Source organism: Melozone crissalis, unplaced genomic scaffold (assembly GCF_028551555.1).
Source record: "Melozone crissalis strain CALT ecotype California unplaced genomic scaffold, PUWL_Pcris_2 ptg000062l_1, whole genome shotgun sequence".
NCBI classification, from domain to species: Eukaryota; Metazoa; Chordata; class Aves; order Passeriformes; family Passerellidae; genus Melozone; species Melozone crissalis.
The window spans coordinates 6,681,530-6,824,941 of NW_026535840.1; the positions used below are offsets into that span (position 1 = coordinate 6,681,530).

At 43.5% G+C, this 143,412-nt stretch overlaps 4 protein-coding genes across 8 annotated transcripts; 2 read left to right on the plus strand and 2 right to left on the minus strand.

Moving 5' to 3' along the window:
• Positions 1-16,283: 16,283 nt before the first annotated feature.
• IPMK (inositol polyphosphate multikinase) lies at positions 16,284-47,506 on the minus strand. Its single transcript, XM_054288405.1, has 6 exons — positions 47,281-47,506; positions 43,101-43,186; positions 30,081-30,177; positions 27,249-27,421; positions 20,226-20,307; positions 16,284-19,268 (listed from the first exon to the last, which is right to left on the minus strand). Exons 1-6 carry the CDS (start codon positions 47,504-47,506, stop codon positions 18,634-18,636), a joined length of 1,299 nt encoding a protein of 432 aa, XP_054144380.1. The 3' UTR covers positions 16,284-18,633.
• Positions 47,507-56,277: 8,771 nt separating this feature from the next.
• CISD1 (CDGSH iron sulfur domain 1) lies at positions 56,278-69,279 on the minus strand. 5 transcript variants are annotated; one of them, XR_008483838.1, is made up of 4 exons: positions 69,201-69,279; positions 63,376-63,581; positions 58,877-59,114; positions 56,278-57,118 (listed from the first exon to the last, which is right to left on the minus strand). XR_008483838.1 is itself a non-coding variant. In XM_054288380.1 (4 exons), the coding sequence occupies exons 1-3, from the start codon at positions 69,229-69,231 to the stop codon at positions 59,025-59,027; spliced, it is 327 nt and encodes a 108-aa protein (XP_054144355.1). In that variant the 5' UTR covers positions 69,232-69,279; the 3' UTR covers positions 56,278-57,118; positions 58,997-59,024. The 5 variants fall into 5 exon arrangements, 3 of the variants coding, with proteins under 3 accessions (XP_054144355.1, XP_054144356.1, XP_054144354.1); XR_008483839.1 differs by having other exon boundaries at positions 56,278-57,121; XM_054288380.1 differs by having other exon boundaries at positions 58,997-59,114.
• Positions 69,280-70,513: 1,234 nt separating this feature from the next.
• Positions 70,514-85,038, plus strand: UBE2D1 (ubiquitin conjugating enzyme E2 D1). Its single transcript, XM_054288427.1, has 7 exons — positions 70,514-70,596; positions 79,028-79,091; positions 79,179-79,210; positions 80,138-80,215; positions 80,460-80,565; positions 82,751-82,844; positions 84,476-85,038. The coding sequence occupies exons 1-7, from the start codon at positions 70,573-70,575 to the stop codon at positions 84,519-84,521; spliced, it is 444 nt and encodes a 147-aa protein (XP_054144402.1). The 5' UTR covers positions 70,514-70,572; the 3' UTR covers positions 84,522-85,038.
• A 2,249-nt stretch (positions 85,039-87,287) lies between these two features.
• Positions 87,288-94,007, plus strand: TFAM (transcription factor A, mitochondrial). Its single transcript, XM_054288411.1, has 6 exons — positions 87,288-87,570; positions 88,672-88,742; positions 89,682-89,831; positions 91,187-91,282; positions 92,107-92,163; positions 93,077-94,007. Exons 1-6 carry the CDS (start codon positions 87,288-87,290, stop codon positions 93,293-93,295), a joined length of 876 nt encoding a protein of 291 aa, XP_054144386.1. The 3' UTR covers positions 93,296-94,007.
• Positions 94,008-143,412: the final 49,405 nt, after the last annotated feature.

Consider the following 143,412-nt stretch of genomic DNA (forward strand, 5'->3'; position numbering starts at 1 on the left):
TCTGATTCAACAGCACACATTTCAAGGCACAAAATCTGCCTAACAAACATGAGCAGAGTCAAGAGCCAAAAATCAGTAGCTTTATTCTGGAAAGAACATTGATATGAGAAACTCCCAGAGTACTGAGACCCTCAGGCTGCATCTCCTAGTGATATTTCCTGCAGTGGCTGTCAGAAAACCTCCTGTACAACAGCTTTAAAATCTCAGGCTCCCACAGTGGGTCTGGGCTGGTCACACATGACCACAAGCTGCTGGGTGAGCATCCTTAGCCTTAGTACGAGAACCTGTGTTGTTTTTTCTGGGCCCATTTCCTCCAAGCTGAAGGTAAATACATGTCTTGGTACAACATGAACTTCACAGGGGCTGGGGGATCACTCATGTGCCCTTTGGGGCACATCACACAGTCCTTACTAAAGCAACACCCTCCACAAGTCTTTGTTCCAGGTAAGGAAACCCCACCTGGCTCACATCACCACCAGGACATGTCTCACTGCAGGAGATGCCCACACCACGCTGGTTCTGTCCCCTTTGTTCTGTTCCAAGTAAAACATTCTTTTCAAGTTAAAAATCTCTGCTTCAAGGAACTCAGATTTCATTTTTCTTTTCCTAGCAGCTCACACACTTGCTTCATTCCTTATCCTCAGGTATTTTCTGCTTTTTAAGTTACAACAAACCAGCCCTTAAAACTTTTCAAAAGCCACTTTTGATGGAGTAGGTAGTTTTCTTTTGTCTATAACACAAAGTCTTCAAATTTACTTATGTCAGTGTATCACTACAGAGAGGAAGGCTTGAATGTAACAAAGACTCCAACCTTCTTCATTCATATCCAGCAATTAGATGATGTTAAAAACAGCATCATTTCTGAGTGAGCCTTTCCACACTTACATTCACATGCAAGAATTAATTTGGAAACCTAAACTTAGTACAGCCTCATAGTTCTCCTGGCTGCAGGAACTCTTAGGTTGTTTCACCATCCTTTCCTGTTAAATACCACAGCAGCAAGACTCTTCCAAATATCGACTGCTGCCCTGAATTTCCTCTCTGGTACAGCAGAATGCTTTTCAAAAAAGGAATTCTTTTTATCCAGAGCACTGCTGCCAGCTTAACATAAATGTCACCAAAGAGTGCCAGCTCCATCACATCATCTACAGCTTCCCTCTGTCTCTTAAAGATTATTTCTGTCATAGAAGTGTTTTTCCCAACAGAAATCTCTTCCCAGGTGCTTATTCTCACAAATCCTTGATTGTTTCTTTACATAAAGATGAAAAGCAAGACTGGTGGTAGGGACAGAGGGACCTACTGCCTGATGTCCCAGACAAGCATCATCTTCTCCCCATGTGCAGTCTCTGCTGAGGCTTTTGCACACCATCTCCTGCTCCATGGATCAGCAATACCTGCAGTTCTTATCCCTAATCTATCTTTATCTAACATCAATTTTTATTCCCTTTTCCAACACATAAATTTTTACAGCCCCCAACAGGAACAAACTCTCCAGTTTCACTGAATTTGGTCTAAAAGACATTCCTTCCCCCAAACCTGCCAGCTACTTCATGCTACATTCCCAGCTTTTGTATTAGGAGAAATTAGGAATGCCTTTCCATCTCATTAAATCAAATGCATACACATATTGTAAAGATTAGTGCCCTTGGTATATAGCAAAAAATAGAAATTTTCAAAATATCAGTGTGTGGCTGAGATTCCTGTGTGTATTTGATGAGCTTAAGCTAACTCCCTCTGTACAACTTTCTTTTTGTTCCCTAGGTTTACATCTCTCCTCCCCACACTGTCCCAGTGCTGCATCTCAGAGGGGCAGCTGGGATCAGAACCCACCCAGCACCCAAACACAACTGCCCAGAGAGGATACAGTGACTTTGAGGGAAGAAAACAAGACTAAACATTAAAAGACTTACATTTCAAACTCCATTCTTAAGTCAAACTATTTGATACATGCTTAATTTTTACAACAGCATATCCCTGAGAAATAACCACATCTCCACAAGCTCTTCCAATAAGAGACATTTGAGCTCAGAATTTTTATGTTAACCTATTCAGTATTTCTTAGGAAAAAGAAGCATGAATCACAGAATCCCAGAATGGTTTTGGGTTGGAAGGGACCTTGAATATCATCCCATTCGAACTCCCCTGCCATGGGCAGAGACACCTTTAGACCAGGTTGCTCCAAACCCCAACCAGTCTGGCCTTGAACACTTGCAGGGATTGGGAAGTGACTGCATTATCCAGCTCCTGTCACAACATCAGCCACAGTATTTTTTTTACTAAGAATTATGAACCAGGAAACAGTCTGGGATCACCATGAAAATGTACTTTCTGCTTTAGAGAATCTTTAGCAGAAAAATCTTTGTCTTCCAAGCAATTATGCCATCACCTTTTCATGTTAGCTTTCCTGAAGTGTGATAAAAAGCTCTTCATTAAAGCACCTTGCTGGCAGTGGTCCAGTGTTAAGTTTAATAAAGGCAAGCAGCTGAACCAGAGTTTTTAGACCTAGATGTGAGAAATAGATTTGTAAAGAATTTTTTTTAATTTGACAGAAAGTTCATATAGTCTTGAACATTTGTACGTAAACATTGAGATAAAGTGTGTTGACTTAAGAAGGTTACGGAATAGAGATGATGTTGAGGGAGAGATTGAATTAGAAATAAGTTTAAATATGTTTTAAAATATGGCTTTGTTAGAAGATATTTTAGAGCATTAGAACTGTGAAAGATGTATTGTAGTAGGACTATGAGGGGAAAAATATAGGTGATTTTTGTTAATAATAATAATATTGTGTGGTAGAAGTTAATAGGTTGAAAACATTTATTAAGGGATCATAACTAGGAAATAGGTTCATTTCTGATGGAATAACATTGAGTTTTATATTTCTTGTGTCTCACTATTGAGACTAAGAATAAAATCTTTTTAAATGCTTCTCAGTTACCCTGCTTTTGTAAAAGTTGAAATAATTAACAAAATTATGTTTCTGTTGTGAGGAAGCAATAACTTGACTATGTGTAGGAGCAGTTGGAAGGTCTCAAAGTCCTTTTTGCTCAGTGCTACTGAGAGGAAGCAGGACCCTGAGGAACTAATTCTGCTACAAGGGAGAAGCAGAGAGACTCCTGCCTGCATCACTGGCTCAGCTCAGAGAGAGACACCAATATTATCTTATGGCACAGCACCAGGTGGGCTCTGGGGACATCACCAGGCACAAAATACCCAAACAACCCAGAGACCTTTGTAAAAGCCTTGAAGCTCTGATCACCCTAATTCTTATAATGATTCAAAACCAGAAGTAAAGAATTTATCTTTGAGTTCAACAGCAGTTTCCAACTATAGATAATACTTCTGTGTTCACCTTCTAAGATTGAGTTAAACTCAAACCATGCAATGCTTTTACCATAAACAGAAATAATACCAGCACCAGGCCACTCCCTGCATACCAGACTTGGATTAACATATTTAAACAATTCCCAAAACTGTATTCCCAAAATTTCCCTCCCCTTCAGTCCTAACCAGAAACCTTAAAATCTCAAACAGAACCATGGTACCCTCACTGCTCCCCCCATTTTCTCAATCTACAAACACCACTATCATCCCCACCTCACCCATGGATCTGCCATCCCCACCTTAAAAAGAAAAAAGAGAGAACTCTTAACAAAAAAGAGAAACATTATTAACATTTCAAAAAGCCATTATCTACCAAAAAAGAAAAAAAACATAATTTACAAGCTTATTGGTATAGAAATTGAACAAACTCTAGTTCAAAAGAAGGGTCTGACCCATCACATCCTGGCCCCATAAATACAAAAGAACCAAATTCAATTCCTCCTACTACTATCTCAGAAAATAATTCAAAAAGACTAATTAAACTAAGATTACATCTAATCTCATGCAAGATAAAGATTTTAATTCACCATACAGAGAACTCCTTACTATACCAGTTAAATATAAGAATACTATTCCTCAGTAAAAACCTACATCATATTATAATATTAAAGAGTTAACAAAACTATTAAAAACAACTTCAACTCCCCATATTTTAATAATGTAATAAGAAATACATATGATTCTTATTAACCTAACACCTTCAAACTACCATAATATTTCATCCATAATTTTAACAAACTCAAGATATTCTGTAATGTTTAGAATAACAAAAACACCTTAACAAATTAATAGAAAACTGTACTGAAAATCCTAATACCCAACTAACAATCAGTTAATTAACTAGAGATCCTCCAAATGATAAAGCTAAAAACCAAACTAAATCCCTTTCTAAAACCATAATAAGAGATGTTAAAAATACAACACAAAACTCTTAACTGTACAACATACAAAAGCCCATAAAAACACCTATTCTCTAAAACTAAACCTTACAGTACCTTTTAAAATCACTTCACACAAACAGTTCCAAAACAATATCCTAATAAAAAAACACATCCTCATTTAATTAAAATCCTTACCTTTTCAAACACAAACAATATAAAAAAGTGATTTTAACTACACCAAACCAACTACCAACAATACCACAAACACTCTCAACTTAAAATAAACACTCCACAACATATTACAACCATACAAACTAATATACTAAAAAACACCTTAAAAATTCCCAAGATTCATTAAAAAATAAAATAAAAAAAACTATTAAAACTCAAACCAAAAATATTTTTTAAATGTTCAGTACTTTATGAGTAAAGCCCATTAAAAACCTATTTTAACTATAAAAAACTTAGCCATTAAAAAAATTATGAAGCAAAAAACCAAAATTACCTAATGTTTACCCTCAATACAAAAAGAGACATCACACTAATCACTATCACTCCAAACATAAATGAGAAATCTCTATCAAGAAACTTCAAAAAATCCCACACACCACCACATAAAACAAAAACAACTCAATCACAAAAAAACCCAAACAACCCAAACCAAATACAATTTATAAAATCACCAATCCCTCAAACAACCCCAAATTTTTACCCCCAAAACCACAATATAAACTAACAACTTCTAAATTAACATATCCTTTTAAAAAAATATTTATCATTAACTCGTACCCACAAGAGTAACTAATACTACACAACAAAACCAAAACTTTTTTCTTAAATTTTCAGTTCTTCCAACTATTTTTTCAATCAATTATAACAAAAAACTAATAGTTTCAGCTCTTGCTTACTATACTCCAACAACAATTCAACCAAAACCAGTAATAACTATTACATTACCAATCAGTAGGGTACCTTTTTATAAATAAAAAGTTCTTTGGTAGTGTTTGAATCACTTTGGAAACTTTCACACCTGCATTTTAATGAGCAATTCTGACAAATTTGCCAATTTACAAGCCCAGTTGCAACTTTTATACAGTAAGAACTAAACAGCCGTGGTCTAGGGAATTGTCAGAGCACAGGTGATGTTTGAAAGATGGTGACCTAAGATAGTTATTCACCAAGGACAGCAAAGTAAGAGAAAATACAGTTTTGAAGGACAGTGCATTTGTATGTATTTATTCCTGAAAATATGGAACAAGGAAAGGGCATCACGTGCCAAAAGCCAGCAGCAAATAAAACCTGCAAGGGCTGACACAGACACTGGCAAAGCATTGCTGACATCTAGTGCCACACCACAGCTTGTCAGCATTGAACACGCACCACAGAAGCACATATTTCCTTCTAATCCAGAAAGAAAACTCACAGCTATACTTGAGGCAACACTAAAATAAAATGTTACTAGTCAGGACTCTTCCCATTTTGGCAAAGATCAGAAGCATCATTTCACAGTCACTACAAAGGAGCTGCAGTACCACCAGTATGTGGAAATCTTGGCTTCTCCATGTTGTCTCACCTGACATTGTTGCAGCATAAAAGCAGGCAGCAGCTTGCTCAGAGTGCTGAACCCTAATTTAGCCTCTGCTTGACCTTCCTCTACAGGTCCCTACAGGAACACAACAGGCAGGAAGGAGGTGACAAAGTGCAGGCAAACCCTGTCAGATCAAAGCCAGGCTTTTATCACAGCATAAGCCACATATCACCTCAGAAGGCTTCAAGTGTCTCTTCTTGTTCTTTAGCCCAGCCTTTTATACCCCTCAATGTTCCTGCATTGCACCTGTGTGCCCTCTCTACCTTTTCATGATTGATCAGTGCACCTCAGCACTCCATGGCTCATTGCTTTTGTTATAGATTTTGTAATATTGGCTTTTCACCAATATTAGAATGGATATAGTGGTAAAGCAACTTTGTTATGAAGATATAGTTTTTACTTCTGTTGTTAATTAAGCTTAGACATAGCAGTGAAATAGCTGATATAAGTATGCTTGTGTTAAAATGCCTGGATGGGATAACATTCAATGAACATATGAAAAGGACACCTGCTACAGATGTGCCAACTCTCAGCACTCACCATCTGGAGACAGTGTGGACTCAGGCCCAAAAACTGGAGCTGATAGGAATGGACTAAAATCACAACCAAGGATTACACGTGCTTGGAAAAGGCAGGTCCAAGGAGGAGATATGCTAAACAATTCTTGGAACATGTAAACTAGTTTGGGGAAAAGTTTACTATGCATAAGGGTCTATGAATATGCAACAGGCATCAGGGGAAAGGTATTTAAGGGGCTGAGTGCCAAGACACACCCGGCCTTTTTTAACCCTTTGCTTTATTTCTGTCTCCTACTGTCTTTTTATTAAACTTTTTTAATTTTACCAGCAAAGTGAACATTGTTTTTCACACTTTCAATACTGTTCGCCTGCTTCCCACAGCTGTAGCCCATTGGGGATGAGGCTCGACCGCAGCCCCAGTCCCAATTCCCACAAACTGTGTGCCTACCCACAAGAGTTTAAACACTAAAAACATACACCTATATGCCCACCATATCCCTTAAATATGATTCTTCCCTTAATGATGAACTAATTAAGACAGTCCTCAATTACCACAAACTCTGTGCCTACAGGATTTGCGCCCTCAACTTACCCGACCGAACCGCATCGCTCCCGCTGGCAGCGCTGGGACAGGATTTACCTCCAGGACTTCAAAGCAGATCCCAGATTTGATGAAAGCCGTGTCCAGCAGCACACTGATGGAATAAGCTTCAGGCTCTGCCTTTTTTGCACTTTCAAAATAGTAAAACAAGCAACACAAGGGAGTTTTGCCCCGCAAAATCCCATGAGAGCCCCTCCTGTCATTGCACAGCCCAGCCTGCAGCTCCCCTCAGCCGGGGGAAAAACGCCCCACGAGCCGGGCTCCAAGGGCTAAAACAAACTCTGTGAGCCAGGCTCCAAGAACTCAAATAAACTCTCTCTTGGAGCCAGGCTCCAAGGCTGTGGTGCAGGCAGACACCTGAACATCGGCAAATTTGAAATTCACTTCGCGATCCGCAGCTATGTGCCCGCGGAACGGAGCGGCTGCGGGCGGCTGGGCCAGCCCGGCTGAGCGCTGAGGGCAGCCCCAGCCGCTCCCCACAGGGCCCAAAGCGCGGCCTGGCCCGCCCGGGAGCACAGATGTGTGCTAATTAATGTGCGCTAATGGCTTTGCTAACAATTCCGGGGCTGAGGGCAGGCGTGTCAGCGTCTTGGAAAGGCATCTTCATGTCTCTAGCAACTTCACACCACGGGTTTGTCACACAACGCAGTGTGACCGTGAAACTGACCAACGGCAGGGTACAAGCCTGAGTTTGTGAGCTCTGAGGGAAGCGGCAGACACCGAGAGAGAGAAAACTCTGCGGCGGTGCACTCTCTCCTTTTATTCGAATAAAATTGCAGGTATATGGAAAATCACACTTCAAAAAGCCAGTGTCCTTAAAGGAGACAGAGAAGTCCTCAAGGTTTGGGAGGACACGGCCCCTTTTACCCCGAACTCCCAGCTGCACTTTGCCCTCATCCTTTCCCCATGGGCTGAGGTACTAGGAAGGTACAGCCTTTCCAAATCGCCTAGCACATATTCCGCCTTAAATGTATCATTTTCTCCCACGAAGTGCAGAAACTCAGGCTTGTGTGGGCCCATTTGTCTGTTCTGGAGTGCCCGGGTTCTGTAATAAACCTGTGCCTTGAGGTTAGTAGAGATATTGACATTAAGAATGTCAATTTCAAAGCCGTTGACACCCATCCCCTCACCCATGGAATTGTTTGTAAAGACATAAGCACACTCCTTTCCTGTCATCAGCACAGAGCCAGCGGCCCCAGGGCGGGGAGCAGCCCTCGTGCGAAAGGAGAGCTCTGCAACCTCCAGGTCAGCCTCTGACAGGACTTTTTTCAGTGTTTTTTAGACACACACACACAAAAAAAAGTGCCTCCCAATACATAGTTAATAAGCATTGCAAAGCTTTGCACAGGCAGCTAAGTGCTAACTTTGGTCAGTTTTGGTTTTTAACATCTCAGGTTTTAAATTTAACCATCCCCTCCCCTAATCACCATCTCTGAAACAGCAGTAGCACACAAAAGCCATGACAATCCATTAATAAAAATCCACATTCACTGTCTATATTTTCTAAGTTTCATCAATCTCCTTTTTACTCTGTTCCAGAGGAAATTGATACCCAGTACAGAAAACGGAGGTGGTCTCATACACTGATGAAAACCACTCAAGCTTGACCAGCAAAGGCACAGGTGAATACTGCATTCAGAGACCTCAGTAATACATTTGAAGCTTATAGGTGCAGGACTAAGTAAAACTAGTTCATCTTTAATCACTCAAAAATATAACTACCTTCAAATGGCCAACATGCCACCTCTTGAAAATTTCATTTTGGCTGAGAGAAAAAAATAACAATAAAAAGAAGCAGCTGTGCTGAAACACTTGAGCTTACAGCTCCCTCCAGCGTTTCTGCTGCTGGAGTCAACTTGGAAACGCTGCTATATTTTCACCAGGAAGAAGAAATTTTCCCAGCCCTTCCCAGCCACTGTGACAATAAAATTCCCACTGCCCCAGATTTCACTGCTGGGATCAAAGCTCCTACTAATACATGTCAGTCACACATTGCACTAAACATGCACCTCTGGGAAAGTCCTCCTGCTTATTAGTCCAAAGAGTATTTACCACAAATCCACTGATAGAAGAGCTCTATTACTTTGCCACATCTGGTGAGATAATCCCATTATGTATAGATTGGTTTCTCTCTAATAGACATTTATAAAGCCAGCAGATAAGCAGCAGCAAACCTGTCTTGGTCAGGTTTAATGCACTGTCTCCAGTATTTATTGAGGCAGAGCACCTCTCCTTATTGTTGGCAGTATCTCAGCTGCTGCCTCCAAAGAAAATAGTTGTAGATCTCCCATCAGGGGAGGGAAATTCAGGGAGGTTTCCAGCAGTTGTTATCTATAATATTGTTGTCCATTCAGGGAGGTTCTCAGCAGCCCACTCAGGAAACCCCCTTTGTCCTCACCTGTTTGTACACAACACACAGAGCATGTCCAGCACAGTGGGAGCTCCACCAAATACTCTTAGTAATGACAAGCCAAAATTTTAGCCTTATCTAACCAAATCTCCACTTGAACCTGAATGCTGTACAAAGGACTGACAAGTGTTGTAATTTCCTCCCCAGGTAATTGGAATGCTGATTTTAAGGTGTCTCACCTGAAGACATCCCATAGCTGAAACACAAATACCCAGCATTTTTGAAAGGCTCCTGAAGGATGCAGAGCCCAGCTCATGCATCTGAGTGAGGGGAGAAAAAATTTAAAAAAGGAAAAAAAGAAAAAAGATAAATCATCATTAGCAGCACTGCCAGAAAGTGCAAGAGAACCTGGGAGGCTCCAACGCCTCCTCACTGTCCTGGCAGGCAGGAAAAATGCAGAAGATACTGTCTGCCCAAGCCCCCAATTATTCTCTGTGTGTAAGAAAGCTGCATGATATATTTCCCATGTTTGGGGTTGCACAAGCCTGAATAGCTGTTAACATGTTTGGAAAGAATGTGCCAGTGGTAGAATTCAAAAGTGTCTGTTGGTGGTGAATTTAGCTCCTGCTGAAAGAAAGACAGGGAAGAAGAAAAAAAAAATCTGAAGCAAGAGAAGAATCTCAAGAGGGTCACTGGAAATGCTGGAACCAGGCAAGTTGAGAGGCATTGAGCCACAACAGGACCAGGATTTCTGTTACTACAGTGTTATGCTGGTGTGCTATATTGCTATGTAAAACTCTTTTTTTTGTTAAACTTCTTTTATTTCAATGCACTTTTCTTTAAGGAGGAATGCCCAGTTTCCTGTAAATTAATTCCTCTTCTTCAGCCTGGTTCTCTCTCCCTGCCCTTTAATTGATTGTCCATTCTGCCTTGGGAACTACGTAGATCTTTTCACTTAATCAAAGCTAATATAATTGAGGACTAAAAGCTGAACCTTCCTTTCCTGGTGGCAATAAAATGTTCATTATAAATACCTCCTGGTTCACTTCTCAGGCTTCCCTGGCTGTCCTGCTGACTGCTCCAACACATAGCACAGCTGCTTTTGCACAGCTACCAGGTGAGGTGGAAGCCTTTAAAGCAAAAAAAGACTCAATAAAAAAGTGCAAATCATGGGCGTACTCCGGACTTCTGTGTCTTTGCTATTTTCCTAGAGGCACATCAGCCTTTGAAAATCAAACAATTCATCATTTTACCTCTCCAGGCAGAGGTTTAATAGTGTTAATACACTGGTGCTTCTGGTCATGCCCCAAGCAAGTGGATGTGGAAGCTGAGCTATGACAAAGCCTGGCTGGTTCAGCCTCCAGCAAGACATCACCATTCTGGGGAGAGACTTGTACCCTCCTTGCTCCAAATGTTGGGCTACCAGCGTTTGAAATAGACCCAAAAATCTTCCAGGCAGGGTAAGAAGCAGCTGTGACTTCCAGCTGATTAAATACCAATATATGGTTCCAGTCAGTGGGCTGAATTCTGCAGGAGTCCTGACTGAGGGGAGGTGCAGGGGAAGAGCTGCATTGGACCATTTTCTTTGCAGCCATTCCTGGTTTCTTTCTTTTTTTGAGAAGTAATTTTGCCCAATTAGTACTTGGGCATTTTACCTGTTTGACAGCTTCCCATCTGCTGGCCCAATTTATATCCACTGAAACTGCTAAAAAATCAAGTTTTTTTATTGCCAGCCACATTGCAGTTTATATAGCTGTGGAAAAATGGGCTGAACTCAGTTTCTTCATATGCTTTATCAGCCAAAAAGTATGCACTGACACCAATCCTTTACTGCCATCCAGGGCACCAGGCAATTGGCTGCCCTTCAGATACACTGCACAACACACAGGTGGACTTATCTGCTCTGTTCAAAGTCAAAGAAAGCATAGAGATGGCCAGAGAAAAATGTGTATATGGCAGGTATTTTACAGTCGTTATTCTAGATTCTGTTTACCCTCAGATCTTGTGCTAGTCTAAACCACAAACTACAGCTACATTTAGAGGAATGTACAGTTACATTTGGGGATGGCAGGAAGGCTGAAAAGTAAAAGCAAAAACAGCAGAGCAGCAACAAAAGATAAGGGAAATATCTGATATTAAAGGTGAGACTTTTAAACAGCTCTCTAGACCCTCCATTGTTAAGGAAACTTCCCTGTCTGCATATCCAGGACCACTCTGACACTCACTCTTGCACCACATGAGCTGGACCAAAGCCCCTTCACAGCTGCACCCACACTCCCACTGGGTTCCCTTATGGACTCAGACCCAGGTTTTCCATGGTAGAGACTCAGACATTCACATTCTTAAAATAATTTAATCTTGGTGCAATTACTAAATAACAACTCCAGCTAGTTCCTTTGAGGAGAGACCCCAAAAAAGGAACCCTTGGCTTTTATCCCCTCACAGTCAAGGGCAAAACTCTGGGGTCCTCTGCTCCTGCTGTGTCTCCAAGTGTCCCCTGGCAGGGCCACAGGTCCCTGGGTCCCTCATTACACAGAGGGGCAGCAGGGCACAGCCCTTGGCCCTGGGCTCCCCCAGAGCTCAGCCTGCAGCTCCCCTCAACCTACCTGCACTGAAAGGATTCTGTAACACTCATTCCCCTCCCACAGCCCAGCCTTTCCTCCAAACAGAAGAGGAAAAAAACCAAGCCAAACCGAGGAAGGCAGGAGAGCAGAAAATTACTCTTTTATGTGTCACATAGGTAGGACTGTAACATTTGGCACCTGCCAGGCATCAGTCCCGCTGTGCACAGAGGCAGTGAACACAAACCCAAGAGCTGTGCCAGCAGAGACTCACAGCAGGTCTCTGCACTGAGGGAGTAGGGGGCTTGCTTGTCACACAGGGCCATATCCCAACAGCCTCAACTCCCTGCCCACCCTTGTCACAGATAAGACAGCCATAATACAGACTGTCACCACACAATTTCAGAAGGCTTTAAGCATTCCCCTATACACAGTAACCCCTTACCTGATCAGAAGGCTTCAGGTATCTGTCCATACAAAGCAACATCATCCCACTTCAGAAGGCTGCAAGCAACTGCCCTTCTTGCTCTTCAGCCCAACCTTTTATCCCCTCTGGTTAATGCACTGCACCTGTGTGCCCTCTGCTCCCTGGGTGACTGGTCAGTGCCCCTGGGCTCATTAGTGGCTCATTATCTTTAATATCCTTCACCTGTCCTGCACAGCTGCAGCCCATTGGGGATGAGGCTCAGCCCCAGCCCCACTCCCAATCACCACAAACTGTGCCCACACATCCTGGATGGGCTGTCCCTGTGTGGGAGTTCTGTGCAGTTCCCCAGCTCCTCCCCACATCTCCCCACATGGCATTTTCTCAGTCTGAGGCAGTTCTCAGCTGCATCAGCTCCCTGAGATATTTCACTGTGCACTGTTCAAACACACGTGTGTGTGTGAGAGAACACAGACATTAACCCCAGCCAGGCAACACCCCTGACAAGTGATGTGAGCAGGCAACCAAGGAGTGTGATTCCTTCTTCACTTTAAACCAACAAGAAAATGGGGATTTCTTTACAAGATTCTTCAGTGCATCACCACTATTCATTTTTCAAATCCACAAAAACCCCAGATCCTCACAATACTGTGGATTTTGAGTTACAGCCTTACCCCATCATTTCTTCCAATTCTGGAGCATGGGAAGGAAGGCTGCACAGAGTCACGGGACAGCACTTAAGACTACTGAACACATTTAGAAAGCTTTTTGTAGACAGGCAAGACAACACATTAAAAAAAAAAAAAAAGAAAAAAAGAAAAAAAATTCCCAACATAATCCCCCCTCCAAACCAAACCAACTTAAAAGTGAAGCACTAAGGCTGTTCCTGCATGCTTTTGAATTTGGGACCAGATGTTGGATGCAAAAGGACTTGTAATCAACAACATACACAGCCTCTTGTGGTGCTGTTAAGGGTTTTCCAGGATGAGTTTAAAGGATTGTGGAATTTCTTATTTTATTTTATAGAGATGATTCTTGTATACTCAGCAGGTATTTCCAACAAACAATGGCTGTGACAAAAACATGGTGGTAAAGCAAACCTGGTAAATACAAAGGAAACCCATTACAGAGTGCACAGAAAAAAGGAGAAATAAAGATGGAAAGAAAGATGGATTCATCATCAGTGCAGGTAACAGTCAAGTAAATTTTTTCTCAACAATCTTCTTATATTTAAAAGAAACCAATTATACTTGCAAGTCACTTGCAGAAAATTTTAATAATTTGCCAAATATACAGCTATTAGAATGACCCTAAATATCACTAATAATTAAGTTACAAAAGTTGGTAGATAGCACAGTACAATGTTCTATAAAATAAACATGGGTAATATTAACAATACTCCCTGTGGTCCAGGAATGTCAGAAAATAGCAAAAAGAAATTAGAAACACATACAGATCAGAGGAGATTGAGGGGCAGCTTTAGACACTTGGATCAAAGAAACTGAGACTAGACTAGACACATTCATTCATCAACATCATGAATGTAGAACTTTAAATCTCAAAAACAATTAACAACACAGCATCAGGTGCAATTTCACATGGTTTCAGCTATGTTCCAGTACAGTTCCCAGAGGATTAAAGTGCCTTTGTGCACTGTAGTTTCATTTAGTCAGGGGCAACACACATTGTGTTTGGAAGTTACTTTCTTTTTTAAAAAGTGACCTCTGAAATAAAACAACTACTTGAACCAATGTCCATCATTCAAACTAAGGTATTTTGAAGTACCTTTGTCCTGACACTGCTACTAAATGTCCTGTAACAAATTAAACCCCAAATCCACAAGGCCTATCTCCACTAAACAAGACCAGAGTAAAAGATATTTATTGAAACATGTTTCCTGTGGTACAACCCTTAGTTTGCTTATTTTCCCCATTCAAACATATTTACCCTTTGGATGACAATTTTCCACTGCAGTTTCCATTTCCAGGTTGCTGTGAACATGAAAACCAGCCAGATTTGGCCCGTGGCTATGGTGATGAATGCACTTCTCAGGTAAGATCCTGCTTTAACTCAAATAATAAGCACAGCACATTCTCTCTGTGGGACACCTGGGGATCTGCAGTCTTTGGATCCTCCCTGCAGCCATTCCCTGTGCTACTGCAGGGACTCAGTGTCCTGCTCAGGGCTCCTTAGGAACTCTCACTGCTCTGCTGTACCACCTCCTCCTTAAACCCAAACCTCACTGAACTGCAGTGAGGGAAGGCAAACTCCACACAGCTCAGCTGTCACTCACTTTGCCCCCAGAACATCCTCTGCAAGTCATGAGTACAGAACTCACTCAAAGCCTAAAGGGAAACTCCACACAGCTCAGCTGTCACTCACTTGCCCCCAGAACACCCTCTGCAAGTCCTGAGTACAGAACTCACTCAAAGCCTCCAATCCAGTCTCCATCAGATCGTGCTGCCCACCAGCTCCACTCCTGCTCTCCCAGGGGACAGTGTATTCCCACAGCATCTGAGGCAGCTCATGATGGTTTGCAGTAGTGGCACTTCAACAGGAGTTATGGGCATGAGCTTTTTAGGAAATACAAATTTCCATTGTGATACCATCTGTGCCAAGGGCACTCCGGAGAGGAAAGTGCCTGTAGGGAAAAGAAACTCAAAAGAAATTGGGAGGATGAACAACTAACCCTAACTTGAAACAGCAAGTGTGGATGTGAGTCTGCACTCTTCCAGCATCTTCCTACATTTGATTGTGCTCCACATCATGAAGGAGCAAGTCACTCCAATGATTTCAGGCTCACAGTGTGAACACTCCTTCACACCTGACATGGCCAGCACAGGTGATGCTGTTCCTGCAGCACTGCTGCTCTCACACCTGAGGCCATTTTAAACTCTGCACAATCCAGATCACATCAAGAGCTCTCTGCAGGTGAGGAAGTTTTACTGGGGGTCTAGATTCGTAGCATGTTAACATTACTCACAGTATTACATGCACTGAAATATTTTAAGAACATATGCACTCTGTTAATCAAATTAATGGAAAACAGTGGTTACCTAATCTACTCAGTACTTTTAAAAGTCCTCCATGAAACTGCGAGGTTATGGAAAAGAACACCCTGGTTATACATTACAGTAGAAAAAAACAAAACAGTGCAAGTTTCATCTGAATCACAACTACCAGTAAAGTCTCCAGTTCATAAAACAAATTGATTAAATTATGTGAAGTATTTCATAGTGGTATAGTAACTTCCAATGCAATTTATGCAACAAATTTCACTCATATTCAAAAATACATTTGTAAATGCTTTTCATAAAACTTTATACAACTCAAGTTCCCCTTAGGTAATCCCAAGCACAATCCTCACTCCACCTAGGCAGAAGCCTGTATTCATTCTCAGAGTCCATGAGTGACAATGCTGTGTGAGTTCTTTCTCTTTGAGAGACAGCTCTGCTAAACCCAACTCTTATTGCTTAAAACCATCAGTTTCCTCAGCAGGCCTAGCACCCAGCTACACCTCACCAGGCTGGGGCAGCAACCCACTGTTTTATGGACATAAACACCTACAGGAATGGCTACAAGGCTTGTAAAGATTTCCATGGGATGCTTGCCTGTCCAGAGAGCAAAAGGGGCGTTGCTGAGAGGGAGGGAGATCAGTCATTGAGAGTGCATCAGTTCAGTGACCCATTGTCTCCCTCTTCATCTTCTGATTAATTATATATTCTGTTTAATGATTTCTGTGAGTACATTTCCAACTGTAACTGAAAACAATTGGCTCAGACACGAGACACACCAAGCCTAAAATCTGCAAGAACAGAAGTGTGAATATAAGGCCTCTGCAGGATCAGACTCACAGCTGGTACTAGGCCCAAACATCTCCACAGCAAGCTTTAGTCACACAATTTCCAATAAAAAATACTGTTACTTCTCAAGCTACATTTTAAATGATCAGAAATACATTCATAATAACTACTGGTACAAAAACCATGATAAAATTTTTTTATTCAAAATATTCTGACAGGTTGACAATATTCCAGGCATGTTACAAACACTGCCATAGCCAACAAAACAATCAATACTTAGAGAGCATTCAAACACTGAGGACATGTATCTTAAAGCAGAGACAGGAGAGTGCATGGTACTAAGTGCATACTAATCATTTTCCAATAACTGACTTGAGGAAAATACCTCATTTCTCTGGTACGAAATGGATTAAAACCCATAAGAGATGAATTAGAGAGGACAAAAATGATGATGTTAAAATGTTTGTGCCCATACTTTCCTATAAAACCTTGTACCTTTATCATACAAGGCCACTACCAGTCTGGACTACTCTAGTGTTGACTATTTAAGGGATAGAACAACAAAATCATAACAGAGAAACCAGTGACAAAGCAAACAAAACCACAAACTCTTTCTAGAATATGGCTTAAATTAATTCACAGAGAGTTGGGAATATATTAACTATAAGGTGCAAGAGAAATACCAGGTAGGAAAAAAGCTCCTTTTTTCCTGGTACTTTCCCCCTCAGACTTCACTGTATTTCACATAAAAATTTTAACACACTGGTCTCACCCTTCCTGCAAGCGCCTTTTTCCATGCTTCTAAAACATCATGTTACTGAAAGGTTGGTTTCATTCTTGAATGCATTGGCCAAACATGAGTTCTGAAGTTTAAACCATGTAATTCTACACATAGTAATACCCTGTTTCTCCCAATTAACCCAAGTTCTCAAATAGAGCTAAAAATTCAGCTTTATTTAAAACAGCAAAATTGCTTGAAAAAAGTATGAATCTCTTTGTCATGTAGAAAACAGATGTCCAATGAAGAACTTGTCAAGATGTGAACACAGCTGAGTGCATAGTGCAGAACATCATACAGAGAGAGCAGCAAGGCCACAGGGTCACAAAGTCCACATGAAAAAGATGTATGTTTCCAATGACCAAATCCATTCTAAAACACTTTTGTCCTGGAAATGCTTTAAGCATTAAAATCTTGCTCTAGGGAGGATTCCTCCATTCCCACTTTTCATACAGCTCACCGTAACATGCATGGCAGCACAGCCACCTACACAGCATACAGAAGAGACACACCAAAATTGCTTTGGATACATCATCCTGATCTCAAGTATTCCATACAAATGCTGAATTTTCTTGTGAAAAGGAAGGAAATGGGAGAGCTTTCAAAAGACACAGCTTGCCTGTGTGTCATTAAGGAAACCTGCAGTTTGGAGCCCAGGACGGAGAGCCACAGCTCCTCTGGCACGAGCGGTGGCACAGCTGGTGGCTCCAGGGCTGAAGGATCTCACAGGAGGCTCCTCTGCCTCTATTGCTCGAGGTTCCATCAGTGCTCCCCAGCAGCAGAAGCATCAAACACTCACTGCAAAAATGCAAGAGGCTTACAGCCAGCAGAGCTCTGCATGCTCACCCAAAACACTTCTTTCCCCATTGCACTGGTTTGCTCTTTAAAGCAATGTTGTTGGAGAAGGGCCACGAGAACAACAGTGAGACATTTTCCTTAATCACAGCATCAGACACTCCATTAACAGACTGACATAATCTCCTAAACCAAATCAACTCCTGGAATATCTTGCACTTGCCTTCTTTTGCTCCTTCCTAGGAACAAAGAGTTTCTCTGGAAGTTGTGCAGTTTAAGCCTGTTATGGTATTGTACTCCAGCATTTCCTTAGCACCTCAACACAAATTACTTGGTAGCTCATCTGTGGTGAGCATCAGCTACACACATCCACGAAGGGGGAAGGGCTGAAAGAACAAAATATTGTCCCATGACATGGAAAAGCACTTTGGGATGCACTGGCTTCAGGTGAGACTGCTGACTCAGAATGGGATTTCTCTCCAAGCAGAGTTACTCCAGTTATTCAAATACAGTAAACACAAGGGCAGTACTGAGGACATCAATCCTGCACCTTACAACTTTCAGTCTATTTTCTAAACACCTCTTAATGGAGATGTGGCTCAGTGTCAAGGCTAAATGGGCAAAAATGTCATCTATGCTAAAGTCATTAGAGGAACTAACATAACCCTTGCTTCTGGTAGTCCTTGGACTTAAGCCCACCACATACATTTCATTCTATTAGTTTACCTATCCCACTTTATCTCAAGCATCTTCATCCTTTCACACTTTCTAATTAACTATCAATATTTTTCCTGAGTGAAATTATAAAAAGTTAAACCCTTCTACCAAAAGTACAAAGACAAATAAAATATAGAACAATACAAACCCAGTTATACAGCATTACAAGTGCAGAAATTCTCCATGTTGTTGCTCTTTATCATTGGCCCCCAATAAAAAACATAGCAAAGAACTTAGTTATCCAAAATATTTTGCAGTACTGTGATGAGATTCTTCAGCCCATAAATATAGCCCTCATCCTTTGTGTTGCTGGGAAACACGTGAGCAAAATCGATCATTCGCACCTCGACCTTTGCGCTTTCCTTGGGCTCTGCTGGCATGTGATAGAAAACTTTTTCCAGTTGGGGTAGAACATTTCCATTCAGGTGCTCCTGTGTGATGCATGTACTGCTTTTCCACACATTGTCTTGCTCTGAGTCCTCAACTTTTAGTGAGAGCTGGCTGTGGTGCCTCTTGGAGCACGACTTTTTGTGAAGTGCATAAAATTTAGACAAGCCTTTACCTACAGAGGCTTCAATTTTTCCATTCTCTGTAGAATTTATTACATGAATATTATTATTATACTCCAACACATCTCCACCTGACAAGAGGCCTTTGGGTACTCTTCTCTTCTCTGCCAAGGTGACATCACTCAGCCTCACGGTTGTTGCTTGGCATGAGCCCTCATACACAAACAGCAGTGAGCTTGCGTAGAAGTTGAGCTGTGTCTGGCCCTCAAACCACTCCAGAATCTTTTCAACCTTCTGAATGCTGGCAGCTACCACATCTTTTCTCAAGCAGCACCCACTGTGGAAAAACTTGGAGATGCCTGCAAAAAATACACACATATTGGAATTACTTTCACTTCTGAACAGAAAACAGATGAATTTTTTGTCTTTTGGGATGAGAATAGTTCTTATTTGAAGGAATGGACACAATTTAGGGAATTTCTCTTCAGGCAATTACTAACTAAATCCAAAGTGAACCTAGGAACTCTGAGACCTTCAGTCACATCACTGCTGTGTAATACTACAGCTTGGGCTTGGGTTGTAAGCACAAGTAAATGCATTAAGCACACAGTAAAAGAACACGGTGCCTGCTCCTGGTCAGCTGAACAAGTGTCTGGACAGTTCTGGGCAGGGACTCATCAAATTCCCCATGCACTAACAGGTTCAAACAGTTTGTTATTATGAGTGTGTTTGAGTGTGCACCTTCTGTCCCTTGCTGGGGGACAGATGAGCCGGTGTCAGCTAATATCAAGTCTGCAATCATTATCACCAAACACCTCTCGATGTCATTTTTATTAATTGTTAATGCAGAGCAACATGCGGACTGACTTCAACTGATAAAGTCCTCTGAACTAAAAGTTGCTTTTGTAGTAGCTTTCTAATAAAAAATACACTTAGATATTCACAGAAGATAACTAGAGACAAAAAAAAAAAAGTATTTATAATAAAACCACGCAATACTTTTAAGAGATTTCTATTTCATTCTAGTTTCAAAGCTGCAAAAAAGTTGAATTCTAGAATTGGCTTCCTTATTAGTAGTAAGAGAGACATGAGGAGGAAATTCCTATATTCTGCACTGCTGTTACAGCCAACTGCACACAATTTAAGGTTGGCAGGCAGTTCAAATACTACAGGGAACAGCCAAAGACCCATCTGAGGGTCTTTGAAGACAAAAAAGTACTTTTGAAACAGGAACACCCAGAATACTTTTTCCACACAGTTCTATAAATCAGTATTTAAATGAAAAGATCCAAGCACACCCCAAGTCCCTTACTTACCATCCTTTACTGTTTCCTTGGTCAAGCTCCTTCCATAGTGCTGGTTTTGTGTCTCATAGCTGTCTGAAGACACATGGTACACCTGAAAGAGGCAAGAAGGGGACTCCCTATGTATTTTGAATCACCAGGATTTCTGCAGAGCAAGAGACACCTCAAAGGCCACAAAACATTTAGCCCTCACAGTTTTTAAGTTTCTTGCAGTGCCCAGCAAAAAAAAAAAGTGCTCTCCAAAACTCTCCCTTCATCCCTTGGGCTCCAAGCTACAGCTTTCCTGTGCTAGGGACATCCTGGTGGTGGCAAAAAGCAATGTACCCTTTACAAGGAACTCTTTATGGTTTTGCAAATCACAGCTGAGACCTAAAACTATCAGTCCTATCTGTGTTACTGTAGATGTTAAATCAGTAAGACAACAAAGCAAAAATTTCAATGCAATTATTCTGAGTTCTTAAAATTATAAAACTATTTTAAGACAGAAGAGAAAAGAAAATTAGAAAAATAAAAAGTAGAAGAAAAGCAAAACAGCAAGAATTACTGTATGTGACCACCAAGGCCCACCTCCCTAAGACACATCTGCCACTGTCAGCACAAATGAGGCTGCACTACATAAATGGTAGCAGCCAGGCAAAAGCTGGTTCCAGCATCAACAGCAGTACTTCAGCTCTCATCTGAAAGGGAGGCAACTCACATGGGGACAGTTTTGTCCATATCAGGAATTGTACAAGCTTAAGAACTTAATTCAAAACTGCCTCACATATAGACATATTTTCTCTCACACTGAAATATTTCCATAGCAGAAACAAGCGAGGCAGCAAGGCCCGAGTATAATTTGTTTATGAGAGTGCAGACAATTTTTATTTGCAGAAATAATGGTGTTACCAAGCAGGCAGTTGTCTCTGGCAGGAACTTGGTGCTTGGCACTTGTTCAGACCACCCATCCCTGTGGCATCCTCCCCATGCACAGCCCTGCTCTCCCTTCCCTGCTGTAAACAGAGAGGATCCCACTGGACAAGTCTGGGCACACTGCTGAGGTGCCTGCTCCTCAGCCCTCCTCTGGGGCCTTAGTCTTGCTGAAGCCAACCCACAACAGTGAAACAGCAGCAATAAAAAGAAATATAATAGGAATATTAAATTTAAAAAATGGAATTCCCTGTTTTCATTATAGCCCACCACCTCAAAATGTCTCTTCCCCATCCAAACAACAATAAAGTTGACCACAGAGATCCCCACCTCCTGCTTTGGGAAGAACAGTCTCAAATAGCTTTTATTTTGACAAAAAGATTGATTTTAAGTCTCCAAGCATGAAGTGAAGAGGCAGTAAACAGTCCTCATTATTCTAAAAAAATAAAGAGCTGTAAGTCTAAATGTTTGAATTCAGTAGCAGAGACACTTCACACTGTTATGATACTTGGAGAAACTGAGGCCTCCATGTCTATGGAATGAGAAAGGCCATAGCAGAGATGAGTTACTCTAAAACTGCATCTGACAACTGATTTTGGGTTCACAAGAACAATAATTTTTCTCCACTTAATTTTTGCTGGGTTTTTTCCAAAGCACATGAAAAAATACCAGCATACAACACAGAAACCCAAAGATGACTTATGTAAACATTTCAGGTACCAGAGTAACCTTCAAAAACATACCAAAAGTTTCAAAACTTTTTACAAGTCAAAGGCAGTTAAATAAAGAATAATACTGCTTAGGAAGAGAATCAAGAGTCTGAAGACTACACCTAAGTTTTCTCTAGCTGTGCCTTCATTTTAATGATATTAAGCGTTCTCATGCAGCTGGACTAGGGGCAGTTTTCTGCAGACATCAGCACTGCAGCAGTACCTGACCAAATCTTGTTTACCAGAACCTTCCTTATCTCTTCCTGTAGGAGCTGCAGTTTTTCTGACATGGGCACTAGCTCAAACAAGCTGATTAAAATCTGCAAGCTCATTTTGTTTTCCAAAGAAACGCTGGAGCAGCACATCAGACCCTGTGCTTCTGAGCTGAGCTTCCCAAGAAGGCACCCCACCTCTTCTTATAATTTAACAAAACCATTCCCCAGATGTCTTTCTATACAGCTGACAGACAGATGTGCATGGTGCATTAACAGCACATTTTTAACTATACAAAGCAGTCAGTGACAAAGCACCAAGTTCCAGAGCCACAGGATGAGTGTAAGGTATGTGTTTAATTAACTGCCTTGTGCACTCAGAAGGCACTGGGTCACCCAGAGGCTTGGCTGCAGCCAGGGGCACTAAGGGACAGCAGATCTGCATCATCACAAAAACCTCCTCTAACCAGCACCTTGAGAGTTTGCATAGCTGCAGGAAGAGGCTGGCTGAACATTCCTGGAAAACCTCACTCAAATACAGCTACATCACACCCCATTCTCAAAGCCAAGCTCAAACAGAAACCATCTCTGACCAGCCCTTGCTCCACCCTCACCCAGTCAAACACAGGGGGAGCTGTGCTGGAGGAGCAGGAGGCTAAAATCAACTTCCCGATTGACCTCTTGCTCTACTGTGCTTTTGTACACATGGCCACCACCCATCATCTGCTATTAACCCTTCCCAAAATGACATTGTGCCTCTGAACCAAGCTTTTTCTGCATCCCTGTTGTTGCAGCTGTCTGTACTGGCCCATTTCTGTCAGAACAACAAGTCAAGCCAGATCTGTAACCTTAACAGCAGCCAAGAAATGATTAGACAGGGAAATCTCATTTCTTGTCCACCTGCCACAGCTTGTTATGTGCTTGCTCCGTATCCACTGGCAGGTCTCCTGAAGGGTGCAGGACAAAGACAACTCCTTCTATAAGCTGCCACACACTGCCTTCAAGAAACTCCTGCTTCATCAGTCATTTTTATACATTCTTACTATGCAAGACCAGAGCTGTTGTCAGTACCCAGCTGCTACCAAAGCTGGAGCCACAAGCTGAAATTGGGGGTAAGCAGGTGGCACCCCAACTCACCTAGGCACATCCAAGAGCAGCATCCATCCCCCAGCTCTGCAGGGGGGTGCCAGGCAGATGGGCACAGCCATGCCTGGGCACCTTCTGCCTGTGGCCTATGACTACCAATATAAATACAAGTTTCCTTCATGCTCAAGTAACCCAGGTTTCTCTGCAGGCCCTTCATCCTGCCATGGTGCAAGACTTAAAGAGTTTCAACAAGCCTTATTTTTTCTTTTAAAAAAGAAAGTAAAGCAAGGATTTGAAGAAAAAATAACAAGGGGAGAAAATTGTTAAAAAACATTCTCTTATTTGATATCTCTGGTTTATAGCAATGCTCCACATGAACACTGCTGCTTGAGAGCATGCCCCATGGCCAAATCCATTTATCTAAACATCTCCTATTTATCTAAACATTCCCTAATTTTTACTTTTTTTTAGCTTGATTTATTGTAGCTAGACCTAGACCACAGGTGATGACAGTGCATACATCCCTGCTTCCTGCTGCCTTGAAAATGCAGCTCAAGAAGGATGCATCTCTGCTCCCTCATTTCCAAGACTATACTTTGATATTTCTCTGCCCATTTTGCTTCTTTGTTCCTCTGGACTGTTTTGACTGAGTGCTTCACATGACTAATTGCACCCCCAATGCTCTGACAGTCAATATACAGTTTTAGTCAAGTCCTTCTACAATAAGTTGTAGAATGAAATTATGCTGAAATTTATCCAGTGGAAAAGCAGACTATTAATCTGCTAAATAAAAGAAACTACAAGACTGCAATTAAATCATGAACCATCTTTAAAATAGCTTAATACAGTAATTTTAGACTCCCAGAATTTCCATTAAGCATCTCATTAGAATAAATTTCTTTTATGTAATAAAAGACCACCTGCTCCAGCTTGGAAGATTTTTATTTCAGGGCTTTTGGTTGGTTTCTTTGGTTTAGGGTTTTTTTTATTTATTTATTTATTGTTTCATGGATTTTTTTGTTTGCTTTTTTAAGTTTTGTTTTGCTTTGTCTTCCTGTTCCCTTAAACATCAAAGCTTGAACTGGACTTATAAATGTAAAAACCCCAGTTCTGGTAATTTTTCAAGCTAGAAGAATCTGAACAGTACATGCAAAATTAATATTTTTGACTTCCCTCCTAAATCTTGTTCTAGCAGATCAGAGCTTGTGAAAATTACCACAACACTAGAAAGAGTTCATAACTGACTCATAAAATAGAGTCAATTACAGTCTATTTCTGCAGGAAAATATCCTGCAGAATCATGTGCTGTAGATTAGAAAATTCACTTGTAAAACCAGCTTTGATTATTATACATTACTGCCTGCATGTTCACAGGCACTAACAACAGAAGTCAATGATGGATTATAATGTTAAAATTACATAATCACCAGTTTGTGCTTTAAAAAAACACTTCAGAAATATTTTGGAGTAAGCGAGATTGCAATCGATGCCTGGAAACAAAAGGAAATCTGCAGGATCTGGGAACTGTGGATTCCAAAGGGCTGTGAATGTGAAATGAGAGCACAGCCCACACATTGTGCTCACACTCAGCAGCATGAGAATGCTCTGTATTTAACAGTGCCTGTGCTGTGAAGAGATTTCTTACCTGTTTGCATGTCTGCTACTGAAACCATATTGCAATTTGTATTTTTGCCATTGCCACAGTATCTGAGACTTCCAACTTCTTTACAAACTCTTAACTACTTCCATAACAAACCATGTCCACTCTGACAGAATCCCAGAATGATCTGGTTTCAAAGCTGCAATCCCCTGCCCTGGGCAGGGACATGTTTCACCAAACCAGGCTGCTCCATGTCCTGTCCAACCTGGCCTTGGATACTTCAGGGATCCAGGGGCAGCTGTTAAAGAAAGGAACTTCCCCACTAAGTACAGAATTGTGCTTTTAAACAATGCTATTAAAATAACTGTGCTTCCTAAATGTGTCTCCATGCATTTGTTCTGTCTATTCAGTGTGTTAAGATAAATACAGATCACATGCCAGAAGTGTGTACATAAATTAATGCTGGGCTAGACAGGAGACTCCTATTTTTAAGGACACACCACACATATTTTACATATGAACAGATGACTGCTTGTTTACCAGTGTATAAGAAAAAGCTGTTTCAATATCCTTTTGGGTAAAAATACACTGTAAATAGCTTTTGGGCTAAAACCCCCACTTATAACCATTTTTTGCTTGTATCTCTTCATGACAACTTATACAATGGGTGCTTTAAAAAAAGCACAGCTACATTCTCTGTTTTTGCTGGCCCTCTCCTTCTTGGCCTTGTAAAAATTTACCCCACAAGCTCACCTCCCTGGTAAAAACCACTGAATGGAGAGATTAAAACCAAACCCCTGTACTTCTTTGCTACATCATGTTTTGTCCAGTGAACAGGAACAACCTTCATCCAGGCATGAGCTGTTCTGGGCAGCACATATCTTTGCAGGAGTGTTTTATAGTATGGCCAGAATGTTGCAAAAATAAAGCAAGCACAGAGAACACCCCACAACCAAGAGGCAGAAAACATGCCTTGTGAATTCAGACTTTGCCAAGTGCTGTGTGAGGGCAGGAGGAACCTTTTCAGTTCTCTTTGGAAAACAACATCCAACATGTAACTTGGTGCCAAAGGCAAAAATCCAAATCTCATCTAGTTAAACACTGGATGGAAAACTGCACTACTTGGGAGAATCATCATTATACATTCAGCCTGAATTAGGGGATTGAAAAAAATTCTGCAGGACAAAGGCACAAATGAGTGACAATGTTAGAAACAATAGTCACAAGCATGCCACAGAAGCAATCAATCATTCCTTTTGCACTGTCATGCAACATAGGACATGAAGTACATTGTTTTACCAATGAGATAAGAAAGGTCACATAATGACATCAACCAAATCCAAAGCTATAATCTCTAACCTTCCTTTTCCATCCAAACTGTTTGACTGGTTTTTGACTTAACTCCCACATTCTTGCTCACAGGCTTATGTAATTACTACTCATGACCACTATAATTTATACAGCAGCTTATCTCAAGGCAGACTGAAGGGCTGGGAGGCTGGGCAGCTCTGCACAAAACATTACAGATATATTAGAATTATCTGAACAATGGTGCAATCTGGCTGCTGTTGCTATTGAACAGCAAAAGGGAAGCTTATCAAAGTCTCCAGCCATTTATGCTGCACAGCTTGAGTAGCCCTGGCTTTGTGTATGAGAAGAAAAACAAAAATCCCACATCAAAAAGAAAACTATTCCTGTACCTATCATTGCAGAGAAAACTACTCTTGAATTCCATCAGTGACATCAACATATTTCTCTTACTGAGCCACAAATGTTCTGTACAGCTTTTCTTTACATTGAAGTTTTAAAGTAGCCAATATACAGCTAGTGACTCTTAGTATTTCTAAGAATACTAAGAACTAATAGGGATGTCTCCATGTCCAACTAACCTTCCCCTGACAGCTGCTCCTTGAGTAAATATCAAAAGAAGTTTGCTTCTGATGGAAAACCTTTTAAAATGTAAAATATAAGCACCTGTTCATGGCTATATGCATCACCTCAGAGAGCTTATTTACTCTTCCCTAAATAGAAAAAATATCTAAAATTATTTTTATTTAAAAGCAGAGTATAAAGATGAAAAATGTGAAGGATACAGCTCATTATTGAATTATTAGAAAGACTGGTTCAGTATGTAAGTCTCTGATATAAGCCTGAAAGAAAATAAACATACAAAAATCTGCTTAATCATTTTAAATATCTGTTGTGGTGGTGAAGAATGAATTGCAACTACATTCAATTTTAAATACTGAATATTAGCCCATCTCTTGTACACATTTACAGTGCCCAGGTTGCAAACAGCTTGTCCTAATGGACACAGCCAACTTAAAGAATTGTTTTGAACCAGGGCAGTGCTTTGGAACTGATTTCACAGCTGATACCAGCAATACCCAGACATTCAGGTGACACTGTATTTATGTGTGACTCCAGAGCATTGCTGTTTGCTAGGAACACCAGCTGCAGTACCTGGTATGGGACAAGAGGAGCATAAACTAAAAGTGGAGACAAAACAAGTCCTTACCCTCATTCCAAGAACCAAAAAGCCAATCTCTTCCATCAGAGGGTACTTGCTGACCTGCTGCTGTATCTTCTCTGCTGAAGCATAGGGATCATAACTTTTCTGACCTATTTTTACATCCATTATGCAGGGCTTGTTAAACTTACGGGTCACATCTTCCAGTTTTAGATATGTATCTGTCAAAAAAACAAAACTTCTGTTAACAGTGGGTCATAGCAAAATAATGACATAGCTTCTGTTGAGCACCTGTGGAGGAATGTGAAGAGTTTAAGGCTTAATATCACATAAATGCAAGAGTCAAATTTGTCTCTGAATGCAGGCTAAGTCATGGTCACTGACACCCACAAATTGTATTGCTATAAAAATCTAAATGCTTTCTTGTTTAGAAAATTGTATACAATTAACATGCAATAACCTAGCATTCAAACTCAAATGATTGCCCAGATAAAATCCCTGAGTACCTTTTATTAAGTCATTAACATATCACAAAGATCATTACTAACCACATACAAATGCAGGTTTGCAGCTGTGTGGCTAGTTTTGCAATTCAGTTGGTCTCCTGTGTCATTTTAAAAATGAAGAGAACAGTAAAGTCCAGGCCTTCAGGGGCTGAAGCGCAGGTCATTTTGTTTCTTTTTATGCCACTCCCATCTACACTTGTTTCTCATGGACACCTTTTGAGGAAAATGCTCTTGGAATCCTAGGCTGCCTTTCATCCATTTCTAACAGCTCTTTGGCTGGACTAAGAAACCCCAAAAGTACTTGGAGTGCCTGAAGATTTAAAGGAGTATCTAAACCCTGATGGAAACTACCAATACCAGCATGACCCCCACACTCACAATCAGAACTCAACAAGGAAATTGAATCAGTACCCAGCCAGCTCCCAGACAGCTGCATCCACCTCCAGCCCTTGCCAGGACATGGCATAACCAACACAGCCTCAACATTGGCCTCATTCTTCATATGTGCTGTGTAAATCCACCTGTCACCAGGCACAAAATTCAAGTCTGGTTTTCCTTCCAGTACAGCCTACTCCACAAATGTATTTCTTTGGCTTTAATGCAGTGTGAACACAAAAAAACATTGTATTATACCCCATTCCTGCAGTATGATCTAAAATGGGATTGAGAGAAAGCAAAACTAGTTCAAGTTTAAAAAGGCACAAAGTGCCTTGTCTGAAAGCTGTACAGCCAGGTAACAAAGCAGTCCCACTCAAGATAAAGGGAACAAGCAACATTTCATTTACACTTAATAAGTAGAAACACTTTCTTAAGGAAAAGAAATAAAAGGGACTTGTACTTGTCACTTTAAGTGACTACCACTGAGTTGTACAGAGCTGTAATCCCAGAGCCTGCAGAGCAGTGACTGCCAAGGGAAAGGTCAGGCTTCCAATATCAAGTCTGCAGCAAACCTACAAACATATCTTCAATCTACATTTAGGAACAAAGTACACACACACTCTGCTAAGCTCCATCATCTGCAGCAACTCTGATTTCTATCAAGACTACACAAAGCTCATTAGCACTACAGATAGCAGAGTTGGAAGTGCAGTGTTTTGGTTGAACTGTTGCCACAGCTTTCTATGAAGAGGACTCATGATAGTGCACAGCCTTTTCAAGAAGCAACACAAAACCAGAAGTTTCTCTCCTTTAAACAGTTACTCCTACTGCCTATGTCTGACTGACTGGGGGGGACCTCCCAAAACCCAGCCCCATGGTGCACAGTGCTTTTGAACCCCCAAAGCAAATGAGCAATGTGCTGAATTACTGTCTCTTGGTTAGACCACATATTTTCACATCTTAAGATCACACTGCAAACAGAAAAAAATTATTTGCAATTGAGATGGAAAATATTAAGTGAACTCCATGGCACATTAAACTGTGAGGGAAGGAAAAAGCTCTTGTAGAGGTATTTGAGTTAGTGCCAAACAGGAAAGCATGAAGTTAAATCTGAGCTAAGAAACTGCTGGTACCACCACAATCTTGCTTTCAGTTTTTCCTGTAGATATTACACCATGTCTTTGAATACTGTCCTACTAGTTCTCTGAAAAACAAGCCTATCAAGTGATAGCATAAGCAGAAGAAGACAGAGTTATTTTAAAGGAGCATGGCATCCCTTTGTTTGTCTGTTCCAGAAGCTCCATTTCCCCAGTGTGAGTTAGAAAAGCCCCCAGAAGAAAATCTAGTTTCTAATACAGCAGTATCTATTTTCTCTTCAAGACACAATCTTGCAGTTGCTCTACCCAAAACCACCCTTTTCTTCCTGACTCCCAATGTTATACAAACACAAATTTTAAGACACTAGATCTTTGTTTCATTCAAACCAGTAACAGAGGATGACAAGCAGAATTCCCCACCATGACACCTGCTGAAGTAAGTGCTTTGGGAGGTAAGGCAGTGATGGGACCCAACCTCTGGAGAAACAGCAGCAGATTCCAGTCTGAATGCTTCCCCAGCCCCAGAGTATCCATCTTTCCTTTCTTCCACACCACAAAGTGCTTCTTCCTTTGATACCCTGGCTGCACATGACCATGGAACCAGCCCACTCCTCCACCACAACCTCACCCAGAGCAGGAGCAATGGGCAATGCCCATCAGGCCCAGCTAGTCAGGAAACCTCTGCTGTTCAAACAGCCACACTCCATCTTCCATGGGAGGAAGACTCCAAAGATCCAATCCAGCCACCAGACTGCAGACTGGAACCAGTTGTTAGAGGGAATGGCAGTGGGTTCCAAAACAAGTCCAAAAAAACCCCACAGAGCTCACAACTGCCAAAAATTCATCTCCAGAAATGTTTTCCAGGAGGTTTGGATGAAGAGATAAAATTAGAACAGTACCATTTGGTGCAGTAGGTGGTGACCAGACACCGAAGTATTTTGGCAGATATTCCCGCAGCTCCAGCAGAATTCTGTCGCAACAGTCGGAGTCATAAACCTGAAATAAAATAGGGAGGCTTACAGAGATCATTTTAAACATTCATTTCTGCTGCTGGGGGAGTGAACAAGTAGCTGCATGGCACTTGGCAGCTGGCTGGGGCCAAACCATGACAACTTCCAATTGTCCCATAATTATATTTTCTTACAGTATTTGTTTTCATAAATCTAAGATATTTACATTACATTTAAAAAGCATACAAGATGAAGATGATAATTATCCCAGTCCAACATAAATGAGTGGCATCCTTTCTTTCAAATTTTAAAGTGGCAATGATGCATCAACCCTAAGCACAATTTATGGCTTAACTTGAATAAAAATCTAAACTGTAATTGTTAGCTCCAAAGCCTAGCTTTTGAAAAAGGTGTTCTCACATTTGCATTCAAGACTGTGTAGGACTACTGCATTGTATTATATATCCAAATCTTTTTAATTTATATCAGGTAAAGTATAGAAGCTCAGACTAGACAGCATTTTCTCATCTTCCTCAAGACAATTCATGTAGAAACTATGCACATTTCAAATATATTTCTTTTCATTTGCTTTTAATGCTTTCAGCATTTTTTTCAACTTCTGTAGGAAAAACAGTAACAGTTTGGAAACAGCAGCTGGTTTATATTCCTGAAGGAACAACTCTGCAGGTTAAATGAAGCTTTGGATACTATCTGCTATGGAACTGCATGATAGTTACCAGTTTGCAACATGCTAAGAGGTTTCAAAACTATTCCCTTGCCCAGATTCCCCCATTCCACCCAGTGATGTAGTTGCAGACATAGGGGATTGCCTCTATCATGCTTCCACAAGCTTTGTAGACTGAAAGATCTACATCTACACCAATAACAATGACTGTCCCAGCATTTAGGAGCCATCTCACCCCACTCCCCACAGAGATGTCCCAGCTGTGCTGCCATCAGAGTGGTGTCGTTCCCTCAGCCCTACCATGGCCACCAGCAACACCCAGGGTGCTGCACAGTGAGCCGCCATGCTCAGGGTTCTGCTGGCACTGCAGTGAAGCCAGAGCCCACTGCAAAGCTGGCAGCAAGGCAAAACAAATATCAGGTGCTAACAGCTCTGCAGACTTGGCTCAGCTCACTGTCAGGCCACGTTTAACCACACTTGGAGATACCTGCCAATAGCACCTACAAAGGAAGGTAATGCAAAATACAAACCTGGAGTGTGATGTTAATGCAGCTAGAGAGAAAAAAAAATGGATCTGAAGTCCACAGGCTATTTTAGAGATGGAGGCAAGCCTTGGCTCTGCTCACCAGTGCCAGTAACTCGACACAGCACCTCATGCAGCAGCACTGTTAAAATTAGTTTTGGGAGGTTGTCCTAAATTGAGGCTTCACTGCAAAAATCTCAAACTAGGTGAACTCAAATCACCAGTGTGCTTCTAACAGAGGGACTTCTCCACAGCTAAGGCAGGGCTCCCCTGGCCTTGCACCAGGCACAGTTCTGACACCCTGTCAGTGGGCAGTGATCAAGAGCATGATACACCCATGCTGAATGTGTGCTAAGGGATGGAATTTGACCCATTCCTTGAACCAACTCATGGTATAGGCCCCATTTAAAAGAGACTAAGGCAAAGGGCTGAATCCTGAAAGCTCAAAGTAGACAAATATGTGCACAGTGTATTGCAAAACTCTGGGGTACACCCAACACCACACCCTCTGCCACTACTGTTGCTATCTTCAGTACAGAGCAGTTGCTGGGTGTGTGCCTTTAAGTCACAGTGTCACATCACAGGGCACTGACCTCTCTTCACATGCCATGGTTTGACAAGCTGGCATGGCCACTAAGGATGACACATCATTGTATGTCTAAGTCCAGTTTCCCTCCATTTTAGCATAAGCTGGTATGCTGGTACATCGATAAGATAAAAAACCTTGCTTGCCCCTGCGATCAGTGTATTTAGAAAACATTTCCTCACTGAGCCTCAGGGGTGCCAGCAGAGGACAGTGCTTTCTCCAGCAGACTGCAATGTACCTTGATCTTATTTAATGAAGAAAAGAAGCTAAGGGTGGACGAGAGGGAAAGATGAGCAGCAGGCAGATGCTGAGGCACAGCCGTGATCAGGCACAGACCTGAGCCCTGCTCTCTCTGGTAACAGCTCAGACAGCTCTGCAGGCAGCACTTTCTGGGCCAGCACTCCAAGCACTGACTGCTGCCATCACTTCATGCTGTACACAAGTAGTACAAACCCAATTTTTGTTTACTGTGGTAGCTTATGATCATAGCACCTTACATCCAAGGCAGGGCACTCCACTGCACCCAAGGAGCACTAATGCTCCTTTCTCAGATGAGTTTGAGGAGATTTGAGAGGCAGAAACCATCATATCTTTTACATGGGAGCAAGAGTATATAAACAGGTCAGGACCAAGAGGAGCAATGGAAACCAAAAGTACAACAGACAACAAGGAGAAACACTGAATGCAACTGAAAAAACAGGCAAACATAATAACTCATTTACTTAATTTATTAGCAAAAGATTCTGAGAAAGTGGAATGTCAGGAGACACTTTGGTTTTTTTAAGAGAGACAGGACCCTTGACTTACTTTTTAAAGTAAGTCAACATTAGGCCATTAAACTTTGCAGCTTAGCAAGGAATTATGAGTATGTTCCTGAGTATTTCAAATAGCAGGATACAACAAAGATACTCAGATAATTTATATGGGATGTAATAGCCCAAAGTCAAGACCAAATGGGGAAAAGAGCTCCAGAAGCAGTATCTTCCAAGGAGTCTATTCCTCAATAACCTGATATAAAACATTTTAAATGGAGACAGAACTCCCAATAATGCATTTTCCAGTATCACTACTTTGACATAACAGAACTAACTGCATTACTTCTGTCTCTCAAGAAGTTATCTTGCTCTCAGAACCAGTAAGAAACTCCTCTCATAACTGACGTAACATTTACAAGGCACTTATTTGACCTTAATACAGACCTCAATCTTAGCCTGTAATGTATTCACATGTCAAACAAGAATAAGCACTCAATTAATAAAGATCAGAGGAAGTCATTTGGTGTGGGCAAAGCAACAAAACCAGACATTTCAGGAATTATGCTCATTGCTATGCAGGACAGAAGCACTTCTGTTCATTAGAACTGGGCCTCATGAGCAGTACACATGTCATGGGCATTTGTTCTCATTTCATACAACCTGGTAGCAAGCCATAAAATACCAAATATAAATATAAACATAATAAAACTATCCCTAAAGCTACAGGAAATGCACCTCATGCCCCAAAAGGTATTGCTACCAATACTGCTGGAAGATTCCTGAAAAATGCAGGTTACCACTCACCTCAGGAAACCCTTAATAAATAAACCATTAGATTTTTACTTACACCAGCAATATTCCAATTTTACTTCAAGAAACAGAACTTTTTTTTTTAATGTAACAGTGGAGGTCCATCTCTCCAGCCAACACTGACAAATACAAGCAATTTCTGTGTTAGCATATATAACATCTTTATCCAATAAATCAAGAAATGCAAAACAACTCTATGCCAGCTCAGCCTGGGGAGTTATCCCTTCTACACATCACAGGCAACATTCTTCCAACAGCACAGACTGGAGACATAAAATGTCCCCAGAAAAGCAAGTAAATAGGATGCTGACATCTGGAGAGCTCACAGCATGACCATTACAAATTACAGCCACTAACTCACAGGAGGAACATGCTCCAGATATGTTCTGTGGCAGCTCAGATATTCTAACAGACACCATGAAGTCATAATTTCCAGTCATGCAGGACTTTTTAATTCTGAGGCTGATTTACCATCCCTAAGTTTTTAATCCAAAGTACACTCTGGGGTTTCCTGTAACAGATTAATCTGCTTTTAATGCAAACAGGGGGTGCTCAGGACAATGGAAATGTTCTTTCCCTTATTTAAAACACAACATTCAGAGGTTTTTTTTCTAAAGAGTAGCTAATGAGTTAAATGATAGAAGGAGGGTAAAACAAGTGTTGAAATTTCAACAGGAACCTAATTATAGCAGTACAGACCTGTCTTGAAATGTCCTGATGAAAAAATATCACTTTGACAGAAAAGCAATCTACAGAGAACCTTCTAAAGTACATTCAAGAGTTAGTTTAAAAGAACATGTATTTGAAAGCTATTTAAGTAGGAAACTTCTAGTGTCAGAGCAGGCATATCAGTCTGAAGCATCACCTTTCTTTGCTGCCAGCTACCATAAACTGTCCCTAAAGGCAGCAGCACTACAGCCTGCAGAGTCTCAGATGACACAGCCAGCTGCCAACATCAGGCAGAGAATTCACTGTCCACCTTGGGATTTCAGACTTTTTTGAGTAGTTAATGCACCTAAGTCATGCACTTAAATTAGCAAATGCAAGATTTACAGATGCTAGGGCAACCTCAATTCCCTCTTCCATTGGGTATGTATTATATCCCAGACTTTAATTACCTGAGCACACACTGCATTTCCCTCCAGACTCGTACATCAGCCAGTTACACCAGGCAATGGCAAGGGTCAAAAAATAGAGGTTGAAACAGCAGCTGTGATTTTAGCAATTCATATCTGCTTGGTTCTACAACTCAGACAGCCCTGGGTTTTTCCTGAAGTGGTACCATCATGGTTTGAGCTGTGTCACAGAACCTGTTTCCACAGAAATTACTGGCATTGAGCCAGCTCTGCTTGTATTCAAAATCTCATACCACAAGAACTTCACAAGTTAAATGCTTGTGAATGTTGTTACACTAAATACTACCATAGCAAATTGCTTAATTTCCTATCTAATATGCACCCATATTAATGAAATTGCAATCACTTTCACTGAAAACACACAGGGAGCACTCCCTGCCGACTCATGGTGAGTTTTTCAACAACCAACATCCCCAAGTCCTTCTCCCAGGGCTGCTCCCAGTCCCTTCTCCCAGGGCTGCTCCCAGTCCCTTCTCTTTCCAAACTGTTGGTGTGTCTGGGATTGCAGAGCAGGACCCTGCACTTCCCTTGCTAAGCCCCTTGAGTTTCCACTTTCCCACTTCTCAAGCCTGTCAGGGTTCCCCAGGATGGCCTCCCTTCCCTCAAGTACATCATCAGTGACAACATTACAAGCCTGTCTGGGTTCTTTTTAAATCTGGAAACTAGAATTCTTTTTGGAGATGGAATTTATTCTGTTTTTCTTTCAAGTAGGCAACCTACATTTTCCTCATTCTGTCAGTTCACCAGCCATATCTTACTTTTAAATGAACTTATAATGAGAAACTATTTTCTGTCTAACACTAACGTGTATTAGTAAGCTGATCCATATTCTAAAACATTCATAATTAAAGTCTAAACAGTATTTGATCCAAGCTGAAAAAGCACTTGCATGACCCTCCAGCAGAGGAGGAGCACTTTGCTGGGTCTTAATTCAATTTAACATACTGTGCACTTTACAACTATGCATTTTCACTTTATTTCCAACCAGATCTACTCTTGGTAAGGAATAATCCTCAAAATCAGGTTGCTGAGAGAACTGGATTGTTTTTTCCTGCTTATTTGCATAGACTACAGACTACTCAGTCTGTTCCCAACTCCACCCAGTAGTTCCATAATTGCATCAAATGGCCTTTTACTGTCTCCCTTTTTAAAGGGTTTCCTAGATTGATTAAAGTGAGTTGTAGTTGATTCTGTGATACACAATCCTCAAAGAGCATGGGAAACAGACACTCACCAGATCCTCCTAGGTTCACTTTCTCCTGTGTGGTGTGTTTCTTCCGAACTGGTTTTTGCTGCAGAGTGCAAGAACCACAAAAATCTGCCATATTTTCCAAGTCCTACTGGCCAGTCATTTAATAGTACAAAAAAAACCTTTATAGAGCAGTAGTAGGAGCTCAGCAGATTCTTACAGCTACACTTCATCTTTCATCTCTGTTAGACAACTCCTAATGTGAAACAAGATCTGAATTCCAGCTGCCAGTATTTCACAACTTTATCGAAACACCATTTTCTTCTCATTAGTTAAGAATTTCTATGTGTCCTTGCTTTTATTACCAATGCCCAGGCTCATGGTTAAGAGGCAACTTCACATGCTGGTTTGCTCATTTCCCCAGCAAAAGAGGATCCCTTCTAGACAATTCCTGAGCAGAGGAGTGATGCTGAGGGTAGGAATGAACTGCATCAGAACATGCTCACTGTGTTTGCCAACAGGTAATGTGGACACTTCAGCACCAGTATCTCCTGTGGCAGATCCAGATGTACCAGAATGAGGCACAGCCAAAGATCCTTTGGAGCTACAGCTCCCAATGCAGCAGCAATGAAAGGCATGGGCAAGGCATTGCTTCTCCAAAATAAGATGTTAAGAAAAGCAGGCATCCTATATTTATGTCCATAGAAGACTGCAAATCAAAACCTCAGCCAGAGACGTGATCACAGGATAAGGATATTTTAGTACACAACAGCAGCACAATGGCCATCATCCACTCCTTTTTCAGCCAAGGATTATCATCTAAATCAAGAGTACAAAAGCACTTGACTGAGCTTACAAAATAGGATAACTTATCCTGAAACAAGACGTCCTCTGCCTCCCCAGCCCCTTTCCTTTCCTGTCAGTAGCACAGAACAGTTTATGGAACACAGGCTCCCTTATCATGATTTATGCTATATAGGCTTCAAGGGAGCTGAGCCTTATGACTCAGTTCTTGCAATTCTGTGCAAATTCAGGCCAAAACCCATCTTTCAGACTGCTGCCTTCATTTTATGCCATTTGGGGGGGGTGGGGAATCACCACAACTCTTCTGCACTGCCTAAAGCTGTTGGACTAATTAAAATTAGTAAGAAAATAAGCAAGCATTGAGCAGGAATGAAAATACATAGCCCAGGAGCTGCAGCAGGTTATTGAGAACAAAATAAATAAAGCAGTAATGAAAAGACTACTGCTGATGGTCCAAATGGGCACAATTCCTGAACATTTCTTCTCTGTAACCCCAGAAGCACAAGGAACTGTGGTTTCAGAAATATTAAGGTAACTGGGTTTCATTAGCACATTACCCCCTGGTTACAAACTCAAAGACTGTTAAAAAAGACAGCAAAAGTTGCACAAACAATATCCACCCTGCCTGGTATCAGGCTGTAAAATGAGCTAGTGAGTTATGAGGGAAAGCAAAACACACACAGGTCATTGCCCTATGGAAACTGTATTTCAATGCATCCAAAGGAAACTTCAGAACAATTGTGCAGCAACCACAAAACCATTCCTTCCTAGCTTTCAAGTGTCTAACTCTCACCTAACCATTGTAAATCCCTTTCACATGTTGGAGCTATTTGTGTCTCCTATATCCTGGCTTTGTTTTTAGGACACATAACAAGAGTGAAAAACATTTTCTGCTATCTCCACTGGTAACAACTTCCTTGCATTCAGATTCAATGTCAGCAGGACTCAAACCCTGAACTGCTAGAGCAGTTAAGAGAGCCATCACTAAAGATTTGTTAACCACAAGAGCCAAGTGATTAGCTGAATTATCTTTTCACAATGCTGTGCAGTTAATCATCTCCCTTGGCTCACAAGCATTGGCCAGAGGTAGGAGGTTACCAGAGCTGAGCTGGGAGAACCCTGTCCACCTTTTCAATCCAACTTCCCAAAATCACCTTTGCACCTGGGACAGAACTCTCTGAGAATTTGGGTACAGCTTGCATTACAACAGCCTTGGAAACCTTATACCACTGCAGCAATGAAAATTTGGAGCCAAGGCATGGCAGCACCACTAGAACCAGCTGTGACAATTCTGAGGTACAGCCAACAGGGAAAAAGACAAAGGAAAAGGTACCCACTGGAAGCTGCCCAAGCTGCAGGAGCTTTCCCAGGACAATTTTCAGCAGGTAGCAGGAGGAGGGAAAGTGTACTACACATCCCCCAAGTGTCACACAGTCACCACAGGCAAACTGAAGGGCAATTCTAATAAAAGTTTACAGGAACATTTATTGATCTGTTAAGCATAAAATCCGAGTTTATTAGCTGTTCCACTAACAAAGTTTAAACTTCAGTAGGCCATGCTCTGAAAAGTGACACACAGTAAGAGGTTCACAGCAGCACTGAGTGAAAGCCAAGATCAGAAGTCAGAGTAGCCATTTCCAAAGAGTTCACAACCTTCTCTGGTTCCACTAACCATCAACAAACGCTCCATCTCCTCATGCTTAACACACAGCTTGTAAGAAACCACAGTCACAAAGATAACAACTCTAAATTCTCTCTTCCTCAGTTTTCATAGAATCACAGAATAGTTTGGGTTTGGAAGGGACCTTAAAGACCCTCTTCTTCTATCCCCCTGGTATGGGCAGGGACACCTTCCACTGTCCCAGGGTGCTCCAAGCCCTGTCCAACTGCCAGGGAACCAGGGGCAGCCACAGTTTCTCTGGGCACCCTGTGCCAGGGCCTGCCCACCCTCCCAGGGAAGGATTTCCTCCCAACATCCCATCTAACCCTGCCCTCTGGCACTGGGAAGCCATTCCCCCTTGTCCTGTTCCTCAAGGGCCTTGTCCAAGTTCCTTCTCCAGGTTCTCTTGGAGCCCTTTTAGGAACTGGAAGGGGCTCTAAGCTCTCCTCAGACCCTTTTCTCTCCAGAACAACCCCAATTCTCCCACCTTTTCCTCACAGCAGAGGTGTTCCAGCCTTCCCATCACTTTGGAGGCCTCCTCTGGACTCACTCAAAGAGCTCCATGTCCCTCCTGTGCTGGGGACCCCAGAGCTGGAGGCAGCTCTGCAGATGGGGTCTCACCCATCCCCAGCATCCCCTCCTTGCAGCCCAATCTCCCTTTTAGTGCCCACAAAAGCAGCTGCCCTGTTTAAGGCCTGACATCCAGCATCCTCCCTCTCCTACAGGACAACAGTTTGTGCAATGCTGCATTCCTGACATGACAAACTGAGGAAAGCCACGTGCTGGAGAGCTCTGAAATGCAAAGGCAGAGCTGTACTAGCACAGAGTGCTCCGGGGCACAGCCCGCTGGGACAGGGACAGGAGCCCAGCTGAGCACTGCCTTACCTCACACAGTAACTTTTTCAAACAACACTATCCTCACATTTTTCAACTCACCTGGTACAACAGATCACTGCAGGAGTGCTGAAAGATTTCCTCCTATCAACACTGCTGAACTAAATCAGAGCATTTCAGCATGGATAAATGAGCCCTGGCAAAAATCAGGCTGAAGCCAAATCCCAAAACACACTGAGGAGCAGGCCACTGCTGTGCATTTCTCAGCATGCTTGCTTAGGCAGCCTTTTACGAATTTAGTCTCTCTAACTGGAAAGGCTACATTTTCAAACAACAGTATTTCCCTGTTCCCACATCCCTGTATATTGCTGCCTCCCAAAACCCCCTTAAAAGAAGTCCTTTGGAGCACCTCCACCTACACAGAGCATTGCCATTACACAGAAACAACTGATCAGCAGTGCAGATAGCCCTTAAATAAACACCACCCTTATGCCTCAATTAGTTTCATTCCCTTGTTGCTCATGCCTATTGAAAACAAAGTATTTTGGAGCTATTCAAGGTTAAAAAAACTGATATTTTTCTCACACAGATAAGGGTACCAGAATACCAAGCAAAACACTCCATGGCTGTGCAGGCAATGTTTTTAAGGACTTCATGCCCTAAGTACAGCAAGGGAGTTAGCAGAAACAAAATTAAAAGGTTATTATTTTGATTAGATAATTACTCAGATTTACAGAACTCAACAGCAAGTGGACATTGCAGCTAGAAAGTCACACTCCAATGAGAAGTTAAGCAGTGCACAGTCAGCTATTAACAAACCAGTTAAGCTATTAACAAACAGCTCATTGTTTTACTGTGTTTTATCATAGAAGGTATTCATGATAATCTTATCATGCTGGTTTTCCCCTCCCTCATAACACATGGCAAGCCCCTTCCCTAGCAGTAGAGAATGAGACAGTGCTCTAGTGGATAAAAGTTTAATTGGTGAAATCACCTCTTACAAAAAGACCTCTATTTTTGACTGCTAAAGGTAAAACACTGAATGAAGAAAACAGAAAGGCAACTTGACAGCAGCCTCAATAGGAATTACTTCAGCAATTTTCCAGATTTGACAGGGACCTGTGAAATTCTTCCAAACTTCAGCTGCCACCTGCTTCTGAGCAAGATTTGGATCACTGACCAGTATTTTGCAGTACATGTCTTCCTCGAGTTTCCATTCCAAAATGGAATCCCATTTTGTTTGGGCTCTACTGGTAAGTATTTAGCACCATGCTCAACAGAAAATAAGCCATCAATAATAAGGGAAAAAACATCTGATTCACTGACAGACTTCTACCTCTGTCATGTTCACTTATCAGGCTGCAAGCAAATCCAACAGTTTCAGAAAAGGAGAATTTTTTGGTCCAAACAGAAGGTAATATCCACCTGGTACCATAATAAATATATCAGAGTTCCAGTCATACTTGTCCCTTAATGCCTCATTATCATCTATCACGACACATTCCCTGCAGCTGCCAAGTGCTAGGGCTGCTCACTGAAATACCATTTCCTGCTTCTTGGAAGAACTTCTGCTTCAGATCTGCCATAGCTGCTCTGCAGCTGACTCATCAGCTGAATCTGAGACATGCTCCACTTCTTGCTACCATAAACCACACAGCTTCTCAGTTACTTCCCATGAGGAGGTGTGCTGGTCCAGAAGGGAAGATTCCCTCCTTGTTTCTGCCCCAGGTACTGGGGCATTAATTTTCATGTATATTAATTTTCAGTATAAGGTGGGATGCAAAGGGAGCAGTTACTCACATAGCTACACACAAAACAGTTCTAAGCACATATGAAAAAACAGAAGCAGAAATTAAAAAAAAAGTCACAATTAATCCACATATGTTATTGGACAACCACCTGCTTTGATCTTACCAACCAACCTGCTGCTTTGCCCTCACAAAGGGAGAGCTTGGGACTCATCAGGTTCATTTCACTTGCTTCATTTCAAATAATTCCCTGTCTCAAGCAGCAGTGAAATTATCCTTCCCTCCATCTCTGGAGGCCAATCAACCTTCTCCAAGGTGATAATATCTCTGATTACTGCCCACAAGACAGGCTGAACTCAGCCACCAAAGCAGGGCAGCCTTGCTGTTGCTCCCTTTGCTTGTCAGCTTAGTCCCCTAAACTGCCAGAATACTACAAAAAAAAAAAGGAAGTTTAGCCATCTTTTAAATAGGTCAAATTAGTTCATAAATGTTCAAAAAGCACCATCATGGTACAAGGTAAAGGGCAGGAATGGGAAGAAAGGCATTTATTTCCCTTTTGACAACAATGAGCTATTGGATCAGCTCAAGCTGCACGTGGAACTGTACCCTACCCTGAACCTCCCAACCCAGAGCAATTATCATCCTGTATGATAATATCTAGTGCTCAGATGTCTAAACCCACATCCCACAGCTCTTGCCTGAGAGTAAACATGATAGCAGGTAATCATTGAAGAGCAACAAATCCCCAAGACCTTTCTCCTGTACTTGCACCACCACAACATCCATGGACGTGCTCTCCTTCCCTTCTCCCACTAAAAAGCCTTCTAGCCCACACACAACTAACCATGTCTACATCTTTCCCTTTCTCTGTTATTTTATGGCTTATAATCAAAAAAAAAAAAATCAGTGTTTGAAGCAGCCCAGCAAGGCCTCAGGAGACAGAACAGAAGCTTACTCTGCAAGTTACCAGCACTGATATCTGGTTCTCCACAGCACAGTAACAAACACACTAAAACAGACACCCCCTCTCCAAGACTCTGCCCAGGTGTTGCTCACAGCTTGTCACATGAGTCTAAGCTTAAAGAGGCAAAATTATCAAGTTTCTGATGTGAAGAGTTCATGTGCAAGCAATGCCTGAACTTACCCCCCTCACCTGCAGGCTCTAGGCAGGGACAGCACGTTACTGCCTTTGACTGAAGATTTCACAGCACAGAAGACAGCCTGGTGCCTAAAGGAGTTTGTTCTAGCTTCCTCCTTCTACTCAGGTTACCAGTCAGGCTGGATGGCATATTTCTTAACCTCATCTCAATGAGAGTCCCAGAAAAACTCAGAAAAATATTTACATTTAACTGGCTCCTAGTAACTCAAGACTGCTGTCCTGTCCCATCATGAGAATTATCAAATAATGCCAGTATGCAAAAACACTGTTCACTTAAAGCACCTTGCTTTGTTTAGTGAGGCATTTTAATGAAATCTGCAAGGTCTTTTCGTAACTTAAATAAATACCCTTTTAGGGAGAAAGAAACCTACCAACCAAAATCCAGGCCAAACACCACAACAAGCAGAGGGTCTCAAGACTCCTCTTACATCAAGCATGAAAATTTTATTAGCTTTTTGTACCTAATAAGCCAAGGCATATCAACCTGACACACAAAAACCACACCACAGACTGTCACAAGCAGGTAGCACAGAGCAGGCTCTACAAATTGGTCACAGGAAAGCAACAGCTTTCCTGGTGTGCACTTGTTAAAGTTACTGATAAAGCAAACTGAAGATATGCAACAGGGAAAATACAACTGAAGTTAAAACAACTTGAGAGGTTTGATATTTATTGACTTTTTAAAGGAGCTGAGTTTTAATACAGTGCACAGAGCAATACTTCTAGCAGTAAACCAGGTTAGGAAGAAGCATAAAACATGCTAAATTTAGATGTAAGCAATGAGAGACTCAGCTATGTGAGAAAGTTGGGATCAAACATACAACCCTTTAAACATCGACAGGAGATAAGGCTTTTCAATAAAATCTTAGATGCTGTCAAAGTCTGCTGTCCTATGAACAACCAAACAAGCTTAAATCCTGTGAGTGAAGTAGGTCTGAAATGCAAGGAGCAGAAAGTTCTAGAGAGGACACAGCATGGCAGGGGATTTAGGCTGCACTTTCCCAACTGCAAGGATAAGGATTTACTTCTGCAGGAAGCACAGCCCCCATTTCACCCTCCCCCACACTGAGGGACCCTCACCTTGTTGTAGAACTCCTGCTCCCTGGGCCCACGGGGTGGTGGCTGCAGCTGCTTCAGGACAGTTCCATCTGGATGCTGCAGTATGCCTACAAGAGAAGCATTTCCTTCAGGGCTTAGTTTTAACAGGTACAGCTTTCTTTTTGCCTTTTTTTCCCCCAGAAATAGTGATTTCACCATCAAGGACAGCCTATTGAAAAGCTGCACTGTTTCCACAGCACACATAGTAGAGACAAAATTATCAGAATTATCAGATCCAACACATAACCCTTAGCAGAGGTTTGCTTGCATTCCTCTTATTTCTACCCACTGAATAATTTCCTGGGTGTAGCTCTGCCCAAGGCCAACACAGAACTGGGATTTGACATTTAAAACTTTCACCCCCAAAACCCCATCATTAACTAAAAGAGATTACACAGACACTCCCTTTTTAAATAATTCATAAATTGTTCTTCAACAATGCCAAGACTTTAAAGGAGTAGCACATTTAATGCATTTCCCACTACTAGAGCAGAAATAAATGTCTTGTGGATGTACATCTACACTAGTGGCACAGACAGAGTATGTCTTTACTACAAGAAGCAGCATCCCTACAGCACTCCAAGCTATCAGATGCTACTGCTTGTATCTCCCATAATTACAGTACAGAATTTCATCTCAGCCAGGCAAAACCTCCATCAAGCCTGCACAAAAATCCCTCCAAAATGCCCTCATGAAACAGCCTTATGACTCTCCAGTCACCAGTATTTCTGAAGAACTGCAGAAGAAATGCAGCTGAGTATCTGAGGATGCTCAAGACATGGATGTAGGCAAGAATGGAGAGGAGTAACTGCATTCCTCTGAAATGTGTGCTGTGTTGCACCATTAGGTTCAACAGAAAACCAAAAATCCACTTCTGGAAAAGAATTTTTCTCCTAGGATTCATTTCTAGCATTTCAGACAGTAATTTATTTTGCTTAGAAGAATAGAAAAAATGTCAACTGTATCCAAAACAGGTTCTATTTTCAACTGAGAAAATGTGAGAAAACAGAAAAATGAGCCTGGAGCTTTGCATCCCAAAGAGAGTTTGCAGTTATAATAGCAATTGTGTTTTTCACTCCTCAAAAACCATTATCTATGAATGGCTCTGTTGTGCAGTCTTGGAAACTAAACAAAGTTTTTAGAGACCAAGATATTTACTTTAAAACGACCACCAGACTTAGAATAGTTGTTTCAACAGTTTGCTATGCCAAAGATTTGCTTTTAAAATTTGCATAAAACAGTTCTCAAGCCATGTTTCTTGCCTAAAGTTGGATTTTATACACTTTCCAAAACTAGAAAAATATTGCCACACATGTGCAGGCTACCACAACACAAGGGGAGCTTGTGTTCTCCCTCCCTGTACCCTTTTGCATGTGCTGGAAACCACTCTGCAAAGTGCACCCGGTACTTCAATGGCACATGGGAATTCTTAACAATCACATTAAAATAAAATAGGTTAAACATTAAAATGGGTTTTAGAACACATGCTCCTCAAAAAACTGCATTTTGCCTTTGATAAGCAAACAATCTACAAGGCAGAAAGATCAGGCAAAGACTCCTGGAAGCAGAATCCATACACTATTGGGTTATACATATTATTTGAAGAGTTGAATATAAACTGACATCCAAAGTTCCCTCATTCTCTGCATTCTAGAACACTTACTGAATTATTCTGTCACTGAGACTGGAGCAGGCCTGAAAACCAGAACCATGTTTCAACATTCACCACAAAGAGGTAAAATCCATAACCTTCCTTCCCTCTGGTCTACAAGAAGCACAGATCACCACCACCTGCAGATCATACCAACAGATGGATGCTGGCCATGGGTTTCTTGTAGGCTTCCTGGGATTTTTTTCAGCACAGACAGGGAATAGGACTGTTTTAATATATGAAAAAGCAAATTAACAGAACTCTGCTGAAAATAAAACCCTGAAATATCTCACAAACATTTCTCCCTGGCTGGAGATGCAAAGCTTGCTACCGCTCTGAAATGAGCAGCAAGTCACTCTGAGGGAGAATGGCGCCTTTAGCTACAGAACCCCACCACTGGCTTGGGGACCCCCAGCATTATGCAGGCACCACACTCAGGCAGGTGCAGGGGGCTCTATAGGTGCCGTATCCCACCAGGTGCTGTCTCTCTCTGCCTTCCTAGGGAATGAAGCTACAACCCAAAGTCATTACTTTACTCACTACACATGATTTATCTGGGAAGCACTACTGCACACAGCATTCAACAAAAGGGCACTCACAATGCACAGCAGCCTAATGTCTACACAGGCAGGCAGAGAGGCTCTGAGAGGCCTTTCTCTGCAAGGCAGGGAACAAAGGGGGAAAGGAAGGTTATTCAGGAGAAATTTTACTGTGTACTTCTACTAAAAAAAGTAAAAGTTCAAAATACTTTGGATACCTTCAAGTCCTCTGTCTGTTTGTATGTGGGAATAGAAGGGAAAATCGAGTTATAAAATGAGAGCTGTGAGTACCAGAACAGCTCTGCTCTTCACTTCAATATAAAACAGTTTCCAAGATGAGAACATCAAAAATGGTGGTGCCTCTGCAAAAAAGTCTTGAGCTTGCCCATGAGATGTAGTGGAGCAAGCTTTACCTAACCCACTGCAGTGGCACCCAAAATACAGATGATCACCTGTGCTGTTTGACCTCACTGCAGTAAGACTCATGTGCCAAAGGTGAAGCTCTCCCTGACTGAGGCTTTTTTTGTCTGATCCCACCTCATGCTATGATGCATGAACAGGGAACACACACACCTTCGAGGACCCAATGCACCTCCACCTACATTTTATTGCACTGGCTGCAATGGGGCAAGAATTACTTTTCTGTGGAGATTATCAGCAGCAAGACATGCCATGGAAACAGCCTGCAGATAAGACAAACTCACAGCACCCTTATTGCTATAATTCCAGTCACCGATGATCAAAAAGGTTCTGAAGTTCAGCCCTTGGCAGGGGCAAAGAGAAGAATGTTTTTTTGTTGAGATTATCTGCAGCAAGGCACACCATGGATGCAGCTCTAGACAAGACAAACTCACAGTGCCATTAGTGCTGTAATTGCATTCACTGAGAGCTGACAGGGTTCTGTAGCTCAGCCCTGGCCTATTCAGCATGGGCAGTTCCTACAGCCAGCCAGGGTCCAAAGGCAATATGCCAGCAGGTGCCCATTATAGCTTCTCCCAGAGAGCACACTGCAAACTGAAGGGATGCACACCTTCCATCTGGCCGAGAGGCAGGAGTTACCCCAAATGCAATGTCCTGGAAAGGTGAGAAGTGCCATTTGGCAACATTAACTTAGCCACTTGCTTTGGCACTGACCACTGCCTATGCTAAGAGGCCCCTCCATCAGATGGGCAACACCTTACTCCTCATCATGGAGCTAAAACAGAAATTTAGAGCTGGGGGAGGCATACTGTATCCTCATGTCTTGGTATTACTAGATCACTTCTCAGCCACTGGCTCCGATTTATGGTCAAATAAACAAGCAAATAACTATAGCTTAGTAATAATTTGCTGAAGGTTCTGGTGGCCACAGGTTCAGGTGGTCCCGTTAGATCTGCCACGTTTCTGACATCTGTTTTGAGAAAAGCAGCTGTCACCTGAATCCCCACTTTTAAAAAGGTGCCTGATAAAATGAAGCTGAACGGCACAAGTCCTTCGGTTTAAGGGTGCCCGATAACCACCACGTCCTGACAGACTAACGCCATTTAGGAAAAGCACCAGAAGAATGAAATTCAGCAGGGGTTTCACCGCTCCATCCGCGGCCCGTGTGTAGCGGGGAGCTCACCGGCCGCCCCTCCGGCCTTCCCGGGCCGGCTCCCGTTCCCCGGCGCTGCCCCAGGCCCAGCCCCGGCCTCCCGCGCTGCTGCGGCCCCTCGGGCGGGCAGGTGCGGCCCGAGCCCGTCGGCGGAGCTCGGCAAGGGCCGGTCCTGCGCTCGGCCCCCGGCGCCGCTCCCGCCTGCACCGACCCTTGCCCCGCCAGCCACAGAGCTGCCCCTGCGCCGGCGGGGCATGAGGGAACGCGAAGCCAAACACGCCGGTCGCAGCCGGTCTGGGAGAACTCAGCTAAACGGAGGGTAAGGTGGGGGTGGGAAGAGCTCCCTCGCGGGTGTCCCGCCAGGCCCGCCGTCCCCTCCCCGCGCCCGTCGCCGCTCACCGCCTTTATCCTTGCCGTACATGTGCCCGGCCACTTGGTGCGACAGCGGCACGCATCCGTTCAGCGCTCGCCGCCGGCCGCCCCGCGCCGCCGCGGGGCCCGGGGAGGCGCCGGGCACCGGCTGGGCCGCGGCCTCGGCCTCCTCCGACTCGCCGCGCCCGCCGCCCGCGCAGCACCCGCGCCCGCCCTCGGGGCGCCCCGCCGGCCGCGGGGGCTCCGTGGCCATGTCCCGGCGCTGGCGGGCTGCCGGCGGCGGGCGGGGGATGGCCGCGCTCTGCCGGCGGCGGCTGCGGCCGGGCCTCAGCGGGCCCTGCGAACCAGGACGCGGGCGGCAAGGGCCCGCGACTCCATCACCCCGCACCGCGCCGTCCGCCCACCCCGCGCTAGGCTGGGGCAGCGGCAGCGACCGCCGCCGCCCCGCCCCGGGCGTGGCTCCGCCTCCGCCGCCCGGCCTGGCCCGGCCCGGCCCGCAGCGGGACCGCCGCTGTGCTGACGATGACGGTGGCCCTGGTGGCGCCGCGTGGGGCGCGGCCCCGGGAGGAGGCCTGGGCGAGCAGCGCCGGTTCAGCGGACGCTGGGGAAGGGAGCGGGGCCCGGCGCAACCGGCCGAGCGGCCCCGAGGCGCAGGGCACCCTGGCCCTGGCTCCCCGCGAGAGCCGGCAGAACCGAGCGCTGGCGGGCAGGGGGCGTTCCTTCCGCTGGTTCTCGGTAACCTGAAATACCCCCGAATCTTCTTCGTTTTTAAATAAATCTACCGTCACGCCGGGGTTTGTTCCATTTCTTCTGCAGCAGACCGGAGTGACTGCAGGGAGATCCAGGGGAGGGGTGCAAACAGTGTAAACCTTGACAGCTGACAAGGAGCCCTTAAAGCAGCCTAAACCAGAACCTTTCCACACGCTGTATGTGCTGGTTGTGCATTATAGATGAGTGCACCTGGCCCAGCACTAGATTAAACTGGATAACAGATTAATCTCTAAATTGAATTTTACCTCCCCATGAACAGAGGAAGGTGTGCATGGTCCTGCATTCACTCTCAGGACCCCAAAGCTTGGCTAGGAAACTTCATTAACACTTCACTAGGGCTCATATTAGCTCTATTTGGCAGCCTGTACTGCCTTTTCTTTTTGCTGTTTCTATCCTTTATAAAATGAGCAGATCTCTGTGAGTATTAAATCTGCACTTTTGCTATGATATCTGCCAGTATCAAGTTCTGTTTAGCAGTAGTAGTACAGGAACAGGAAAAAAAGGCCAGAGACAGGAAAATTAATTTTAGCAGATATAGGTTGTTTTCCCAGGTTTTATAAAATGGTCTGATGCATATTCCAGAATTGGCATTAACATCAGAGAAACCTTGATATGATGAGCTTGGCTATTTCCCACCTGTTCCCCATCCCACAGCTGGGAGATGTGGAGATGTGGCAGGGGCTTGGGAGAAGTGGCAATTTAAGGGATTTACTGGGGACATTAAAGTATCAAAGGAGCAGGAAGGTCACAGGGAAAATTAAAATTTGAAGAGTGAGTGAAAAGAGCAAAATGTAAATCTGTTGAAACTACTGAGTTTCTTAGTTCATTGTTCATGGAACAGATTTACACACTTCATTGGATAAGGTGGTGCAGACATGGGTTATAACTCAGCAAGATCCTTCCTGAAGGAACAAGGCTGGGCAGAAAACATTTCTTCCTCCTGAATATCCCCTTCTCATCAGTCATTACTGTACAGCCCTTAAGATCAGGAGCCAGATGGGTGCAAAAGTCAGCTCCTATCTTCAGATACCCAATGATGAATTTTCCCAGGGAGGTGCTGGCACAGGAAATACCACAGATTGGCCAACCCTTGCACAAGAACTAGTGACATTTACAGTGAAAAAATGCACAAGTGTGTGTGTCTGGCAGAGAGAAGGCTCCCAGTCTTGACAGGAGCTGCAGCAAGGTTTGGATGCCAATCTGAGCCTTGCAGAAAGGTATTTCCCTCTGCAGAGATGTGAGGCACTTCAGCTAATCTGGGTCTAAACACTGAGAGAAAAACAGAGATGGCATTTCAAAGCTAAGTGCCCATCTAACACGGCAATCTGCCTGAAGTCAAAATCTCAGTGGAAGAAAGAATGGGATTAAAAGGCAAAAAACCCTGGAATTTAGAGATTATTCAAGCACCTAGTCCTCAGTGGAGCTGCTAGATACTCTTGCAGCTAACAGAAGTGTGCCTGGAGGGCATTAAAAGAAATACAAAAGCATGAGTAATTGGAATAAGTAAACACTGACTCTTTCCTTTTCCCTGACATTTGCTTTAGTCAGATTTATGCATACAGAAATCAAGTGACATGAGACTATCCTCCACTCACTCATTCCACCCTCACACTTCAGCACATGGAGCTCACTAATCTTTCTGGGAACTTCTTCTAAAATGAAACAAGTGAAACAGAGAATAGCAGAAATGGCAAATAATTCCTTTCTCCACAGTGTGATCCTGTAAGAGATTGCACTGAAAACTGAACCTACCAGCAAGATTCCCAAGGAAACTTCTCATCTCCAGGCTGTGTGACTGCACTCCAAGAGAAAGAAGAAGAGGCTGTGAACAGCTTCTAAAGGAGGGGTATTTGTTTGAGAATCTCCTCCAATTCTCCTGACAAAATGCATTTGGCAAAATTATACCTAATTCTGGATTACTGTTTCCCACTGTTGCTGAAGATCACTCTTCCCTCAGTCAGCCTGATGACAATGTACAGACTAACAATGCCTAGAAAACACCAGGACTGTGTTTGTGCTGTGCAGGGATGTGTCATGGGCAGATTGCACAGCTGCCCTGAACTGAGTGAGGATTACAAAAGAATCCCCTTCTGCTGAAATAAAGGCCTTTTGCAGACACAAAAGTGAGTTAATAACTAACCACAAGACGCACAGTAGTTTAGAACAGGAAATGAGCTCCTGTTTAAGTGGAAGTGCAGGACATTAGGTAAACAGAGGAGTGGGGCTGGGTCTTTGCCAAAATATCGGTCCTCCAGAAGTATGCTGACAGCAAACTCTGCTGGATTTTTCACTGTACCTTCATATGGTTCACAGCCACCTCTTCCATACCTCACCAAAACTACTGCTCTTTTGCCAGAGCAGTGCTTTCTGCAAGGTCTGTGTGAGAGACGTGGATCTGCTGCCCACAGAGCCACTTCCTGCATCAGGCTGCTGCACGTGCATAGCTCCTGCCAGCCCAAGAGATTGCAACAGAGCCAGCCAGGACCAGACACGTGGGCTGAAAGCAAATGTCCATCACCCAGACCAGGTATCTACTGGGCAGGCAGAAGCATCTGCAGTGGGGCTCCTGCAGGCAGGGAGGGCTGTCCCACTCACACAACACAAGGCAGACACCTTCACAGCAGCATGGAACTTGTAGCAGCACCACAGCTCTTTTTTCTTGCCATTTCAAAGGAGAAGTGTTGCTGTACTGTGACTTCTTAAAATCACTCAGGGCGTCTAATTCTTTGTTAAATTCACAGAAGTTCTGTCCTGTCTTGATCTTGTTAAGTGAAGGAAAAATCTAAGCATGCCCTTACATTTTTATCTGCTGCAGCTGTGAAATTCAAGGGTGTCATCCTGCTTTCTTTCCCAGCTATGGCCTTGTCACTTAGGCATCATGTCCTACAAGGATTAATATTTTACTTGGCAAATGGATGCAAACTCTGTGACATTGCTCTCCTCCCTGGCAACTGGTCCATTTGGGTTTTCTAGAATGAAAACAAAGGGATGCTGTCAAAAGCCAACCTACACTCTCTATGATAATGTGGAACATTTAAAAAAATTACTGCTGAGTGAACTAAGGTTCACTCATGGCAGTTGTGTACCTTCTGCATCACCTATTCTACAATCAGAACTGCAGCTGTGAATTTTGGGAGGTCTGTTCTGCATTAGAAAGATACAAGGACTATAAAAATGAGAAGCTAATTTCAACAGTTCTTCTTCAGAATCCTTGGATTTTATTTTCTCCTTGGTTATCAATTAAGAAACCAAGCCAAGTATTTGAAGGAAAAGTTCATTTTTGAACTGAGAGTAGATGAAGGGCTGGGAGGCAAATGAAAGGGCTTTGATGGTGGAGAGGAGGCAACAGTGAATCTGTGCTGAGACTGGTTTTATTCAACATCTTCATTCACAACCTGCAGAAAGAAGAGTGCACAAAATCTCCGGGTCTACAGGTAATCCTGACCTCCTTAGGGCAGTCAATGCCATGCCAGTGACAACATCCTGCAGGATCTCACAAAACTGAACAAAAGGCACACTGGTGGCACAGGAGTTTCAGTATAGATAAATGTAGGGTAACACATGTAGAGAAAAATAATCCAAACCAAAGCTCTTTGATACTGATGATGGAACTGTCCACCATGGCCCAGGAAGGAGGCCTGAAGCTGCTGTTAACAGTTGCCTGAGATCATCAGCCCAGTGTGCATCTGCAGCCAAAAAAAACCAACAAAACTTTTGGGAAGCAGCAGGAACAGCGTTGAGGGAAAGAAAAAAGGTGTCTTTTTTTGCTCTGTGTAGCCTCAGTACGACACACACTGAGTCCAACTTCCATGCCTGGTCTCTCACAGAGAATAGGAACATACCAATAACTATCAGTGTGAAAGATTAAACCATCATTTGTGGAGAGCCTAAATAGCTGAAGCATGCTTCAGCTGCCTCCAGTTCTAGAAAACAGCAATGACAGATATGTGTGCTTTGACATCCTTGAGAAAGCAGCTGAGCTTCTACCTGAAACAGAAACTTTAGACCAAAGTCTTTAGTACCATCTCCTGATCTCATGGCTTACATGCAGATACAGATCCTCCTTTTGTCCTTCTAAACAGGGATTTTTTTCCAAGTACAGTGTTGTATCACTATCAGGGGTTGCTCAGGGCTTACAAATGCATGATGACATCTTGGATTTTACCAGTCACATCCTAATGCTTTAGGATAAGCCCAGAACTTGATTTAAGGTGATTAACATGCCAAGAGGTTTATTTAAAATGCCTTTTTGTCTTTCCCTAGAGGTGACTTAAATTGCCTCCACCTGCAGTAAAATTAAACACTTATTTATTGGTTAAACCCCCTGGCATTAAAAAAGTCTGTTCTATTAAGTGGCATTCTACTGCCAAAATCTGCAAAACAACAGCCACAACCCTTAAAAAGTAATTTAACCTGCACAGCTGTTAGAGCCGAGATTGAAAGAACACAGTTTGAAAAGAGCATCAAATTTGATAATTACTGCAGTGGAAGTCTGTGCTGGCCATTGTTTTGGTACCCAAATCTTGAGCAAGAGCCCTGGCAGTGAACAGACAGTGCATCTTGAACATGTCTTACCCATGTATGGTGATATTTTCCAGCTGTAGAGAAGTATTTGAGAAAAGTTATGCAGTGTGGCCTTATCATTCATTTTGCTGCCTGTTGCCAGCAAGCTTGACTGAACAGAACAAACACTGCAGTTACTGAGCAGACCCTTGAATACACTAATTTTTGAATGCTTTACACAATAAAGATGTCATCTTTGGGATGCTTAGGAAGCTTTTTTGCATAGGCTGCTCAAGAAGAGGAGAAGGCACTTTTTTTTTTGTGTAAGTCTGCCACACATACAAAAACAGCAGAAGAAAATCAGTCTGCACGACAAAAAAGGATGCAGAGCAGGGTGGATTAAGGGCAGTGCAATGTCAAATAGGAAGGAGGGATGGTTGAGTCTTCAGCTGGGAAAAGTATAACAAGAGACATGATCTGTCTGTGCTTATGTGAGACCTGTGCAACTTCTATATATTGAAGGAAACAGAAGTTGCTTGAAAAGCCAGGAAAATCCTTTCTTACTTCTCCAGCCTGCATATGGGAAAGGTGGACTGCATCCTGCTTAGCTAGTCCTGTAAACCTACTGTGATTTTACTGACTTCTAGGGGCATACAGTAAATTCTCCTATTTGTTACAACTGCACATCTAATTAAACAGCTTACAAAGTGAGGTATGGAGGAACAGGAGACTGCTAAGGGGACCCACTGCACTGGTGTGCGTTGCTTTCTGTCCAGCAGGATTTCCCAGTTGAGGAGGAAAAACCCCAGTGAGAGATGTCTGCTCAAACACAACCCTTCAACTCTGAGCAGCACAGGTTTGGCTAACAGAACCTCCACTTTATACTTTTAATGCTTGGCTCTATTAGGGTATATAATGAAATGCAACATACCATTGTGTCATTTGATTTATCCCTTTTTGCTCCCACGTAGCACTGTTATATGATGGTCAATCTTCTCTAGCTTATACTCTCCTCCCATCCACCACATCTATTTTTCTTCCTTTTCCTCTTCTGCTCTTCACAAATTTGTTTATTTTTATGTTATTTAGTTTTTATTTAGCTGCTCTCTGCATTAGCCTCAGCAGTAGGCAGCTTGGAAATTGTCCTGCCAAGAAAGGCACTACACACTCTGGCAGCAGAAAACAAGCATCAGAGAACTTCAAGCAGCAGGCCCAGGTACCCATTCTAAATTAATCATGGCTCTAGGAAAATTATTATGACAGTGCAAAACAAAGAAGCCACTCATCAATGCAGGAAAACCACAGCAGAAAAGCCTGGATACAGAGAATCTGACACTGCTGGACTGAGTATGTGTCAGTGCAGATCTGTGTGAAATGTTCTGTCTGGGCTGAAACAGTGATGGGGAACACCAACAGACTCAGCTCCCTGGCAGTGGTCTTGGGCATCCTCTCTCTGCCCACAGGCAAAGAGGAGGTTGTGCTTGCCCACCTAATCCAGTCAGGGCTCAGCATGGGTTTTGTCAACCTTGAAGCTTCAGGAGTTGAAACAAAAGATTTAGCGTGAGAATTCCATGTCCAGGGTGGCTAAGTAGAAGCCAGCCGACGAGGTTCCTCTGCAAAACCAATGTTTAGTTTCATACCTACATTCTTATCCTTCCTGCTATTATAAAATGTTCTTCCATTTCTTGGATGTCAGCAGCTGTGATACAGCAGTGACTCATGTTTCCATGGCTTTAGTTGCATTACACTGTCAGCAAAATCCACCTCTAACTGCTGCACAATTGCACAAGGTAAGTTTTACAGACCCCAACAGCATCTGAACAAGGCCCAAACAGCATCAATATGGTCATTTTAGCAGGCTTGCTGTCAGGGAACTGGCAGTACAACTTCTGGACTCAAAGTGCATGAGGCAGTGGGCATGAAATGCTGCATAGTTGCTAACATATTTATGCAGCACTTCCAGCTACCTGGGCTCAGCCAGCCAGCACTGCTGCTGAAACCCCTTAAATCCATGGCTGTGGAAAAAGCCCCTAGACCAGTGCTCATGGAGGCACCACTGCACAATGTGTTCATTTGGCATGGACTGGTTTTCCGGTAGCAGGGGAGAGCCACAGAAGTGGTTGCTGTGAGAAGCTGCTAGCAGCATTCACCATGTCCAACAGAGCCAATCTCTGATGGCTCTGAAGCTGGAAATGCTGCTGGCCCAGTTAGAGAGGTTTCAATGTCTCTGTGATGACCTATTTAAGAAGAAAATCAAAACAGCACACAGATGGTTTTTGTTCCAGAGGCGGCAAGGCATCACCACCAGGTGCAGTGTGCAATGATGTGCTGCAGCCACTGCCATCTCAGCATGGCCTGCAGTGAGCCCTGCCCGCCTGGCCACCCCCAGCCAGCTACGGCACAGGCACAAGGGCAGGGGTGGCAGAGGGGCAGGGGTGGCAGGAGGGAGGCAGGGGTGGCAGTGGCCTCTCCTTCCCAGCCCTGCCTGACCAGAGGCACTGAACAGCCCCAGCACTGGCACTGCCCGCTCAGCGCTGTGGGGCCGACACCAGAAACACAGTGAGCGATTCTCCAGCATGGAACCCAGACATCACCATGGACCATCAACTTCTCAGTGCTGTGGGATCCTGCAAGAATGCTTGAATTGGTGGAATTTGTTGGCAATAGTACAGGCAAAAGTTTTTCTTCTAGTCAGGGAAGAGGAGGAAGTGAGGACATGTGAGGGAGATAACATGGTGGCACCAAGGTCAGTGGAAAAAGGGAGAGGAGGTGCTCCAAGCACCAGAGTCCAGATTGCTCTGCAGGCCGTGGTGAGGACTGTGGTGAAGCAGCTGCACCCCTGCAGCCCATGAAGTTCATGGGGGATGCAGAGATCCACTCCCAGCCTGTGGGAGAAGTGCTCACACTGGAACAGGTGGATGCCAGAGAAAGCTGTGATCTAGTGGGAGACCTGAATGGAGAGAGCAGCTTCCCACCTAGAGCAGCCTGTTCTTAGAGGACTGCACCCCATGGACAAGTGACCCACATCACAGCAGTTCTAGGATGACTGTTTGCCTGTGGGATGGACCCATGCTGCAGCAGTTTTGGCCAGACTGCTGCTCATGAGATTAGAGCCACACTAGAAAAATTCACAGAGAATTGTCTCCTGTGTGAGGGACCCCACAGCAGAGCAGAGGAAATGCTCCTCACCCTGAGCAAGCAGAAGATGATGTCCAGTGACAAACTGACCAAAACCCCCATGCCCTGTCTCCCTCTACTGTCAATGGGAAGGAGGCAGAGGCTGGGGAAAAAAAAAAAAAAAAAAAAAAAAAGATGTTTTAAAGGCTTATTTTACTTCTCATTATCCTCCTCTGATTCTGTTAATCATAAATTTACTTTATACCTTGAAATTTCAACCTGTTTTGCCCTTGGAGTGTTTTCTCCCAGTCCTCATCTCAACTTATGAGCCCTTCATTAATTTTTTCCCTCTCCTCTGCCCAGCTGAGAGCAAGAGAGGGTGAGTGAATGGCTTTTGTGGATGCCTGGCATTTGGCCAGGGTCAAACCACGACACGTGGCCTCTGTTTCCATCCAGTGGAGAGCACAGCTGCAGTGCTGGCTGCTGGCTCCACTGCCTCCTCAGCCTGCAGACTGAGTGCTCCAGTGAAACCTGCAGGAAATACCTGTAACTGACAGCTTCTCCTTCAAGGATCCTGACTGCAGAAGCACTCAAATACCTGACATTCACACTATTGCAATGAGTCACACTCAATTACTCAAGAATCAGTACTTTAATTGCCTGACCTTCCCAATTAACACTTGCAAGCTGAAAATAATGAGAAGCAGAAATAGTTTTACTCTGTGGCAGGGATTTTTCTCTGCTTTAATTTTTGAAGGCTTTCTATTAGGAATGTCAATCTGAGGTCAAAATTGCACATTTGAATCATGTGGTTAAATTTATGGTTAAAACTGGTAGAAATGTAACCAATGCACTTCATACTCCAGAGGTTATTTGAAGAAAGCACTAAAGAACAAGACTGAGGAAAACACTGGAACAGTCAAGCACTCTGGCCATTAGAATGTAGTGCCCATTATGGTATCTTAGTACCTATTATGGCACTAAGAGAAAAAATGAAGTGTTCTCTGTGATGCTCATCGAGACTGCTTGGTTAGGTTTGTTTCCTCAAATCCAAGACTCTTCTCATCATCATATTTGAACAGCTTGCATAAATAAGGTACAGTACAGGAATTGTATGTGCCTCTAATTAAGATCTGAACACTCAAACCAACATTTGGAAATGCAACACTTGTCCAAAACAAAAGTCACCAGGATGTAAATCAACAGAGACTGTGCTTCTCAGGAATAAAACTTCCCACAGGGCCCATTTCCCTGACGCCCAAACTCCCGGAAATCTTTTATTGGCAAACTCCACAAAATAGTTTAATGACTCAGGAGACTTATCTGAAACCTCAGGACTTCATTTCTCAGACCATTAACACTGAATTTCTATTCCTTCAGGAGCAGCCAGGCTTTGATGTTGACAGGAAAAGGAGTCTCAGAAGGAAAATCCACTCCACACACAGGTTCATGACTACAGCAGCACTGTACAGCTCTACTGAAAGAAAGAGCATAGCCATGAGAACACAGACTTTACAACCTTGAGATTAAGATGAGCTCAAATGTATATTTGACAAAAATACAGAAATATCCACTGTCATATTCTAATAATACAGAAGTTACTTTGCTTTGGATAAAATGTATTTGATAATTTAAGGTTAAAACAACTTTCCATATGTATTAGCACTCAGCAAAGTAAAAAGTATCAAGTCTTTACACTCAGACAGAACAGACAAACTAACATATTTGACTGCAACTTCTTTCAGGTCAAGAGGTCTCTTGGACAGTAGTGCCCTGACTCTGACACTCCACCTTTCTCTACCTGAGCCTCCTTCTTTACATTCTGGGCTTCTGCCCAAATCCAGAGCAGTTGGCCAAGACCTCAGCCTCTGAAAGCCTCACACAGAAACTATGCAAAACATTTTCAGTTTTAACGAGTTGTACCAACCACCCCTAAAAAAATAAAGCAAACAGAACTCTCCTGCCCTGATCATCTGAAGAATCCTTAAGGGTCCAGGCTAAAATGTCAGCTTCCTAACAAGGCCTTTGATGTAGCCCTGAGGTAGTTTCTGTCCCAGGACATTCAGAGCTCAATCTTGTGCAGGCCACAGTTCCACTCATGGACTGGGCAGTACAAAACTGCCCCCTGCTGCCCCGCTCTTTGGGTTTTGCTTTGTACTTACATGCATGTTAACAATTCAAAGCTAATTAAGGAAACCAACGGGACAGCCACTAATGCAACCATGCCAAACAAGACAAGTGCCATGGGTAAGGAGGGTAAGACCACTCCTCTGTCTCATCCTTCCCTCCCTTCTTGTTTCTATCAGTTTTCAAAGCCTTTCTTCATCCATGCCAGGGTTTTTTGGTAAAATCAGCTGAACCACATTAGCAGCCCAGGGAGGCAGGAGTTAAGACACATAGAGCCTAAGGCCACATATTAAGAAAAGTATGCCTCCTCCCTTCTCAGTGGGAAAAGCTTGCCAGAACCAGCCAGTGCAATGGTGAAGCAGAAGTGATGACAGGTGGGGGTTTTAGTTTTTATTTTAGCTTCTGGAATTAATCAGCAGAGCCACCCCACAGAAGCAGCCTGTGGTCTGGGGAAGTTGGCTTCACTGAAAGAATGCAAGTGAAACTAAGGCTTTCTCTAACAGCAACAGCAACCCTGCCACCCCCACTGCCCATCACTCCTGGAGCACTTTGTGTCATTTCATTCATCTATTAAGAAATCTCTAGAGACTATTTCCCTAATCCTACTCTAAATACAGGTCTGCAGTTGGGATAGTGTTTTCTTGATACCAAATAGAGGTAGTATCAAGTTTCAATGCTGCTGTAAATCAAAGGTAAAGTTGCCCTCTAGCCCCATCTTTCAGCCTTTTCTGTTGTCTGTTCATAGCTAGCAATTTCAATTTGTTCTTCTACAGAAGCCATAGAGCACTGTAGTGTAATAGACAAATGTGACACCTGCAGAAAATGCAGCACAATCAGAGATAAAGATGGCACTGTGATTTCTTCCCTGCCACTGCCTTTTACATGGATATCTATCTACCTCTGAACCTCTCCAGGATTTTATTATCTACCTTTTGATACACATGTAGTTGAAAATAATTTAATACCTATTTCCTGATGAAGTACATTCTGTGCCTCATTTTAGTTTCACACTAGTGAGAGGGTACACACATTTTACAGGACAAAAAATTTAAACCATAACTACTTAGTAAATTATGCATTGTAGTGATTGAAAGACAACAAGTACCAGAGAAAATATACATGCTGAAGCCTGATGTATATACTAAATGGGAAGTCTTCAGTGATATGACAAAGAATTTGTGGATTTTTCCCCCCCAGTTACAAGAGAACAGAGGATTTGTCAGACATTGATTCTGGAGCTTCTAGTGTCCACTCTACGCCTCCTTCCTCTTGATGATCAGAGGCCCAACGTTGTCGCCAGTTTCCTCGTTGTGCTTTGTGTGAGAGCCATCACACAGTGGGAACTGAAAAAAGAAAGAATAAACACACCTGAGGTACATCCAGGATCAGAACTGAGAACCTAGGCTGAAAGTTTATGAGGCATCTTCTCATTAAATCCACTGAAACCACAGACCACAACTTTTACGTCAGCATCTCAGGTCTCGCTGAGGTTTGGCTGAATGCTGCTTTATCCTTGTTAGTGCACAGCAGACAGGAGGCTTGCTCTAAAACAGCAGCCACAAACTCCACTCTTTGGTGTTCCTGCCTCAGGTGAGCAGGAGAAAACCACAGCCTGAGCAGACCCTCAGCTGTGACCTACCTGGAGTATCTTACTCTCACCCTTGCCCCTCGCTTCCTCAGTGCTGTCCTTAAGAGACACATCAGTTCAAAGTCATTTGAAGAAATATTTGTTCTATTAAAAAACCCCAAACAAACCCCACCCTAGAACAGGCTGGTCAGAGCAAGAATTACAGGGAGTCCTTTAGCCAGCTCTAACTGCCCAGCTCCCAGAGAAGTGATAAGAAGAAGCTCCTGGGAAGCTCTTAGCACATGGAAGAGCTGAAAGACATCCTGTGAGGCAGCAAGAGTGAGGCTGGATCCCATCACTTCTCAAGGATGCATTTTCAGGGCTACACTCCCTCTGCACAGCAAACTGGAGATGATCACAGAAATCACACACTGGTATTTAGCATTCAGTTACAATTTTGTTTGCTTAGAAGTAATAGGGCTCAAAGTTGGGCATTACTCAGCTTTTGCCTCTGCAACACTTCCATCCTCCTGCAGTACCACCACAGTCAGTACTCAATGTCCCACTAAGCTCAGTGTTCCTGCTTCAGTCACATTGAAAAACATGAATACCCTACCACCCATGCTTCATCAGAACAAAAGATTTCAAAGTACTGCTAAAAACCAACACAATGAAACAATATACAGAGCTTTAAAAATAACACCACCTTGTCTGCAGGATAGTATTGGGAGGGAAGGAGAGAGATGAGGTGTAGGGGTTTCTTCTGGCTTTTCACAGTAATGAAATGTCAAAACCTAGGCTAAAAATTGCATGCAATATTTCTGAATAAAGAAACTTTGAATTCAGAGAATGCTCATGTAAGCTGATTCATGGAGAAACCTTCTCATCCCATCAGTCATTTGTGACTCAATGAAAAAGCAGTGACAGACACTTGACAAAATCTCAGCAAACAGGAATTAATGTTACTGGGACATTGAGCAGCTTTCACCAGATGTTCCTGGGCCAGTTGTTTTCCCGTTTAACGACCTTCACAGATGCAATGACACAGCTTCCATCAGACACTAACATCTCACAAGCTCCAAGGAGGCAGCCCAAAGTCCAGCTACAACATCATCACTTCAAGTTTTCAAGCAACAAAAATGGTGGGATTGCTGGGTTCAGACAGCATGGAGACATCTTTGACAGCTGCCAACAGTGACTGCTCTGCATTCATTCTGCTGCTCTCAGAACACTGAACACAGGCTCCCAGGGGCTGCTACACTGGACTTGAGCTTCTCAGGGACAAACACCAAACCAAACATCCCTCTCCCAGAGCACTCACTTGGTCACCTCAAAGACCAGACCCTGCAGAGAAGGATATTGGGCCTGACACAAAGTGTTCATCCCTGATTAAAAATAAAGCAGCCTAACAGCAATAGTAGTCACAGCTCAAACCCCAGGGGAATTGTACACTGATCTGGACAGCTCAGCTGATTTCCCCTGACACTGAACATGTTTGGATTCTCTATCTCTATTTCTGCTGATAGTCTGCAGCAGTATTCCTCAGCCCACAACCTGGGGGCTAATACTTCTCTGGAAGACAAAGAAGCTGCATGTCATTGTAAAAAGACAGCAAATTAAATTTCCCACTCACACCTAAAAATGAAGACAAGTAAGAAAACAAGTGTTCTAACTTTAATTAAAGTTTAAAAGACAAAACTCTTGTCTCTATATGGGTTAGTTTGAGCACTGGGTTTTTCACTACACCGGACAAGTATGAAGTGCCTGCAGAGCACAACACTGAATAGAAAAGGGTCATTTAAAGAACCAGCCATTTATTATTAACAGATAATTACATGCCAAGACAAACTTATTTCAATATACCATGTTTGGTTTTTTAAAACATACATTACACAAAGACTTTGGCCAGCACTAAAGCCTTTTAAGTACACTTTTACAGAAAAAAAAACCCAAACAAAAAGAAGTGCTCTTTTTTCAAGAGTTACTCTAAAATACTCTGGTGTAGTCCAACTTTGTTACAGAGGAGGAGCACCATGTGAAGTCAGCTGCAAGTGCATCACACCATCAGTGCAATAGAAACATCCTGGGGTTCCTAATGCTACTGCTTCTACCAACAGCCCCGTGCCTCAGGTGAGCCTGAATCTCAGGAGAAGTGCACAGAGTGACACAAAAGGACATTCCTTCTAGCCTTTAGATGCACCTATTTCACAAAAACATGGCAGGTACTTAATGCATCTGAAGTAACTGTAATTTCCTGCATTGAAAGCACACACATTCCACATTCTGACACCATCTAATAAAAAATTTAAACAGTTTGAGAACTGTAAAAGCCAGGTAAGGCTAGCTGACAACTTCCAGCTATGACAAGCATGTAAGAATGATGTACTTTATTACTGTTTCACAATAACAAATAGGAGAAGCACACAAACCCTGTTAAAGGTTGTGCAACCCAGGCTGCAAGGTCAGCCCATGAAGGCAAGAGGAAGGCAACTAAACTGGAAACTACAGGCTTTGAGGTGGAACATGTTGATTAAAATACTTATCATTAAACAGCAATAAAAGGAAACAAATACCTTCCAAATTTCCACTGACCTCCTAAAAGCCTTCACAAGACCTTTCAGATCAGAATTCTAAGAATGCACTAAGAATGCACTTACAGCCTCATCTACTTTGTTTCTTACTCAGTAGGGCAATTATGTTCCTAAACTGACAATATCCCTTAAACATATGCCAAAACAAACTTCTGAAGGTTCTTATTTCACACCAAAAGAAGGGTAACATCAAATAACAGCAAACAATTAGCAGGAGCTGCAGTGCAGCCAGCAGAATCAGACATTATCTTCCATTTCTGTTTAGAAGACTGACTAGGAAGCAGAAAGCGCAAACAGCAGGGTTCAAGTAGGGTTTTTTCAGTTCAGACTCCAGACAGAATAAAGAAGACAAGGCCACCTCCACAAGACTATTTCAGCACCAAATCATAATGCTGTTTATTCCTTAGCACTGTCACACTGTAAAACCCAATTCAGTACAAATGTGTAAGCTCCTGAGTTACCTGCAAGGTGGTGAAGTCAGATATGACAAGAGCAAGAGCCCAAAGTTACAGCACCTGGAAATTGCTGAGTTTGGCCTGATGAGAACAATGTCTAAGACTTGAGAAGCTGAGTATTCACCTCCTTGGAGGAAGGAGAGCTAAATTTCAAGGCAGTTGTCTGGCTCTGAAGGTCTGTATTATTTCAGACTCCACACACTGGCACCTCCTAAAAAAGCTTTGAAATGTGCACCAGTGGTAAATGGACAGGATTAACCATGCAATCTGCTTTCTGTCATTACAGATCCCAGAAGTACCTTTATCTATAAAGTATATACATCTCAGGTGTCACACACCCCTAAGATCAGATTTATTCTGAGGTACTGTTATTGAGAGGAAAGGTTATCACTAGGTTAAGGCAATTGAAGCAACCCAACTTCAAATGCAAGCAAGCTGGACCAATATTTAGGCCAGACTTTTAATTGCTCAAAAACAGAAGCTCAAAACTGCTCAAAAATAGAAGCTTAAAGCATGCCACTGTGATTTCACTGGCACACACCATGTACTACTAGCAAGGACTTTGTGACTTCAGCTTTCTCCAAAAAGAGATGTTTAACATGCTCACAGACTGTGGTTCCTGAGCTCCTACTGCCAACAGGCCAATGGTTTTGGATAATGCTTAGTATCAGCACAGGTAGTACACAAAATGGCATCTGTCACTCATGGTCATGCTCCAGACAGTTGCTCTCTTTTCAGGATATCTTCTTCAGAGCTAGAGGAACATTCTGTCCACTATTAGCACTGATCTGCAGGCTTTACTCTGAGCATCAGAACAAATGTGCATCATTCTATAGGTTAGAATATTGCTACATGTCTGTGCAGAACCACTGAGGTGAAAAGAGCTTAGTTTGCTCTAAATAAAGCAGTTTTAAAATAGTTTTGCTGAAAGATTTAATAATTTATCAACAATGAACACAAACAACACTGGACCCATTCCCTCTTCTCTTACCTGCTTGGACCTCCAACAACGACAGTACACAGCCTTGTCTCCCAGATCTTCCATATCAAAGGCATGGACTACCTTGGGGTTATCCTTCTGGATATTGGGGTTCACCATTGCTTTGGAGGCTTTGTCTTTACAAAGAATTGCTTTGTAAGCTAGATATCCAAGAGCAGCTGCTCCAGCAGCTATGGAGGCTGCAGCAACCCATTCAGCTAGAATAAAAGAAGAAAAAACAAGAGACTGTCAGGTTTTGACCACAACATTCTATTAAAACTACTCAGCAGTAAATGTTTTCATGCTTGCAGCAACACCTCTTTACTTTCCAACAGATCTTTTTATTCTGTAGTAGTAATTCTCTACCTTAAAAGAGTATTTTCCTTTGACAGTCACCTAGTCAAAATGCTCTTTTCTATTGATCAGAGCTCTACTCCACCCCAATCCTTTCTACACAAGGGTGAGAATTAACCTGGCAGAGTTTTCATGGTTTGGTTTTGTTTTTAACTTTTCTACTTAGCAAACCCTGATATTACCATCAGTAGTACATTATTTCAAAGTTCAGCATATTAAACTAGGTGTAGCAGCAAAAAACCTGTGTTTGTTTCAGTTGCAAGAAAGTCACTAAAGAAAAACAGTCAGTGCTAACAACCCAAAACTAGGTTTCAACCCCAAAAAGGCATGGGCACTGAGTAGCTTTTAATAAAATCCATCTTGTAATTAAAAAAAACTAAAAGCAGTTGTTTGGCAATGGGGAAATTATTAAATATACTACCACCTGTAACAAAAGCCATCTTAGATTAAATCCCTAGCACAGTATAGAAGAGAGAACAAGGATTCAAAAAGATTCTATTTAAGAATCACAGCACATGTTTATTTTAACTAGATTAAATCCTGAATCTCTGCAAGACAACTTTCATTTAAAAAATCCTCTTACCACAACTCATCCTCACATTTCCTCCCTTTATTGGGAAAATTTTTGCAGTCTGTCTTTGCACAATGTCCATTCCTGCAAGAGGTTTTCCTACTTTTTTGTGGCTCTACTGTTTTCTCTCTGCTTCATGAAAATAAGCTGGACTTTGCTCAAAGGTTGAGGTTGCAGCACCAGGTCCGTTGTTTCCTCTCACAGTAACAAGTGGCTGCTCTCTCTTTGCTTTCTATCCAGCACTCCTACATGTACTGCAACTTCTGTTTACAGACAAATAAACAGCAATTTCACTTTTAGCACTTCATTTACAGAGCTTCATAAAATTAGAACTGTCTCCTGTGCTTCTGTGTTTTAATTGGATTTGTAAGATGCCAAGTTAGGTGGCATCTGTGGAGCAAGAGACATCACTATGTCCATGCCTAGGAAGAAACAAAAACCTTTATTAGTTCTTGCTACTTTCCAGGATGTGATTTGCTGTATTTCCACTGACAGCTTGGACTAAAAATATCAAGGTTTTCTGTCCCTATCCCACAAATTTTCCTAAAATCTCTATCAAGCCCTTTCCTCAGCTAAAACACTGACAGGCATCAAACTGATCCAGAGGTGTCTGGCTGCAGCAACATGTGGAATTAGACAGGTCTGCGCAGTGTCTGCAGCCCTGTGAGACCTGGGAATGCAGGCACCCTTTTAGAGTCTAACTAAAGGAGTAAAAGATGCAGAGATCCTTCAGAGTCCATTTTCTTAGTAAATGACACAGAAGAGACCAACATACACTGAGACCTCACCTGCTAATGAGTGACAAACCCTTCCTGTAACAGTAAGGTGATATTAAGATACAGAAAATCATCTTTAACATGGAAGAATTTAGGGCAGGCATGTTTCCCTGCTCCCCAGCTCCTTAAAACAATAAAAGCCCCAGAGACTAGGTTGTGAATGCTGTGTTTTATATCCATTTATATTCAGTGAGTTTTCATCCTTTATTCCCCAGAGTAATGCGTTAACTTTGATAAAGAAGTGAGGAAATTAAAATTTAAAAATGATTCTATGAAAATCTGCTTTAATTTAGCACAAGAGCCCAAATTAATCAAAAGGACAACTACAGTTTAAATCAAAGACAGCAGTTCTCCCAAGAATAAGCACTGCAGCACCCTTGTCCTGGGGTGTAGCAGGGAGGAGCTCAGCAAGCTCAGGGACCCGCTGGCTCTGACAACTTGGAGGTGACCCCAATGAAATGCCAAGTGCAACTCCAGCAGCAAAAGCAAATCCAAGTTCCAGTGCACTGCCCATGGTGCAAACCTGCACCTACACTTTCAATAAGTGACAAGGGCACAGGGGGACCATATACCTTGTGAAATCCAAGGGGAAAGAGTGACTTCAATGAAGACCACAGGTGGCTCCTGAAGCACCCTTTAAGGTACTGCACCTTAAGGAAGCTGATCTTTACTTGTGCCTATCCACAAGTCCAAAACAACTTAGCAAATAAGAGGAAAAAAATGGGTAATATTTCTGTGACTCACTACAAGCAAGAGAAGTCTGTACTAAAATTCAGCAGCACATTCAGAAGAGCTTTTCTGCACATCTGCAGCCAGCCCAGATCCCTCTGACACCCCTGGGGCCATCCCCATAACTGTGCACATCAGCTCCAGCTCAGCAGGCAGAGATCACAAACTAAATTGTCATTTCATCTTGCAGTGATCCTCTGCCTCTTCTCCCACGGACCAGAGTCATCCTTCACACACACAGGCAAGTTGCATACATATCAATAGCTTATACAAGCTAATTAATAGCTTGGATACATATCAATAACCTATATGGATACATATCAACAGCTTCAGGTATTTTTTCTTAAAATAGAAGAATGTCTTTTCTACTGTATTACCTTTTTTCAGGTAGTGGCTTCCCTGCAGCCACTTCACTTTTCCCCTTTTGGGATGGAAAATTATATCAACCAATGATGCACTAAATCAAAACAATTTAAGCAGTCTTATTCTTTAAATTCCAGAATTGCCTTGATAAATATCATGAAAATTTAGAAGAAATATTTTAATTTTTCAATAGACTCTCTGGTAAATCAGCCTACAGGGTTTCAGAGGCAAAAAGTTTTGTCTTGTTTCTCACACACATCAGGAAAAGCTGAAACACCCATTTAATCTTTCTAAGTTAACCATAAAATGCATGTGGAAGAAGAACACTTGTATTTTTAAATACTCTAAACTGTTTCAAAAGACCTCTGGTGCCAATTCAACAGTTTGCTGCCAAACTCCTAAGGTCATGCATGAGGCATCTGTTAACAGAGTGACACTGATGTGGAGTGTCAAGTGGTTTTTATTTCTTCTTAAAATAAAAAGCAGTAGGAACAACTTTTGAGGTTTTATTAAAGAACTCCCAATTCTGGTATAATACCAAACCACAGTGTTACAAGACAAGACAAAATAGGTCTGTGTAACATGGCAGAAAAAATTGGTTTTGTGTTTAAGCACTAAACAATGGAAAAATTTCAGCTACAACTCCAGAAAAAATAAAACACAAAGGAGAGAAGAGACAGAGAGAGATAGAAAGAAGGAAACAAATTTAAAGAATGGAGACCCAGGAGAGCAGGCAGTGCACAAAAGTAAACAAAAAAATCAGAGATGAGAATGGCAATAAGACACTGATAGGGATTTATTCTCTTCTGTGTTCTTTGGACATATCCTGATGAAAGAGATTTAGATCAAAGTTTCTCCTCTCTTCTTTCTCTAAACATCTAGAACATTGCTCTAGATGTTTCCAGGTCTGCACTACAGAGGGAGTTTCTAGATCTGCTAGAGAGCTCTGAGATGCTTTATCCAGAGGAAAGCACATTTACCAACTGCTCTGAGAAGAGGACTAAGAAAGTGAAGTGGTCTTGCCTCCACAGAAATTCTTCTTAAGAATCCAGATCAATTTACATTCTAGCAGCTACCAACAATATGGGGGAGGGCTACACCCTGACAAAGTTAGTCCAAGTTACCTCTGCTGCTTAGAAAATAGTTATGTTATTCAGAAGTCACAGAGTAGTAACACCTGACGTGAAAAACTGTATTTTATGTCTCCAGAAGTGCTTGTAACTTTCAAGCACTTCTGTCCTCATTTTGTTTGCAATGAGGAGACTATTATTGTGCAAGAGTTGATCATGACAGTCCAGCAGTGCCACTGCCCACAATAAAAGCCAATGATGGAGAAACACATGATACTCACTTACTGAAGAGTCATCTAAGATAAGTGGATACACAAGAAATCTAACAGTAAAAGTCAAGCAGTCAAAGCCAACAAAATCACTTCTACCACTCCATAGCATCCACAAAAAATGAGATTATGACTGGCACGTTTAATTTAACTGAAAATGTGTGGTAAGGGACACCTGAGGGGAAAAGATTGCTGGATTTCAGCAATAAGCAGTAAAAGGCACAGCACCATGATGAGGTCTGTGGTTGGTGTGGGGTCACACCTGCAAACGTGCACACCTCTCAGACCAAAAGCATGAGCTGTGCTACTCACTGCCCTGCAAAGGGCACACATGCACAGAGACAATTAACTCCCCTAACTGCCAGCACAAATTAAATCTCACAAAAATACGGTAAATTTCTGGGGTCTAGTTTGCAGTAGAGAATACATGATTTTCAATACTCATCAGCCTGAGACACATGCCAGCTGGAGGTAGAACTGTAACCCGCCAGTCACAAGGCACTGGTCAAGTTTAATCTCTTCAGAAATCACAAAAACCTAACGCTGTCTCCTCCCAAAGAGAGCACCCTCCAGACTAGTGCCATCAGCTGCTCCTACGCTTTTGTCAGATAATGAGGATATTTTCAGTTTGTTTAGGGGCATATTCTTCTCCCATCTCCACGAAGATTTTCTGCTTAATTCCCAGTGTCTAGGAACTGTTCTAATTCTTGCAAGAGTATAAATGACAGCAAGCTGCCGCTGGGAACACAACCTGGACGCAAGTTATTACCAAGTGATCCTCAGTGATTTGATTATTTTAATAAGCATAGCCTTCCATCGCTATAGCCCATTTTAGATTAATGTCTTTGCCACCATCCTCTGTATCAGCAGCTTCCACCCTCCCTCACCCCTCAAAAAAAAAAAAAAAACCAAAACCCAATCCATCTGCCCGCTAAATCAAGGACATAAACCATGAGCAGCTTTGCAAGTGGAAACCAATCATGCACGTAAAGCTCATTTTTTAGAGAAAATTAGGTGATTAATCTTTCTATTCTATTCTATCCTCCACCTAGCTCAACTATTTCATCCTGTCTGCTCAACTATTTCATCCTGTCTGGTTGTGCAACAGCATTTAAAACACACAGCGCTACCTCAGGCGCGGTTCAGGTCAATCATTACACAGCGCAAATGTCACCGTTACCTCTACTGTTCAGTAGCGGGCACTGAGAGCCAGACAGAACCTCTGACATTTACAGGTTTCCAGGAAATTTTCACTCAAACAGGTGGAACGACAGAAATAAACAGCGATGTCTGAAACGGGCCGTCCTCACTACAGAGAAAACCTGGCGGGCGGCCGAGCCCGCTGCGAGGGCCGGAGCACCCGCAAGGGCCCGGCGCGGAGCTCGGCGGCTCCGGGCCCTCACACGGCGGCGGGGTGGGACTGGGGGAAGCGGGACCCCACAGCGCATTCTCCCCTCGCTGACCGCAGCAGGGGCTTTACTGACGAGCGGATCCCACGGCCGCTTCCAGACGCACCGCACGCCGCGGGCCTGGCGGCGGGCAGCCCGCCATCTTGTCCCGGGGGTCCGACGGGGCACGGGGCGCCAGGAGCAGCCGCCCCCCGAGCGGCGCCCCCCGTCCCGTCCTGCCCGGCCGCCGTCCCGGGCCCCTGGCCCTGCCCCGCCCCTCCGCTCAGCTCACACCTCCGCCTCCCGGCCAGCCATACCCCGCACGGTGCAGTTCTGTCCCGGCCCCATCGCTCCTGCTGCCGCTCCGCACTGCGCACGCGCCTGTGCCCAAGATGGCCGCGGGGCCGCCCCTTAAAGGCCGCCCGGCAGCGTGGGGGGCCGGGGCTCCGGTGGAGGTGACGGGGTGTGCAGGAGGGCTCTGGGGGCTGGAGGAGGGAGGAGCGGATCAGCGCTGTCACTCCCCTGACGCCAGGCCCAGGGCTCTCAGGGAGGCCTCTGCAGCTGTAAAATGGGTGTTGGGCGCTGCTGTGCAGATACTGGCTCTTCTTGCTTCTGTTTGTGGTACTGTCAGTGCCCAACAGCTCTGCAAAACTGATCTGCTCAGGGCAGATCGCTGTATGAGCCCTTTCCTGTGTAGTTGTGGAAAAATGAAGCTGAAAAGTGATATCCAGAGTGACAGCCGCCTCGAACCTCATTAACTTGAGTATTGATATGAGAATTACTATACAATAAAGAAGTATTATCCAAGTTCTATACCTGATTAAAGATGCGTTACTCTGGGAGGTCGTTTATGGTTGGACCTGATAGGAAAGATATGTGCTTATATCTTTACAAAATACTTCAATGGGTGAGGGTATGGGTGTTAACGTTGTTGAAATGCGTCTTAATGTCTCTACCAACTTCAAGCCACAGGTCTGTTACAGAACCCAGACAGACTGACTCTGAAACAAATGGGTAGGCACAAGCCTGAGTTTCTGAACTTTGGGGGAAAATTACATATACGAGGGGGGAATATGTGCTAGGCTGTTCGGGAAGGCTGTACCTTCCTAGTACCTCAGCCCATGGGGAAAGGAAGAGGTGGAGCCAGGACTTCAGGGTAAAAGGGGCTGTGTCCTCCAAACCTTGACAGAAAAAGCCCTGCGGGTGTGTGCCCCAGTGGACTCTGCATGATTTTTCTGCACTGACTCGATCTTAGAGGTCTCTTTCAACTTTAATGATTCTATGACCTGTTCAACAGACTTTTCAACCCCCACGCCTACTGCTTCTCTCACACACCATCATGAATGTGACACACCTTTTCCTGTATGCAGTTCTGAAGCTTCACACGGTCACTTTCCTCTTCCTCACCCCCGTACTCACTAGACACTGACACTCGGAGTCCCTCGCTCGGCCCCGCACACCCTGAGGGGCCCGGCCCGGCCGAGACTTCCGCAGCCGCGCGGACTACGCTTCCCGGCGAGCCCCGCGCGCGGCGGCGGCTCCGCATGCGCAGGAGGACACAAAGGGCACGGCCATTGCGTCCCCGCCCCTCCCGCTTCCACGGCGCGCGCTCCCGCCGCCCGCCCCGCCCCGGTCGCGCTCCCGCCCCGCGCTCCCGCCGCCCGCTTCGCGCTTCCGCCGCGCGTTCCCATGGCGCTGAAGCGGATACAAAAAGTGAGTGGGGCCGAGCCGTGGGAGGGGGTGGAAAGGTCTCCCTGCCCGCGGGTGGTAGCCGGGGCTGTCCCCTTGTTGCTGGGGTTGAGGCGGCGGCCGGAGCGGGCTCAGCAGAGGTGTCGTGGCAGCCGCTGCCGCGCGCTTTCTCTGCCAGGACTCGTCCTTGCCTCGCCGGCAGCCGGGGAAGCAGAGTGGGTGTGGGACGGGCAAGGGGGGCTCTCGCCGGCCGCCTCACGGGTTCGGGACTCTGCCTCCTGGAAGGCCCCGCAGCCCCAGTCGGTGCTTTAGGGCGCCGTTCGCGGAGCAGCCGCGGTGCTCCGGGCGGTGCGGGAGCGGGGAAAGCCGCGGTGCTATGGGGAGCCTTCAGCAGGGCGCAGGATCAGCATCGGTCTCTGCCCTTGTGCTCGGCTGCTCCGCGCCGTGCTCCTTAAGAAGTGTTGTCAGCATAGTTCTTGGTGTGACCTTTGAGCGTATCCCAGTTGTGGTGTTTTGGGCTGGTGTGTGTAAATGGCCTGGTTCGAGTTGTGAATTGCCGGTTTCCTTTTGTTTGGCGAGGCTGAGCCGGTCGCTGTACCGTACGGACCGGCTGTCTCACCGGCGGGGAGCGGAGGTTCGTGCTTTGGCCGCGGAACAGAATCCGTCGTGCTTGGTTGCTGTTGCTGTGCCATGTTTAGGGCGGCATCGGAGCTATCCTGGTTACGTGACGGTGCGATTATTTCTCGTGCAGGATTCCCTTTTGCTATTGGAAGCCATTGGTATTGCAGAGATAGGATTCTGTAGTGACCGATTAACCCCACAGTAGACAGATTTGGGATACCCTACGGTAGATACCAACTTTGGATGGATTTCTACCAGAAGCTGCATACTGCTTACCAGTCTCATACTGCAAGGCTTATACCTTTACACACAGTGCAATTGCAGGATAATTTTGTTCCTTCATATCACATGTTTGTCATGAATGTTCCATTCGACCAATATATCAAATTACTACAGTGGTTTTCTTTAGCAATAGCTTTGTCTTGCTTCTACATATTGTACAAATGGTTTGCCTCTTGTTGTCACTTCAATTTCACACATATTCTTCAACATTTCTTTACCCTAGTTTCAAGAAAAGGATTGTTCTGAATACCATCTCTTTGCAATTCTTGTCCACCTTCTTTCTGCTAAGATAGACAAAGGGGAGAGTCGGGTAATCTAGTATTTTTGAGATGTAGTGACGGTTTGGGGCTTTCCAAATAAGTCCTGCTAGAATAAAATTGGCCTTCTTACTTTTATCATGTTCCCTGTGTAACTTTCTTTCTGCTTTAGAGACGTTCATACATATTGGAAAGCCACAATTTTCTTTAATGTGGCATTTAAGAACTTTTGATAGATGTGAAATTATGGTTAGACTTTTTATCTAAGTATCTTTCATTCTGCTAGCCTTATTAAATTGTGTTTCTACTCTTTCAAAACAAAGTGATGCTTTCCAACCTGCTAACTGTGAGGTGCTATGAGATTTCCTGGTTTTACAATAACTTCTGCCTGAAACATGAAGAGATATTGGGTAAGGACCTCCAAAAGAGTTGAGATTAAATTCAGAACTAGTTACCCCTTGCTTCTAGTTTGCTGCAGAAATGACTACTGCTGGCTTTCTTTTTTTTTTCATTAACTACCCTCATCACTCTGTTCTGCCTTTCCAGGAGAAGAAAAAATTCTACTAGAGGGATTTGGCTAGCAGTCTGTCTCTGAAGAAGTAGAAGAGGAAAGGGAATGGCAAGGAAATAAGTTTGTTTCAAATGGAAAGTTAAAATGAAGTGGAGAAGTTTGAAAAGACAAACTGTTTTGATGTAATACATAAAATTTTCCCCAAAAATCATGGAGATGGAAATTTAATGGTAGATGAAATGTATTTGTATGTTGGTATGTTTATCTTGATTACTTTCCTGGCGTTTCAGACTGGCTGTGAAGGTTGATACTTGTGTTGTATTTGTTGTATTTGTGAAGGATAGGAAGGGATAAGATCTGAAGCAGAGGAAATGCTGTGGTTTCAGAGTGCCTAGAGGAATTCTTTGGACAACAAAACACTGTCAGCAAACACAGTGGCATTGCTTGGGAGCTCATCAGTCTAGACATATTGTCTGGAGTTAAACTTCTGTGGGTTTAGGATGCTTCAGAATTGTGCTTAAACGAAGCTAAGGGATTTTGGTGTCAAGCTTGAGTGTTTGTTCACAGTAATTTTGATAATTTGAGCATTCAGTGTGACAACACCTCTGAAGGAAGCAAAGCTATAATATGTCAACCTGTCAGTAAGCATATTTTTTGTCATCCTGGTTGGGACTCTGATTTCTAAGTTATATTGCCCCTGGGATCTGTGTCATTGCATCCTGCCTTTGGCTGACTGTCTTTGAGGGGCTCCTCAAAAGAGAACAGCACGTGGAATTCCAAGACTGTACCCTAGTCACAGAAAAACAGACTGTGCTCAGGAGCTTTCTTAAAAATGGGCAGTGAGTAAGCAGTGAAGAAGCTGCTCACTGCACATGGAGGTATCTGATCCTGGTGCTGCAGGTGGAGGAACAGTGAGGACATGCAGCCCTGCTCTGCAGGCACAGCTGTCAGCAGTGTCCATGACAAACTCAGAGTTCCTCAGAGAGTTTGGAGTTGGAGGATTCTTACTCATCACAAGCTGAGGATCCTGTGTTTGTTTGCCTTGTGAGTGCTTTGCTTCACCATTGTATGAGGGAGGCACTGAGTTTCTACACAGTGTCAAAAAAGTTCAGCTACACTGTCTGTGATGTTCCTTGGGGCAGTGAAAGAGCAACACATCTTTGTGGGCAGTGTAACTTCCAGATGTTGCAAATGATCAAAGCGAAATAAATAGTGTAGGTTTTTTAGTTGAGAAGAAATACTGTGCAAAGAAGCCTTTATCCTTGCCACCTCTGGAAAAGTGAGATACCATGACTTTTGTGAAAGGTGGAAAGTAATTCAGGCTGTCAGGTTCTGTAGGTCTCAGTTCTGCCCATCTGTCTTATGCAGAACCATTTTTCTGGGGTTCCTGTTCCAAATTCTTTGTTCACATATCTAATTTGCAGAGTTTGCCATCCTGGTAGTTCCATATTGCAGCTGAGATTGTTTGCATCATAAGTCCTGTTCCTGTTTTAATCACAAGTCCTGTACCTGGGTGCTCCCCCAGTGTTAGTGGGAGGTTGATGTGCTTGTTAATGCTCAGCTGTCTTGTACATACTTTTGTTCAGGACTTCAACAGATTTTAGAAGACATTTTGAAACCAGGAAGGAGGAGATAGATTTGAACACTGCTTTAAGAATAGCTGTTGTTCTTATCTTATTGATACATAAATGCTTGGTTGGTTTTCTCCGCCAACTCAGTAGGAATAGAAGCATTCAAACATGGAGTGGTTTCAATGAACAATTAAATATGTCTCTGTGGCTCAGTATGTGTTTCATATATGAATGGGCTAACAGGACATACTAACTTAAAGTTATGTTGAAAATAACTTTATTACTGTAAATTGACTCAAATAAAAATTGTTGATATTTGTGGTTTAGGGTTTGACTTTAAACCTGCAGCCTTTAGATGGTAATTGACATAACAAGGAAACTTTTTTGGCTCTAACATAAAATGTTGCATTTACTTTCAAGTCCTCAGCTGAGATACTACATATTTTAGCAATTTTTTTTTTTTGCATTAGAACAATGTATGGAAATAGAATATTTATTACTGACTAACCATTATAGCAATGAATCTTATTATAAATATGTGCTTTATATTTACCAAATTTGTGAAGAACCAGAGAATTCTTTAACTAGTCTTAAATATGATCACTGTGGAGTTTTATGACAAATGGTTCCAAGCAGCAGTGTATGCATAGAATTGGTAGGAAATAAATCTGTGGTCTACAGTGCATTTTGTGCAAGAAATTAAGAACACAACTGACAAATATAAATCTATATTTTAAATAATAGTGTGGAGAAAGGTTGTGGTTTTGTGGTGTATGGAGAAGGAAAATAGCTTTTAGTGATGCTGTCTGCAGTTTATTTTGGTCTTCAGATAATCTGCAGTCTTTTTTTCTGAATTTTTTTTAGACAGAAAAAAGACATGTTTAGGACTTCTATGCTGAGAACATTCATTTCCTTATCACCAAAGTATCTTTTACAATGTTGTTCCAATAGCTTTTTGTGAGAAAAGCCTGGATGCTAATCAAGCATTTAAGTGTTAAATTGGCCTTGCAGTCTTCAACTTCATACTTTTATGAAATACATCCTGTGTTATTCATTGACCATGGGCATTAGTCTGCACATTCAGAAATGTCTCCAACATTTATAGCTTACCACAGCTTGTTTTTTACAGCTGTTAAACTTGAATTTTTCCTTCATGCTGTCTACAGGGCTATTCAGGAGTGTAGTTGTAAGGGAAGATAATTTGGAGGCTCCACTAGTATGTTAACCATTAGTATTCTATTCTACCCTGAAATGTTTTGTATGAGAGGATTAGAGGATTTATTCCTACACTGTCCCCAGCTGAGGTATTTTTCTCTGTGCACATTTATCCTGGCATGTGTTGGAGCCCTTGAGAGGCGCTTTCATGCTGTCACATTCCGCAGTGTTTGAAATAACCCATCCTTCTGATGCATCTCTTGCAGACAGAATCTTGGGTTTGTGTATTCTCATTGTTGCAGTGTGTTATAATAGCCTCTTTTAAACTTCCGGGCCCTTCCCCAGGTGTGCCAATACCCCCCTCTCCCTTCCCCCTTGCCCCCATGCTGAGTGAGTCCTGTCAATCAGGCTTAACATTCCAGCAAGGCGTCGTGTGGTTGGTCAAGTTCAAAAGATGCCCCTATGCCCAGGGGTCATTGGCCTGTCTAGGTGTCATCCCCCCCTGAGACCCTGCCCCTCTCACCTGGTTGGTGGCTCACCTGTCCCCTCCCCTCCCCCTGCCCCGGGAGCTTAAAAAGGTGATCAGGCCATGCAGTCATTATTCTGTTGGAGCAGTTGCCCACGTTCAGACCTCTGTAACCTTGGAATAAACCTCTGGACATTAAACCCCCCAGCAGAATCTATCTCCTTTTTCTCTTCACCATCGCCTGAAGCTTTCATCCTGAGGTAAACGGCGTTCCGGACAAGCCTGGACTTGTTCAGTGCCCAGCTGCAATCTCCAGCAAGCCAAGGTATCTCTGGGGTGATTACACCGCAGTTGCTGCCTTTGGCCCAGCAGCGAGGGTCAGACTGGCCCAGGCACAATATAACTGGTAATATTGGGATTCATATTCCAATACTCATGAAAGATGTTGCACCAGTGTACACTGTAATTTATAGTGGTGACTTTCTCTTTTGAAAATGAATCTGCTTTGAGCTATAGATCCTGTTTGTCAGCATATGTGCATCTTACACCAGCACTTTCTATACCAGTGACTAAAAGTATTCGTGCAGACCCTTGAAGTGACCAGACCTGCCTCATGCAGCTGCATGGTAATAATCCATAAAGCTTGGACAAAGCTGCTTAACTTAATTTTAACTTTAAACTACAGGGCAATCTCTGGTGTTGACTGTAGTGCCTCACTTTTGCTTCTTGATGAGGTTTCAGCATGTTAAACTTTGAGAATCTTCAGCCTTGTCCCTTAACAAAGCCAAGGTTTGGCCTTCTTCTAAAGAGCATCTGTGCTTTGTATAAAGAATTATTGTATTCTCATTCTTTCATGAATATTTACAGTCATGAAGAAATTTTTCTACATGTATTTAGAGGATCCTCATTTCTGTTCTGCAGTGTTCAATTCTGGGCCCTGGCGGGTCAGTCTGATTCAGGGACATCTGAGTATCTCCTTGCCCCATTTCTAAAGGTGTGGGAAAGCTTGAACCTAAATCTTAGAGCTCTCCAGATAATTTTGCTTTGAACCTAAAGCTTAAACAGCCTAATCAACAATGTAAATCTGAATAGTTCTTCCTTTTTATCACAGCTTGATCTGAATTTCTGTATATAAAGATTCAAACTGTTCATACTGTTGGATCATGTTACCACTTGTATTTTTAAACCACACTAGCTTCACATATGGATGCTAAATGCAGCTTGAATTTGCTCTACTGATTTTGAAGTTTGCTTCACATACGGATGCAAAATGCAGCTTGAATTTGCTCTACTGATTTTGAGGTTTGATCTGGCTTTATGTTTTGTAAGTGCAGAAGCTCTCAGAATGTATTTGTGAACATTGCTCTCATTTGCTGAAGTTGATTGAAGAGAACCTTTTCCTCATTGTTGTTAGGAAATATTAATTACAAGAGTTTATAGTTGTGGATCTTATCAATGTATGATGAAAAATATTTGCTGTTTTTTTCTAATCATGAACAGATGTCAGTGCCTTTTTGCCTGAACAAATTGAAGTGTATACCCAAGGAGCATTCCCCAGTTCTGTTAATTCTTAAGTACATGTGTATATATGAAAGAAAACAAATTTGTGTGGTTTGAGGGTATGTAAAGATCTTGGTGAACACATGTAGCAACAAAAGCACTGTTACAGACCTGTGACTCTGAGTGGTTGCCTGGTAGTTCCTATATGCATATGGAATGTTTGCATATACTTCAGAGACTTTCTGAAAAGTTTAAGCTACATATTTTTCCAGTTACTGCCTTGAATTTAGTAGTTAATAAAGACTGTTGCAAAATGCATGATTGCTAGTGTGAGTTCTCTGTTTTGGTGCTATAGTGCAGCTGTTTGGTTTTGGTTGGGTTGTTTTAGTGTGTGTGTACAGACTTCATTTTCTCCTGTTAGGTTAGATCTTGAGTTGCAAGTTGGAGGAGACAGTGCCTGTACCAGCTCTGCTGCTGGTCATGTTTGGGGACTGCTGGAAATTTGAGATTTGTTGACTCCCTGTGTGTACTGGCAGTGCCTTTGTATAAATAGCTGGTTCTCTGAATCACTCCTTAACGAAATCTGAATCCTCTGATTAAAATAGGAACTGCATTTCTAAAGTGCCTTTATTAGTTAAAGTCTAGCCCAGAGTGTTCTTTCTGGATCAGCATTCAGTGTCACCAACAGAATAAAGTTAAAGTGCAGTAATGTCAGTTGCTATTTCAGCATAGGAAAAAGTGTCTTCTTGTTTGAAATCACAACGTTGTGAGAAGTCACTTCAGAGGAGTAGTAGGAAATGGTGCAGTGCTTTTCTTTGATTTCAGGGCCAAGAGTGGAGCTGTAGGTCTGGCTGAATTTAGGTGTCCATGGTAAATTGAGTTGAAATATTTACTTGATGTCATAAGTGGAAAAATATTTCACAACAGTTGAGAAGTGCAGATTTTTAACCCTTCAAATTATATGTAAGGCCTGATCACACTAAGTACACCAATTCTACACTTGAGTTAAACTTAGCTCTTATTTAAACCTTCATTTTGTAAGTAGTTGCCTTGACTAATTTATTTTGAGTAGAAACATTTCTGGTGTTACTCCTTAAGGTAAACTCACAGACCTGCTTATGTCTATTGTTGACTTAAATGTGTGTTTTGAGTAAGGAATTGAGTTACTTACAAACACACACCCTTTAACTTATTTCAAAGGAAGTACTTGCATGTAGTCATTAAAGTTCCTATAGCACAGTTTCTATCAGCCTAGAATTGGAAAAAGCTTTTCTTAGTACAGTGATAGTTCAGACATCAGAAGGAGTATATTGAATTAAATGAGGAAAATGAACTAACATTACTGCCTGTCTTTTTTAAAATAGTGATGATAAATCAGATAAAAAACAGTGCTGGCTTTGTGAAATCACATAATTTTAAATTATTTGGGACTGTGTGGACTCCAGTAAGAGAAATAAATCAGTTGACCACCAAAAGCTCCTATGGGTGCTTAAGTTTCAACTTGGGAGCTTTTTAGTGTCATTTAAAAAAAAAAAAAAAAGCAAGCATGCAGGGAATTGAATCAAGGTAAATAAGGTGTAGAGATAATATTTTTTTCTTTAGTTTCCAGTTTAGTTAGAACCCTTTATATTATGTTCATACATCATCTCCAGGCAGGCTGCAAGCATTTTATGAGCCAGTTTAGCTCAGCTGATGTCCGCAGACTAGGACAATACCGAAACTTTTGTAAAATCAAAAGGTAAGGGAATGATCAGATTAGCACCTAACTAAATTAAACTGTGAGTTTACAGACTAATCAAGAAACCTTTCTTCTTTATTTTATCTCCTTCAAGGATATTGAACTTCCTGTGAACTTGGTTGAAACTCTTAAATTCTTTCAGATATTAATTTCTAGCACAGTGTTAGCTGCAGGCCATCTGGCAAAAAAGCTTTTTCAGTTTCAATGGACATTTCAAGTTTTGACTGTTTTATCAAAATACCACAAAAAATGCTCATGGATTTAATAAAATTGGTTTGTGTTCCCACTTTTGAAGGGATACTGCCAAGTGGTATGAATTTTCATGTCTTTGAAATATTTCTGTGTTTCTTGCAGGAGCTAAGTGATCTGCAGCGAGATCCCCCAGCCCACTGTTCTGCTGGCCCTGTTGGAGATGACTGTAAGCTCTTCCTAGAACATCCAGTACATTTCAGTTCTGGAAAGGCTCAGAAAATCTCTAATTATTGTATCTTTTTTTGCCTTTCAGTGTTTCACTGGCAAGCAACTATTATGGGACCTGTAAGTATGGGAATCATGCCCCTTAAAATCTAAGACCTTGCTTCTCTTTTTGCTACAGAAGGATTCATTTGGGTTTCTGTGAACACAGCAGCCACATTCAGCTGGGCTGTGAATAGTTAAAACTTTAGGGTGACATTGGTGTTCTTATTTGTCTGGTAGCAGCTGCTTTCTGTAATTCCTCAAAAATCCCTCTTCTTCATGGAGTTAGAGGTGTTTAATTAGCCAGCTGTGGTGTCTGAGTTGGTGATATGGGCTACAAAACAAAGAGCTTGCTTTTCATAGATGATCAACCTGGAAGATTCATCCATCTGAGAGGAGGAAGAGTGGGTGAAATCTAATATTGCAGTTGCTAACTGTAAACAAGAGTGGAGTTGCAGAGGGCTTTTAGATGGAGCTTATTTTATTTGATAGTGTACAACCTGGATGTAAACCTGTGCACATGGTGTCTAACAAAATGAATGTGCACAGATTTGTGCAGGTCACAAAGATGTTGTGTGTTTTAAAACTCCCTGATATCATCATGATGAAGTGAATTCTATTGGAAAATCCCACTCTTTGCATCTGCAAAGAGAAACCACTTGTTAGGGTAAGTGTGTTTGTAGCTGAAAAATGGAGGAAGATCAGAGCAGCTGTGGTCTTGCACAGAGACAGGGTTTGGAGGACCTGCTCTGTTTCTGTGCTCCCTTCAGTGCAGCAAAGCCATGGAGCTCCCTCTCTTTGCTCCCCACAAGGGCAGTGCTCTGTAATTGTGCTGTGCTGCTGCAGTAGAAGCCACACTTGGGAGGGTTCAGTTCCCTCTGTGTCTTCCCAGTTTGTGGCCCATAGTGGGCTATGTACTGGGGAAAAATGGATTTTCTTTAGGAGAAGGGAAGCTCCAAAACAACTGAAATATATTAATCTGTTTTTTCTGTTTTGTTTTTTCCTTAGCCTGATAGTGCATATCAAGGGGGAGTATTTTTTCTCACAGTACACTTTCCAACAGATTATCCTTTCAAACCACCAAAGGTAAGTCCTTTCTTTTAAGGAAAGAAAGTTTTTAGCTCAAAGTTTATTCTTTGAGGCTTAATTTTGGAAGTTAAACCAGAAAGGTGAGCCATAGTATACATGTTCTTAATGGAAGCAGATAAGACTGTAAAAAAATTGTGTTGGCAGATCTGATACAACTAGAATGGAAGGATGATGTTAAGGATTCCAAATGTAATAACCCTAATCTGATGCTATTTGGTTTTTATTTATTTTTTTATTACAGATTGCTTTTACAACAAAAATATATCACCCAAACATAAACAGTAATGGGAGTATTTGTCTTGATATCTTGAGATCACAATGGTCACCAGCTCTGACTGTTTCTAAAGGTAAACTCAGTGATTTAATGCATGTGTGAAGCTGCATACATTGCCATGGCACTTTTTTGTGTATTACTGCACTGTCTTAAAGGTAAACAGTGGGAACAAACTTATCCTGCATGTTTCAGAAGAGGCAAATTCCATTGGAGTTCTTGTTATGATCCAAGATCTTGTGCAGTTTATTGGGAGTTCGTTACAAAAAAATGCATGCACAAAGAAATATTCTAAACCAATTTGGGTAGGATAATAATGTACATTTAGCCTGAAATGTGATAGCTGACTGTGCATGCTGAATGGAGGAGAAACTGATAAGCAGGGCTTGAAAATCACAACTTGGGAGTAAATGTGAAACCCTGATACTGAGGTTGTGTGAGCTTACATGATTGCCTGTTGATGACTCTTCAGGCTATCTGAGCATCCTTGTGTGGACTAAGGTCTTAATTACACTTTTTTTAAAAATGAGATCATTTGTTCTGGTTTGCATTCCTTTGTAAGATGAATATTTCAAGATGTAGCTCCTTTCACAGTCATCAGTAAAAGTTTTATTAAAATATTCTCTCCTGTAGTTAAGCTTTCTCAAAACTTGCACCCTGTAGATTTCTGGAACACTGAGTTAACAGTTTAGCAGTTGTTTTGCTGCAGGCATTTTGTGTCACTTAAAAAGCTGCTTAAAATGTGGGTGCTGTTATTTCTTCTCACCCATCTTCAAATTGCTAAGGTACACTTAGTCATATTACAGAAATCCCTCATGTGACTCAAAAGGTCAAGAAGCCATATCACATCTCCTGTGCTTGGGAGCTCTCTGAGCTGTGTGCCAGTGTCACTGCACTGGGTGTACAAGCACAGAACAAACTGTGGGGCTTTGTCCAATGGAAATTGCCCTGTGCAGGTCCAGCTGCTGCACCTCCTTGGAAAAACAACTTCTCTTGTTTACAGGCCTGTGCAGTAACCTCACAAGCCATATGTAATCTAAGTCTAATATACTGTTTCCTCAGCTGATTGCTAAAGACATCAATTACTCTTGTTTGTAATTGGTATCATTTTTTTCCACATAAATTAGTTGTTTTATAGCTATGCAAAAATTGTCTTGCTTCTAGCTATTAAGCAAATGAAAATTGGCACTTAGGTTTAACAGCTGGCATCTACAACTGAAAACCTGTAAAATTTTTAGATCTTCAGCATTTTCCTATCTCTTTACTTGCTGAGCACTTCTTTGGTAATTAAGTGGAGCAGGTCTCATGTTCAGATATTATGTATTTCATAAACTGGAAATTAGCTCAGTGATTCATGGAAGTTTCTCCTTTCTAGTTTTTGTTTGACTGAATCAAAAGTTTACAGCGTACTATAGCACCTCTGACCATCTGTGTGACCATGTATTCTAACCTGGTTTCCTGATATTACTGGTACTTAAAATAAGTCAGTATTGAAGTGGCTGAACTTTCTTCTCCTGAAAATAGGTGTGGGCTCTTGGGTAACAAGATAAAACAGGGAGGAAAAAAGGTATTCTACAGTTGATTCTTACGGCAGCATGAAGTTCCCTTTCACAACATATTTAGAATTATTTAACTGTGTACTCTTGTATGCATATTAGTTCTGACCATAAAACCAGAAATTGCCTGAAAAGTATGGCCTGAAAATGTTAGGCAAAAATATCAAACCTCCTTGGTTTAATACCAGGAAATTAATATGAAATTAGAAGTGAATACCTGTATTTAATGCTGATCAAGTATTTCCCAAAATGGAAGTCACACTTAGGTAAAGTGTTCTTATGACAGAGAGAATAACTGTCAGCACAGAAGTGAAAAAGGATATGCACAAACAGTACTGCATGGCATTGTAATATTAATAATTAGTTACCTTAGCTGCAGGTGGAAAGCTTAGTGTTGAGCAATATCTACATGTAACTGTAGTCTGTAGTTGGGTTCCTAGGCTAGGATGTTGGAGAGAGATCATTCAAAAGGCGCAGGTTCATGGCTGCAAATTCCCTGGGCTTGTATCAGGTGTTTATTTAAGCCCTAGAAAAAATGATGCTGTATAAACATTTCTGGACAGAGCTGTTAAATGACAGCTTGATACTAATATGCATTCTTTTTCCTATACCCTCCTACCACCTCCTTCAGTATACTGGAATATGTTAAAGAATTGTAGAAATAAAGCAAACTAACTTTTTTAATCTAGTGTCTCTTTTATTTAGTTTTATTGTCCATATGCTCCTTACTTTGTGATCCTAATCCAGATGATCCTTTAGTACCAGATATTGCACAGATCTACAAGTCAGACAAGGAAAAGTGAGTATAACATACATAACTGTGTGTGTGGTACTTGCAAAGGCTGGCTGCTGTGCACCTTCAGTGTTAACTTTAGCAATACTCTCTTCCTAGATTTCTACAGGATTAGCTCTTTAAATATTGGGAATAGCCATGGCAAGTAGAAAACTGTAGGCATACACAGCTGTTGGGAACTATTTTTTTTTGTACTTAATTACATAAAACCTTCATGCTTTTGTGTAACAGATTGATTGCATGAAAAATTACTTTCCCAAATATGAGTTGTCACTACTGCAATCCTCTGGTTGTAAAACCTGTACAGAAGAATTTTTGACCTTCTGTTTAACTGACTGAGTTATTTGGTACCTATTTTCCAGTGTTGAGCCGTTGCAGACTTCCTGCAGTGCATGCAGAGTCACAGATTCAGGCAGATCTGAGTATTGCTTTTACCTTGAGCAGTAGACAGCAAAGGAGTGAAGCAGAAGTTGCATGGACATCTGTGCTCTAGTACTTCTCTGCCCAGACTAAGAATGATTAAAATGGCCTTTTTCTCTCAGTTCAATGTCTGGAATAGTCAAATCATGTAACTTCTGAAGTGCCTGACTGCTGTAGCTCATTCTGCAAAGGAGATAGTGTTCTGGTTGAGGAGATTGTGCATCAGCTTCTCCCCATTTGTGGCTCAACTTTTTTTCCACCTGCTTATTAGTGATTTCTGTTGTGCCTCCTGTTTGTGAAGGAAGTGAATGAGGGATGGTTTTCCATCTCCAAATCTCAAAATTTAATCATTGCTAGGGAAAGTGAGAAAATACAGAGTCTTAACTGTAGCTTTATCTTCTTATAATGAAGAAATTTTTTTTTTTGTTATACCTTAGATTTAGGAAATGAAAGATACAGCTGGTTACCCCTGAGCATTTATCTATGAGTATTTTATTATAAGTTAAAATCCAAAGACTTATATGGTAGCATATTCTTAAGAAGAACACCAGTTAGTAAATGGGTTGCTATACTGATCTTAAGAGTTAAAAACTTGTCAGTATTTTTCGCTGGTTGACTCAAGAAAGTGAATCCAGTCTGAAGAGTAGAATGTAGCAAATGTAAAGACCAGAGTGGAAGCTATCAACTCTCTAAGGGCATTTACCCTTGGGATTATGGAATTATAAGATAATCAGCTTGGGAAAAGACCCAAGACTTAAAACCTAGCAAAAAATGCTTTTCAGAAAACTTTCTTTTCAAGTTCTGAAATGCAGCTGGCAGTGCAGAACGGAGAATAAAATCCCAGTTAATTATACTGAATTTTGTGGAAATAAAATGTGTAAACTTTGTCAGACTCTTAATAGCATATACCTTTAGGAGTAATTGACAACCAGTTCCTGTTAAGGTGCAAATAAGGGAACCAGTTATGAAATACAAATGAAGGATGCACAATTTAGTGCAAAGCTGTGAAGTTGAGTTTGAGTCTGACAGCTCTGGTGCATAACTTTAGAAACTGAATGTGTAGTGGGTGTGTGCTTTGTGGCTTTTAGACTGTTTTAGTGTTCTTTGACTGCTCAGAGGTGCAAAGCTCAGTACCAGCTGTATTTAGTAAGTGCATGGCCATTGTCAGTGTATCACTAACAGCTCTTCACTGTAATGCCTTCTTTCTGCACGTACAGATACAACAGACATGCAAGAGAATGGACTCAGAAATATGCAATGTAAACTTTTGAAGACATTTTCATATACCACAGAGTACTGTAAATTCTAGTTTTTTTCAAAATTAGAAGGAAATGGAGCACAGTTTATGGTTTCAATGTGACACTCCTTGAATTTTTTTTCACCCAAGTAAGTGTGTTTCTGGAGCAAGAGAGAACAAACTTCCAAAAATAACCTTATGACTTTGGTAAGAATATTTATCCTCTTTGTATGCTTTGCAGAAGACATTTATTATAGTTTTTAAGAGTTGGACACCTGCATCTTCAGACTACAAGATCTATAATTCAGTTGTAAATCAATGAAATTATTTTTTGCTGGAAAAAGTAGCTGTTTTCATGTGATGAATACTGTATGTGTGTCATTGAAGTATGTTGTCTGTTTCATAAGTGTGTTCAAGTTTCTTTTTGTTAGTTCTCTTATATAATTTGTATTTTTTTACTGTATAGACTATTTTATTTACAATGTAAGTCATTTCAGTTTAGACTTGCTTGTGCACAGTATTGACAAGATACAACTGCTAATAGTGAAAATAATTGGAGTATCTCACCCATTAAATATTCTGAAGACTGACTGCAGACTTCTTAAAACCTACAATGATCTTTGCACTGTAAATCTTTGTATGCTGATTATGGAGAAACACCTGGTTTTGATTCTGTTGCATACTTGACTTAATTTTATTGCAATGTGAACTAATTGCACTGGTATGTAGAAAGATATGTAACTATTTTGTTGCTATTCACAACTGATTTGTGACGTGTGGGCAACATAATACTACCACAGACCTTTTACAAATCCAGATGTAGCCTTTTCCATATAAATAAAATACATTTTCTACTTTCCTTGGCTCTATTTTTTTTTTTTCTTAACTCATGCATATCCTTAAAGTTCCACCATTCTAACAGAGAACTGCCAGTAGTGTTTATGTGTCTTGTAGGCAGAATGTCCATAAAGCCTTGCATCATGTACCAATCAGAACTGGGCTCTGAGTTAATTTTGATGCTAGTTCTAGCCTAGTGGATTTAGCCCATGGTTGGATAGAGGATTTCAAAGAGATTCATGCCATGCCACACCAATATTCACCAATGGAGGAGATAATCACAAGGGTCTGTTAAGGGTGGTGTATTTGCAATATCAGAATATTACAGTAAACTCACACTTGAAAGTAACTTTTCCATTAACTTGCACTTCAGTTGCTTCATACAATGCATGTGGAAAACCAATAGTGCTGAGAGGGGCAACCTGTTCTTAAAACATAGATCAAAAGCAGAAAAATTTCTGGTTTCCTACCTTTCATTCTTCTTGGTTACTTGAAAATTAAAAAAAAAGATGACAAAATGTTTTTCTCTGTATCTTGTACATGAAAGAGAAATTACTTTCAGTTGGGAAATTTGTCATCATAAAACATATTTTTTAACACGACAGATGATTTGGGTTTTTTTATTGTTGTTTTTTATTTGAATATGCATCAACTGGAATGTGGGGTATGGGTGGCAAGCATGCACAGTAGGAGCTTTTATTCCTACCAGTGAAATATTAACTTTGTGTTTCCTGATTTACTCACCTTAGGTTGGTCACACATGGAAAAATGTCATTTCTGTGCTAGTTTTATCTGTGATGTAATGGTGACATTTGAAACAGCAGCTTGATTGAGATTGGTTCCAATCATCTTAAAATATCCCTGTTTTGCAAGCTGAATAAATGGATTTGGTTTTGTTACTGAGTGCTTCATTATATTTGAACTAAGGTAATGGAGCTAGGAAGGCAAAGACATCATTTATACTTCTTGCTCAAATGATTGTAGAAAACTGACCATCAGAATGTGTTCAGTTTTTATTTTTTCTAGGTAAAATAGCAATCTCTTTGTACTAGAAGTTATGTACATTTTTGGAGTATCTGTACAGAACTGTGTGAAATCAGAAGTTTGACTTGGTTTATCAGTTTGTGTTAGGGATGGTTTGAAAACATTTCTACTTTACCTGGTGATGTTTCTGCTTTGTGCTGTGCATTAGTGACTTTGCACCACAGTATGAAACCAGCAGGAGGACTGAAAACCAACCAACACCCATGTATAGGACATATTAACCATATGTAAATATTAAAAAAGGGATTTGTCTTATGATCATGCTGCTTTAGAGGTGTGAAGCTAAGTCTTTCTTATACTACTCCTAGCAGTTCAGCCTTTCTCCTTTTGAAATTATCAGAATGAAATGATAAATACATTCCTTAAAACTTCAGTCATGCTATGAAGTGGCCGGGTTCAATCTGTGGAGGGAAACACTTCCACTCCTCGGTTAATGCTTTTGATACAAATTCTGTTTCCAGGGCTGGGAAGTTTACTTTATTCTGTGCTGTTTACTACGATGAGAAAAGGAAGGGGGGGGGGGCGGGAAGAACTGGTCGGAGCAGAGGCTGCTGCTGTTTCAGACATAGCAGCTCGCCATAGCGAAGGAACCAGTGGGGTTTGTTTTGGCCCCAGCTCATGAACAGAACGAGTTACTTGGTTCCCAGTTTGTTTCTGATCTCCATTACCGTTCTGCTGTAGCTGCTCCTGTGGGCGCCCACAGCGAACCCGCCGCCCTCGGTGCGGAACCTTCGGGGCCGCGGGGTCACCTCGAGTCGATGTCACCTCGCGGCGGTGTCACCTCGTGGAGGGGTCACCTTGTGCCGGCGTCACCCCGTGCCGGCGTCACCGTGTGGGGGCCGCCCCGGCCCCGCCCCTCACGCCGCCGTCCCAGGGTGCCGCGCGCTGGCGCGCATGCGCAGTGGGCCGGCATGGCGGCGGCAGCGGCCTTGCTAGGCCGGGCCGCGGGCCTGGGCCTGAGTCTGGTGACGGCCGCGGGCGGGCGGCGGCTCCTCCGCTGCGGGGCGGGAGCGGCGCTGCGAGAGCGAGGCACCGGCACCCTCCTCGGCGCTGCCGTCCTGTGCCGGCCCGGTGGCGCGGCGGAGCGCTGCCTGTCGCGGGGGACCAGCTCGAATCCGCGCCCGAAGCGGCCGCTCACCGCCTATTTTCGTTTCGTGATGGACAACCGGCCGGCCTTCAAGCAAAAAAACCCAGGTACGAGAATGGAGGGGCGGCAGGTCCGCGCTTGGCGCTGGTGGGAGCCGGGGCTCCGCTACCGTCGCCCCCGAGCGGGTGAGCCGGAGCAGCCCGAGCAGCTTTAGCCCGTCCCCAAAGTTGTTATTTCTTTGCAAACCCGAGCTTTGGGAGCGAGCTGAAGTGCTGATCTCAGACACCCCGCCCGTGTGTTTATCCGTGCCACTCCTCGGGTCAACCCAACACGGTCATGCTCCTTGCCTGCGCGTACTTCATAAGTCAAAATAATCAACATGAGTATGTAACTTTAATAATGCTCTGTGAAATATTTCGCCTAGGTAATACATTGTAACAATGATTTATGATTCTCAGTTATTTTTGGATTCTATGCATTTGAAGTACATTTTTGATGATATTGTGAGCCCTGTGTGTGATTTTATTTTGAGGCTTAGTAATTGAAAAATTGTAGGTACTGGATTGCATCACTGTATATAGAAGTAAAGGTATTTAGAGGAAAATGGTTTCGTGTGAATATGTTTGATGTACCATCAAAAACTTCCCTTATTAACAATGCAGTGGCACTTGCCAGACAGCTTCAGAATAGAAAGATAAGCTGGTTTTGAAATACTGTTGAAAGTTAAAATGTTTAAAGAACTATGGTCATATTGGGGGAATCCTGAGGAAGATTTAAGTAAGGAAAACCATTTTATGCCCTATTTAGCTCACCAGTTCAAGAGTTCACACTCTCATATAGAACTGGAAATTTTACTTTTGGTTTCTTCCCTGCTCCAACCTCCAAATTCAGACCGTCTTGCATTGTACAGAAAAGTATCCAGCTGAAAAGGCAAAAAATGTGAAATTGTTGTAGCGGAACAATAGCTGCCTTGAAATGGTGCTTCAGTTTATTACTGCATGTTCTGTTCCAGGTGAGCAGTGGCTCTTTCCCATCCCCCAAATATTGCAGTGCCCTTTAACTGCCACAGTGAGTTAGTTTTATGAAAGATAAAATGCATTTGTACAGGAAAATGATACCTGTGACAGCTTTCCTTGGGAAAAGTTGAAGGAGCTTACTAAAGATACAATGTTGATCTTGATTTCTGGGCTTTCTCTTTTAACCTACAGAGGCCAGCAACACAGAACTGGTTAAAAAATTGGCAAGTGCATGGAAGGAGTTACCAGCATCACAGAAACAGGTAAGGTTCTATTTCCCTGAGAACTTTGAACTCTATAGGTGGTGGGGTTTTATTTGTTTGGCGTCTTGTGGTTTTTTTATTCAGTCTGGTGGGGTTGGTTGGTTGGTTTGTTTTTAAGGAGCTTGAAAAAGCACCTGTGTACAAAGGTCCACTGTCCCTGGTGGCCAATAGCAGGTGCCACTTGGAGCTGGCTGGCCTTGGCTCCATCAGGCTCCTCACAGGAGCCATCCCTGTGCCCCCCTGGCCACCAGAATCTGGCCATGCAAACACAATACTGGAGGATACTTTGCTGCTTGTACATGACCTTGGCTTTAAAAGTTTGAATATGTTGCCAGAGAAATGACACAGCTCTCACTCCATGTGGCTGTGGCCTGCAAACCAATTCTTTCTCCTTTTTGAATGGCAATATTGTATGACATGTACAGTGCAAGTTTTGTAAAGTTGTTCTGATCTTATGTATATGGCAGGTGAAACCTCACTTACTTCTGATGAAAGGACCAAACTTCTTTTGCTTCTTGTAAATTTCTTTAAGAAATTAAGTCATAAGTAGTGAAGTTTCTCTGAGTGGCAGTTTCAAGGGATAATGTAAATCAACTCTGGGACTTGCTGCTGGATTTAAATGCCATTTGTAGCAAAGTAATGATTGTTCTTCCTTGACTGCAGTTAGCAGTCAGGAACTAAATTCCATTTCCTAAAGGAGATATTTAGTAGACCTGAGGTGCTCCCACATCCCTTTTGGACTTCTCACTCTGTGTACTTTTTCCTTCTCTGAAATGTGGGACAGGGAATCAAACATGAAAATCTGATGTTCTGGTGTAAATTTTTCAGTCTGTAATTTTTCTTCTAATAGGTTGGAAGTGTTAGCCTTGTCTAATAATTAGGTGCTTCTGACTGAAAGCATCTAGCTGAAGTTTAAGGCTGCTGTGGTTTGTGCTGCAGGTTTATGAGGAAGCAAGGAAGACAGACTGGAAGAGATATGGGGAGCAGCTGGCTGCTTACAAAGCACAACTGACCCCAGCCCAGGCTGTGGCTCTGAAAGAGGAAAGGAGAAAACAGCTGGCAAGGAGAAGATCAATCAGGGCAAAAAGAGTAAGTATTTTGAAGTTCAGCTTTCTTTTCTCTCAAGGAGTCTGAACTCTGTTTGTCTAGTACACAAAGCAGAGTTGAAGCATGTTTTAGAAATACAAAAGCAACTCAGAATAGAAAAAAAGACACAATATATACAAACCCCTCCAAAATGCCATGGACTAAAATAATTACTGGTGTCAGCAGCTAGTTTAGTGGCTTTGCCATGCTTGAAGAGCAAGAACTAGCAGGGATCTTTGTGCTTAGAGGTAGCTTCTCTATGCTTTTTTTCTTCCTATTTCCAGAGCTACCAGAGAAGGGATAGGCACTAAAAGACATTTGGACCAGCAGCACTTTCTTCAGGTGGGAAGACATCCAGAAATGGCTTTTCACAAAGACTGTTACCTCATTAGACCCTACAAGGTAGCAGCTATTTGAAGTAGCCTTTTTTCCTTGCTTTTTTGGGCTCTGCCACTGTGTAGCTGCTGCTGTGACATCTGTTTGTGTCCTTTACTAGCATATTCATAGGCACCACCTTCCCCCTTCCTTTTGGCTGGTTTATGTCTAAATCCTTAGAGACAGAACCATCTGCAACAGTACAATATTGTGGTTTGTCTGGAAAGGTCAAAGGGGTTATGTATTGCTTATTTATTTCTGTGAATTAAACTGTGACATTGCCCTAATTGGCAAAAGCACAAGAAGTTTGGTTTAAAAGACCCCTTCTTAAATGGAATTTGTAATCTTCATGATTTTGCTGATGATTTTTAGAGGATGGCACCACAAGGAATTCAGGTGGCATATCTAATACCTAAGCAAATGTTAACTTACAGCACCTAGGCTCCCGTGGGAATGTCAGGACTGGAGAAAACAGAAGTGTAATTGCATCTCTAACTTGCTGTACTTCATTCTCTAGCCATCATCCCTGTAGGCAAAGCATTCTGATAACAGAAACACAGCTCTCTTTCACCTTGTCACCTCCCACAGATCAGTGTGTGCCCTCTTCTCTGCACACAGGGAGCATTTCACTCCAGAAACTGGAGCCTTACTGAAGAATAATAGAAAATCTGTCATCATGACTTGCTTGCAGAGTTGAATTTAGTAGCACTCTGGTTTCTGGAAGACTTAACTGAAGTAAGAATCAGTTTTAAATGCTTTTTCAACAATTTGTTGAAAACTCAAGTTGTTAGCTTTTTGTAGTTTAACATTAGTCTTGAAAAGCACTAAGAGCATCTTGACATACAGTTCTGTTTACAGAATAAAACACCAAAGAAAGAATTTGTGTTTGATTTTTGCATAAAATATAAAGATATATACTGAGTTTAGTTTTGGAACAAATGCATGCTTGGTAGATGGAATAACTTCTCTTGTTGTTTTTAAAGGAATTGAATCTGCTTGGAAAACCTAAAAGAGCTCGTAGCGGCTTTAACATCTTCCTGTCAGAAAATTTTCAAGAAAGTGAGGGAAATTCACCTGTGGTAAGCCAGGAAAGATTCTTTTTCTAAAATATATCCATTGTATTCAGAAAAATCTAGTTTAGATTCTGTCATTTTCAGAGATACTATTCAGTAGTTCACTATCTGGGTGCTGCATTGCTTAGGTTATTTTTTTTTAAGCTGTGGCCATCTGGCTGTACTGCTAGCATGGCCTGTATAAAAAATGCTGTAAGGGTATACAGACTTAAAACGTTTGTGCTGTTTTTTCCACCTCAGTGTTACAGACTTTATCTGTTCCTTTTGTAAGGAGAGAATTATTCTTTCCTTTGTTTTGATGTAGAAATAGAGTTTTTCCAAAAGCTGTGGTGGTGTGTTCCTGTTCTGGCAGTTTGTTGTACCTCCTATAGTTCAGCTGGTGTCATGGAAATACAAGAGTTCCTCAGCAAACCCACAAGTTCTGCACTGAGCTGTTCTGTGGGGTGGTTTAAGTTACACTGGTGGATTCTAGCAGTGGAGGTGCTGCAGACCTTCCCTGTGTGCCTCATGTGCTTCTTACGCTACACATTTAGTCAGTGAGTCAGGATGGTGGATGTGGTTTGTTCCTCAGTTTTCTATGTACAAGGAGGTTTCTCCAGTCAGCTGAGGCCTGCACTGTAACTGTGGCTCAGATGATGCCCAGAAGCTTGATTTGAACTCTGTAGTTTATTATTTATTTAGATTAAAAGGGTAAATAAGGGGAAGCAAGCTTTTGGGCTTTTTTGCATTGGTTTATGCTTGACTTTCACTCATGCAGTATTCATCTGGAGCTCTCTGAAGTCAGTCTACTCCTAAAATAACTCATGTATTGCATGTTCTGTATCCCCTAGGCAAAGCTGAAGAAACTGTTTGATACGTGGAAAAAAATGTCTGCTGCCCAAAAGCAGGTATGTCAGAGGATTTGGATGAGGCTCTGATCTCATCAAAATTAAAAACTTGAGTCAAAATTTATATATTCATACAAAATTCTGAACTCAGTTGCTCAAATTATAATATTGAGCAAAATACTCCAAGATCTTTAGGCATCTTGAAAAAGATTGTCATTACCTCTATTCCAGTAGTGACCATTTAATTCATAGTGTTGTTGAAATGTGAGTCAGTGGGATAGGATGGAAGTTTGGTGTGCCTTAAAGTGGATGTTAAGTAACACCTAGAAAAGAAGGTGGAATAATATGCAACAATTTGATTTTTTTATGATCATCTATAATATCTTTATATATATATATATATATATAAAATATCTCTATATATAATATAAACACCAGCATAAGAATTTGCTGCTCATGGAAAGACTTCTTACAAGGGAAAGTAACAGAAACTCACAAGTGATGTGCACAGGGTAATTTATTAACTTTGGTTGTCTGGGAGATCATGTTCTGCTAGTTTTCTGAGTGTAGTGTACTATGAACCTGTAGATGAGCAAATAAGAAGTGGAGGGGTGCTTTACTGAAATCCAAACTAAACCTTGAAATAACTCCACAGCAGTATCTATTCCTGTGCCTCACTTAGTCTAGCTGTCTCAAACTAGTGCTCAAATAAAAAAACCTTAACTGTTAGTAGTAGTACTGAATAAATTTTTCTTTGGGAATGGCCAGCTGCTGACATAACTGCAATTTAGTGCTAAAGCTTTGTATTTTTCTGCAAGTTTGATTTTTTTGGTTATTTTTTTCAACTAGCTGGGGTAGGAAACAAATACCTGGGCTGTTCACTGCACAGATGTTGTTCTAAGTCACCTTTGTGTGTGGCAGTTTTCCAGAAAAAGCCCCTTGTGTAACTTCTTGGTACCTTCTTTTCTTTCAGCCATACTTGCAGCTTGCTCAGGATGATAAGGTTCGGTATGAGAATGAAATGAAATCATGGGAAGCAAAAATGATTGAGCTGGGACGTGAAGACCTGGTGCGTTCCAGAACGCAAAGGTTGAAAAAGAAACCAGCTGAAACTGCAAAGCAAACTGAAACAGCCAAAGCCAAAGCTTCCTCAAGTGGAAAAAAGGCAAAATTAAAAAAATCTGAAGAATAGAAAATCCCCTTTGGTTGTCTTATTTCTGTCCTGCTGTGTTAATGCTGCAGTCAGCATTAGCACTGAATGTGGAAAGCCCATGAAGGGCCTTGGGGAAGGTGATCAGGTAAGAGTGGAGTTACTGTCTCCCAGAACTGACTGAAATAATCACTGCAGGTGTAGCTTGAACTGTAGAATAGCAATTAACTAATCAAGCTGTGAATTCTGATAGCCACTGACAGCAGCAGTGCTCTCCAGTAACGGTTGATAATATCCAGCTTTTATAAGGTATTTTTTAATGAAAAATAAAAAATACTTTTTTGTTTATGAAAGAAAGGATATTCTGCAATGTTACCATCTAAATTCTGTAAATAAGAGCTGCAATCTGAGTTAACACTGCTGTGTTGTATTCCCTCCATGTTACTGCTAGTGAGATGTTCTACATTTCATCAGGCACAAGAAATATAAAATGCTAGCTTTTATTTTATGCATCTGTCTTTTTGTACTTGTTGATCTGTGTATGCCACTTCTGTTGCATTTAAAAACCATGTGAGTTTTGTATGAACGTACCTTTCTTGATTTTGATTTGTATTTGATTTTCTGGTTTTGTTTGGATACATACACACATTTTTGTCTTGCTGTTGTCACATTTGGGACAACCTAGAAGGAAAAGAAGTATGTGAACTGTTTGGACTTTCAGTTTTGGTGTAATAAATACAGGTATTTTGAAGAAGCGGTTGGTTTCTTTTTTGGGGTTTCTCTATCTTAGTTAAAGTCCCATAGGTATTTTGAGGAATTTATTTTTAGAATGCAGGCCAACTTTTTCAGTGTTTGGTGGAGCTCATCTGTTCTGAGTGACCCACAGAGTAATCATGGAACTCCAGAAAGGGTTGGGTTGGAAGGGACCCTCAGGATCACATGGTTCCCACATCCCTCCCAGAGGAAGTGATGCCACTCACTAAATCAGGTTGCTCAGGGCCCCATGGAGCCTGACTCTGGACACTGTCCCCTAAAAAGGGGCATTTTCCTCAAACCCTTTGTGTTTGATCAGTCTGTCATTGCCCTGGGCTTGACTGCAGAGATAAATTGGAAGCAATTAGAGACAAGCTCTGAGTGCCAGTGCAAACCAGTTGGAGATAATCATTCAGTGCTCATAGAATCAGAATAGCCTGAGTTGAAGGACCCAGCAGGATCATGAAGTCTAACTCCTGGCCCTGTAGAGGACACCCCAGGAATTCCCCCCTGTGCCTGACTGTTGTCCAAACACTTCTTGAATACCAACGGGCTTGGTACTGTGACCACTACCCTGAGGGCCTGTTCAGTGCCTGAGCAGCCTTTGGGGTAAGGACCTTTTCCTGATACCTGACCTAATCCTGCCTGACAGCTCTAGCCAGTCCCTAGAGTGTTGTTGCTGGTCACAAGAGTGAACAAAACAGTACCTGCCCCTCAAGAGGATATTGGTGACCTCAATGAGGTCTCCCCTTCAATCTCCAGTTTTCCAGGCAGAACAAACCAAGTGACCCAGATGTGCTGATGCTCAGGCCTCAGCCAGAGCTGACTTACAAGACGAAACCTGGGCATTATGTGACTGATGCCATCAGTATTATCTACCTAAAAATAGATGGCTGAGACACTTCTGCCTGCTGTTTCACACCAAACTGGCTGCTTTAGAAAACTTCATCTAACCTTCTGTAGTTATCTGCAAGAAATGTATCATTTTAAGAAAATCTGCACAACTGACATGAATTGGCCTGCTTGTAGAATATTTTATCTGGCCAAGCCCTGGGCCTTGCTGGAAGAGAAGTGTGCCATCAGACCCAGGTGTTTCTGCTGAGCTTTTTCTCATGGGACCTTCAGTGTGTGAGAAGTCCCTGGTGCCATTCTGTTTGGATCCTGACTCTGGGAGACTCAAGGCTTAGGATGCTACCTAGAGCTGAGAAGGAAAGTGCTGAGAGCAGGGTGTGACCTGGTAAATCGATGGCTGAAATAGAACTTGTAAGGAGCAAGAGCTTTTTCTGCAATTGTATGAGGGGCAGGGCTCCATGTGTGAGGGGCAGGGCTCCAGGCGGTGACAGGCAGGACTCCATGTGTGAGGGGAAGGGCTCCAGGCAGTTAGGGGCAGAGCCCCAGGCGGTAAGGGGCAGGGCTCCATGTGTGAGGGGCAGGGCTCAATGTGTGAGGGGCGGGGCTCCATGTGGGAGGGGCCGGGCTCCATGTGGGAGGGGCAGAGCCCCAGTCGGTGAGAGGAAGGGCTCCATGTGTGAGGGGCAGGGCTCCATGTGTGAGGGGCAGGCCCTCAGACGGTGACGGACAGGGCTCCATGTGTGAGGGGCGGGGCTCCATGTGTGAGGGGCAGGGCTCCATGTGTGAGGGGCAGGGCTAAATCTGTGAGGGGCGGGGATCCATATGTGAAGAGCAGGGTTCCATGTGTGAGGACCAGGGCTCCAGGCAGTGAGGGGCAAAGCTTCATGTGTAATGAGCGGGGCTCCATGTGTGAGGGGCGGGGCTCCATGTATGAGGGAAGGGGCTCCAGGTGTGTGGGGCAGGGCTCCAGCCAGTGATGCGTGGGGCTCCATGTGGGATGGGCAGGGCTCCAGGCATTGAGGGGCAGGGCTCCATGTTTGAGGGGCGGGGCTCGAATTGTGAGGGGCAGGGCCCCATGAGTGAGGGAAGGGGTTCCATGCTTGAGGGGCAGGATTCCAGGCTGTCAGGGGTGGGGATCCAGTCAGTGAGGGGCGGGGCCCTAAGCAGTGATGGGCGGGGCTCCATGTGTTAGGGGTCGGGCTCCCGGAAGTAAGGAGCAGGGCTCCATGTGTGAGGGATTGGGCTCCATGTGTGTGGGGCAGGGCTCCAGCCAGTGATGGGCGGGGCTCCATGTGGGATGGGCAGGGCTCCATGCAGTGAGGGGCCGGGCTCCATGTTTGAGGGGCGGGGCTCCAATTGTGAGGGGAAGGGCCCCATGAGTGAGGGAAGGGGTTCCATGCGTGAGGGGTGGGTTTCCAGGCTGTCAGGGGTGGGGATCCAGTCAGTGATGGGCGGGGCTCTAGGCAGTGATGGGCGGGGCTCCATGTGTTAGGGGTCGGGCTCCTGGCAGTAAGGGGCAGGGCTCCATGTGTGAGGGAAGGGGCTCCATGTATGTGGGGCAGGGCTCCAGGCATTGAGGGGCAGGGCTCCATGTTTGAGGGGCGAGGCTCCAATTGTGAGGGGCAGGGCCCCATGAGTGAGGGGTGGGGTTCCATGTGTGAGGGGCGGGGTTCCAGGCTGTCAGGGGTGGGGATCCAGTCAGTGATGGGCAGGGCTGCATGTGGGATGGGCAGGGCTCCAGGCATTGAGGGGCAGGGCTCCATGTTTGAGGGGCGGGGCTCCAATTGTGAGGGGCAAGGCCCCATGAGTGAGGGAAGGGGTTCCGTGCGTGAGGGGCCAGGTCCCAGGCTGTCAGGGGTAGGGATCCAGTCAGTGAGGGGCGGTGCTCTAGGCAGTGGTGGGCGGGACTCCATGTGTTAGGGAAGGGGATCGTTTTGTGAGGGAAGGGTCTCCACGTGTCAGGGGTGGGGATCCAGTCTGTTAGGGGTGGGGCTCGAAGCAGTGACGGGCGGGGCTCCATTTGTTAGGGGTCGGGCTCCCGGCAGTAAGGGGCAGTGCTCCATGTGTGAGGGAAGGGGCTCCATGTGTGTGGGGCAGGGCTCCGGCCAGTGATGGGCGGGGCTCCATGTGGGGTGGGCAGGGCTCCATGTTTGAGGGGCGGGGCTCCAATTGTGAGGGGCAGGGCCCCATGAGGGAAGAAAGGCGTTCCATGCGTGAGGGGCTGGGTTTCAGGCGGTAAAGGGGTGGGAATCCAGTCAGTGATGGGCAGGGCTCCAGCCAGTGATGGGCAGGGCTCCAAGTGGGATGGGGAGGTCTCCATGCATGGAGGGGCAGGGCTCCATGTTTGAGTGGGGGGTCTCCAACGGTGAGGGGCAGGGCCCCATGAGGGAAGGAAGGCGTTCCGTGCGTGAGGGGCTGGGTTCCAGGCGGTCAGGGGTGGGGATCCAGTCAGTGATGGGCGGGGCCATAGGCAGTGATGGACGGGGCACCATGTGTTAGGCATCGGGCTCCCGGCAGTAAGGAGCAGGGCTCCATATGTGAGGGAAGGGGCTCCATGTGTGTGGGGCAGCGCTCCAGGCAGTGATGGGCGGGGCTCCATGTGAGATGGGCAGGGCTCAATGCGTTGAGGGGCAGGGCTCCATGTTTGAGGGGCGGGGCTCGAATTGTGAGGGGCAGGGCCCCATGAGTGAGGGAAGGGGTTCCATGCGTGAGGGGCAGGGTTCCAGGCTGTCAGGGGTGGGGATCCAGTCAGTGAGGGGCGGAAGCATAGGCAGTGATGGACGGGACTCCATGTCTTAGGAGTCGGGCTCCCGCCAGTAAGGGGCACGGCTCCATGTGTGAGGGAATGGGCTCCATGGGTTTGGGGCAGGGCTCCAGCCAGTGATGGGCGGGGCTCCATGTGGGATGGGCAGGGTTCCAGGCAGTGAGGGGCAGGGCTCCATGTTTGAGGGCCGGGGCTCCAATTGTGAGTGGCAGGGCCGCATGAGTGAGGGAAGGAGTTTCATGCGTGAGGGGCGGGGTTCCAGGCTGTCAGGAGTGGGGATCCAGTCAGTGAGGGGCGGAGCTCTCGGCAGTGATTGATGGGGCTCCTTGTGTTTGGGGTCGGGCTCCCGGCAGTAAGGGGCAGGGCTCCTTGTGTCAGGGAAGGGGCTCCATGTGTGTGGGGCAGGGCTCCTGCCAGTGATGGGCGGGGCTCCATGTGGGATGGAGAGGACTCCATGCATGGTGGGGCAGGGCTCTATGTTTGAGGGGCGGGTCTCCAATGGTGAGGGGAAGGGCCCCATGAGTGAGGGAAGGGGTTCCATGCGTGAGGGGCGGGGTTCCAGGCTATCAGGGGTGGGGATCCAGTCAGTGAGGGGCGGGGCAATAGGCAGTCATGGATGGGACTCCATGTGTTAGGGGTCGGGAACACGGCAGTAACGGGCAGGGCGCGATGTGTGAGGGAAGGGGCTCCATGTGTGTGGGGCATGGACCCAGTCAGTGATGGGCAGAGCTCCAAGTGGGATGCGCAGGGCTACATGAAGTGAGGGGCAGGGCTCCATGTTTGAGGGGCGGGGCTCCAATTGTGAGGGGCATGGCCCCATGAGGGAAGGAAGGCGTTCCATGCGTGAGGGGCTGGGTTCTAGGCTGTCAGGGGTGGGGACCCAGTCAGTGAGGGGCGGGGCTCAAGCCACTGATGGGCGGGGCTCCATGTGGGATCGGCAGGGCTCCAGGCATGGAGGGGCAGGGCTCCAAGTTTGAGGGGCGGGTCTCCAAGGGTGAGGGGCAGGGCCCCATGAGGGAAGGAAGGCGTTCCATGCGTGAGGGGCTGGGTTCCAGTCGGTCCGGGGTGGGGATCCAGTCAGTGATGGGCGGGGCTCTAGGCAGTGATGGACGGGGCTGCATGTGTTCGGGGTCGGGCTCCCGGCAGTAAGGGGCAGGGCTCCATATGTGAGGGAAGGGGCCCCAAGTGTGTGGGGCAGGGCTCCAGGCAGTGATGGGCGGGGCTCCCTGTGGGATGGGCCGGGCTCAATACGTTGAGGGGCAGGGCTCCATGTTTGAGGGCTGGGGCTCCAATTATGAGGGGCAGGGCCACATGAGTGATGGAAGGGGTTCCATGCGTGAGGGGCGGGGTTCCAGGCTTTCAGGGGTGGGGATCCAGTCAGTGAGGGGCGAGGCCACAGGCAGTGATGGACGGGACCCCATGTGTTAGGGGTCGGGCTCCCGGCAGTAAGGGGCAGGGCTCCATGTGTGAGGGATTGCGCTCCAGGTTAGTGGGGCAGGGCTCCAGCCAGTGATGGGCGGGGCTCCATGTGTGATGGGCAGGGATCCAGGCATTGAGGGGCGGGGCTCCATGCTTGAGGGGCGGGGCTCGAATTGTGAGGGGCAGGGCTCCATGAGTGAGGAAAGGGGTTCCATGCGTGAGGGGCGCAGTTCCAGGCTGTCAGGGGTGGGGATCCAGTCAGTGGGGGCGGGGCTCTTGGCAGGGATGGCCGGGGCTCAATGTGTAAGGGGTCGGGCTCCCGGCAGTAAGGGGCAGGGCTCCATTTGTGAGTGAAGGGGCTCCATGTGTGTGGGGCAGGGCTCCAGCCAGTGATGGGTGGGGCTCCATGTGGGATGGGCAGGGCTCCGGGAATTGAGGGGCACGGCTCCATGTTTGAGGGGCGGGGCTCAAATTGTGAGGGGAAGGGCTCCATGAGTGAGGAAAGGTGTTCCAAGCGTCGGGGACGGGGTTCCATGCTGTCAGCGGTGGGGATCCGGTCAGTGAAGGGCGAGGGTCTGGGAAGTGATGGGCGGGGCTCAATGTGTTAGGGGTCGGTCTCCCGGCAATAAGGTGCAGGGCTCCATGTGTGAGGGAAGGGGCTCCATGTGTGTGGGGCAGGGCTCCAGCCAGTGATGGGCGGGGCTCAATGTGGGATGGGCAGGGCTCCAGGCATTGAGGGGCAGGGCTACATGTTTGAGAGGCGGGGCTCCAATTGTGAGGGGCGGGGCCCCATGAGTGAGGGACGTGGTTCCATGTGTGAAGGGCAGGGTTCCATGTGTGAGGAGCAGGGCTGTGGCAGTGAGGGGCAGGGATCCAGGAAGTGAAGGGCAAAGCTCATTGTGTTAGGGGTCGGGCTCCCGGCAGAAAGGGGCACGGCTACAAGTGTGAGGGAAGGGGCTCCACGTGTGAGGGAAGGGGCTCATCGTGTGAGGGGCGTGGATCCAGGCAGTGAGGGGCAGGGTTCTAGGCACTGATGTGCGGGGCTCCATGTGTTAGGGGTCGGGCTCCTGGAAGTAAGGGGCAGGGCTCCATGTGTGAGGGAAGGGGCTCCATGCTTGAGCGGTGGGTTTCCACGCTGTCAGGGGTGGGGATCCAGTCAGTGAGGGGCGGGGCTCAAAGCAGTGATGGGCGGGGCTCCATGTGTTAAGGGTCGGGCTCCCGGCAGTAAGGGGCAGGGCTCCATATGTGAGGGAAGGGGCTCTATGTGTGTGAGGCAGGGCCCCAGCTACTGATGTGCGGGAATCCATGTTGGATGGGCAGGGCTCCAGGCACTGAAGGGCAGGGCTACATGTTTGAGGGGCGGGGATCGAATTGTGACGGGCAGGGCCCCATGAGTGAGGGAAGGGGCTCCATGCATGAGGTGCGGGTTTCCAGGCTGTCAGGGGTGGGGATCCAGTCAGTGAGGGGCGGGGCTCTAGGCAGTGATGGGCAGGGCTCCATGTGTTAGGGGTCGGGCTCCTGGCAGTAAGGGGCAGGGCTCCATGTGTGAGGGAAGGGGCTCCATGTGTGTGGGGCAGGGTTCCAGCCAGTGATGGCCAGGGCTCCATGTGGGATGGGCAGGGCTCCATGCCGTGAGGGGCAGGGATCCATGAGTGATGGGCAGGGCTCAAATTTTGAGGGGCAGGGCCCCATGAGGGAAGGAAGGTATTCCATGAGTGATGGGCGGGGTTCCTGGCTGTCAGGGGTGGGGATCCAGTCAGTGAGGGGCGGGGCTCTAGGCAGTGATGGGCGGGGCTCCATGTAGTAGGGGTCGGACTCCCGGCAGTAAGGGGCAGGGTTGCATGTGTGAGGGATTGGGCTCCATGTGTGTGGGGCAGGGCTCCTGCCAGTGATGGGCGGGGCTCCATGTGGGATGGGCAGGGCTCTCGGCATTGAGGGGCAGGGCTCCATGTTTGAGGGGCGGGGCTCCAATTGTGAGGGTCAGGCCCCTATGAGTGAGGGAAGGTGTTCCATGCGTGAGGGCTTGGGTTCCAGGCTGTCATTTGTGGGGATCCAGTCAGTGAGGGGTGGGGGTCTAGGCAGTGATGGGCGGGGGTCTAGGCAGTGATGGGCGTGGCACCATGTGTTATGGGTCGTGCTCCCGGCAGTAAGGGGCAGGGCTCCATGGGTTGTTGAAGGGTTTCCACGTGATTTGGGCAGGGCTCCAGCCAGTGATGGGCGGGGCTCCATGTGGGATGGGCAGGACTCCGTGCAGTGAGGGGCAAGGCACCATGTTTGAGGGGCGAGGCTCCAATTGTGAGGGGCAGGGCCCCATGAGTGAGGGATTGTGTTCCATGCGTGAGGGGTGTGGTTCTAGGCTGTCAGGGGTGGGGATCCAGTCAGTGAGGGGCAGGGCCATAGGCAGTGATCGGCGGGGCTCCATGTGTTAGGGGTCGGGCTCCCGGCAGTAAGGGGCAGGGCTCCATGTGTGAGGGAAGGGGCTCCATGTGTGTGGGGCAGGGGTCCAGCCAGTGATGGCCAGGGCTCCATGTGGGATGGGCAGGGCTCCAGGCATTGAGCTGCAGGGCTCCATGTTTGAGGGGCGGGGCTCCAATTATGAGGGGCAGGGCCGCATGAGTGAGGGAATGGGTTCCATGCGTGAGGGGCGGGGTTCCAGGCTGTCAGGGGTGGGGATCCAGTCAGTGAGGGGCGGGGCTCCAGGCAGTAAATAATGTCTCAAATGATATTTTGCCTCCTTCTTTGGCACTTTGTGAAATCTTACCATGATGAGGTGCTGAAACACAGAGATTTTTTCTTAGAGAGTGTCTCATGCTGTAACCCATCCCATGGATTTTATGCTGTAATTCTTATCTCTTTTAAAATTTGCTATCTTCTGTACAGTTTGCATGAAGCTTTCTGTTACTGTAGTGAAAATCACAGATAAATGTCATTTTGTACAACTTTGAATTTACCCCAAGAGCTGAGAGAAAACTTGCTCCTATCCTTCAAGCCCAGTTTCTTCTATATTCCAACTTTGTTTCTCTACCATCAAGATTCTCCTTTGTTGCTGCTCCAAGCCCCGTCCAAGCTGACCTTGAGTACTTTCAGGGATGGGACACCCACAACTTCTCTGGGCAACCTGTTCCAGTGTTCCAGCACTCCCACAGTAAAAAAGGCCTTCCTTTCATCTCATATGTGTAGGAAATCATCAATCTAGGCATAGAAACTTGGAGTGCAAATTTGAAATCCTTTTGATTTGAAGCACATTTTAGATGAATACTGACTTACAGATGACTAAAAGATGTTGATGGGCATTTGAGCTGACAGGTTTTGAAAAAGTGCACGGAATTTAAAAATGAAACCAGTAACATGAAAAACTTCTTGCCATTTTCTTTTTCCTCTCCTATTCAAAATTGCATATGTCAGATATCAGTGCTTCATGCAAAGCTCTCAGATGCTCTCAGAGAAAAAGCTTTTCTTTCAGACTTAGTTGCGGTTGACGTAGAGCACTAGTAGTAGTGGAAGTTTTTCTGGGCATCGGGGCAACACCTTCTCCTTGGATGTGTGTGCAGAGTGCATTTCATCCAAAGTGGAAAATTGATCCCGGCTCTGTTCTATTCATCATTCTTACTGCATCAGGCCTGAAGATTCTGTGAAAAGTAGCCTGTGGACCTTGAAGATAGCTGATGTGAAAGAGATGAGAGGTGATGGAGAAGTTGAGGGAGAGAATAAAGAGCATATGGCCCAGTAGGGACACCAGAAAGTATTTCTTCATGTGATCCATAGCCTGAACAATTGTTTAGCACCCTTTCAAGGTGGTGTTTGACAAACAGGGCTGAAGCAGATCTTCAAAATATCCAGGAGATCAAAATCCATGGAAGCAAATTCTCCTGGCCAGTCACCTTGCTGCTGCTGCTAATTCACCCTCCATACCAGCTGATCAGGCCTACCAATGCTGCTGCAAAAAGATTGTGAAAAAGGTAGGCACATTTTCACAGATGCAGGGAAAATCCCCTTGGATGATGATTCCAAGGCATAACTTGATGGAGCAAGTGATGCAACCTTGTCTACTGGCAAGATCTAAGTTGGTGAGTTCACCATCTGTCAGCATCACTTTAGAAAATAAATGCTTGATCCACAAAAAAAAGATTTCATCTGTCCTGTCTACCTGCTTCATTTCAACCAATGAATAGGCTACATTCCATCAGCAAAGGCTTTATGATCCTATCTTTCTTTCAACTGTGATCATTCTTGATTTTTTTCTAAATCAGGCACTGTCTAAGATTCAGATGCCCATGGTAGGGGTGTAATTAAATTCACATGTTAAAAAATATCCTTCTTGTTATCTTTTCTTTCAATTACCCACACGTAACATCAGTCTGAGAGCTGAAGAAAACCCCTTCATTTGCTGTTTGCCAAGTATCATCTATGGGATACCAATTCTACTTGAGAAATCACACCCATTCATTGCTATGTAAACAACCTTTTCTTCATCATTAGGTATTTTGGTGAAGTGAATGATTAGAACATAAGCAAGGGCATTTGTTCAAGATGCTCCAGAAAGAGCTGTGCTCTGTTCTCTTCTTTGCTGCCTATGTTAGCACTGAGTTGCCAAAAATGAAAGACTACTAGGAAAAGTGTTACTTTTAGTCTAAATTCGTAAGTGACGTTTGAAATAGCCTGGTAAATGAAAAGGTGCTCTTTTAAAGGATGGCATCTTAAGGGAAAAAGTCAGCTTGGAAGAGGTTTTGAGACAGTTGCTTCTGGAAAAAAAAAAAATAAAATTGGAGGCATCTAAGGTCTTTAGCCATCCCATCTTGAAGATTGATTCAAAACACAGTTCCTATATCTAGGAAGAACAGAGGACCATAGATGGCAACCCATTTGAAAATGGAGTTATTTCTTTCTGGTTGGGATTACCGGACATCATTTCTTGTGAAGTCGAGGAACTGCAGTTAGCTCTGCACTAATTTCCTTCCCTGAAATTCATCTGCATTTGCTCCTTTGTCTGCAGTCCCCATTTCTTAGTATGCATATGCTGGAATTCATCAAGTTAGAGGGTTTGGAGGAAATGGTTCAAAAGAGTAGGCCTCAGGCAGAAGTTTTGTTAGCATTGCAAATACAGCAAAAAAGTTTCCTAAGCAGTAGATCATAGGTGACAAATAACAATAGACCTCTGTCGAACTGGCTTATGGATTGCAACAATGTTATTTAATGTTTCTCTTTAGAAGGTTAGTATGAATGGATCTCTGTTCTCTGTCTCTTATGAACCAGTCTTTGTTTTACCTACCATCACGTGTGTTTCATATGATTGGATAGAATTCTTGTCAATATGTGTTGCTCTAGGTGTGATTGGCTGAAATCTAGGCTGAGATGGTTTTATGCTATGCTGTAATGTCACCCCCCCTTGGCATTCCCTGTGCATCAGCGAGCTGTTAACATCCTGTCTCCATGGTCTAAAAATGTGCTGAGACTGATGTGCTGTATAAATAGCTCATGTCACTGGTCCGGATGTCCCGTCTCCCTTTGTGATTGTATATAGTTTTGCCGGCGGCATGCATAGATGGTATACTCCATCGATGCACGATTAACAGATGAACAGATTAATGTGCCTTTTGCTGCCATCTTCTTTTGCTGTTCCATTTTGCTTGCTTTGTTCTTGCTTTCTGTCAAAGAAATGCTAGCAAAAGCCCTCTTCAAGTCTTGCTGTGAAGACAGACTGCCAGAAAGGTAGAGAAACTTCAAACCTTTCCAAGACCCATGTAGCACGTGTCTTGGTCAATTTCTGTGCAGATCCTTTCTTCCAGCAGGACTTTTTTGCACCCTTAGCGCACATTGAACTGAATCTAGTACAAAAGTAGTGACTAGAGGAACCGTTCTCTTTTCATTTGAATGGTGATAAAAATGCGTATCAAATCAAAGCATTTGAGAGCAGCAGGAAGATTTTCTATGGAGCTAGCAAATGATGACAAGATGCCTATTCACCAGTTGGGTTCCTTTCGGAATTGACAAGAATTCCCGACAGAAAACACAGCTTAGTAAACTACCAATCTAAATCCCAATATCTAGAAAGGTGACATGAAAAAGAGCAAGAGGAAGAAATCCAAAAAGAAAACCAGAACTAAGGCACAACCTCTCCTCCTTTTCTGCTTACTACAGTACCTTAGAAGTACCTTCAAGTTTCCTAACAGTCACATCAGTAGAAAACTGTGCCAGGAACAATTGTGGAAAACTGTGGAAAACCCTTCTATCACAAGAGAAACATAGGGTTTGCTTTCACAACCATTAAATCTGCATGCAATGCGCACGGTAAGGGTTTGTTTTGTATATTCAAGACCAACTGCAAACTATTTCTGAATTGAAGGGACTGCTTTTTGTTTGTTATGAATGACTTGGCTAAATATGGCGCATGTTAAAATACTGCAGACATGTGGTTCATTTTAGAGATGCCAACTGCAAAGGAGGGAAGCATTTGGTGTGCTTAAGAAAGTCAAGTATTGGAGAGTGCTTTTGTTACTTCTTTAGAAGGTTAGAATATGCCGAAAAGATGCTAGCTGGGGACTTGCAATTAATGAATTATTTGCTGTAAGTAGGTCAAATGACATTAGCTTTCAAAAAGGAAAAGTAGTCTTATTCCACGTGCCAATTCTAAAGTAGATTAATAAGCCTTAAGCAGAAGATGGATATGAAGAGGGATATGACATCAAAGGTTAAGCAACACTGCTGACAGCAAAAGGCTTACCTGCTTCAGATACAGGAGACAAAATACTATTTTGACACAAACATTGCTATTCGGACGACAGTAAAATTCTGAGTGACATCAAACTTTACTCCATCGTGACAGTAAAATTTGCTCACATCAAAATGTGCTAATCAATTCTTAGTGTAAGCTAAGCACCTTAAGCAAAGGGTAGTTCAAGCATAACTGGTATTTGATGGCAAAAAAGGCAACTTGGCCTGCATTTCTCACTTCTACTCCATTAAAAAGCTTACTCTGTCTCAGATTCCTTTGGAGGGATACCAACGCAAGCTGCGAAACTGCATCAAAATGATGATTTCAAGAAAGATAGATTAGAAAAATGGAATAATGATTCATGTTCTTTTCCTTCCAACTGCTTTGTTTGCCCTTTGAAATTTTTGAAGTCCTTTCTGGTGTCACCATGGTTGCACTGCAGCAACTGTTTGGCTGTAAGCTGTCCATATTGCCAGCTTCTGGACTGCCTTCAGAAAACTTCCCACTGGCTTTGTATAGAAATCACAAGCAGTAGAGATGACAAAGACTGCAGAAACCTTCTCATCTCCTTCTAGAGCAAGACCATGTCTTTGACCCACTCTTAAGTAGACAACTTTCATCAGTCATGAGGGAGTCTCATCTTCAAGAGCTAAGCAGTGACAGCTGTAAATGACAAAAAGCAGACTGAAATTCTCTTGGGACTCCAGCAGAGAGCAATGAAGGAGGTTGAATTCACCTTCTTGGCAAGTTCTAAAATGCACATTACCTTGAGCACAGGAGCTAAGCCATCATAACCTTTGTTGAGTATGTCTGCGTAGACAGAGTTTCCATCGCTGCAGAAGGAATGTTATTTAACCCACGTTATCATCTCTAGCTGCTAAGCTGCACTTATTGCAAAGTATCTGCAATGTATTTTACAGGGTGGGCTTTTATGTGTAATCCCTGAGTAATATTGCAAAGAGAAGTACTTGGGATTTTGGGGGGGGAACCGCAACTCTTAGGTTTTTCAATGAATGGTTCCATTTGAAAGTCAAAAAAGATGTCAAACCTTTCTTTCCTAGACGTATTACCAGCACAAACTGTACCAGAATTTATGACCCATAACTGTACCGTGGAGGCTCTTTCTCTGGACTATTCCTTCAGAAACAAAGTCCTCACTAGAAAGAAAACAAAATTAGCCAAAGTATTGGCCTGGATTAGTTCCAAGGCTCTGTACTAAAGGCCAAACAGGTGTAATAATAGTAACGAGTGGACTAAAAGTTCAATCAATAAAGCATTACTCAGTTCAAAGACATCTTGTGTCCTAATGTTCTCACAGAAGACTGTAAAAACCTGTCCATTTTTGTGGGTTTGTTTTATCCATTTAGCTGTACCTTCTACTTCTCTCCACTCTCTGAGAACATTGATGACAAGGTTGGATGACCTGATGTAAGTAGTAAAGTAAAGAAAGAGAAGCCAGTAAAGAAAGGCAAATTTGTTAATTGCAGGCGGAAAGAGGGAGGCCAACAAAAGAAAACAAAAGAACAATAATAATGAAATGCTCCCCTGTCTTCTGTGAAAAGTAAAGGCACAGACAAGAAAGAACAAGTGCAAAATTCTCGCTAGAGAAACGCACTTGATCTGACTCAAGTATTTTGCGGTACATTTCTTGCTGTTTTCTCATGCCAAGCATATTAATCATTGAAGGTGTCCCTTTCCTCTTTCTGGAATACAGCTAGGAAGATGGCTGTGTCAATGCTGACAAGCTGCTATTCTCAGAGGCGTCCAGCTGAAAGTCCTAGATCAATTGATTTGCTCTGTCACTTTGATATGGCATGACTTACAGTTTCAGCACCTGAACTTGCCAGCCCTACAATTCTTTGCCCCTTGAATGGTTAGATAGGCTCCTCGGCAACTGGCATTTGTAAGGACATGAAACTATGCAGAATTTGCACCATGAGATGATGCCAAATGATGCACGCCGGTAGATGAACTAGGGCATGCAAGGCAGAGAGAGGGAAATGAGAGCACAAGAAGAGAGTACACAAGAAGAGAGTACAATCGCCTTTTTTCTGAAACACTGTAGAGATCAAAGTGAACACAAATCCTCCTAGGGGTAGTTCTTGCAAAAGACTGAGAGTTCTTTTTGTGTTCACAGGCCTGGAATATTTGGCTTTGGATCACAGCAAAATGCAGATGACAAAACGAGGCCTTGAAGTCACATCCAGTATGAAGCAGTATGAAAGAGGAAAGCAGCTGAGAGCGTCAACCCTGCTAAGTAGTCTCAGTATTCTTCTTGACATTAGCAGAAATTTGAAATGAGTCTCTGAAAATGACAAAGGAGGCAGAAGAAAAGGGAGCGATGACTCCTCTGGCACAGTGTTTCCTAACAGGGATCTTCAAAATGTAAAGGTTGTATCATCCTTTCAACTGAAGGAAGGTATGAAAACAACAGGAAGGAAACGGCATCAAATGCTAGAAAGACTCTGGGCAGTGTACTTCTAGACAGAAAGGCCACTGATGGAAAACCAACTAAACTGGCACCAATGCAGCAGCATTGTACTAAAGCCAGAAATGTGCAGCGCTTCACTCTCTGCCATTCCATTCAGATGCACACAGCAGCTCTGCACCATTCCTACTGATCATCTCCTTGGCAAACTGAGAGTGAGGGTCCGTGGTGATGCAGAGTCCCCAGGCAGATGCAAAGGAGAGCTGCTTTCTTGCAAAAACCAGGCTTTTGAAACACTCAGGCCTTTATCAGTTCCATAGCTTTAAGCCATAACAAACACAATTCAACTAACCACCACGCACCACGCTGTGAACATACGACAGTTCTAGAATTTGTTGATCTACCTCTAATTCAGCTGCCTCACCTTCGCACTGTCCTTTTCTACTTAGCCAAAGTAATGGGCCTCAGCCCAAGGCCTTCCTTTTGTAAGCTTCTAGCTAGATGCAGCGGCAAACCACTACTTTCTTCTGGGCCAAGACTTTAGGTAGACCATTTGCATCTGCCCTTCCAGTGAAACCTAATGGGGAGAGAAAAGCCTCTCAGAGATCTTCACTCATTCCATTTTCTAGACAGGCCAAATCAAAAGAAAAGCAAGCTATGGCATTGTGTACTTGCTCTTACAAAACACCTGCTGCCCTCTGACAATCAACTAGCAGAACACCAGCAAAACTGAGACTTGAGGCAAACAACCCTTGGAAGGGAACCATGATATGATCAATAAAGACAACACTTTTCCAGGCTACTGAGATATTGGAAATGTCAGCAAAGGCTTGAGAGCAAAGGCTGAACTAATGGGGAAAGGGTAAAAGAATCCCAAGGAAACCATGGCCAAAGGTTAAAACAATTCCAAGAAAAACATAGGCAACTGACCTGTTGAAGCCTTCAGGAGATCAGTGGCCGCTGATTTACATAGGCCATTCAAGTTAATTGACCCGTGCACCTTCCACTCCTTTTTCGGCACCTTTCGGCACAAAGGGTGAATTGAGACCATGGAATCACAATTCCTTGGATTCTGTTCTGAACTTTAGGAGAGAAGTGCAGCAGCTGAAGTACCTGTTACTGATGTGATACGCAGGAACACCGAGTAGACATATTTCGTTCATGGCCAATCACAACAAGCAAGACTAAGAGGATAAAGCTGGCTTATTTACACAACAATTTTCTTGTTTTACAACGTGCTCTGATTCCGGTGAAACTTTTTCCTTAGCTTCTCTCTAAAATGAGAAAGTTCAGTTCAATGTCCCGCCCTACTGCTGCAAGTATAACATTTGGTTTGTCGAGCCTAAATATTGAATTGGAAGGTACGGACCTCCTCGGAGCTAAGAGCAGCTACGGGGTGTCTTTCGGCAGAAGCCGCACTCCGCAGAGCACTGTAAGCGGCACAATCGTCTTTGCGCGAAGAAGCCGCTTCTTCGCCTCCGGGAGCCGTAGAGAGTGGCAGCTTCGCAAAGGTGAAGAAGCAAGCTGTACAACACTGCAATTGTGTGCGCAGCTTGCCAACTGATACAAAACAGTACCTTACCACTCTCCTGCCTTTTCTAATCACATGAACATTGGATTGGAAGCTGTTTTGGACAACTTTCTTTCTCTTCTTGCAAAACACTTGGCAGACCTCCATGTAACATGTAGAACACGATGGGGGATGTTTTCTGTGCTGGCACAGTTTCTCCTTGCCAGACAGAGTGGCAAAGCTTTTTGCTAAGATGTAGACGAGAAGGGACGCTAAACCTGGATGAAAACAAATGACACCTATCTTCAAAGAAGGCAATTAGGAGCACTCGGAAGAGTCCAAACCAGCCAGCCTCTTTTTTATCTGCAGGAAGTTGATGGAGCAGCTATTCCTGGAAAGCCTTGCCAGGCACCTGAAATATGACAAACTAATGTAGTCAGCATGTATTTTCCGGGGGAATTTTATGCTGAACATCTTTTTAAACTCCTCTGATGAATCAACTTGACTGGTAGATGAAGGGAATTTTGACTGCCTGGGCTTCAGGGAGGTTTTTGGCATTTCTCTACATGGCAGCACACATACATACCAGAAGCAATAGTGCTAAGGGGAGGGTACCAGTGTCTTTTCAGTGATGCTGAGTGAAAAGACAAGAGGCAGTGGGCACAGTCTGAAATACAAGAGATTGCCTTTGAACATCACCAAATGATTTTTTTACTGTGAGGGTGACTGAACCACGGCACAGACTGCCCAGAAAGCCTGTGGAGCCTGGATCTTTGAAGACATTAAAAGTACATCCAGATAGAATCCTGGGCAAGAGGCTCTAGGTATCCTGGTTTAAGCAAGGGGTTTGGGCCTGGTTAGCCCCACCAATCCCTTCCACTCTCATTCATTCTGTGCAAGTGAATTCTCTTTGAGATGCACTTCAAGCACTGGCATGACAAAGTTCTGTGCAGACAGAGAACCAAATGGACATGGGATCTAAATTCCTTAAGCAGTGTTCAAGAAGAATGTAAAACTCTGGGACAAGTATCTCTTCCCTAACTGAATCCCTTTCATGGGAAAATTCCCAGCTATAGAAAGATCTTCTGATATGCGTGCTTTAGACTGACGCTGACTGAGCAAATTTCTCCCTATGTGTATCTAAGACCAGTTAGGATCTTCACCCAAAGTGTTGTCAACATAGTCACAGAATGTCTATTGTTAAGAAGTGACAACTTCCATCAGAATGGCAAATAGTGGTCCACAAAATGGATTATTGGATGGGAATCATCTACTTGGGTTAAAAACAAAACGAAAGAGTTGGTCTTTATTTCTCAATTTCATTGCAATATTGATAAGGGAAGAAAAAGACCTAAGTCCTTGACTTTCTTAACTGGAGGAAACATTTTAAAAATTCCTTGTAAAAATGTATTATCACTATCAGACTATTGAAACCATTTGAGTTGGGAAAAAAGTTCCAAATTTGTCCAGATAGTGGCAAAGAAGCCAAGAAAATAGGAAAGAAACAAAAAGAGAGCAAAAGAGTCAGCTTCAGCGGACAAGCTCGTTCTGGAAGTAGTCTGCGGGGAAAAGGAACCCCCAGTTGAATTTCCAGTGTATTCCTGCGCTGGTTTCACTAACTGGTCAATGTAAAAACCAATCCTTTTGTACAACTTCTCCCAGCAACAAAAACTCCAACAGCTTGACACCACCATCATGCCTGTTCCAGACATATTTAAAAGAGAAAGATGATTTTCTTGAAAACCTACTTCCATAAAAGTCACAAGATGGTGGAGGGATTCCCACATTCTCCTTCCTCCATCTGGCTTGAAAGTATGTTTGATAAAATATGCAACAAAGCACATGATTTATAAGGTAGAGTCAAATGGATGGTTTGGGAATTGATCTCTTGTTGATAGTAAACTTCATATCCACTCTGTGTGACCTTTCTAAAACAAAACATTGAGCTGAGGCATGAATCTTCCACAACAAGGGTTAAGCAAACCTACACACTCCCCTTCACATGCCCCCCCTTCCACACACACCTAGGCACACACAGAGATCAGCATAGCAGATCATGAACACCTTGGAAAAGACTGAAATGCTAAATGCCCCTCTTTATGGGCAAAAGAGCTGGTGCAATAGTTCAAATGCCTGGTACAAAAATTCTGTTGAACATTTAGCTCCTATTTAAAAGACAGCTTTTAATTTAATTCGATTTACAAATCATTTTCATTTCATTTGTTCCTTTAAAATTACTTAGTTCTCACGTGTTGTATGTCTAGGAATATTTTCTTTGAAAAATAGAAAAAAATAGGTGAGATCTTTTCAGCACAAAACATTGCTTGATAGAATTTTAAACCATCATGATATGGAAGAATTGTTCTGTCCCTCTCTAAGGTGGAAGAAGTATTTGGATCACAGATCATCTACAATGAAATACTTGACATGTTTAAGATGCTTTCAATCCATGGCACTTTTGTTTCTTTTCATTTTCTTGTGGTGTTGCTGATGTATTTTTTTACATTTATTTTATTTCCAAAGAGATGTAAAATGTTAGCAAACAGAGGAATATATATTTTAAATGAAATCTGAAATAAATTGTTATAGGTCCTTAGTGATTTTTGTTGAGATGCCAGCTGCACTCATCATCTTATTTCAGATCAAGTGATTACCTGTATAAGCTTATGGTATGAAGAAGGTAATAGTTCACAGAATAATGGAATTCTGCTTACCATTTGCAGATGTTCTGATTCTTCATTTGGTACTTTGACTTGTAACCACTCTCTTTTTTGGATAGCTAGAAATCTGTGAGAGAAACTACAGCAAGATTCCTTTGTCATTAGATACTTGATATGACAATATTAGGAGAAGGGGAAGGAGAAAATGGTGTTTAGCTCTGTTTCCATGAAGATTCAAACCCTTTGGTGGTGTTCTGAAATACCAACAATCCCAAAATAAATTGCAGCATTGGAATTGCAGTATCAAAATTTATTTTGATATGGATGTATTTTTGATTAGTAATGTACAGCAAGTTTTTGTAAGGCTTCAAGCCCCTGCCCCCTTCTTTCTTAATTTCTCTCACTACAAAACTGAAGATAAGAGCCTAAATATCATTAGGAGCTGGTGCCTTGTGTAGAATAGTTTTGAACAGAAGGAAAGAAGGTAATTGATAACCTAAAGCAAACAGCAAGAGATCTGCCTTGCTGTCACAAGTCTGCTGCATCTCTGAGAAAGCTTGCTGTGCTATTAGAGTCACAATGTGCTCAGTAAGGAAATCTTCTTGGGAAAAAATATCTTTTCACAATTACTTGAAAGCCATAAGCAGATGTATTCTCAGACGCATTTTAAAAATTACAGAAGTTTAAAAATTTTGATCAAAACCAGTTTGTTTCATTACTTGAGGAGCTTTTCTAAGCCAAGCTCTAAGTTCTCCTCATGTTGCTGTTGTGTAGCTGAAGCCTAGAGCATGAAGATGACGGAACTCGGTTCTCACAACTGTCAATAAAGCTGGAGGAAGGTTGTGGATGTGCAGGAACCGATTGTCTGACGTTAGCAGCAGATCAATGCACAACAAATGTGAATAGCACTGGATGGGTGCTGAACACATATGATTGTAACCTTAGTCTGAGAGAGATCACCTCTGGTTTGCACCCTGGTGGTGATTCTAACCTTAGCCTGAGAGAGATCACCTCTGGTTTGCACCCTGGTGATTCTAACCTTGGTCTGAGAGAGATCACCTCTGGGTTGCACCCTGATGATTCTAACCACATTAATCGCTTCATCTGCAAATGAGATGATGAGTGCAGCTGGCATCTCCACTCATGGGCATGATCCCTTACCAGCGTACAGCATTTCTCCCCAGCAGCATTCATGTGTATCTTACTTCAGTGACTCATAAATAATCATGTTCTTTTAGCTGCAAATTAAGTGGCTAATGACTGAGGTTTTTCTGGGCAGCATACTGATAGATTATGTATGGTTAGTACTGTTAATATTGTTTTGTGCTTGTGGGGGTTTATTCCCCCAAAACCTGTACTTGTAGGTCTTAGAGATTATTTTTTTTAATGATTAATTTGGTAAGACTTCCCTATCATCTTTCTCCTTGGATTACTGGTAGAAATTTTCTTCCTGCTGTTTGTTACATACCTCCCTGAAGGATACTAATCGTTTTATGTATGTATCTTTCCTTGAAAATATAACTAGGCTACTTTGGCAACCAGCCGTATGTTCTGGAGAACAGATTCATTATTTTTATAGAAGCCTCTCACCCCCAGAGACAGGAACAGTGATCTTGAATGTCTCCATGGGTAAAAATCAATGGATCTTTACTTATTTGTATATATGCTCCAATGTAGTTTTCTGTTGCCCTGAGTTTCTTTTCATGATAGAGTTCACCTGAGTCTGAGCATCTATTTTGGTCGCTACAATTAAAAGGTGTCCCTCCTAATGCATACCTGTTGCATGGCTGTGTAACTGTGCTCTCATTTTGTGATAGCATGGGCATTATAATTTTTGTGGCCACATCCATTTAGTCTTGCATGGTGAATTATTCTGGGAGTCCACATTGCAAATTGCCAAGTCTGGCATTCCCTTCTCTATCAGGTCCTTTTGCCCACTAAGGAATAGCTACACCTTACTGATTAGTTTATCAAGACAGACTGTACATTATTGTTGATAAACGAAGTTGCTCTGGGATAATAATGCTTCAGCGCTGTCGATGAATGAGTAAAAATTTGAACATTACCTTCACATATATATGTGCATGTGAGGCACAGGCTTTTCCCATGCCCCTTGCCATCAGATGCTACTCATTTTCTGTTGTTTGGACAGCGTACAAAATAGCATACCCTGGAGACAACAGGGCTGTGTTGTGAATTCCTGTTCCTAGCCAGCCCCTGGAATCTGTTTTGGTTTGGAATATGGGAAGAAATGAAGCTGTGGGGAAACGGTGTTTGTCCCTGGTTAAAGAAAGAGCTACCTTGCACACTGTGATATGGGCTGATACATACATTGTGTGAATCCAGAGTATGAGGAGACATTCACCAGTGTACTGTATTTTTCCTCACTAGCAAAAATAAACTATTCCGTTTCAATGCCATTTCCCAATTTTTGATATCCTTCTTGGCTCATTTCCCAAACAACTCTGAGCTGGGAATGCCTTTCATTCCCGCTGCCCGTGTTGTTTGTTCTGACTACTAATGGATCTTTTCCATTTCTGGGAGATGCTGCATCTCTCTGTTTCTCTGCCAGACTAATTCTTTTTTGCTCCAGTGGGCTTTGTGCTTGGAGCAGAGAGTGCAAAATGCCTGGTCAGAAGTGTTACAGTTTCAGGGAAGGTAGATGGTGAATTTCCAGGCTATTTCTATTTTGGGTTTTGTTTGTTTCCTTTCTTCTTACTGTCATATACTAATAGGTTTTTTTAGTTTTTCTCTCTGTACTCTCTTCCAATATAGAAATAACATTTTTCAAAAATCCTCCAAGGTCCCATGAGGAAACAGTAACCAGTCTTTCATTTCTTTGTGTAGGCACACACTCAGAAGGGCAGAGGGCACAGCCATCCTGTCAGTGCAGCACAGAGAACAGTGAAATATCAGTAGAGGATTTGTTTCTTCCTGCTATCCTAACTTTTTTTCTTTGTTGATATTAAAGCATAAGTTATTCTTAATGCAGTTCTTCCTTAAACATTCCTTGTACGCTGATAGGCTCAGCAGAGGTTTGGTCACCGGGGAATGGATGACTCAGGCTTTTACACTCGGAGTCAAGAGTCACAATGAGTAGATTCATATACTTTTGGCATGTAAGTACAAGCTGGTGCTTCATTTCACTGTGTTTTGTCGATGAATTTTTCCAGAGTTAATTCAGACATTCTGAAGCATTGAGAAGCAACATAACCTGTGGTCTGCTTGGGGGTAGGTTATGGTGGAAAGTGAGTTGATGTTGTTACCTGCTCTCACGATGCTACATTTGCAGTTAAGGAAACAGCCTCAGAATGCCTTCCATGCTTGTGTTTTTATCAGTTTCTCTTTGAGGGGCATGCCTCTAATACCTAACAAACTTGTTTAAATATATAGCATACTTTCCTAACTGTGTAATGTTTCACTTTGTCCACTGTGTTTCTTTGAAGACCTAAGGTGCTGATAGTAAAATTGTTGAAAGGGCGATAATGCAGCATGGGGCTGTGGAGCTTGCCAGGCTGTGAACAGGATATAACAAGCTTCTATTCTTTGGCATCAGCTTAAAAGTAGTCCTTTTGTTTTGTGAAACTTTTAATTTGGGCTGTTTTGAAGGGAAATGATGTACTGTGGCTCAAACTGGCAACTTCTGTGTTCTTTACTGGGATAACTTTATTGAATATCCTCTCTGACTGAAAGGAGAGTGGTGAACAACACTAGTCCAGTGTCACAGTAGAGATAAATAACACTGTTATCGAAGTAGATGCAGGTTTCATTTAATTTCATTTATCCTCTGCACCAGTGTTTCCCGAAGAGTTCTGATGCTTTGTGCTGATCCTCCCTACTGGAGATATGCAGATGAGTTATTTTTCTGTCAGCTCTGTCCAATGAAAGTCAAGATCATGCTGCTAGGCCACCTTTTTACAGGAAAAATAATCTAATGACTGGATTGCAGTACTGTCATGGAAATAAATTGCCTCCTATGTTCAGATAGCAGCAAGGTGGTGACCACTTAGTGCGAATCTTCTTCCTATTGTTAATGGTTTCTCAGTAGCATAAAAGCCCGTGCTCTTGGCAGCTAAAAGATTTAGTCACATCTAGATAATGTATTTGAGACAAGACACAACTAGATCAAATTATTATTTGTGAGGGTTTTGCCTCGATTCATCATGCGGTAGTACATTTTCCAAGAGTTCGGTTGCAGAGCTCCTACCAGAGACACTGATAAGGTTTTTTGGGGCTCTGATTTTGTTTTTCCTAGGTGTCTCTGTGTGCCTTTGTTTTTCTCACTTTTGTTGCATTCTAGTGAGTTGTGAGCCAGCTAGCCTTTCTGTGTGGTAGGTGTGAAAAATTGGACTGTCTCTCTGTTCCAGCCTCTGGTGAACATGAGCTCTCTTGCCATTCCTCTGAAACTGTGCTACATTCTAAAAAGATGATTATGGAGTGCAGTATTTAAGGGTTGTATGGTGGCATGAGGTCAGGTTCTGTGGGGGGAACTGGCTGTATTTGGAAATCTCAGTGATCTGCTACTACTCGTGATCAGCTTTAGAGAGGACAAAGTCAAATAGCGTCAGAAGGTGTCTGCTGAGCCTTTTGTGCTTTGAAAAGTGCTTTGCACGACGTCTACTGTAATTTTTAAGATGATGTCAAGTAGTGCTAGTATTCAGTCATTTTAATAAGGCAGTGAGTCTTAGCAGCAAAGACTTGCTGGCAACTCGCTGTTTGAGCCTGGTGCTGTTACATCAGCTCTTTTGTGAAGGCTTCATCATGCACAAACTTTTATGCTTATCCCACTTTTTCCGCCAAATTAAAATAGGGGTCAATTTGAAACTATATACCAGGAGATTTCATTGGCAATTTGGGCTAAAGCAAAAACTTTAATCTCTGAAGGTTAGATTTAATTGTCTCCCTGCCTCTCTTAACTGTAATAAAAGAGTAGTGAAAAAGCTTCAGCTAGTTTTCCTTTTATTTACTCCAGCAGCAGGTTCAAGCCCAAAGGAAAAAAAAAAAAAAAGATGTAAAACAAGCTGACTTGGCCTTTTGTATGTATCAGAGCTTTTGTAGCATTGGTTTCTCATCAGACCAAGCTTGCTTGCTGTGAGGATAATCTGACTCACCTTTTGGAAAGGTAAAGGTCAGCTGCACTTGAGGAAGCCCCTGGTAGGCAATGTAGGCTCATAGAAAATACTCTCAGCTCTTTCTTGACAGTTACCTTCTCTGGACCATGGTCTCGTCTTTGCTTGCCTCAGGCTTCTGGGAGCCCAGGATAGTTTATTGCCCTGCAGAAAGCACTGGGTAGATCCCACAGCAGTGTTCACTGCTGTATATTCCTGCATATATATATATATATATATATATATATATATATGTAAAAAATACATATATATTTCAATGCATGGCTCATTAATCTGTGTCCCTTCTGTGGAGTAGCTGATGATGCATTTATTTATTTCTTCCTTCCTTCTTTTTCTTCAGTGCTTTGACCCTTTCATTTTGAAGGCATAAGGTGTGGAAGTGTAAAGAATGATCTCATGGTAAGGGACTCTGAGTCCAGGATAAAAGTGAATTATTAGAACGGAATTTCTCTCTGAGGTAGAATGAGTTTTAAGAATGATGCCACATAGGCAGAATGCATTTCTCATTTGTATACCCTGACAAAAGAATTGATTGTTGCTGCCTGCTTTTAGGTATGTAGATTTATACCTGACAACTAGCTCTAAGTTCACAAGTAGTAACAAACGATAGAAACCAGCTTAACCACTGGTAGCAATTAGCTGTTTTAGAATGTGTTTGAAAAGGTTGTGTAACTGGGGAAATTGTCAGACAAGAGAAGATCCAATAAGGCTGCTAAAAGAGATTTTGTGGGCAAATGAAATGAGTACTTCTGTAAAATTCCTTACTATTGCAGCGTATGCGCATGCACACTGGTGGGCTGGGGCTGATGAGCCTCTGGCAGGGAGCTTTGCAGAAGCTGCAAATGTTTTCAGTGGAAAGGAGACCTCAGCTCAGTTCTGTGGCATGTGACTTCCTATTTCGGTAGGTTACTTCCAAGGGACTTCCTCTGTTAAATGGACTCGTCTCTGGAGATTTAATCTGGAGCTGGAGCATGGTCTGCTTTGTCCTGTGCCTCTGACAGCACTTTCCTGGAGTTTGCTTTTGAGTATTTCATTTTTATTTTGCACTGTCTCCAGCGTGCAGGGATCTAGTGGCTGCTGCCCGTGATCGGAAGCTGAGCACGTTTGTCCAGGTCTCAGTGGTGCATCCAGCAGAGCACATTGCCGCGCGGTATTCGAGCACTGAAATCGTGGAGGTGAGAGTCTTCCTTACTCAATTAACATGCTGATTGTTCCATTGCTCATTTCTTCCTTAGAAAGTGAGTTAGGAACAAAACAAGTTGGTGCATAGTGCCAGGTAAGACAAGCACACCCTGGCAGTTAGTAAAGCATACTGAAGTGTGCTGTAGTTCTTGGCATTTAACCAGGATCAACAGAAATTCACTTGGCTTCTCATGAAAGCTCTGTTGTTCCAAGTGGAGGCATGGAGAATATTCCAATTCTCCAGACACAGGTTTAGAATGAAACAGGGAATAGTTGCTCTCATGAAGGGAGAAGGCAATGCAAAATAAAACTTAATTAAGAGTATAGTGAGTTTGGAAAGTATTTTTAAATGCAGAAAAGCATAGGTGTATTACATGGTCTGTTATCCTATTTGTTTTTTGTTCTATTTTTTCCATTAAAGAGCTGATGCTTTTGCAATTTGAAAAATATTACTCTAGATCTATAATTTGGGAAAGAAATGTGTGTATGTAATGTCTGTGACTTTACATGTAAGAATTAGTAATTGGTACCATACGTGACAACAAAAGTCGTCTGAGGCTGCTTTGCTAGTCCTGACTTTGCCCTGTAAGCATTGGTGTCAGAAACAGCAAAAATGGTTCTGAGAAAATGAAGGGTGAGCAATGTAGATGTAACTTGCTTAACTTACAGGGGAGATTCATTAAGAGCAGGAAAGTCTCATTGTAAACACACACAGGATTTCACCAGAGGCTTGTTTTAACTCTTAAATACAATGAGAATATTTCATGAGGTCTTTGTGTGATTACTTTCAACCAACTACTAATTAAATTATTATGGTTTCAGCCCTCAACCATCCTGAAACTGTTTAATTCAAATATCTTGTATCTGATCAGGATGTCTCATTGCAGACTGTCTGGAATGATGTTGTGCAAAAGATGGATAGATAACTATGTATTCTTTTAAACAGAAGTTGATGCATTTCCTAATACAATATCCTAGACCTCAATAAATTCCTGGATTTGTTTTATCAAGGTTCTTGGCTTTGTAGTCAAGCTTTGGTGGAGGGCAAGGCAGGGTCACAGAAAGTTAATCCGTAAGATAAATTACCTTTGTCGTGCACAAGCCTTTTTTTTTTTTTTTTAATTACTTAATGGAAAATTTAATGATACACACCTGGTAATCTTTGGCAATTAGGTGTAATTAAACATTAAGAAATTATAAATAATGTTTTGTATTATTCATTTAATTGTACATCTTTAGCTATGATATAGTTAGTTCTGTGTACAGCTTTTAAGTGTAATCATAATGTTTCAAAGCACAGGAATTTTATTTTATAGCAGTACAGCCAAAAGAGGAATATTTCAATCCCCTCTCCACAAAATCAGTATCCTTAATGTGATACTGAGAGTCTCTGTAGCATTTCTATACACTTAGTATTGTGGCTTAATGATGATTGCTCTTTTTTGTATGTGTGTGCATGTTAAATCCTTAGTTCATCTAAATTAAGATGAAATTTTGGTACTTTCAAAAAGTGTTGAGGGAGTAAGAAAGGTTTTTTGGTTATTATAGGTTGTATTCCAGAACCTGGTACTGGCTGAGCTGTTTAAAAATGTGATAGCAGGCTCTGCCTCTGAAGCACTTCATATCCTTCCCAGTTAAAAAAACTTTCCAGGAAGTTCTTATAGTTTTGTTTGGGTTTTGCTTGTTTGTTTTTAGTTTTCCTGATAAAGTTTTAAGGCTGTTTGTTTTTTCTCTTTGATTGGGTAATAAAACTGAGCTGTTTCCATCTCTCTACTGTAGACAGCTGGCACCCTCTGGGTTTCTGTACCTCCACAGTGACACCCTTCACATTGCTCAGCTGTCCTTACTGAGTGTTTGCCCATGTTGCACAGGGTACAAAAGATCCTCTGTTTCTGACTGGTGTGACCTTCCCACCGGAATATCCCATCTATGAGGAAACTAAAATAAAACTCACGGTCTACGATGTCAAAGATAAATCCCAAGACACGGTAAGCGCTTTGCTTCAGTCCTTGCACAGATCTGACCGAGGAATGAGTTTCTTGCTGTGTTGTTCTTCGGCTCTCATTAGCAAATTGGGGAGATGGTTTGATGTCAAATTGGTTTTGTTGTTCTCTTGTGCCTAAAATCTACTTCATCTGTTGTTGATATGTTAGAGACTAGAGAAAGAGAACCATGCACTTAAGGTGGGCTTTTTGCTATTGGCTTTTTAACTGGTTACATGAGTCAGCACAGGTATTCCTGGCAAATAAAAGACTGCTCTGTTGTGCTTTTTGAGAGCAGAGAACACATGGAATTGACTCTGATAGCACTGCTGTGAATAACTTTTCAGAAATATATTTCTGATAATATTTTACTTCTCTGCATAAACCGGAATGACAGTAGAGCCTGTAACTTGGGAGAGAGCTACTCATATTTAATCTCTTGGGTGGTGATACCTGCAGCTTTCTGTTGCTGCTTTTGTTCTTAAATTGTAGCAGTCCAAACTCTACAGCTAAAGGTGAATCATTTGGGGTTCCAGTGTTGTACATTCTTGAATACCGAGTCAGCTTTTTATTCTTGGGAGTTACTCCCTTGGGCTGATACATGGAGGTCAGAGGAACAATCTGAGTGGTTAAACTGCCAAATAAAGAGCTTGAGTACTATTTGATGTGTTCCAGATAATCCAAGACAGCCTTAGACAAGGGCTAAGCCTTTGTCTTAGCCTAGGACAGAGCTAGATGTCATAACAGGACCTGTGGGAGATGTGTATTTTTCTTCTGCAGCAGGCTGGAGTCCAGCTGATTAGTTTGCTCTCAGCCATCAAGAATGGCCACGTTGACACCTGTGTTGAATTGACTGAATTGCTCTGTAGTTGGCACCCAGCATGATGAAAGCAGGTGCAAGCTTCTGTCCTGGCTGTATATATGTTCATTATCTAGAAGAAGGTAATCGAGGACATGATTTGAAGCTTGAGACTGTCTTTGAGCTGCTTACAAAAGTAAAGTTCTATGTTTTGAGAACTTGTAATTTTTTCAGGTAGAAAATTATTGATCTATTTGTTTAAATTTTCAACCTTTGTGAGCCAGCAGGTTGGTTCTGTCCTCTCACTGTGCTCTTTCATGGGAATATGTGGAGTGTCTTAAGCATCAAATCTGAATGTCTTCTCTGTTTAAGAAGGGAAGGGACATGTATATGCATTTTATAATGTATCTATTTTAAATTTGGTGTTGGATTAGACTACAGGGACTTAAAATGGGATCTGCTGTTTCTTCAATAGAGTTGTCACCTGTGGACAGGTAACAGGCATTGAGTTAATGGAGTTGGACTTTGTCCTTCCCTTCCAGTTTCATTTTGACTGACAGATGCTGGAAAATAATATCCTATCAGTAAGTGATAAAAGTGAACTGGGTTGGTAGTGCTTTTCCCTGTGTTACTGCTTTTCTAGCTCCAGGCTCCTCTACTGCCACTTATGAAAGAGAAGATCTACCCTAGAGAACTAATAGAACTTGATAAGCTTTTTGCAAAGCTGTAAGAACTTTCTGTAACTGTTCCTTACAATTGTAGTTCAGGACTAGAGTCTCTCCCAGGGAATCCCACTGATGTAGCTTGTAAATCACGAGATAATACCTTTCTCTTTTGTCGTAGCATTTGTATTGTTCCTATGTGAAACATTCTAGATCTGTGCTGTAGGACCTTTTTGTGGGGGCAAGTATTAATCTCATCTCTGATTTACATACATTTAGTATTTTTGACTACTCAACCATTTTAAGCTGGATGTAGGCAATAAAAAATTAAATAAGATGTAAGATTTAAATCAAGATGAGCTGCAGCATATGTGAATGACCCCAGGCTACCCTAGTTGCAACTTCGTCTGTGGCAATATTTCGACTTCTGTTTACATCCCAGAATCTCGGTCATGCTATAACTTGACTTTCTTACCTGTAATTAATTAGAAACCATCATGCTTTCTATTAGTTTGGGTGATTTTTTTTCAAGTCTGGATGTTTATGTAGGCTCATAAGAGTCAGGTTAAAATGAGCTATAATTTGATATCATTACCAGCATAGCTGCAACAGCACGGATCTCCAAGCTTGGAGATCAAACCAAACAAACTGGATATGTCCCTTTGGCAGTGAAACTGCTCCCAGGGCTGTGGTGTCACAGCTCTGATTCTCCAGTCTGCAGCAGAGCTGGCTTTCCTGTTCCTCAAAAAGTGCTGCCACGTATTACAGCTGCCAAATGTAGTCCCACCATTCCTCCAAACGGACAGGTCATCCACTTTTGGGTGGGGGGGAATCCAGGCCTGCTAGGCATGCCCTGCTCTTCCAGGCTGTGCTCCAGAGCAGATGTGAGCTCAAATCATTGGGCATTTGTAGCAGAAATAAACCTTGGATTGGACTGTGAGCTGTTCTGCAGAAATCGTGTTACAGCAATAATTCCCACAGCATCAGGGCTGTGCTACTGCTTGCCTCAGTTAATGAGCTCAAAGTAGTTAATATCCCTTGTCACAAATAAATACTTGAACTTTTCTTATTTATTTTGATGCAACCATAAGAAGTGAATTCTGTGCATGAATTAAACTCAGCAGGATTTTACTACCACAAATAGAAGACTGTAGAGAAGGTGGGAAAAGGGCAGTGAGTACATCACTGGGTAAAGCATTTTCTTGGGTTTTGTTAAACCTGGCTCTGACTATACAAGAGAATTTGCTCTCATTTTCAAATCTGCTGGAATTTTACTATAATAGAAAACTAACTAAATACTTCTTGAGTTGTGCACACAAGTGATAATATTAAAGTGAAAGAAGATGCTCCTCATTGAGAAACAACCAGAATTTATTTTTGGCCTGCTCTTTAAAAAAAAAAAAAAAAATCTTGAAAATTACCTTTCAATGCTAGTATTCCTGTACCAGAAAGCTTTTAGTTGCTTCACTCTTGACTGTCACTTCACTTGCATTATGTAAGAAGTATGGTTTAATTATATTGAAATACTGTGCAGCTGGGATCACATTCACTCTGCTTGACACCCGGAATGTTCAGACTGCACTTCTCACTTTTTATGCTTCTCTGTCTGATGTTGATCATAATTATATCTTGGCTGTGTCAGATTTTCTGTTATTGCGGCTTTTTAGGTTGATGAAAGGGGGGTTTTTGTTTGTTTTGACTAGTCTTTCTAAGTTAGTGTAAGTTTTCACGTAAATAGAAACTTTTAAGAAAGACTATGGTATTCCCAGTTCACTTAGATATACTCAGAACAATGTAGTTGAAATGCTTATGAGAGATCCTTTAAATACTTCCAGCGAAGCCACGCATACAGATCGGTGGGTAATGCCATATTGTGAGAAATGTATAGTGACATCTGTTTCTACATCACAAAGATTTTTCTTCTCATATTGCCGTGGGCAAATTTATGTTTTGCTGGCTTGAGCTACACTGTCTTTAGGATTTTATAAAGTTGGGTTTTGTTGTAATGCTGGGGCTGTACCTGTTCTATGTCATTGTCAAATAAGATCAGAATTATAGGCTTATAAATCGTTGAAAAATTACCTCTGTCCCACTTTTGCACAGGCATGCTGTTCTTACCTTTCTTATAGGCATGTAGGTTAGCCCAGTTTGGTCTGGCAAGATTTAGAGCTGAAGCTGGGCTCATTCTCTGGGACAATACTGCATAGCACGAGTCAGGTACCACTGCTGCATGACAGAGCCACAGAGAATACAAAGCTGATGGTTTTGTGTTCCACTGAGAGAAGTCTACTCAGTGTGGACTCCTCCTCCTCCTCTGCTCCTCATCTGGGAGGCAGTGGGTGTTGTTCTTTGTTTGGAATATGTCTATCCTGCAGCCAGAGTTAACCTCATACCCAGTGAGTTGGCCACTTCTTTTTCATCCACACATGGACAAGTGCTGGGAACAGAGGCAGGAGCAACTTTCTGTACCTGCTGGGAACTTTCTATATCTGATCTTTGCGTCATCCCTTCAAAGATAATCTCCTTTGGATGGATATTACTATTGGAATTCATGTGCGGTACTGAAAGTTACACACAGCCACTCCAGTGTTATCTCCTGAGGGCAAGGAGAAACTGGATGTATAAAATGCTGTTAAAATATTGCATTTGACAGTCCGGTCTCCCTTTTTTTACTCCCCAAATTTCATCTTAATCACTCAGAATAAAATTCGACTCATTTGATAATCTTAGAAGTAGTGGGGCTAGAAGTTCTGTTTTTGATATGGGAATATATCTTGTAAAGTGGCAATTTAAGATTACTCAGGCTTTAAATAACTTGTCTTTTAACTCTTGAGGTTTAAATTTTCTATTAAATCTGTTCACTGGGAATGATATTTTGCAAAAGGCTTTGCTTTGTGTGTTTCTTGATTTTGCAAGCGCCCCTGTTAAAATTGAATCCTGCTGGGGTGAGCTGGAAAATGAGGCCTGTCCATCACGACAGAGGCGTTTTGAGTTAAGCCAAATCTGAAGTGACAGCGTTCTGTGTTCCCTTGTGGGCACTGATCCCTGTTACACCACCACCACCATGCAGTTTGGTCCTTGTGCCTTTGCCATCTCTGCTGAGGGGACACTGGAGCACCAGGAGTGCTGCAGGGCAGCGTGTAAAATGCATTGGCAGAGATCAATGTGAAATCTCTACCTCGCCTTCCCGTTCTCTGCCTGCGCCGCAGTGCACACAGTCCCTCATTCCTGCGAATGCTAAAAATACCGAAACAGTTTATCTTCAAAAGCTGAAGCAAAGTGTTATACTTTGTTTAAAGACAAAAACACCTAAGTCTTCCCTTTATCAGTTGTGTTCCCTGCTGTCTCTGCAGGATTTGCAGAGAAATATTGCCTTAAACTAGAAACTCCTATTATCTCATTCTCCGTAATAGAGCAGTACTGTAGTCTGCTACAGTCCTAGCCACAGAAGTACTTGCATTAAAGCTTTAGATGTTCATCTTTCTCTGCAAAATCATCTAATTTTTTCATAAATATATATTTGATGATAGATTTAGTTTTCCTTTTGCATCAGGCTAGATGTTCTTACTAAACATCATTATTAGGAGGAGGAGAGGAATGTCTTTTGATTCTTCGAGGCACCTGCATGTTGAATCCCCCTGAAGTATTGTCAGTTGTTTCCATATTTTTTAAAAGTCTTGGATGCAAAAAGGGAAAGTCAAACTACTGACTTTTCTTTGGGTTTATATTGATATAAATTCTTTCTTTGAAGTGGCTGAGCTACAAATAGGTTTCATATATCTTAGTCTATCTGTAAGAGAATTGAGGAGAAGTGTCAAGACTGGTCAAGTTACAGTTATAGGCTTAAAGTCCATTTGTAGCCTTACTGCTCTTTGCACCTCACCTTTGAAAATTTAGTGGGAGGATTTGGTTTTGCAAAAATCTTTCTCCCTTTGAAACTATCTACTACTTTTTCTCCTACCCTTTTATTACTTTTTTTTTCTTTTCTTATTGAGGAAAACTCCTCCCTCTTCCTGTATCTTCAGGGAAAATTGTAACCTACTGTTTGTTAATTTTCTATTTTCTTTTCCTTTTCCACCTACTCTGCCAATCAAATGTTATTTGCTGCCTCACATCAGGCAAAGGTTTGTTCTAAGAGCTGACATTTGGGCAAAGGTTTGTAGAAGAACCTAGCAATGAGACTAATGGTATTCTCTGAGAGTTTAAAGGGTTGCCTTGAAAATTGCTTAGGAAGAAAAGAACGAATTAGTAAATGATTGCATTTCCCTGTAAATTTTACTGGACAAGGCACTGGAGGAGCTGCTCATCCCTCAGGAGGGATGGCTGGTGCTGGATACTGAAGCCCTCCTAGGGAGCCCAGGCACCACAGGGGTGAAGGATTTCCTTGAGCTAAATGCAGCAACATGGAAATGTTAGAGTCACTTCAAGGATGAGATTTGTTTGTTCTCATTGGTCATTTTTTATTTGTTGTCAGTTTTTCATTTCTTGATCAGTTCTTCCAGCTCAGATGCACGGGTACCCAGACAACAGCTGGCCTTGCTCTTAAAGTCTGGAGCAAAGAAGGCATTTGAAGTACCTCAGCCTTTCCCTCATCTTTTGTCTCTGTGTGTCTCTGCATCCATTAAAGATGAGGTTCTCCTTAGCCCTCCTTTTGTAGCTAACGTATTTATAGAAACATTTGTTACTGTCTTTGATGGCAGACGCCAAATGAAATGTCAGCTAGCCTTTGGTCTTTCTAATTTTCTCCCTGTATAAGCTAATGGAATCCTTGTAGTCCTCCTGCATTGCTTTCCCTTTCTTCCAAGGGCCACAAACTCTCTTTTTCTCCTTGAGTCCCAGCTCTAGACAATCAGAGCCCTTCCTAACATGTGGGGTTACCCCACCTCCTATCTCCTTCCTTGCTTACCCCTTCTGAAGGGTTTGTAGACATTGCACCCTTTGTAGAGATTGATGTCAAACAGAGCAAAGTATCCCATCAGGATTGAAAAGATGAAAAGAAAGGTGTATGGAGCAGTGGTAAGTCTGCCCTTGCTTCTGTGCTATGAGAGCAGGTACTCAGAGGTTGGAAACAGATTTTTCTTTGGGGGTTTTTGAGTGTGTGCTCTGTGAAATTGAAAGCAGCAAATTCAATCTGTTAGAACAGATTTTTCTTCCTCTGCCGTGTGCCTCATAAAAGCGTCTTATACACTTTTGTGAAAGTGTACCAGTGTACCATGCTTGTACCAGTAAATGTTTACATTTGAAACATTGTACCTAAAAACTAAAGCTGAGGAAATAATTCTATTAAAAAATAACGTTAGAAACATATGCACTAGACGTAACGTGAGACTTTATCTTCTTGAGCAAATTTTTGCTGGAAGAGCACAGTAAATTGCTCTCAAAGCAAACTAGTTAAATGTTTTGTACTATGCTGTATTTTAAATATTTGATGAATAAACATGAAAGGCCTGTGTAATCATTTAGGATTTCCAATGCTGTTAGAAGTGCACGTATCATTGTATTTTACAGTAATCAAAGCCTCTTGATGTAATCATTATGCAGTATTTTACAGAGCTAAATTCCCATGTGGCTGAAATTCTCCATGCTTGTCTTTCTTCATGCCAAAAATGAGGATTTGGTTTTGATCTGTTCTTTGTTTTGTCCTGTTCGTCACAGATTGTGCGATCTCAAAGAGAGGGCAAGAATCCCTGCCTTCTAACATGCATTGTTTTTAAACTATCTGTTTGCAGCTTGCGTAGTGATGACCAGAAAGCCAGGAGAACAAATGAAAAAAATGCGGTCTTGTAGCATGGTCAGAATTTAGTGCATGTGGTCCTGTCAAAATCTCAGCAGCATAAATGTGAATGAGCACTATCAACAGCAACAATTGTGGGCCCAAGGTTTCAGTGTGCAAAGCAGTTACTGCATTCAGCAGAGCATCAGCTGCTTTGTAGTGTTCTGGCAATTTGTGGTGTCTGAGATGTCCTTTCACCTTGAATTTATTACTTTTAGGTGAGATCTTGGGTTATAACCAAGGATTCACTGGCACAGGGACATTGGTTATGTTTCTATTTATTCTTTTTTTGGTGGTTTTTTTCACCATTCTTCAGTGATGAGAACTCAGTGCATTTTGTTCCCCCTCCCCTCTGTCCTCCCTTCCCACCTCACCCTCCACCACCCTCCTGAGTTCTTCTCATTGCAATCATGGTATTTTTAAAGCAAGAATAGTTGAATACTTTTAGAGTACCATGCAGCTGTTGATCTTTATTCTTGCAGTCTTATCATCCTTAAATCCCTTGCTGTATACACAGTCTCACTAACGTCAATGAAATTCAGAGGTCTCTCACTGGAGAGGAAGTAGAGGAATGTATTTCGTCTGCAAGTTGCTAAGCAGACATGTTGTCACACACATCAGGAATAGTAAATAAGCAGAACATTTCTAGCATATGTATTCTTGTGAGATAAAATGAAGGTTTTGAGTGTGTCTATGTTATATGTTAGTCTGACTTGATATCTGCCTTGACAACCCTTTCTGGTGGAATCTGAAATCTTTTTACTTCATGTGTCTCACTGTTGCATATGGTTGTCTACATTGCTCAGCTTTTTGGTTCTAAGGCAAGACCGTGGGCATTTGTTACTGTATTTTTAGTGAAAGAAAGAAAATTTCTAGATCTCTGCGTGGAGTAGAAGTCTGGGTCTTTTAGCAAAAACAAATTGTGCAGGTGTAACTGTCTTAGAAATTTGTCTCTACTATTTCCATCAAAATCTGGCAGCAGCAAGTGGAGCAGCATTGTATCACAGCGCTTCAGGGTTTTTTTCCCTACTTTACAGAAGTTTTACTGGGTGTATTAGAAGTGCATCCAGAGTTACAAGCTATTTCCTTTCATTGCAACAGCATCTACACTGTGAGTAGCTGTGTGTAGGTATGTTTTGTCTTAAAATGCAGATCCATGAGTTTGTGTTGGAAAAATAATTTCTCTCTTGAGAACCCTTCAGACGGGTTTGTTTGCTTCTGAACAGAAGGTCTGTGTCATGAGGGACAAATGTGATTTTTTTGCCTGTAGAAGGCAGCGGTTAGTATGTTTTTGAGATCCTTGGAAGGCTTGGATTTTGGCACACAGCTGCCTCAGCGAAATCGAACACTGAGGTCTTTGATTGTTATAGCTGTAGATTCTCATTGCCTCTGTTCCTGCTGAATAACTTGGCAGCTTTTCAAAAAGAAGTAATTGCTAGACTCTTGCTAAAGAAATTATCTCTGAACGTGGAAGCTCTGGATGGCTACTGCCCAATTATTGCTACCCTGTTTTGAAATAACGTCATCCCTGTGAGACAAGGAAGGTTCTGAATAATTAGCTGGACCACGGCAATATGAGAAGAAAAATCTTTGTGATGTAGAAACAGATGTCACTATACATTTCTCACAATATGGCATTACCCACCGATCTGTATGCGTGGCTTCGCTGGAAATATTTAAAGGATCTCTCATAAGCATTTCAACTACGTTGTTCTGAGTATATCTAAGTGAACTGGGAATACCATAGTCTTTCTTAAAAGTTTCTATTTACGTGAAAACTTACACTAACTTAGAAAGACTAGTCAAAACAAACAAAAACCCCCCTTTCATCAACCTAAAAAGCCGCAATAACAGAAAATCTGACACAGCCAAGATATAATTATGATCAACATCAGACAGAGAAGCATAAAAAGTGAGAAGTGCAGTCTGAACATTCCGGGTGTCAAGCAGAGTGAATGTGATCCCAGCTGCACAGTATTTCAATATAATTAAACCATACTTCTTACATAATGCAAGTGAAGTGACAGTCAAGAGTGAAGCAACTAAAAGCTTTCTGGTACAGGAATACTAGCATTGAAAGGTAATTTTCAAGATTTTTTTTTTTTTTTTTAAAGAGCAGGCCAAAAATAAATTCTGGTTGTTTCTCAATGAGGAGCATCTTCTTTCACTTTAATATTATCACTTGTGTGCACAACTCAAGAAGTATTTAGTTAGTTTTCTATTATAGTAAAATTCCAGCAGATTTGAAAATGAGAGCAAATTCTCTTGTATAGTCAGAGCCAGGTTTAACAAAACCCAAGAAAATGCTTTACCCAGTGATGTACTCACTGCCCATGGAAGCTGCCTCACCTTCCCACAGTCCTTTTCTACTTAGCCAAAGTAATGGGCCTCAGCCCAAGGCCTTCCTTTTGTAAGCTTCTAGCTAGATGCAGCGGCAAACCACTACTTTCTTCTGGGCCAAGACTTTAGGTAGACCATTTGCATCTGCCCTTCCAGTGAAACCTAATGGGGAGAGAAAAGCCTCTCAGAGATCTTCACTCATTCCATTTTCTAGACAGGCCAAATCAAAAGAAAAGCAAGCTATGGCATTGTGTACTTGCTCTTACAAAACACCTGCTGCCCTCTGACAATCAACTAGCAGAACACTAGCAAAACTGAGACTTGAGGCAAACAACCCTTGGAAGGGAATCATGATATGATCAATAAAGACAACACATTTCCAGGCTACTGAGATATTGGAAATGTCAGCAAAGGCTTGAGAGCAAAGGCTGAACTAATGGGGAAAGGGTAAAAGAATCCCAAGGAAACCATGGCCAAAGGTTAAAACAATTCCAAGAAAAACATAGGCAACTGACCTGTTGAAGCCTTCAGGAGATCAGTGGCCGCTGATTTACATAGGCCATTCAAGTTAATTGACCCGTGCACCTTCCACTCCTTTTTCGGCACCTTTCGGCACAAAGGGTGAATTGAGACCATGGAATCACAATTCCTTGGATTCTGTTCTGAACTTTAGGAGAGAAGTGCAGCAACTGAAGTACCTGTTACTGATGTGATACCAAGGAACACCGAGTTGACACATTTCGTTCTTGGCCAATCACAACAAGCAAGACTAAGAGGATAAGGCTGGCTTATTTTCATGACACATTTCTTGTTTTACAGCCTGCTGTGATTCCGGTGAAACATTTTCATTAGCTTCTCTCTAAAAAGAGAAAGTCCAGTTCAAAGTCCTGACCTACTGCTGCAAGTAAAGCATTTGGATTGTCGAGCATAAAAATTGAATTGGAAGGTACGGACCTCCTCGGAGCTAAACGCCACTCCCGGGCGTCTTTCGGCAGAAGCCACACTCCGCAGAGCACTGTGAGTGGCACAATAGTCTTAGCGCGAAGAAGCCGCCTCTTCGCCCCCGGGAGCCAGAGAGAGCGGCAGCTTGGCAAAGGTGAAGAAGCAAGCTGTACAACACTGCGATTGTGTGCGCAGCTTGCCAACTGATAGAAAACACTACCTTACCACTCCCCTAACTTTTCTAATCACATGAACATTCGATTGCAAGCGGTTTTGCACAACTTTGTTTCTCTTCTTCCAAAACACTCGGCAGACCTCCGTGCAACTTCCAGAACACGATGGGAGATGTTTTCTGTGCTGGCACAGTTTCTCCTTGCCAGACATAGTGGAAAAGCTTTTTGCTAAGATGTAGATGAGAAGAGAGGCTAAAGACAAAGATACAACGCTGTCCGGAGCTAAGCGCGTGCTCCCGGGCGTCTTTTGGGAGAAGGCGCACACCGCAGAGCACTGTGAGCGGCAGAATCGTCTTTGCGCGAAGAAGCCGCCTCTTCGCCTCCGGGAGCCAGAGAGAGCGGCAGCTTCGCAAAGGTGAAGAAGCAAGCTGTACAACACTGCAAATGCATGCGCAGCTTGCCAACTGATAGAAAAGAGTACCTTACCACTCCCCTGCCTTTTCTATTCACATGAATATTCGATTGGAAGCTGTTTTGGACAACTTTCTTTCTCTTCTTGCAAAACACTCGGCAGACCTCCGTGCAACTTCTAGAACACGATGGGAGATGTTTTCTGTGCTGGCACAGTTTCTCCTTGCCAGACAGAGAGGAAAAGCTTTTTGCTAAGATGTAGACGAGAAGAGAGGCTAAAGACGAAGGTACGGTGCTCTCCGGAGCTAAGCTCTGCTCCCGGGCGTCTTTCGGCAGAAGGCGCACACCACAGAGCACTGTGAGCGGCGGAATCGTCTTTGCACGAAGAAGCCGCTTCTTCGCATCCGGGAGCCGGACAGAGCGGCAGCTTGGAAAAGGTGAAGAAGCAAGTTGTACAACACTGCCATTGTGTGTGCAGCTTGCCAACTGAGAGAAAACAGTACCTGACCACTCTCCTGCCTTTTCTATTCACATGAATATTCGATTGGAAGCTGTTTTGGACAACTTTCTTTCTCTTCTTGCAAAACACTCGGCAGACCTCCGTGCAACTTCTAGAACACGATGGGAGAGGTTTTCTGTGCTGGCACAGTTTCTCCTTGCCAGACAGAGTGGAAAAGCTTTTTGCTAAGATGTAGATGAGAAGAGAGGCTAAAGACGAAGGTACGGTGCTCTCCGGAGCTAAGCTCTGCTCCCGGGCGTCTTTCGGCAGAAGGCGCACACCGCAGAGCACTGTGAGCGGCAGAATCGTCTTTGCGCGAAGAAGCCGCTTCTTCGCCTCCGGGAGCCGGAGAGAGCGGCAGCTTGGCAAAGGTGAAGAAGCAAGCTGTACAACACTGCCATTGTGTGCGCAGCTTGCCAACTGAGAGAAAACAGTTCCTCACCACACTGCTGCCTTTTCTATTCACATGAATATTCGATTGGAAGCTGTTTTGGACAACTTTCTTTCTCTTCTTGCAAAACACTCGGCAGACCTCCGTGCAACTTCTAGAACACGATGGGAGATGTTTTGTGTGCTGGCACAGTTTCTCCTTGCCAGACAGAGTGGAAAAGCTTTTTGCTAAGATGTAGACGAGAAGAGAGGCTAAAGACGAAGGTACTGTGCTCTGCAGCTTGGCAAAGGTGAAGAAGCAAGCTATACAACACTGCCATTGTGTGTGCAGCTTGCCAACTGAGAGAAAACAGTACCTGACCACTCTCCTGCCTTTTCTATTCACATGAATATTCGATTGGAAGCTGTTTTGGACAACTTTCTTTCTCTTCTTGCAAAACACTCGGCAGACCTCGGTGCAGCCTCTAGAACACGATGGGAGATGTTTTCTGTGCTGGCACAGTTTCTCCTTGCCAGACAGAGTGGAAAAGCTTTTTGCTAAGATGTAGACGAGAAGAGAGGCTAAAGACGAAGGTACGGTGCTCTGCAGAGCTAAGCTCTGCTCACGGGCGTCTTTCGGCAGAAGGCGCACACCGCAGAGCACTGTGAGCGGCAGAATCGTCTTTGCGCGAAGAAGCCGCTTCTTCGCCTCCGGGAGCCGGAGAGAGCGGCAGCTTGGCAAAGGTGAAGAAGCAAGCTGTACAACAGTGCCATTGTGTGTGCAGCTTGCCAACTGAGAGGAAACAGTATTTGACCACTCTTCTGCCTTTTCTATTCACATGAATATTCGATTGCAAGCTGTTTTGGACAACTTTCTTTCTCTTCTTGCAAAACACTCGGCAGACCTCCGTGCAAGCTCTAGAACACGATGGGAGATGTTTTGTGTGCTGGCACAGTTTCTCCTTGCCAGACAGAGTGGAAAAGCTTTTTGCTAAGATGTAGACGAGAAGAGAGGCTAAAGACGAAGGTACTGTGCTCTGCAGCTTGGCAAAGGTGAAGAAGCAAGCTGTACAACAGTGCCATTGTGTGTGCAGCTTGCCAACTGAGAGAAAACAGTACCTGACCACTCTCCTGCCTTTTCTATTCACATGAATATTCGATTGGAAGCTGTTTTGGACAACTTTCTTTCTCTTCTTGCAAAACACTCGGCAGACCTCCGTGCAAGCTCTAGAACACGATGGGAGATGTTTTCTGTGCTGGCACAGATTCTCCTTGCCAGACAGAGTGGAAAAGCTTTTTGCTAAGATGTAGACGAGAAGAGAGACTAAAAACGAAGGTATGGTGCTCTGCAGCATGGCAAAGGTGAAGAAGCAAGCTGTACAACACTGCCATTGTGTGTGCAGCTTGCCAACTGAGAGAAAACAGTACCTGACCACTCTCCTGCCTTTTCTATTCACATGAATATTCGATTGGAAGCTGTTTTGGACAACTTTCTTTCTCTTCTTGCAAAACACTCGTCAGACCTCCGTGCTAGCTCTAGAACACGATGGGAGATGATTTCTATGCTGGCCCAGTTTATCCTTGCCAGACAGAGTGGAAAAGCTTTTAGCTAAGATGTAGACGAGAAGAGAGGCTAAGGAAGAAGGTACTGTGCTCTGCAGCTTGGCAAAGGTGAAGAAGCAAGCTGTACAACACTGCGATTGTGTGCGCAGCTTGCCAACTGAGAGAAAACAGTACCTGACCACTCTCCTGCCTTTTCTATTCACATGAATATTCGATTGCAAGCTGTTTTGGACAACTTTCTTTCTCTTCTTGCAAAACACTCGGCAGACCTCCGTGCAACTTCTAGAACACGATGGGAGATGTTTTCTGTGCTGGCACAGTTTCTCCTTGCCAGACAGAGAGGAAAAGCTTTTTGCTAAGATGTAGACGAGAAGAGAGGCTAAAGACGAAGGTACGGTGCTCTCCGGAGCTAAGCTCTGCTCCCGGGCGTCTTTCGGCAGAAGGCGCACACCACAGAGCACTGTGAGCGGCGGAATCGTCTTTGCACGAAGAAGCCGCTTCTTCGCCTCCGGGAGCCGGACAGAGCGGCAGCTTGGCAAAGGTGAAGAAGCAAGTTGTACAACACTGCCATTGTGTGTGCAGCTTGCCAACTGAGAGAAAACAGTACCTGACCACTCTCCTGCCTTTTCTATTCACATGAATATTCGATTGGAAGCTGTTTTGGACAACTTTCTTTCTCTTCTTGCAAAACACTCGGCAGACCTCCGTGCAACTTCTAGAACATGATGGGAGAGGTTTTCTGTGCTGGCACAGTTTCTCCGTGCCAGACAGAGATGAAAAGCTTTTTGCTAAGATGTAGACGAGAAGAGAGGCTAAGGAAGAAGGTGCTGTGCTCTGCAGCTTGGCAAAGGTGAAGAAGCAAGCTGTACAACACTGCGATTGTGTGCGCAGCTTGCCAACTGAGAGAAAACAGTACCTGACCACTCTCCTGCCTTTTCTATTCACATGAATATTCGATTGGAAGCTGTTTTGGACAACTTTCTTTCTCTTCTTGCAAAACACTCGGCAGACCTCCGTGCAGCCTCTAGAACACGATGGGAGATGTTTTGTGTGCTGGCACAGTTTCTCCGTGCCAGACAGAGAGGAAAAGCTTTTTGCTAAGATGTAGACGAGAAGAGAGGCTAAAGACGAAGGTACGGTTCTCTCTGGAGCTAAGTTCTGCTCCCGGGCGTCTTTCGGCAGAAGGCGCACACCACAGAGCACTGTGAGCGGCGGAATCGTCTTTGCACGAAGAAGCCGCTTCTTCGCCTCCGGGAGCCGGAGAGAGCGGCAGCTTGGCAAAGGTGAAGAAGCAAGTTGTACAACACTGCCATTGTGTGCGCAGCTTGCCAACTGAGAGAAAACACTACCTGACCATTCTCCTGCCTTTTCTATTCACATGAATATTCGATTGGAAGCTGTTTTGGACAACTTTCTTTCTCTTCTTGCAAAACACTCGGCAGACCTCCGTTCAACTTCTAGAACACGATGGGAGAGGTTTTCTGTGCTGGCACAGTTTCTCCTTGCCAGACAGAGTGGAAAAGCTTTTTGCTAAGATGTAGATGAGAAGAGAGGCTAAAGACGAAGGTACGGTGCTCTCCGGAGCTAAGCTCTGCTCCCGGGCGTCTTTCGGCATAAGGCGCACACCGCAGAGCACTGTGAGCGGCAGAATCGTCTTTGCGCGAAGAAGCCGCTTCTTCGCCTCCGGGAGCCGGAGAGAGCGGCAGCTTGGCAAAGGTGAAGAAGCAAGCTGTACAAAACTGCCATTGTGTGCGCAGCTTGCCAACTGAGAGAAAACAGTACCTGACCACTCTCCTGCCTTTTCTATTCACATGAATATTCGATTGGAAGCTGTTTTGGACAACTTTCTTTCTCTTCTTGCAAAACACTCGGCAGACCTCCGTGCAACTTCTAGAACACGATGGGAGATGTTTTCTGTGCTGGCACAGTTTCTCCTTGCCAGACAGAGTGGAAAAGCTTTTTGCTAAGATGTAGACGAGAAGAGAGGCTAAAGACGAAGGTACGGTGCTCTCTGGAGCTAAGCTCTGCTCCCGGGCGTCTTTCGGGGGAAGGCGCACACCGCAGAGCACTGTGAGCGGCAGAATCGTCTTTGCGCGAAGAAGCCGCTTCTTCGCCTCCGGGAGCCGGAGAGAGCGGCAGCTTGGCAAAGGTGAAGAAGCAAGCTGTACAACACTGCCATTGTGTGTGCAGCTTGCCAACTGAGAGAAAACAGTACCTGACCACTCTCCTGCCTTTTCTATTCACATGAATATTCGATTGGAAGCTGTTTTGGACAACTTTCTTTCTCTTCTTGCTAAATACTCGGCAGACCTCCGTGCAAGCTCTAGAACACGATGGGAGATGTTTTGTGTGCTGGCACGGTTTCTCCTTGCCAGACAGAGTGGAAAAGCTTTTTGCTAAGATGTAGACGAGAAGAGAGGCTAAAGACGAAGGTACTGTGCTCTGCAGCTTGGCAAAGGTGAAGAAGCAAGCTGTACAACACTGCCATTGTGTGTGCAGCTTGCCAACTGAGAGAAAACAGTACCTGACCACTCTCCTGCCTTTTCTATTCACATGAATATTCGATTGGAAGCTGTTTAGGACAACTTTCTTTCTCTTCTTGCAAAACACTCGGCAGACCTCGGTGCAGCCTCTAGAACACGATGGGAGATATTTTCTGTGCTGGCACAGTTTCTCCTTGCCAGACAGAGTGGAAAAGCTTTTTGCTAAGATGTAGACGAGAAGAGAGGCTAAAGACGAAGGTACGGTGCTCTGCAGAGCTAAGCTCTGCTCCCGGGCGTCTTTCGGCAGAAGGCGCACACCGCAGAGCACTGTGAGCGGCAGAATCGTCTTTGCGCGAAGAAGCCGCTTCTTCGCCTCCGGGAGCCGGAGAGAGCGGCAGCTTGGCAAAGGTGAAGAAGCAAGCTGTACAACACTGCCATTGTGTGTGCAGCTTGCCAACTGAGAGAAAACAGTACCTGACCACTCTCCTGCCTTTTCTATTCACATGAATATTCGATTGGAAGCTGTTTTGGACAACTTTCTTTCTCTTCTTGCAAAACACTCGGCAGACCTCCGTGCAAGCTCTAGAACACGATGGGAGATGTTTTGTGTGCTGGCACGGTTTCTCCTTGCCAGACAGAGTGGAAAAGCTTTTTGCTAAGATGTAGACGAGAAGAGAGGCTAAAGACGAAGGTACTGTGCTCTGCAGCTTGGCAAAGGTGAAGAAGCAAGCTGTACAACACTGCCACTGTGTGTGCAGCTTGCCAACTGAGAGAAAACAGTACCTGACCACTCTCCTGCCTTTTCTATTCACATGAATATTCGATTGGAAGCTGTTTTGGACAGCTTTCTTTCTCTTCTTGCAAAACACTCGGCAGACCTCCGTGCAAGCTCTAGAACACGATGGGAGATGTTTTCTGTGCTGGCACAGATTCTCCTTGCCAGACAGAGTGGAAAAGCTTTTTGCTAAGATGTAGACGAGAAGAGAGGCTAAAAACGAAGGTATGGTGCTCTGCAGCATGGCAAAGGTGAAGAAGCAAGCTGTGCAACACTGCCATTGTGTGTGCAGCTTGCCAACTGAGAGAAAACAGTACCTGACCACTCTCCTGCCTTTTCTATTCACATGAATATTCGATTGGAAGCTGTTTTGGACAACTTTCTTTCTCTTCTTGCAAAACACTCGTCAGACCTCCGTGCAAGCTCTAGAACACGATGGGAGATGTTTTCTATGCTGGCCCAGTTTCTCCTTGCCAGACAGAGTGGAAAAGCTTTTTGCTAAGATGTAGACGAGAAGAGAGGCTAAGGAAGAAGGTACTGTGCTCTGCAGCTTGGCAAAGGTGAAGAAGCAAGCTGTACAACACTGCGATTGTGTGCGCAGCTTGCCAACTGAGAGAAAACAGTACCTGACCACTCTCCTGCCTTTTCTATTCACATGAATATTCGATTGGAAGCTGTTTTGGACAACTTTCTTTCTCTTCTTGCAAAACACTCGGCAGACCTCCGTGCAAGCTCGAGAACACGATGGGAGATGTTTTGTGTGCTGGCACAGTTTCTCCTTGCCAGACAGAGAGGAAAAGCTTTTTGCTAAGATGTAGACGAGAAGAGAGGCTAAAGACGAAGGTACGGTGCTCTCTGGAGCTAAGCTCTGCTCCCGGGCGTCTTCCGGCAGAAGGCGAACACCACAGAGCTCTGTGAGCGGCGGAATCGTCTTTGCACGAAGAAGCCGCTTCTTCGCCTCCGGGAGCCGGACAGAGCGGCAGCTTGGCAAAGGTGAAGAAGCAAGTTGTACAACACTGCCATTGTGTGTGCAGCTTGCCAACTGAGAGAAAACAGTACCTGACCATTCTCCTGCCTTTTCTATTCACATGAATATTCGATTGGAAGCTGTTTTGGACAACTTTCTTTCTCTTCTTGCAAAACACTCGGCAGACCTCCGTTCAACTTCTAGAACACGATGGGAGATGTTTTGTGTGCTGGCACAGTTTCTCCTTGCCAGACACAGCGGAAAAGCTTTTTGCTAAGATGTAGACGAGAAGAGAGGCTAAAGACGATAGTACGGTGCTCTGCAGAGCTAAGCACTGCTCCCGGGCGTCTTTCGGCAGAAGGCGCACACCGCAGAGCACGGTGAGCGGCAGAATCGTCTTTGCGCGAAGAAGCCGCTTCTTCGCCTCCGGGAGCCGGACAGAGCGGCAGCTTGGCAAAGGTGAAGAAGCAAGCTGTACAACACGGCGATTGTGTGCGCAGCTTGCCAACTGAGAGAAAACAGTACCTGACCACTCTCCTGCCTTTTCTATTCACATGAATATTCGATTGGAAGCTGTTTAGGACAACTTTCTTTCTCTTCTTGCAAAACACTCGGCAGACCTCCGTGCAACTTCTAGAACACGATGGGAGATGTTTTCTGTGCTGGCACAGTTTCTCCTTGCCAGACAGAGAGGAAAAGCTTTTTGCTAAGATGTAGACGAGAAGAGAGGCTAAAGACGAAGGTACGGTGCTCTCCGGAGCTAAGCTCTGCTCCCGGGCGTCTTTCGGCAGAAGGCGCACACCACAGAGCACTGTGAGCGGCGGAATCGTCTTTGCACGAAGAAGCCGCTTCTTCGCCTCCGGGAGCCGGACAGAGCGGCAGCTTGGCAAAGGTGAAGAAGCAAGTTGTACAACACTGCCATTGTGTGTGCAGCTTGCCAACTGAGAGAAAACAGTACCTGACCACTCTCCTGCCTTTTCTATTCACATGAATATTCGATTGGAAGCTGTTTTGGACAACTTTCTTTCTCTTCTTGCAAAACACACGGCAGACCTCCGTGCAACTTCTAGAACACGATGGGAGAGGTTTTCTGTGCTGGCACAGTTTCTCCTTGCCAGACAGAGAGGAAAAGCTTTTTGCTAAGATGTAGACGAGAAGAGAGGCTAAGGAAGAAGGTACTGTGCTCTGCAGCTTGGCAAAGGTGAAGAAGCAAGCTGTACAACACTGCGATTGTGTGCGCAGCTTGCCAACTGAGAGAAAACAGTACCTGACCACTCTCCTGCCTTTTCTATTCACATGAATATTCGATTGGAAGCTGTTTTGGACAACTTTCTTTCTCTTCTTGCAAAACACTCGGCAGACCTCCGTGCAAGCTCGAGAACACGATGGGAGATGTTTTGTGTGCTGGCACAGTTTCTCCTTGCCAGACAGAGAGGAAAAGCTTTTTGCCAAAATGTAGACGAGAAGAGAGGCTAAAGACGAAGGTACGGTGCTCTCTGGAGCTAAGCTCTGCTCCCGGGCGTCTTTCGGCAGAAGGCGCACACCACAGAGCACTGTGAGCGGCGGAATCGTCTTTCCACGAAGAAGCCGCTTCTTCGCCTCCGGGAGCCGGACAGAGCGGCAGCTTGGCAAAGGTGAAGAAGCAAGTTGTACAACACTGCCATTGTGTGTGCAGCTTGCCAACTGAGAGAAAACACTGCCTGACCATTCTCCTGCCTTTTCTATTCACATGAATATTCGATTGGAAGCTGTTTTGGACAACTTTCTTTCTCTTCTTGCAAAACACTCGGCAGACCTCCGTGCAACTTCTAGAACACGATGGGAGATGTTTTGTGTGCTGGCACAGTTTCTCCTTGCCAGACAGAGTGGAAAAGCTTTTTGCTAAGATATAGACGAGAAGAGAGTCTAAAGACGAAGGTACTGTGCTCTGCAGCTTGGCAAAGGTGAAGAAGCAAGCTATACAACAGTGCCATTGTGTGTGCAGCTTGCCAACTGAGAGAAAACACTACCTGACCACTCTCCTGCCTTTTCTATTCACATGAATATTCGATTGGCAGCTGTTTAGGACAACTTTCTTTCTCTTCTTGCAAAACACTCGGCAGATCTCCGTTCAACTTCTAGAACACGATGGGAGATGTTTTGTGTGCTGGCACAGTTTCTCCTTGCCAGACAGAGTGGAAAAGCTTTTTGCTAAGATGTAGACGAGAAGAGAGGCTAAAGACGAAGGTACGGTGCTCTGCAGAGCTAAGCTCTGCTCCCGGGCGTCTTTCGGCAGAAGGCGAACACCGCAGAGCACTGTGAGCGGCAGAATCGTCTTTGCGCGAAGAAGCCGCTTCTTCGCCTCCGGGAGCCGGATGGAGCGGCAGCATGGCAAAGGTGAAGAAGCAAGCTGTACAACACTGCCATTGTGTGCGCAGCTTGCCAACTGAGAGAAAACAGTACCTGACCACTCTCCTGCCTTTTCTATTCACATGAATATTCGATTGGAAGCTGTTTTGGACAACTTTATTTCTCTTCTTGCAAAACACACGGCAGACCTCCGTGCAACTTCTAGAACACGATGGGAGAGGTTTTCTGTGCTGGCACAGTTTCTCCTTGCCAGACAGAGAGGAAAAGCTTTTTGCTAAGATGTAGACGAGAAGAGAGGCTAAGGAAGAAGGTACTGTGCTCTGCAGCTTGGCAAAGGTGAAGAAGCAAGCTGTACAACACTGCGATTGTGTGCGCAGCTTGCCAACTGAGAGAAAACAGTACCTGACCACTCTCCTGCCTTTTCTATTCACATGAATATTCGATTGCAAGCTGTTTTGGACAACTTTCTTTCTCTTCTTGCAAAACACTCGGCAGACCTCCGTGCAAGCTCGAGAACACGATGGGAGATGTTTTGTGTGCTGGCACAGTTTCTCCTTGCCAGACAGAGAGGAAAAGCTTTTTGCCAAGATGTAGACGAGAAGAGAGGCTAAAGACGAAGGTACGGTGCTCTCTGGAGCTAAGCTCTGCTCCCGGGCGTCTTTCGGCAGAAGGCGCACACCACAGAGCACTGTGAGCGGCGGAATCGTCTTTGCACGAAGAAGCCGCTTCTTCGCCTCCGGGAGCCGGACAGAGCGGCAGCTTGGCAAAGGTGAAGAAGCAAGTTGTACAACACTGCCATTGTGTGTGCAGCTTGCCAACTGAGAGAAAACACTGCCTGACCATTCTCCTGCCTTTTCTATTCACATGAATATTCGATTGGAAGCTGTTTTGGACAACTTTCTTTCTCTTCTTGCAAAACACTCGGCAGACCTCCGTACAACTTCTAGAACACGATGGGAGAGGTTTTCTGTGCTGGCACAGTTTCTCCTTGCCAGACAGAGTGGAAAAGCTTTTTGCTAAGATGTAGATGAGAAGAGAGGCTAAAGACGAAGGTACGGTGCTCTCCGGAGCTAAGCTCTGCTCCCGGGCGTCTTTCGGCAGAAGGCGCACATCGCAGAGCACTGTGAGCGGCAGAATCGTCTTTGGACGAAGAAGCCGCTTCTTCGCCTCCGGGAGCCGGAGAGAGCGGCAGCTTGGCAAAGGTGAAGAAGCAAGCTGTACAAAACTGCCATTGTGTGCGCAGCTTGCCAACTGAGAGAAAACAGTTCCTCACCACACTCCTGCCTTTTCTATTCACATGAATATTCGATTGGAAGCTGTTTTGGACAACTTTCTTTCTCTTCTTGCAAAACACTCGGCAGACCTCCGTGCAACTTCTAGAACACGATGGGAGATGTTTTCTGTGCTGGCACAGTTTCTCCTTGCCAGACAGAGTGGAAAAGCTTTTTGCTAAGATGTAGACGAGAAGAGAGTCTAAAGACGAAGGTACTGTGCTCTGCAGCTTGGCAAAGGTGAAGAAGCAAGCTGTACAACACTGCCATTGTGTGTGCAGCTTGCCAACTGGGAGAAAACAGTACCTGACCACTCTCCTGCCTTTTCTATTCACATGAATATTCGATTGGAAGCTCTTTTGGGCAACTTTCTTGCTCTACTTGCAAAACACTCGGCAGACCTCCGTGCAGCCTCTAGAACACGATGGGAGATGTTTTGTGTGCTGGCACAGTTTCTCCTAGCCAGAAAGAGTGGAAATGCTTTTTGCTAAGATGTAGACCAGAAGAGAGGCTAAAGACGAAGGTACTGTGCTCTGCAGCTTGGCAAAGGTGAAGAAGCAAGCTGTACAACACTTCCCTTGTGTGTGCAGCTTGCCAACTGAGAGAATACAGTAAGTGACAACTCTCCTACCTTTTCTATTCACATGAATATTCGATTGGAAGCTGTTTTGGACAACTTTCTTTCTCTTCTTGCAAAACACTCGTCAGACCTCCGTGCAGCCTCTAGAACACGATGGGAGATGTTTTCTGTGCTGGCACAATTTCTCCTTACCAGACAGAGTGGAAAAGCTTTTTGCTAAGATGTAGACAAGAAGAGAGGCTAAAGACGAAGGTACGGTGCTCTGCAGCTTGGCAAGGGTGAAGAAGCAAGCTGTACAACACTGCCATTGTGTGTGCAGCTTGCCAACTGAGAGAAAACAGTACCTGACCACTCTCCTGCCTTTTCTATTCACATGAATATTTAATTGGAAGCTGTTTTGGACAACTTTCTTTCTCTTCTTGCAAAACACTCGGCAGACCTCCGTGCAAGCTCTAGAACACGATGGGAGATGTTTTGTGTGCTGGCACAGTTTCTCCTTGCCAGACAGAGTGGAAAAGCTTTTTGCTAAGATGTAGACGAGAAGAGAGGCTAAAGACGAAGGTACGGTGCTCTGCAGAGCTAAGCTCTGCTCACGGGCGTCTTTCGGCAGAAGGCGCACACCGCAGAGCACTGTGAGCGGCTGAATCGTCTTTGCGCGAAGAAGCCGCTTCTTCGCCTCCTGGAGCCGGAGAGAGCGGCAGCTTGGCAAAGGTGTAGAAGCAAGCTCTACAACACTGCCATTGTGTGCGCAGCTTGCCAACTGAGAGAAAACAGTACCTGACCACTCTCCTGCCTTTTCTATTCACATGAAT

Excerpts from the sequence above, each read along its gene's own strand:
- IPMK (XM_054288405.1), bottom strand. The coding sequence starts at position 47,506 with ATGGCCACGGAGCCCCCGCGGCCGGCGGGGCGCCCCGAGGGCGGGCGC. Across the intron at positions 43,187-47,280 it reads GTACGGCAAGGATAAAGGCG|GCATACTGCAGCATCCAGAT; the intron begins GTGAGCGGCGAC and ends CTTCTCTTGTAG. Across the intron at positions 20,308-27,248 it reads TTTTGGTTCTTGGAATGAGG|GTGTACCATGTGTCTTCAGA; the intron begins GTAAGGACTTGT and ends TGCCTCTTTCAG.
- CISD1 (XM_054288380.1), bottom strand. The coding sequence starts at position 69,231 with ATGGGGCCGGGACAGAACTGCACCGTGCGGG. Across the intron at positions 63,582-69,200 it reads ACAGAACTGCACCGTGCGGG|CTGAATGGGTTGCTGCAGCC; the intron begins GTATGGCTGGCC and ends CTTTTATTCTAG. Across the intron at positions 59,115-63,375 it reads GTTGTTGGAGGTCCAAGCAG|TTCCCACTGTGTGATGGCTC; the intron begins GTAAGAGAAGAG and ends TTCTTTTTTCAG.
- UBE2D1 (XM_054288427.1), top strand. The coding sequence starts at position 70,573 with ATGGCGCTGAAGCGGATACAAAAA. Across the intron at positions 79,092-79,178 it reads TGGCCCTGTTGGAGATGACT|TGTTTCACTGGCAAGCAACT; the intron begins GTAAGCTCTTCC and ends TTTGCCTTTCAG. Across the intron at positions 79,211-80,137 it reads AAGCAACTATTATGGGACCT|CCTGATAGTGCATATCAAGG; the intron begins GTAAGTATGGGA and ends TTTTTTCCTTAG.
- TFAM (XM_054288411.1), top strand. The coding sequence starts at position 87,288 with ATGGCGGCGGCAGCGGCCTTGCTAGGCCGGGCCGCGGGCCTGGGCCTG. Across the intron at positions 88,743-89,681 it reads TACCAGCATCACAGAAACAG|GTTTATGAGGAAGCAAGGAA; the intron begins GTAAGGTTCTAT and ends TTTGTGCTGCAG. Across the intron at positions 92,164-93,076 it reads TGTCTGCTGCCCAAAAGCAG|CCATACTTGCAGCTTGCTCA; the intron begins GTATGTCAGAGG and ends CTTTTCTTTCAG.